Source organism: Dinoponera quadriceps, unplaced genomic scaffold, assembly GCF_001313825.1.
Source record: "Dinoponera quadriceps isolate SergipeBrazil2010 unplaced genomic scaffold, ASM131382v1 scaffold5784, whole genome shotgun sequence".
NCBI lineage: Eukaryota > Metazoa > Arthropoda > Insecta > Hymenoptera > Formicidae > Dinoponera > Dinoponera quadriceps.
The window spans coordinates 33,163-176,467 of record NW_014559724.1 but is presented as its reverse complement, the minus strand read 5'-3'; the positions used below and the strand labels follow the sequence as shown (position 1 = coordinate 176,467).

The 143,305-nt window shown below is 43.3% G+C and overlaps 10 protein-coding genes and 8 non-coding genes across 32 annotated transcripts in view; 6 read left to right on the top strand and 12 right to left on the bottom strand.

Annotated features, from left to right (window-relative positions):
* Window positions 1-15,041, bottom strand: part of LOC106750457 (probable nuclear hormone receptor HR38) — a 71,180-nt gene extending 56,139 nt beyond the window's left edge. Inside the window, exon 1 of the mRNA XM_014630825.1 lies at window positions 14,605-15,041. Coding sequence (XP_014486311.1) covers window positions 14,605-14,707 — 103 coding nt within the window. The 5' untranslated portion in view covers window positions 14,708-15,041. The remainder of the gene's footprint in view (window positions 1-14,604) is intronic.
* Window positions 15,042-61,569: 46,528 nt separating this feature from the next.
* LOC106750464 (COP9 signalosome complex subunit 8) lies at window positions 61,570-68,015 on the bottom strand. 2 transcript variants are annotated; one of them, XM_014630833.1, is made up of 4 exons: window positions 67,821-68,015; window positions 66,961-67,031; window positions 65,759-65,937; window positions 61,570-65,194 (listed from the first exon to the last, which is right to left on the bottom strand). In XM_014630833.1, the coding sequence occupies exons 1-4, from the start codon at window positions 67,872-67,874 to the stop codon at window positions 64,938-64,940; spliced, it is 561 nt and encodes a 186-aa protein (XP_014486319.1). In that variant the 5' UTR covers window positions 67,875-68,015; the 3' UTR covers window positions 61,570-64,937. The 2 variants fall into 2 exon arrangements, with proteins under 2 accessions (XP_014486319.1, XP_014486320.1); XM_014630834.1 differs by lacking the exon at window positions 67,821-68,015 and adding an exon at window positions 67,193-67,364.
* A 1,080-nt stretch (window positions 68,016-69,095) lies between these two features.
* On the top strand, window positions 69,096-72,014 carry LOC106750418 (islet cell autoantigen 1). 2 transcript variants are annotated; one of them, XM_014630746.1, is made up of 6 exons: window positions 69,096-69,364; window positions 69,664-69,932; window positions 70,049-70,391; window positions 70,489-70,764; window positions 70,837-71,464; window positions 71,557-72,014. In XM_014630746.1, the coding sequence occupies exons 1-6, from the start codon at window positions 69,354-69,356 to the stop codon at window positions 71,674-71,676; spliced, it is 1,647 nt and encodes a 548-aa protein (XP_014486232.1). In that variant the 5' UTR covers window positions 69,096-69,353; the 3' UTR covers window positions 71,677-72,014. The 2 variants fall into 2 exon arrangements, with proteins under 2 accessions (XP_014486232.1, XP_014486233.1); XM_014630747.1 differs by lacking the exon at window positions 69,664-69,932 and having other exon boundaries at window positions 69,097-69,364.
* Window positions 72,015-72,166: 152 nt separating this feature from the next.
* LOC106750459 (armadillo repeat-containing protein 8-like) lies at window positions 72,167-76,636 on the bottom strand. Its single transcript, XM_014630827.1, has 8 exons — window positions 76,469-76,636; window positions 76,258-76,331; window positions 75,397-75,847; window positions 74,826-75,323; window positions 74,279-74,570; window positions 73,165-73,688; window positions 72,720-72,886; window positions 72,167-72,606 (listed from the first exon to the last, which is right to left on the bottom strand). The coding sequence occupies exons 1-8, from the start codon at window positions 76,493-76,495 to the stop codon at window positions 72,570-72,572; spliced, it is 2,070 nt and encodes a 689-aa protein (XP_014486313.1). The 5' UTR covers window positions 76,496-76,636; the 3' UTR covers window positions 72,167-72,569.
* Window positions 76,637-76,875: 239 nt separating this feature from the next.
* LOC106750460 (vesicle transport protein GOT1B) lies at window positions 76,876-78,524 on the top strand. The gene is made up of 4 exons (XM_014630828.1): window positions 76,876-77,336; window positions 77,466-77,557; window positions 77,638-77,816; window positions 77,903-78,524. The coding sequence occupies exons 1-4, from the start codon at window positions 77,312-77,314 to the stop codon at window positions 78,027-78,029; spliced, it is 423 nt and encodes a 140-aa protein (XP_014486314.1). The 5' UTR covers window positions 76,876-77,311; the 3' UTR covers window positions 78,030-78,524.
* A 306-nt stretch (window positions 78,525-78,830) lies between these two features.
* Window positions 78,831-83,162, bottom strand: LOC106750458 (ADP,ATP carrier protein 2). Its single transcript, XM_014630826.1, has 4 exons — window positions 82,895-83,162; window positions 80,937-81,198; window positions 79,985-80,219; window positions 78,831-79,896 (listed from the first exon to the last, which is right to left on the bottom strand). The coding sequence occupies exons 1-4, from the start codon at window positions 83,055-83,057 to the stop codon at window positions 79,654-79,656; spliced, it is 903 nt and encodes a 300-aa protein (XP_014486312.1). The 5' UTR covers window positions 83,058-83,162; the 3' UTR covers window positions 78,831-79,653.
* Window positions 83,163-87,495: 4,333 nt separating this feature from the next.
* On the top strand, window positions 87,496-121,030 carry LOC106750441 (protein furry). 7 transcript variants are annotated; one of them, XM_014630796.1, is made up of 46 exons: window positions 87,496-87,652; window positions 88,130-88,215; window positions 88,559-88,600; window positions 89,105-89,281; window positions 89,368-89,552; window positions 89,611-89,804; window positions 89,875-90,084; window positions 90,174-90,381; window positions 90,492-90,629; window positions 90,701-90,935; window positions 91,018-91,421; window positions 91,509-92,036; window positions 92,156-92,291; window positions 92,375-92,545; window positions 92,622-92,811; window positions 92,897-93,073; window positions 94,065-94,211; window positions 94,691-94,861; window positions 94,949-95,098; window positions 95,172-95,341; window positions 95,436-95,707; window positions 95,876-96,030; window positions 96,296-96,459; window positions 101,786-101,995; window positions 105,902-106,038; window positions 108,694-108,798; window positions 110,042-110,176; window positions 110,248-110,516; window positions 111,388-111,514; window positions 111,664-111,854; window positions 112,604-113,268; window positions 113,357-113,546; window positions 113,618-113,927; window positions 114,163-114,460; window positions 114,819-115,333; window positions 115,466-115,774; window positions 115,907-116,075; window positions 116,547-116,719; window positions 117,022-117,096; window positions 118,250-118,423; window positions 118,512-118,649; window positions 118,793-118,974; window positions 119,044-119,236; window positions 119,335-119,592; window positions 119,705-120,206; window positions 120,536-121,030. In XM_014630796.1, the coding sequence occupies exons 2-46, from the start codon at window positions 88,173-88,175 to the stop codon at window positions 120,697-120,699; spliced, it is 9,756 nt and encodes a 3,251-aa protein (XP_014486282.1). In that variant the 5' UTR covers window positions 87,496-87,652; window positions 88,130-88,172; the 3' UTR covers window positions 120,700-121,030. The 7 variants fall into 7 exon arrangements, with proteins under 7 accessions (XP_014486282.1, XP_014486281.1, XP_014486276.1 ...); XM_014630795.1 differs by having other exon boundaries at window positions 91,509-92,084; window positions 118,793-118,962; XM_014630790.1 differs by having other exon boundaries at window positions 91,509-92,084.
* Window positions 96,484-100,486, bottom strand: LOC106750442 (thyrotropin-releasing hormone receptor). 7 transcript variants are annotated; one of them, XM_014630802.1, is made up of 6 exons: window positions 100,427-100,464; window positions 100,288-100,299; window positions 99,720-100,169; window positions 97,251-98,168; window positions 96,872-97,073; window positions 96,484-96,692 (listed from the first exon to the last, which is right to left on the bottom strand). In XM_014630802.1, the coding sequence occupies exons 4-6, from the start codon at window positions 98,052-98,054 to the stop codon at window positions 96,583-96,585; spliced, it is 1,116 nt and encodes a 371-aa protein (XP_014486288.1). In that variant the 5' UTR covers window positions 98,055-98,168; window positions 99,720-100,169; window positions 100,288-100,299; window positions 100,427-100,464; the 3' UTR covers window positions 96,484-96,582. The 7 variants fall into 7 exon arrangements, with proteins under 7 accessions (XP_014486288.1, XP_014486286.1, XP_014486285.1 ...); XM_014630800.1 differs by having other exon boundaries at window positions 99,720-100,299; window positions 100,427-100,486; XM_014630799.1 differs by having other exon boundaries at window positions 99,720-100,299; window positions 100,373-100,444.
* Window positions 106,671-106,743, bottom strand: Trnaa-agc. The gene has a single exon. It is a non-coding gene; the product is annotated as a tRNA-Ala (tRNA).
* Trnaa-agc lies at window positions 106,823-106,895 on the bottom strand. The gene has a single exon. It is a non-coding gene; the product is annotated as a tRNA-Ala (tRNA).
* Window positions 106,975-107,047, bottom strand: Trnaa-agc. Its single transcript has one exon. It is a non-coding gene; the product is annotated as a tRNA-Ala (tRNA).
* On the bottom strand, window positions 107,127-107,199 carry Trnaa-agc. The gene has a single exon. It is a non-coding gene; the product is annotated as a tRNA-Ala (tRNA).
* Trnaa-agc lies at window positions 107,279-107,351 on the bottom strand. Its single transcript has one exon. It is a non-coding gene; the product is annotated as a tRNA-Ala (tRNA).
* Window positions 107,431-107,503, bottom strand: Trnaa-agc. Its single transcript has one exon. It is a non-coding gene; the product is annotated as a tRNA-Ala (tRNA).
* Window positions 107,593-107,665, bottom strand: Trnaa-ugc. Its single transcript has one exon. It is a non-coding gene; the product is annotated as a tRNA-Ala (tRNA).
* Window positions 108,484-108,556, top strand: Trnaa-cgc. The gene has a single exon. It is a non-coding gene; the product is annotated as a tRNA-Ala (tRNA).
* Window positions 121,031-121,554: 524 nt separating the features above from the next.
* Window positions 121,555-122,660, top strand: LOC106750424 (A-kinase anchor protein 14-like). The gene is given in 3 exon segments (XM_014630755.1): window positions 121,555-121,578; window positions 121,665-121,854; window positions 122,527-122,660. Coding segments are annotated over 3 exon segments (348 nt in total).
* Window positions 122,661-136,654: 13,994 nt separating this feature from the next.
* On the top strand, window positions 136,655-143,189 carry LOC106750449 (transcriptional repressor scratch 1-like). The gene is made up of 3 exons (XM_014630813.1): window positions 136,655-136,976; window positions 138,629-139,414; window positions 140,215-143,189. The coding sequence occupies exons 1-3, from the start codon at window positions 136,904-136,906 to the stop codon at window positions 140,874-140,876; spliced, it is 1,521 nt and encodes a 506-aa protein (XP_014486299.1). The 5' UTR covers window positions 136,655-136,903; the 3' UTR covers window positions 140,877-143,189.
* The last annotated feature ends 116 nt before the right edge of the window (window positions 143,190-143,305 follow it).

Genomic DNA, 143,305 nt, shown 5'->3' with positions numbered 1-143,305 from the left:
AAATTTATGAATGGCTTCTTAACTAAAATACGACACTGAACCTTACAACCTCCTTAAATAACAAAACTCATCTCACTTCCAAGTTTGAGCAAAAAGCTTCCCTTTTAAAATTTAATATCGATATAACAATTCTGCAAAAATATTCTTTGCGAGGGGGAATAAATTCACGCATATGCGCATTTGCACTTCAGCTCCCCTCTAATTTTGCATTTTCTGATACCGAACGGGATCTTTGTAAGGCAAACGTTTATGCGCGTTCCGAGACTCCTTCCGTGCCAAATTGACACGAGCTATTTTTCCATTCTCGACACACACACATACACAATGAGTCTCACCCCCTCCTCTTATTTCCCTCGATTTGGCAGCGGTTCGCCCGCTTTTTCTCCCCTTTCTCGGCAAATTTCTCGGCAGCGTTTCTACTTCTGCGCGCGACTGTATTGTATAATTTCATTGCGTACGCTCTTAACCCATTCGCCGCTGAGAAGTCTGACGCAGCGCGCCGCCCACGCTGTACGCGACCCACCATGACAGTGGCGCGTGTTCCCGAAGCGTGAGAGGCTAAGTCTCTCAGAAATATGCAAGGTGGGTATTAGTCAGCACGTTGAGAGATTTTGCCATTTCTCTTTTCTTTTGCGAGATTAAATTCCCCGCGAATCCCCCTCAGGCTAAATTCATCCGCGTGCCCAAGTGATATTTTTTTACATTTAACCAACTCTGTGCCGCTTCTCAATCGTTATCATTTTCTTATCAGTTCCCTGAACGCGCTGTTCCAATAGTCAGATTAACGAAGCTACAATCGCTTTTTTCGCCGCACTCCCCACCGCGGTCATTCACCAAGTCAATCGCCGTCCCGGTATTCGCGATCGCGTCGAGAAGAAGGCGCGCGGCCGATGCATCGTCATCGGCGTGTTGGCACGCGCGCGACGTCGGCGCTGCGGCATCGCGGCGTCACGAGAGAGCGCGTGCTCGCTCATTCGTTCGTTCGTTCGCGATCCCGTGCTCGCTTTACCGCCGTTAAATTTAGACACCACCGGCTATTACGCGAGCAGACTCGTGCCTCGACGACGTTGGCTCCCGCCCGCGCCCTCCGCCGCGACGTAACGCCGTTCCACTGGGTTGCGCGAGGAGGCCGTCGCGAAATCACGACGCGGCCGGTCGGCGTTAAAAGGCGCTCACACGTGTCTCCTGTCGGGCCGATGATGCGAGAGCGACGATGCGGCGGCTGCTCACGTACACGCCGCGATTTATCTTTCATCGTATGTACACAGTCAATAAATTAATTAATATATTATATTATTTAATTGGCTATCGTATTATTCAATCAACTGTTATATCCACGTAATTAATTATGGAATAAGTCCGTAATTTGCATGATCCACTTTAAATATAAAGCGGCATTCGAAAGCGGACAGTTACAATTTGTAGACCGAAACGACGAGGTAATAAATAATGATACGGCGATTAGAACGTCAAGCATAGGCAGAGAAGTGAATAATTTGGCGCGGAGATCGAGCAAGTGCGACGATTTGCGAGGTCGGCTTGAGATATCAGTTCGTGTTTAGAGAGGAACGTAGACCCGCAAATCGCAAACTCCATCCACCGTTCGAGTCTGTTTTGATCGGTACCTTTGTTAATGCGAATTTACATATAATCGCAGGATTTACGTAGCAGTGTAACGCGTCGTACAAAAGAGATGCGTTCCCGCGAATAAATCGATAGATAAATAAATAAATAAATAAAAAGAAATACAACTTTCTCTCCTTCCGCTTATCGGCACAAATCGACCGTCCCGTGTAATTACTTGTCAATACGTTTCACACTCTATCCGGTGCAAATTGCAGTTGTTCCGCCACGCTGGATACACTTGGCGAAATTACCAAGGAGAGCAAAGCGGGTGCAATTATGCGTGTGCTTGTTATATCATTCCGCTGTCGGTTGCGTAACGTTTGTGACTGAGAGCTACTTCAACGGCCACCTTCGATCGATCGCGATAAATATCGCCGAAATATCCTCCCGAGCCGAGCACGCCTAATGCGGGAAGCGCGTCGCGAGCACAGTTCAAGAAATTTCTAAACCGCCCTCCCCCCGACTCGACACGTTCCGCCGTCGAATCGACTCCTGCGCGATCGATACGACACACGACTGCATGTATCGTATCGCCGAGTCACAAAAACAGGCAAGGTGTGTCGAATCGCCGCGATTACCTGCTCCGCAAAACCTGCTCAAGGAAATACCCGGCCATCAATCAACAATCTGTTAATTCCTGCCAATATACTTGAAAGCCAAAGTGTTTATTCCAAAAATACGCTCTAATAAAAGAATTTATATTCCGTCACATTCGCTGTTACACGCGTGTCTCCCTTCTCATTCACCAAATATAATTTAATTAACGTTGCCAAGCGAGAGAGAGAGAGAGCGTGGTAACGTCTTCGCAAAAGATTTGCTTCCGAGTTCATTAAAAAATTCCTCATCGCGATAAAAACAGCGGTAGTTTCGTACCCCCCCTCTCCTTCCACTCTCCAGTGTCTTACAGTGAAAATAACTTTCACGTTTCTCTAGACTGATAGAGAAGTCAGTCTCAAGTGAAAATAACATGTTTGTCACTGAAATCGATATTATAAAAATACTCGTCGCCCTTCCCCCCGTCAGATATAATATTACAAACCCCATATTTAGGCGACGCGTCTACAGTGCGATTTGCGTAAATTGAATAAACAATTCGACTACCGTGAGAACGCGAGACGGATACCAACAGTTAGTTTAACAATCGCATCCGCGCCGGTTGCTATAAATAAATTACTGCCACATAAATCCTCGCCGCATTCGCGAGCGGAGCTATTTGCTTCAGAAAGAAAAAGGGAAAGATACGACTAAAGAGGAAAAAGAAGAGAAAGGAGACAGGAGGAGGAGAAGAAGAAGAAGAAGAGGAGGACGACGACGAGGCGAAATCGCATACCGAAGAGAAATCAGGAGCACAAACAACAACAATAGCGGAGCTTCCTTACCGGAAGTAGTCGCCGAATAGTCGGAGACGCTGCGGCGTCGCGTTCACGTCGCCGCGGCCGGTCGAAGCATCTCGTCGCGATCGAACGAGAGCGGATGGTATCGATAGCGGCGGGCAGGAGACCGGAAACGCGGAGCCGTGCGAAGGCAGGTGACAGCGAAAGCTAACTGGCGGAGGCCACGTGGAGGAGGAAGGTTCGACCGTCACTGAAGCCGCGACGCCCGCCACTGCCGGCGCTGCCGCCGATACCGCCGCCACCACCACCTCCAGCGCGGCGACGACGTCGACGGCGTCGACGACGACGACGGCGGTGCATGACGCCCGAAATAGCGTCGTCCTTGGCGGTGCGCGTGACGTCGTTATACCGCCGCTCGGTCGATGACGGACGGGGGCGGCGTTGTGACGTCAGCACTGATGCCGCCGCTACCGACGCCACCGACTCGATTCCCCGAGTTTGCGCGGCGAGTATTCACGCGAGGACAGACACGAGGTGCGAGTTTCCCGGTAAAAACGGTCGATCCGGGGAGATCCGCGGTCGGGGGATCGATGTTGCATGCATTTTCTACCGAGTGCTGTAATGTAAGGCGCGGCGAGAGGGGAAATAGGAGCGCGCGTGCGGCTGCGAGTCCCTGCAAGTGAGAGTCGTCGGTGTCCGATGTCGTCCGGTTTTTTTATCGGTTCGATGCGAAATCCGCGGGTCATCCGGTCGGTGATGACTGAGCCTCGCGGAATAATTGAAAAGTAGAAGTAGCGAACAATAAAGGTGAAAATCATTTTGTTACGTCCTGGCGGAGGTATGCAACTTACCTGCGGAAACAAGTCTCGACCGTGTGAGAAAGAGGATGAAGTGTGTGGAGATTTAGAATTCAGGAAAGTAAGAAATAGGAGAGGAAGGACGTGAGGGGGATGATGTCCGCAGGGCGTAGTAATTTTCACAGTGTAACTTTCATTAAATAATTATGGATATTATATTAAGCGTAAATTATATTAACGTTAAAATATTCATGAGCATTCAATAAATATCCATCAAATATCGCACAAACACAAACGTATTCACTTATGACAATAAAATGAAATGAAATATCTTTATTTGATTATATAGTTATTATAGTTTCGCCACTGAAAACGGACTTATCCAATCGTCCTGACAACTTCTTAATTAATTTTGAAACAATCATAAAATGAATTTTAATATCATCGCATAAATCGTGACAATTCTGCAATGTATTACGTTGAATATCCTTCACTTTTTTCATGAAAAAAATTAACAATTCATTTGTTCAATGTCAAGCAAATATGTTTTGATAATAATATTCACTTCAAGAAAAAAGTTGAATGCTTCAGTCGATTCCTAGAATGGTTGGGAGAGATCCCTGGCCAAATTCATCATTATATTATTGTACACATGCATGTGTGCGCATGCGTTATACGCAGTAGCTAACTTTACGCCACTTTGTATCGAACTAGAATACTGGTCAGACTCTTGCTTCTAGGAACTCGAAGCTGAGGCGAGGTGCGTACGTCCGTGTGTTTGTATTTTTAATTTTTAATAAATTCACGCTGCATCACGGCCGCAAGGTGCAAGAAAGATCGGCCAGACGTCTCATTAGACGAGTCACCGATTAATCTGCGGAATGCGTTTCAATGTCTGACGTGGTGCGTTACGTGAAAAGACATCGAAGGCGAACGTACTGACGGCAATACGCGATTCGATGAGGCACAGATTAATGAGATAACGAGCTTGACGAACCCTGGAATCTCGAGAAATGACGTTGACGCGTGTCTGCGCGTCGGAAGGATCGGTAGTCGCCGTACGGAAAGAACGTCCGCCGTATATAATATCGCCTGTTACTTCATCGTTACTTCTCTATTCACTTACAGATGCTACCAAAGCAATTAAAAACCGACGAGGTTTAAGCCCACAGTCCCGAGCAGACGTAATCGGATGATCGATTATTCTATTTTTCACGTAATCTTCCCCCGGCAAATTTATCTCTAGCAAAATCTCTCGAGTCTCTCGTGATGTACCTCACGTCAGGACGTGAAAATCATGAAAAAAACAAATAACGTCCAGGCGAACTCTCTCGTTAAAAAACAAAAAAAAATCAGAGATTGGCCCAAATCAAATTGGTTCAAGTGTTCGTAAATAAAAGCAGTGGCGACAGTTCTGGGACGTTCTCTCTGTATGTGAAAATAAAACATCCTCGATATTTTTGCGGCGCTCGATTAACGGATTTGCCAGTAGTGTGCATTTAAAAAAAAAAAACTTCGAACCGCTATCAGCGAAAATCGTCGCTCTGCGTGCGATCTGTTTGCGGATTAATGCAAGAAATTACATTCTGATTACAGGGTCTATTTCTGAAATAGCGCGACACGAATTTCAAGTTTAACATTCGCCACCGTTGCATAACGTTATCGTGAATGAGCCGTTAGCCATATATCTGGATGTCGCCGGCACGCACGCACACACGCACGCAGGCAGACGACGGACGACAGCGAAAGTGTTGACGGCTGTCGATGACGATCGGCTAATACGATCGATACGCGGGATTCATTTGAGGGGAGATCGCGCGATAGTCGCGCATTGATACGCGTAATATCACCGTTCCCGAGCGCCTAAGAAGCTTATGGTAATTCGGACAGGCGGCAGCAAAAATGTGTAACGCGCTTCGCGTGTATGACGCACGCGACCACTTCAACCTGAAATAGACTTCGCTGCGGAATCACGTTTTGCGGCCCGAATTTCGCACGGAACGACACAATTTCCCGTCGCCGGTTCCGTTCCACGTCATAAAATCGTTCTCCTTGCTCCAGCTAGCTCGCCTTCGCGGGAGAAATGGCACGGACTAACCGGCGCTCTTATTCTGTTAACTTTTAACGTATGCGTTACGGGCATAACATGTGCGTTATAAATCTCTGCGTGCACAAAGTGTAACGATACGTCAGCCAAAGCGAAATTTTCGCTACACCGAAAAAAAAATCCGATCCGATTGGATGATCCAATTAAAAAGTAACGAACGGATATACATGTGCAATGTCCGATCATTTTGTCATCATTTCATCCGATCAAGTCGTACCTTTATCGGATGAAGATTACAACGGATACGCAAAGGACGACTGATTTTCCGATTAGGTTTCATCGGTTAAACATCATCGGATAAAAGTATCCATCATTTGATCGGACAATAAAAATAACAACCGCATGTATCATTTAATCGGTTTATCCGATGGAAATATTTTTCAGTGTGCAAATTACAAAATAAGGGGGTGGATTTAAAGCGCTCAGCAAATAAAGTAATTCGAATATTCGCATAAATGAAACGGTCTACTGCTCTTCTCTTATGATGACGTGCATGATTATTTATACAATCGTTAACTCTCGAATAACTAGATTTATGCAATCACACGTACAACAAGGTGAATCAGATCGATAGAAGCATTTTGTAATCTTTTCAACGAATTTTTTCGACTAGGCACTTTTCATTCTCATGATAAGTTAGAAAATTATTATTTATTTATTGAAAAATAAATAAAATATATTGCAAAATATATGAAAATATCTGAAATATAACGCTTCACAAGCGCGTGCGCGGAAGCATTAGAATATAGATCCGGTCGGGTCCCACCCAATCTTATTCAAGGGTTAATATTAGATCATACGACTAATGATTATATCGAAATTAATCTGTGATGATAAAAGAATCATTATATTGCTGTATATAATTCTTCAGCAACTATTAATAATCAATATTATCTCTCTCTCTCTTTCTTTTCTACTCGAGAATACACATATAGATATTACATAATAGAATTTATATTACGTATAGATTGCGAGGCTGATTATATCGCGCGACGTGACATGACGATGATAGGGTCGGTGACCGCGACTGCCTTGTATTAACGGACGGTTTCCTCGCGATAGTCACGATACCGAAATCTCGCCCCTTCGTGCAACATGTGCGTATCATACTCGACGAAAGTCTCGCACATCGGTAACAATACCGCGCGCTAAATATTTGATGCTTCCGCGGTGTAGCATTTATGCAATATAAATCACATCGGCCGGCCACGATTTTTGCTTTTTCGTGTCCATCCCGTCCGCCTCTCGGTCGCGTGTCCTCCCTAAGAGAGGAGGGTTCTCTGTGCTCGAGTGGACGGTGAATTTACTGTGGACGTCTCCCAATATCGGATACCGCACGTTTCCTGAAATATTCCCTTCCTCTATTTATTTATAATTAATACATCTATGCATATTATTTATTCTGAAGATAATTTCTGCACTTGCAAAATGCGTTTCATGTTTTTGTTTAATCAAGCAATATTACAAATATCCCGCTGAGCAATGCCGGTGCGTTTCTCGTGTTTGATTACGAAATGCAATATTTGTTTATCATTATAGAAAGAATTTGTAATTCTACTGATTTATATTTCATGAATTGACGAAATAGGGATGTTTGCTCCAGCGAATGTAATATGATATGATTACATATTAATAGATTGAATTAAATCGCAATTTGATATTTTATAGATATCTGATATTAAAGTCAATTACTCATTAAAACCGTATCACCATGCGTCACTCTCTATCGCAGGTTTTCGTATAAATTCCTAATTAAAATCATTGTAAATATCCGTCCTTGCTCGCGCGCGCCAGTTGAGCCAAAATGAAAAAGTCAAGTAATCTAATATCTCATGTTTATACATAAGCACGCTACTACCTCCTGCACAACTCTCTCTCTCTCTCTCTCTCTCTCTCGAAGCATATATTTATCACACTATTTATTCGATAACAAAACCACCACGTCTCCGGCAACATCGCTCACGTAGAAACCCCATCGAATAGAATTTTCAAGCGCGGCGGATCGCCGAGTTTCCCCGACAAAAAAAATGTTGGCAAACCGCCACTTTATCCGTTATTATCTCATCGCCGGGGCACTATACGCGCGCGCACGAAGATACGTTTTATCTGGGAACAACGCGCGGCGCGAATTCCGGCACGCACGTGATTTACAATCGAGCGCGAATAGCGCGATAAACAGAGCGATCTGTGAGCGAATCGAACGAATCGGGGGTGCCTTATCAGTAGCAGTCGCCTCGAGCGGAGTGCATTCGCGATGAGCGATGCTTCCACCACGTCGCCGCCGCCCCGTCATCGCCGTCGCATCATAGGCACGCGCACGTGGACCAACGACTTTCTTACGCGAAGCGTCGCGCGCGTGGTTATAGTACGTCGTGAAAATTGTACGCGGCACGTGATGCGTCAGCCGTTTTCGCCGCCGCCGCTTTCGTCTCTTTTGTAGCTCAGCCAAGAAGCCGCGGATCGCCCGCCTCGCACGTATATTTAGTTTGCCCAGCAAAACAATGCAATTGGCCTCTAGGAAGCGCTGCTCGACTCCGCGTTTGACGCGACTGAGAGAGAGAGAGAGAACGTTTTTTTAACCCTTAATACTCCGGTCGCCGTCGTTATTCGCGTGCGAACGATAATTCTCGGGAGTTAGCAATACTCGAAAAGAAAAGCTTGCAAACGGATAAATGTTTAACTTTTACATTGATAATCCTTTCTTTAGACCCGTCACAGCGTTCTCGTTTACATAATAAAAAGCGAGTCCCTGTAAGAGAGCGTCGTTTTTATACGCAACACGGCTTTTTCGCCGACAGAGCTTGCGACTAATTGCGTTATGTATGATCGAACTCCCCTAAATGCTAAAAATAGCCGACACACAACCCCCGGCGATAAAATTCCTCTGTAACTAGTACTGCACGAATTGCAAGTGATTTCCCGCTCTAAAAGACATATAAGTTGCGCGAATTAACGTGGGCAACTTTTTGTCGTGAAAAAACATGCGAAAAAACAGCCTTTCATCGTTGCCTCGCGACAGAGAGAAGAGAGGGAAAGAGAGTATCGAGAAATTACAAAAGCGGAAACTTCGATTGGTAGCAAAAAAAAAACGGAGAGAGAGATAGTTCGTAGCGCACCCATTGCTAGCCATCGAATCAATGCTACTGAGAATGTTTCGCGAGAGCGCTCTATGAATACTAATTAGCGTCGATGAATCCGCTCGGTAAATCGCCCGATGCGCGATTCGCGCGGGGCGGAATGCCGCTCGGCGCGAAAATAGAGGCGTGAGCGTAGAAAAGAAATAGGACGGCGAGCGAGCGAGTGCGCGCGTATGCTCGCCACCGGCCGGCGGGTACACACGAGAGAAAATATAATGTAAGAATTTTTATACGGGAGAATATTTTCCGATACCACTTTAAAAACCCCCTTGTGCTCAGTGGCTGCGTGAACGAGCTCTCTACGTTATAACGGGTGCGCGCGCGCGCGTTACGGTAGCCGGGCCCGCAAGAAAGGACGTGCGCGCGACGTCGTTATCTTGGTTACGGCACACGCGTACATAATAAACACGTATAATGTATGTACATATTGCACGGCTGTTTATGGAGCTCCGGCCTTGGCGAGTCAAGGGACGCGGGATTTGTCGCGTACAACCCCCGCAAGCCTCCCCGACGCCGCGGCGCCGCCAATAACCCGAGAGAAAGAACGACCGATTCCTGGACGGTGGGTGGATCTCTCCCTTTGGTCGCGATCGCCACCGCGATATCGCGGCAGAGAGCCGCCCTGAGAGAAGCGGATTATTACATCCGCGGCCGCGCGAGAAACTCGACCAAGTCCGATTTACACATGAGAGCGAGGGGTTTACGCGACGTCTGCCACGGTCTGAGAGCGATTAGCGGGACACCGAGACGAACACTTGCGCGACTCGCTTTCCGCGATCATCGTTGACAAAGGCGAGACAGAACGAGAAAAAGAGAACGAGAGAGAGAGAGAGGGAAAAAGGGGGAATTGAATGAACAACGTTTACGCGGAAATAGCCCGCTTTGAATGGCGGACAAAGCGGGGATATGTTTTTTTTTTTCATTTTCGTTCGCTTCGGAGGGAATTTATCGGTAGGGGGACGCCGTATCGCCGTTATTTTTACAGAGTTTCTTGCGAGCGTCGAAAAAATGCTAACTTTTTTGCCGAGGCAGATACAAAACGAGCCCTGTGACGTAACGTGTGGGATGGTCGGTGAAAAACGTGTGTGTGTGTTGCGGGGATCGTCTCTGCAAGAAAGAAACATCTCGGGAGGAATCGTGTATTTCGAGAATAGGTATTTTCATCTCTGCCGTAAATACGGAGTGAAGTGGCGCGATAGACAGTGCGTCGCCCGTGTTTCGGCCGCACGAGGTGAATCGACGCACAACGAACGGCCGCCGCCGCCTCGTGAGACGTCGTAAAATCCCGTTAGCGCGCTGATAAAGTGAACTTATTTCGCTTTTTCGCGGAATTGATCAGTCGTCGCGAATCCGTCCCGGACTCTTTCCCAGGAACGCGACACGTGTCGTAGTTGAAAAATGTGACTTTACGAGTGCTTCAGAAATTGGTTCCGCTTCGCCTTTGTCTCAGCGAGACGTGTCGTGCCCTTTTTCCCGCGTGCGCGCGCTACCTGCGCGCAGAGCAGCGCCTACACCTGGCGTAACGGCATTTAACGCGAAGGAAGTCATAAGCGTTGATTTACCATTGTCACGGCCGTTACTCTCTCGCGAGAGAACATTACGATCGCCTGTCGCAATTCGAGCGTGGCAATGCGGCGAAACCGGCGACCGGTCGATCGGCCGGTCGGCCAACCGACCGACCGCCGCGCCGCACCCGCACGTAGTTATATTCGTAGTCCTCGTACTCTCTTCCTTCCCTGCGCGATCTCGCGCAGGCCAAGTATGTACGCGGAAAAGAAACGAGTTGCACTCGGCCGACTGCCAGACTATATTTATCGCGACGTGCCGATTACATCTGTAAAAAGTCCCGTGGGAGCGGAGAACGCAGATCTCGCGGAGCCGATTGAACGCAAAGGCACCGCGGTGGGGGCTCCGTCGCACCCCGCCCGACCACGCGCGTGTCGAGTGCGTCTTCCGATTCAAAGGCGAATTTATCAAACGCTCTATAAATTTATCAAGATTAAGTACCAACGCGTGGATTGATTTTTAAAGATAGCAATCACCAGTTGTAACGAAAGCGAGAGAATGGCGTGAAGTCTTGTAGACGGTGCTTGAGCAAGCGTGCTCGGTTCGGGGGGGGGGAGTGAGGCGAAGGGATGAAGATGACGGTGTTGGCGATACACGGTAAAATACATTTTCTACTTGTGTTGAAATCAATATTTCAGTATCGATTGACATATCACGGATATTAATTTTATGTGAATTTTTTATATAATATTTGTGCCGATTTTCAATATATTTATCTTGTGTCAAATTGACAGAAAAATTTGTGTGGGCCGTTTGGGACATGTGAAATGCGTGAAATTTAGCGCGAAATATTTTACTGTGCAGGTTTGATAATGATATCATCTAATCGACCGTTAATCCTTACAAAGAATTTGCAACGATAATTCTTTAGCGAAAGTGTAAGTGTTGAACGGTTTGCTCGAAGAGTCTCGAATGTGACAGGTAATGAGGCGACGTATCGGATTTGGAAAGCGACATCTTTCGCGGAATCGTTCTGTCGAAACCGTGGAAAAAATAACGCACTGAAAGAGCGACACTGAAATGCTCTCAGACGCTAGTCAACTTAAAGAACCGCGGCCGTTTGACGTCATAATTTCACGCGCCGGCCGATCGATGTTCAGGTGAATTGTGATTTAATTGGCAAGCGAGGAATTAACACGGCAAAGTGGACCACTGATTGTCTAGGCGAAATAATAACAACGATATTCTCGTCCGCCGTCTACGTCACGGCCGTGACGTAAGCAGATATCGAGCACAAATGTGTGACGAGCGTTTGGAAATATCGGACAGACGCAAGCCGGCGATAACCCAAATCGCCTCGTAATAGCGCTCAATTATTTAACATTGCTGCTGTTCGATTGCCCGCAAATGGCGCGGAGAAGTAATTATCGATGATAAAACATTATTGCGCGAGCGAGCGGAGATCCGCCGGGTCGTTGTTTCTTAAACGAACGGCGCGATTGATATTCCTAATAAAGACTGACGCGCTCAAATATCTCGCTTAGTTCCCGGCTGAAACAGGTAATCGGGGTTTATGACACGTCGTCACCCCGAAACACGGTTATTAAAATAAAATCTAGACGACGGTGAGCGACCATAAAAAGCCGTCTACACACGAATAATGCGTCGGCGATCGTACCTTCGTGTATGTAATCGGGTTAAAACGCGTAACGGATCGTTACGTCGTGAATTACATTAATTCCGGCGAATTTCGTGTCTCTGCAACTGAAACTAACCGGGCTGCAATCTAAAAACCGCGCGAGCTAAATCCCACATATAAATAAATATTACATTTTAACGCACCTTCAACGCATATCATATTTAATTGCATGTAACTGCGCGTTGCCGAATGGAATGAATTAATATTTTATAAAATACAAATTGTAAATTGAGATATTTTATATCTCCTAACAAAACGTTCTCGATTTACAAAATTTCGGCCTCCCTTTGGTGAGGTAGCAAACGAAAACGTGCAAAATGATAGTATCTTCTTTAATCGGACCTATGTGTTTTTATCCGACTTGTATAAACGTAAAGAAAAACGCGGAGGAAACAGCCTGCATTTATCTCACGTCTGTATCATGACTGTTGTGGTCGTGCCGATGAAATTTGTAAAAAAAAAACACACCGATGTTCGAAATTAAATCTAGTTGATAAAACTTTCTCCTAACCTAACATAATCGTCTTTAAATAGATTGCGGTAAAATTTCATTTATCCCGCTCGGAACAAATCCATTCGTAACTTCCCACCTTCCTATCGATTATCAATTGATAATAATCAATCGAATTAGACTTCTGAGCGTGAGATCCCGCGATGCTTCTCAAACTAGAGATACCTGATGATATTAATGTAACGCGAGCATTGAATCATTAAGATACACGCGTGAGACCTGCGTTATCTACAAGCAACAAAGGAACGCATCTACACCGAGAAAAAGGCGGATTGGGTCGACAAAATCGGTGGTCATTCAAAACAAATATTACATCTGCTGAACGAATCACACGTTGACGCGACAATACGTTGACACACACTGGGCAAAAATATGACAATTTTATTCGCGGGGCATGTAAGGTTGAATTCCGCGGAAATATTTCTGTGAAATAAAATCTTACATCCTCCAGATAAATTTTTAAACATCTTTCTCTCAACGCAGCGGTGCCGATCAAATTGCAATCGTCGAATCAGTTGTGATAACTCGTTACAGCAGCGGCTGTATAATTTGTTCGGTGGAACTAGACGCGCGGTGTTTGGAAAACATTTTTTAATCGTTTAAGCAAAATCTCGTCGGCTCTACCACATTGTGTTTTTCTCTCCACGCACGGCGATCATCGAGAGATGACCGCGAGCGCTGAAACGAGCGTGCATCGATATTCGCGCATCCACCGCCGCCGCCACCACCATTACCACCCACCATCGTCATCTTCATCATCACCACCACCACCACCACCACCGTCGTAACCATCACCACCAGCAGCGAACAGCTTACGGGAGAGAAGGTGTGGGAGATATCCCGCGATCTTGCGCGATATTTTTTTGGCGCGACTGACTTACACTTGTTCCAATGATCGTGGCGTTGCGCCGCGCCGTGGTGCTCGAGGTTCCGGTGATGGTCGTGGTTGTTGTTGGTGTCCGCCGCGATGGTGACCTGGTGGTACGGGGTCGCGGTGGCCACCAGGTGGATCGACGCCGCCGACCGCTCGCGATCCTGCTGCTCGCCGGCGGCCAGGTGGCGGGTGGCAGCAGCGGTGGCGACGACGTCGCTGGGCCCGCGGTGGTGATGATGGTGATGATGATGATGATGGTGATGCTGCTGCTGATGATGGTGGTGGTGGTGGTGGTGCGCCGCGGCGCCGGTCGCTTCCGTGCTGCTGTTCTCGACGGTACGCATCGCGCGTACGATCAGCGGCGCTACGTGCTCGCGCTTCATTCGATCGCCGGCCGGCCGCTGATCGCGCGCATCCCGCGGAGAGGGAGGCTCGTCCGTTTCTCAAAATCCCCGAGTGGTTCGTTCACCGGCTCGCCGCTCTCCGATCGGCATCGAAGGTGTGTCCGATTAGATCCCGTGCGAGGATCTAATTAGTAACGATATCGCGTCGATCGTGCGAGGCGAGAGAACGTTTCACATGGTCCGCGCCGGAACCGGTCGTTACGAATCCGCGCTCGGGGAGACGCGAAGAGCTCCACGCTCAGTGTCGATACATCCCTTTAAACGAAGCATGCGCGCCGGCTGACGGGTGGGACGCCGGGAGGGTGGGAAGGAGCGCGAAACGACCGTCGAGCAGGTACACGGGAGAAATCCTCATACACCGGCGTTCTCTCGATTGTACGCGATCGTCGGTCGTCCAACTGGAACGATCGAGCGTGCAGAGAGAAAGACAGACAGACACTGTAAGAAAAAAAAGGAGCGGAAGGGAGCACGATGAGAGAGACAGCCGGTGGAGAAGGCGCGAGCCCCACACGCGGCACACACAGAACACAGGGGGTAGCGCAGCCTCCTCGCGCGCAACAACAACGAATGAACGAACGAGAGCACACGTGATGATGATGTATCACCGACCTGCGTGCGTCGTCGTAGGGCAAGGCGAGTCCTTCCTGATGATGTCGTCGGAGGTCAGCGCCCCACCGAGGAGCCCGAACACTTCCGCCCTGGGCACTCGCATGCAGAATCCTCTTCCCCGGACGGTCGCCGTTTATCGCTGCCGCATCGTGTCGGATGACATCGTCGCTCTTCCCGTAGGAGCCGCTTCTCGAGAGCACAGTTCTTCCCGACGAGTGAGCTGCGGGCAGACGGTCCTCGCGGTTACCATTCGGCACTGTAGCGGATCGGAAACTCGCACAGGTGTCGACGCGAAGGTGCACCGTACGAACGCTCCCGCACGATCCTGAACGCGCGAAACGACCGGTGCGGAGTTTAGATGTCGAGAGAGAACGAGAGACAGGTGAAAGAGCCCAAGAGTGGAGTCTCCGAGTTGCCGAAGAGAGCGGTACACTCGACGTGTGGCCGGTCGCCGCGTAACTGAGTCCGGATCGCGCGCGTCCCTCCGCTATATTAAAACCGTGCCGTGTGTAGCGGCGGCAGCAGCGGCGAACGGTAGAGCGGGAGCGAGGCGAACGGCGCTAACGGTGACGTCACCGCGGACGTCATAACCCGGGGACGCGCACACGACAGCAGCCGGCCGGATCGATGGACCCGGCCGGAGTGAGCGCACCTCTATTGGCCCACGCGGCCGATGATGCCGCTACAGTGACGTCAGCACGCCACCCACCCTCCGCCCGTTTTCCAACCCCGCGCAAAGCCGGGACGACGGCGGCACGCGTCGCCGCAACATACGCGACGGAGAAAGATGGCGAGGGGAAAAAAGAGGCGCGTGGGAGAGAGACGGAGATATATGTACATACGTGTATATATTTCTCTCGCTTCCTCCTTTTCCCCCAATGTTTCGCTGGTAGAGACGACGGTGGCGGTTTTTTCAAGGGCGAAATCATTTTGTTCTTACCATTACGATGTTATTCGCTAGTGTACTTTCTTGTGTACGCTTCGATGTGCTAGCGGGTAGTCGCGTGGGGCCTTTTTTTCAAAATCTGTTGTAGCGCACATTTTATGTGATTATGACGTTATTTATTCGATCAGGGTTTCTATTAAATTATCTTGCAAGACTCCTGCGCTTCTCTCTCTCTCTCTCTCTCTCTCCCGATGTTTTCAGTCGGATGAGCGAATCTCTATCGGTCGCTGTTATTATGTTACGGTAATGATATTACTTGCTTTGTGTGTCCCGTACATATATATATACATATATATTCTACATACTGAATATAAAATTCCAACTCTTCGTTAATCGAATAAACCGCTCGCGCGGTGGCTTCTTATTGGACCTCAGAAAATTCTCTCCGTCAAAAAGAACGTTAAATTCGGTCCAGAATTTAACAATTTGTTACAGACAGATTCAATGATCAAATCTCTATCGTGAGAAATCCCCTGCCCCGTCATTTCGCTAAGACGATCGTTCGCTAATAAAATTGAAAATCTATTGGCATTAAACTCACAAATTAATACCCTTCTCGGGCGCCGTAAAACCGCTGTGACGAATGATTCGATTCGTTGATGATGACGATGATTTTGCAATACGTGCCGAGCCGTTAACGAACCTGCGCGGCATCCTTCTCGCACGTTGTCATAAATATACCGAGAGATCGATCTGATGGTGAGAGCTCATGTCGGTTATGGCCGGTTTTGTAATATCGACGAGAGAAAACTGCGAGAGCCCCGATACTCGTGGCTCGTGCGTGCAGCGATGCACCGGAATGCATCGGAGGCGCGCAGACGTGCTGTCGTTATTAACCTGTGACCTAGGGACGCGCAATCCAACCAACCCCGTAATGCAATCGGCCGATAGCCTGACAATTATCGCGTAAGAATGTCACGATATTTCGCTATTTTGTCCGCAATGATCCTGGACTTAAGAACCCCGGCCGCAATTACGAGGGAAATATTCCAAGGGTATTCCCTTTGCGCGTTTGCGTGACGGTTATTCCCGTCACGTAACGGACCACACTGCCGGATTATGTACTTTTCCACTTGGACGATGGAGGACCGCGGGACTTTCATCTTGTCTTGTACGCTTCTTTTAATTCCTACCCGGGGAACTTGCGTAAAGGGGAAATTTCGCGTCGCCGGGACGAACGAATTCCTCGCACGGGCCACAAGTCTCTCGTAATTTTTCAATCGCCGCTCTCGGAAGCGATCCGTCTCTCTCGGACGAAAGAAATCTCGCATCCTTGTTGGAATTCCATTAAAACATCGGATATATTCGTGGCGTGGGTCGCGGGGCGGACATCTCGGGGGCTTTAAATCATAAATATCCGACCTGATTTCATAAAACCTGCCCTCCCCCCCTGATGCACGCGGCGAACTCAATTAAAACTTTCCGCAGCGTCGCGATTGAGGCCACGCGGAAACGTTTCTCGGTTCGGGCGTCTCTCACCATCCAGACAGCGAGACTTCGATCTCGAATCCCGTCGCGCAGACTCACGACCACTCGAAACACGAAGCGGTGTGTAACAATTACGTCATCAATTCACCTGTGCCGTCACTCCGCGATGCGGAGCACGACGACGTCATCGTTTACCCCCACCACGCCAACAATGACGACGTCTACGCTGCCTGCGCTCTGGTCGGACGCTTCTGCGCGTAGGTCAGTTACAGGGGCGCAGGGCAGAGAGGAAAGAGGATTATCGGAGGGCAGACGGAGACTAGGAAGAGAGAGAGAGAGAGAGAGAGAGAGAGCAGGAGGACGCAGCAACGACGCCGTTCTTCCGTCGTCGATTTCCACCACCGCCGCCGGCGGCGGCCTCCATTCATGCATCACCCGATGCACCCCGCGCGCTCACCCACCTCTCGCACCCTTCCACACGCTTCCCTCCCGGCCCTCCCTCCCCGACGAACAGTGCACGCGTGGCAAAGCGGAGGCGTCAGCACGAGCCAACGTCGCCTCGGTTAATCAGCCGTAAAGACGAGCACACTTCGACACGTGACGAAACGCTGAGAGCTCGTGGTCGGCTCTGTGATGTCGGCGTGCCGTCACCTGTATGAAGCGACCGCTGATCCGGAAGAGCCGGCCAACGGGGTAAGGTCGACTTCGATCCGGTCGCGGCAGGGTGGAATCGGCGGCACGCCGTTCGAACGCTCGTCTCCGAGAGTGTTAAATCGAGGTGAAGAACATTAAAGTGGCTCATCTTCGAGAGAGCGCGCGCCTTAAGTACGAAGGCAACGTTTTCTCGCGCCGCCTTAATGAGCGGACGGATAAATCGCAATGCCCCTCGATGGTCTAAATTTAATTGAGCACTTCTGTGAGCGTAATGACTATGCCCAAGAACGTCTCAGGTATCATCGTTTTTATCCCAACGGGTTGAACGAGGCCTCGTGCTTACGATTTTTCAACCGGGAGATCATTGAGATTCCGACGAGGTTGCGAAATGTTAACATCTAGGGGCATCAATTTCTAAAACGCGCGAGATCGTTAACACATTTTGCGATTTTTCTACCACGGGATCATTGAGAATTCTAACGGTTGCGAAATAGTGACGTCCTGAGACTTCAATTTCTAAAACCTTCACGTTTACTCCCACATGGGGGATAACGTTCGTTAATACATACGCTACCGCGCGTGGGTCGTAAGTACGCCTCACGTTAAACTTTTTGTTTATGCTGTTTCGTACATGTTTTTTTTATCCCGAGTCTTGAACGTCGTATAATTTTCTCGCTCATAATGATTTCTGCAGTCTTATAAATATTATAATGCATATATTATAAGTAAAAAAATTGATCTCGATAACGTGGAGCGCATGCGACGTGAATGGGAAGTCGTCCAAGATCAGTCCGGCGGCGAACGCGTTACGTGCAGAACAACGAAAAATCGAACGAACTGGAGGACCGAAGTTGGACGGCGCGATTTCATCGAGATCGACCTCGTGTGTAAATTCGTAGATAAACGGACGCGCGTGGATAAATTTATTAGCACCGAGGGGATAGAGGCGTCCGCGACGACGACGCGATTGTGTAAGCGCGCAGCTGACAATGCAACGCACGATAACAACAATTGACTGACATTCACGATAATGCAACGGGCGCGATTATCGCGACGATCGTGTCGTGAGATGCACATAAATGTCGGTAATAAGATAAAGGCGGATAAAGTCATTCGCCTCTCGGCGCGAGGCGGCGGCGGGATCGCGTCGATTTCGACAAGATCGACGATGAACGGCGCGCGTATCCCCGGGCTAACGGCGCCGGAGATAATATACATTTCCAATCTGCCTCGCTATCGGCGAACACACAAACGAACACACGATGCCGTCGACTGCGTACCTCGACAATCGGCTGTCATCGATAATCCCGTAATACAACGATAGATTTTATAATTGAAATTATCCGCTCCCTCGCTCCAACGAGGATATTCGCCATCGGATTCGCCGCCAGTTACAAACGCGGCGTGTTCATTATGGCCAGTAGGTCTATCTAATATATTAATGACGAGGCGCGCAAATACCCCGATGTCGCCTTGATTAATTAGCAACCTTGGTTAACATCGGCCACCGACGATAGTTTCGAAATTACTATCGGTCACGTAGCGCTCGCGTTGCCGAGATGTTTTCTCGACAGGACGTTTAAGTATTTTTTGTCCGCCATTGGGAAAGGCTGTGTAATTAGTGGGAATATGGTGTCGCGTTATCTCCGCTTACGGTATGTATTCGTTGTTCCGTCACTCACCGGCGAAAACGTCACTAATCCGATATTAATCGCGAAGAAAAGGAAATGGAGCACACACGTGCTGAGATATTTCGGATCGCGGAAGGTTAAAGGTATTTGTCCGTGTGTGGAAGACAGACGCGGGCAGAAAGCTGACAAATAATCTATAATATGTTCCACCTCCCACGACGGTATCGGTGGATGTCCGGAAAGTTGAAAAATAGAACGTGCAGGAGACGTCGCTACACGGACAATCGAAATCGTAAGAAAACTGCGAGGTTGTTATTTAATTTATATTATTTTCACTCGAAAACTGTTGTATCGTCGACTGCATCGGTGAGAATACCAACGTATGTGGAATACTAAATATTACACAATGGCAGAAAGCATCTTCGTGTCACCCGCTTGAAGATCAAGTTCGGTCGTGTGCTGCTCCAATGCCATGGTATAATTTGTCTGTCGCTCGTAAATTTACAAGTTCGCAACACAGCATACGATAGTCACTATTCAATCGTTAGATAACTCGAATTCGTCAAAAATGCAGTTTGGTAACTTCCGAATTGGAAAGGCACAAAATAGCCCGGTGTGATTATTCGGTCGACGATAAAACTCGACGAATCATTAAAATTCTTAATGGAAACGACGGCTACCTGAAAGCGATTGGAGCGTGGTGGGACATAAGGTCGTTCGATCGATTCGCCAGAAGGAATCTTCCGGTAACGCGCAGCGCGAACGGAGGTCGCCTCTCGTTGTGCGAACGCGGGACACGTCGCGAACATGATTTAGGCGGATGAGCTTTCGTCCGCCTAAAAAGCAGTTCACCTCGACACGGTCCGCGCGAAGATGCAGATGCGGGGACAGGTCTCGCACGTAACAAACATATCTTTCGCCTGCGATCATGTGCTCGATGGGAACTGACCCTGTACTACGTGGACTCTCGCTCACAAAAATGGCGTATCTACATTCGAATGAAAAGCGCAATCAACGAGACGCGACAACTTCTCCCACGGCACAAAGTTCAGCCGAGAGAAGCAGAGTTTTGTTAGCCGTTCACGACCTTGAGAATTAATTCGCCCTATCGCCAACGTTAAATAACTCCGTATCTATCTATAGATACCTCGACATTAAAACAAGTGCCATTTTTCTTAGATTGACCTCTAAAGCGATGTGGGAGAACGCGATAAAATGTTGAGGCGATTTTAAAGCGAAAAAATATGGACGAGGCTCGAAAAAAAAGTCACATAACAAACATCAACCGGTGTGTAACGTCGATCGGTTCGCATCGATACGACTGACGGAGGCAATGTAACGACGATGAGACTCATCGCGAGCCCGCCGGAAAAATCGTTTAGGATGGCCGTGGAGGAGACGAGAGAAAACGTGTCGCACGACCAGGCACGCGGATCTCTTGGCGGATAATTTGTTCTTATTAATCGACTCGGGGTCGGTGTGAACTGTTTAATGATTTTTTAATGAACTTCCGGGCACTTTGTGCCGCGTCCTGAAGATCGTTGTACCGTGTACGCACGGGAGCAACGCGGCGTATAATCTTTTATTATACTGTGTGATGACCTTTCCTCCGCTAGTAATGCGCTATCAGTGTGTATAAAAGGACGAGCACGATGCCAGTGAACCTCCTCTGCCCGCTTACTACCCTCGTAACTCGCTACGGAGAATTATTTTTTGCGGCATTTATAGAACGTGATTCGCGCCGGCTCGAGAGAGCTCGCGCGAGGCGCGCGCGATTAATAAATATGTACGTATAAATGAGCCTGCCTCGGGGAAACTAGCCGCTCGGGACGGGAACAGCGCGTGGCGGGAAGTTTTCCGCGCGCGAAGCTACAGCTGGAATTTTTCTCGACGGGCGCTCGCTCGGCCTCTGATTTTCCATCGAGCGCATTCCCCTCGGCGGGATGTCGAAATGTCGAAACGTGCGACGCAGGCAGGAATTTTGTGCGTAATGCGAGACAAATCGAAAACCGAGCCGACGGCAAATAAATAAGTGATAGTCCGAGCGGTTACTGTCGAAATCTCTATCGACTGTAACTCTGACACTCGCATTTCATGATACCACTCGAATATCGAGGCGTCTAAATTGATTTGTAATTAGATCTCTATCTTCATTCAGCACTGAGCGAGACACGGTGAGAACTGTGATTTAGAAAAAAAGAAAACGCATACCGTGATAAGCACAAAACCAAATCCTAATGGTACATATTAACACAACGCAGCTTTCCATTGGGAATTTAAGGAAACGTTAAAACGTTCCAAATTTTGCGTCACGAGCGAGAAATGTAACTACGTTTACACGGTAGTCTAAAACTAATTCTAGCAATACTCGTACAGATACCAATTGCATAATTAACATAAAACTGATGTGATAATTCTCAACGTTGTAATTACCAGTATTATATGTATGTGTGTGTGTGTTATACAATTTAGTTACACAAAAATATATATACGACGTGTAACATTAATAGTTACAACAGCGGGAATAATTAAGTCGATTTTATGCTGTTCATGTAAACGTAGATTAGGTGTTATTAAACCGGTTTCGAGTTGCCATGTAAACGTAGCCTATGTCTCGTTCCCAGTATCATTCGACAAATCCACGGGAAGCAAGAAAAAAGGCCCATGTATCGCATCATGCCTTTCGCCTCGGCATCGAGTGAAAATTCAAACACGATGCTGTTACTAGTTTTTGGCACGTGACGCTCGCATGGTTGTTTGGCCGACCGTCAACTACTCGGCGGGCGTCATCGAAAAATCCTGTCGCCCAACGAGTACACCATCTATCCAGGTGATCTCGAAGGTCTAACGGAGATATTTTAGAAAGCCGCGAGCGATAAACGACGCACCGAATGAGGAGCAACCGACTCGAGGAGGTTCACTCATCTCGAAAAATCGCTTCGTCTTCTAAACACAGCTTCTATGAGCAAGCTGACGTTCACATGAATTTATATTTATAGAGGGGTGCTTCGAAGATACCGTATATCCTCCCAATTACAATGTTACAGACACGTATTCATGGACCGTAATTCGGCTGTTTGGATCGATAGTTTTTGTATGACACAAATATTACAGGTTAACGAATAATCAGAGATTCGTAAAGCTATGATTATTTATTACACGATGAGAGACGAACGATGAATGCCGGTTTTATAAAGAAGCAGATTTTACATTTAGTCCGCTCCTTACTCTCGGTGAGTTTGTAAGACATGTGTAAGACATTAAAATTGGACATATTCTGTGTGATAAATGATTCGACACACCTGAAAATATATGATGTATCGCCGCTCGCGTCTCGACGTTCTGCATTCTCCGTCCTGATTTCCCGATCCAGCACTATTCCCGGCTGCTTCGTGGCTCCAGACACTCACTGACACTGACACTGGCATTCGCATATTATATTCGCGTACGATTCGATCAGAGAAACGCGTGTTAACTGACGCGATGTCGACGAGAGCGCGATTAAATACTTCAATAGCCGAGAAAATACTTTCATTACTCAACGGAAATTGTAAATAACTCACCGGTACACGTGCTCCGCGTCGCGGTATGTGCGTAACTCGTCGGTTCGAGACGCAATGAATCGGCCGTGGAGTACGCAACGCATTATAAAGCAACAGATTACAAAGACACCTTCGTGGAAGGGACAAAATTAGCTCCCGCTATCCAGGTAACATATGTTAGTTTCATGTACGTCTTTTAAACCAATGTGACGTTTCATAATCATATTACGTAGGTTTAAAGAACATATATGAAACAAACTGTGCCGTGTGGGTAATTACAAACGGTTGTCGCTCGGAGACGCTTCTCTTACATGGAAAAAAATCATTTTACTACTACCAACGAAACTATTCGTACGAAATCATTGGTACTGCATATTCGTCGCGACAGCGATAAAATTTAGTTGACATAAACAAATCAGCGAATTAAAGCAGAAATAATTTTATCGCCAGGACAGAACAATTTTGCCGAGTGAATTTGTTTTTAGGATACGTTAGAACAAAGTAGTGTTTTTCTACATTTGCCAATTTGTTTTTACAGCAAAATAATTGGTAGATTCAGCAAAATATACCCAACGAATAGCGATTAGTAACAGATCGTTTTGTCGCCCATGTGATAACCAAGAGATTATGCAGTGTAAAATTGGTTGTGCCAACAAATTCTTTTTCTCCGTGTAGAGGCATGTGACCAAAGCTTTCACTGTGTATAAACAACGTCTAAAGGCGTCCGATGTTCAACTGTGACGCTCACTGTGTGCGGACGGCGCCTTTAGTCCTCATTTGTCAACATTGTAACGCACGCAGGGCTACATTGTGACAATTAGTTTCGCGCCGCATACAGCGATCGTTTTGTTTCCGAGCAACTCACAGTGTAAAGGTTAACATTGGACGTTTATTTATTGTTCGTTAATGTACGATCATTAGTTAACCATACGTTTCCGATCGATTCGCATTTTTTCGTGTTGAGCATCGGACCATGATAACCAGGAATTGACTATGGAATATAGCACGCAGAATGTCGACGACCAGCTCCTTCGTTCACTTTTTTCGATCTCCAAATCTTATTTTTATCTTTTTCTAACGCTAGTAGAAAATGGTAATAAAGGGATTATGAATGAAGTAAATTTGTTCTTTTATTTATACACTTATCCAATGATCATCTTTAGATTATTTATTAAATCGATCTTTTCATTAGATTTATATAGTTGAGTAAGTTGAATAATACAGCTTCTTAAAGCATAGTTATTAAGACAATTAAATAATAAATAATTCTTAAATGATCTCTTCTTTGAACCTGGATAAAGCGGCGGCAAGTAACCTTTGCCAGCATTTCTGGCATCACGGGACAATAACTTGTCTTAAGATTCTGCATTGATGCTTCAAGTTCAACTGAATCTTCAAGATTAATGCACAGCCAAAATTTAGAATCTCGGAGTATCGTTTGTGCACTTCTTCATAATTGCATACTGACGATGTATACCAAAACCAATAAACGTCAAAGTGCGAAAAAAAGAGTAACATTTCTGTACTTCGAGAAAAGTTACTTCGATATCTGGAAACGGACCAGGAAAACAGAGTGCGATACGTAATCTGTTACTACCACGCGAAGTTTGGCTCGTTCTCGGACTCTCTTCGACTGTTGTGACGCGAAGTTGGCCGAGAAAGCTGGTAGTTGAAAAGCTTTAAAATATCGATAACCTGTCCCCCGGGCTTTCGCGAGAAAGAAGGAAGCCGCGACGATCGTATGCAGCAGGACTCGACGATGGGAGAAGGACGAGAAGAGGAGGAGAAGGAACCGGTTGCCGGTTCTCGCGCAGTCAGGAAGAACCGGCGAGGGTGAGAGGCCGATATTACGCAATCACGCGCGGGCCACGAGCCGCGGGTTGCACGACGAAAGGCGACTGTCGCGCGAGTAGAAGCCACGCACATTTACGCAGCTGATATTAATAGATGCGCACGACCTCATCATACAACGATTAATATTATAATGTAACATCATGGCGTTACACGTATAATTAACATGAAACGCGGAAAGCCTGAGATCCGTTAAAAGTGATCTCAATTAGCACAAATTATATAAAGAGTACACTCGATCGTTTTAAATCATAAAATCAAACATTTGTCATTCGTTCGGGTCGAATATTCGATTTCGACTGCACGATAACGACTTCAGGCAGATGAAACGTGCTGTTGCGATAACGAATCGCGTATCGATATCGTACCGTTCTACTAGAAAACGTTAACATGATCGGTATTTCGTAAATTAGTTTCTGTAAACTTTTAATTACACGTGTAAAAGTGACGTATGAGGAAATCTCAAGCGTTCATTTAATGTTTAATTACTTGAACGCGCGAATCTTCCGCGCCGCGAAGAGCGAGTAGTTATTTCGAGAAAAGCCAAAGACGCAAAGGATTATTACGAGTCCATGCTCCTACTGATGATTATCCTAATAACATGCGTTCGAATATAATTACACCGATATTGCATAACACGTAATAACTTTAATTGCAATCCGGCATCTTTTTATCGCCGGGCTAATTATTATTACCGGTAACATGTGTTGCTTTTTTCTACCTTTCAATACGGTCAAGACTTTTAATTACGCCAGCCCGTGCTTTATCTTTCACTCACAAACGTTACGGACAAAGTACGAAGTCCCGCCCGCCTTCGGGTTTCCGAGCGATTTTCGTCAATTTGTCACAGCCAAATGTGATCGTTTACCAATCGGACCGGCGATGATTTAATCTGCACCGTTGTCGTGCGTGACCCGCGTGCGTTACACGAGGTGCCTTAATTATGGCCGTTCTGAAATTAGAGCCACGCGCTGGATGCGTATACCGCGGGAATGAACGTGTTCCCCGGGCAAGTAATTCAGCGTAAGAGCGTAATTTCCCTTTCAGCGTGAATGAGATTAAAGCGTGGCGCTAAATGCGTGGGCCGTCGTGTCTCTATAATGAAGCCGCGCGTGTCGGTGAATCGTTCTAAGAAGGGTAACTCCTTTTTTTTTTCAGCGTCGCATTAATAAAAAACTATCGCGTATTACCGTCGATTACCGTCGATGCCTTTATTTTAGACGGCCACCCGGGAACGTACTCGATCAGACCGAACGAGGCGGACGGACGGACGGACAGCGACGTGCCTGCGTGAACAATAAAGGATATCGTGCCTGCGAGATCTATATTGGCCGTGATGGCTAAACGAGCGTTAAGTAAGAAGGGCTATCGGAAGCGGCGTGATCCGACGATAAGTTGAAAAATCGACGGATTACAATTATCTCGAAACTAGACGCGACTAAAGACGAGAGGACTCTCTGGTGAATGAGATATCCCAGATTCGCCGGCGCTCTCCCTCTATCTCTGGCTAAAAAAAGATGGAAAGAGAAGGAATGGGTCAGAACAGGAGCACGATTAAATCAGTGCCATTATAAACGTATAAACGTGTGAATGTAGCATTTATTGCTCGAGTATCGGTAAAGTCAATAGATTAACATTAAGCGGATCTAGACGTCTAGACGTTTCGGTCTCATTTGGATTCTTTTCAATAGATAAAATAAAAACCAAGATTTTATTATACTAAATTAAATATGGCGAGAGAAAGTGCAATAAGAATAGGACGTCTGATCGTCCTAATTTTCCGTTGGCTGACGTACCGATGTAACGTACCGATGCTACGGAAGATCTACGTTCGGTTTGAATACATACACAATGTTTCAGACTTCTCTTTGTATTCGGTATATCGTTAGCTGGACCCTTTTTATTTCATTGATTTCTCGTACTTCGACTTTCTCTCTTGACTTAATTATGTCCGTACGCTTAATTTGGTATGATAAATTCTTTGTTTTTATTTTATTCACTGAGAAGAAACCGAATATCGTCCGATCTTATATTTAAAACTGTCTTAATTTCATCTTCATATGCTGAATCGTTCATTGGCTACGAAACATCTCAAAATGAACTCGAGACGATCTTAAATATAAGAACTGATTATGAATACCGGCCCAAGAGCGTTCATTTTAATCTAAGTAAAGATCGGCCGGCAGAGCGGCGATGGGAAAAAATCGTATCGATCGTGTGAGAGTTCTCGAGGGCGCAATCGGCTGGACAAGATTACGAAACGGTGGGGCAGCGAATCCGTCGCGTTAGTGACGATCCCGTCGGCGAACACATAAAACACGTCGATTAAAACGCAAGGCGTGGGCGTCACACGTAGGCGCTACATCAACGAGTGTGTGCACACATGTGAGGAAACCGTCTCGGGGAAACGTGCGGTACGTGCGGAATCGTTTTGCGGAATGGAAATCTTGGATAACTGCCGCTTTCGTGCGGCTTCAAATCGCAAAGTGTCGATTACCGGCGGCGACGACGAGTAAACCGCGTACCCTATCCGCCACGTAAAACGACCGGCGCTTAAAGTCGCAGACGCCGTTAACCCCCGTTTTAACCGTCGCCGCGACCCGCCGACTTTTCATTCATGCCCGGCGGCGGCCGCTACGACCGCAACGGCGCGCGAATTAATTCGGCAAAATGCGTCGAACCGTCGAGCGGTCGTAGCGAATTAAATTAAGCGAAAGCCGCGAAATGGCACCGCCGGCCGGCCACGTGCGCGACGTGTTCGCGAATCCATTACATCGTCGATTAATATGACACACGGTGGATCTGGCCGATTACACATGAGCCGCTCGATGTATTATTAATTATTCGCGACGTGGCCGCTCGTAAGGACCGCACCGGAATTCAGGCTGTAACATCGAGCGGATATTATTTCAAACGGGTAATTTTCGTATTCCAAGAAATGTAAAGGAAATACATCGCGTAACGTTATTACTTCGTAGTATATTCCTCTCGTGCATACAAATATGCGTTTACAGAAAGTTGGAAAAAAAACTGTACGATTGAGGTAAACATCTGTTTTCCACGTTTCCAAAATAACAAAACCGTAATAATAATAATAACAATAACAACGACAAAACTTTTATACACAGAAAAGAAATAGTTTTAAATCAAGAATAGATATTCTCTTATATAAGTAAGAATATTATAATATCCTTAGAAGATTTTTAGTCTTGAATTGAGTTCAAATAATACTTGCATCAATACAAATTTAATCAAATCAAGCCTAAAAATCTTCTAAGAAAATTATGATATTTTTTTTTTATTTACGAGAATATCTATTCTTGATTTAAGATTAATTATTTTTCTGCGCACTAAAGTTTGCGATGCCATTAATCTTACGCGTCTCCTCTTAATCTTAATCTTCGCGTTTCCTCCGGCTATTGTCGCGTTATTCAATTATCTTGTTGTCGGGCGGGTTGTATAAACGAGCAGTCGAAAACTCTCTCCCACCTCGGCGGAGTAAGGTGCGCGACGCCAGGTGCTGTGAGGTTCTTCTCGTCCGAAACGAAAGGAAAAGCACGAGCGCGCCGAAGGTGCGACATGATTTAACGTCGGTCGTTACGTTTATTGTAGTGTGTCCCGCGTGAACGCGCGCGCACAGGCACAGCCTCTTCGCCTACGTAATTCACCTCGAAGAAAGTCACATCCGCCGACATGCCCGCGACTCGCGCTTTCTGCGGCTTTTCGGTGAACCGTCGCCGTTGTGTCGCGCAGCTTTCCTATCGGATACTTTTCTAACATCACACACGTGCACATTCGCGCCGCTGCCTCCTTCTCGAGAGATGCGCTTTTTCACATCCTCCGTCTACCACGGCTATTGGTAATGAAGAAATAGACGAAGCGAAGCGACAACTGACAGCTAACGTTCATCATGTGTCATATCTCAAACGTAAAACCGTTAACGGGATAAATAGTCATCACACGTTTTCATTAGCGCGTTGCCGCTGTGCGTTCACACTTGAATTTGCTCCCGTCTCTTTCTTTCTTTCTTTTTTTCAAGGAAAATTTGCAAATGACGCAGCACGCACACGTGCATTTGTTGAACGCACATATAGGGTGTATCTGAACTCTACCGACAAATTTACGGGGCAGATTCTACGTTGAAAAATAAGTAAAAAAGTTTCGTAATACACATAGAAAAAAGTGCTAGATTAAAGTAAATAATTATTCCAATTCTCCTTAGTAAATTTTTACTTGGATTAATTTTGCTTGGATAATTTACTTGAAAAACATTTTACTTGGATTAAATATTACTTGATCCAGGTAAAAATTTACCAAGAAGTATTAAAATAATTTTTTACTTGAATCTAGCACTTTTTGCTGTGTAAACATATGTCCGCAGAAATTTGGTTTTTGAGATAGCCTTCAAAAAATGACAACTAAGAAAATATGTCGCGATAAACAGGTCGAGAATGTTAGTATAACATTTTTCTTTTCACTTTTCATTTTTCTTTTTCTTTCTTTTCACTTGTTTTTGAAAGTAATAACTATCAATTTTGATTTTTCTAAATATTAACCGAAGAATCATTCATTGAAAAAGTTAATATATTATTATCGTTTGTCATGAGTAAAATGTAAAAAACGTATTATTTTCCCTTGATGTCATAATACGAGAGCCAGATTTTTTAACAATTTTCATAACAGTATGTATGCATCTAATTATTAATTTATAAAACACGATTTAATGAATAAAATATATGTTTTTAATTAAGATCGCGGCAACTATATCTCAGAAACTAAGCGTTTCAGGGCATATATTTACCAAGACATTTTTACTTCTTTTTTTATATAAAGTCCTCCTGTCCTCTGAGTTTGCCGATAGAGTTCAGATATATACTATATATTTCAAGACAAAATAAATTTTGCTCCGCTCTTACTTTACTCTCTTTCTCCCTGTCCTCTCTTTCCCTCCGCTGTATCTCTCTCGCCCGTTCTCTCTCTGGCTCGATAGATCAGAGAACGATGGGCGATTAGCGCCGCGTGTGAAAGGGAAAGCGAGCGGTCGACTTCACGGAGGAGGACGATCGACCCGACGCGCGCGGCGCGGTACACGGCTCGAAACGACTCTCTCCTCCGTACGTAACGCGTTCGCCGTCTCTCCCGCGCCCGCTTCCATCTGTCTCTCTCCCTTTCTCTCGCTGTCGGCCGCCCTCTCTCGCCGCGCCGATCCGGTGACGCTCTTTGTGGTGTACAAATCGAAGATCGACGAGTAATTTTTTTTTTTGATCAGTGATCTCGAATATTAAGACTATAGAGATTTGCGATGTTCTATTTGAAGGTTGAAATCCATTCTCCGTATTTTAATTCTTGCAAATGATTTCAGGAGTTGAAGGAGTTATTCATCGCGAATGTTGATTTTTCGTAATTCATTATCATTGTATTTTCGAAACGATTCCCTGTATATCATATATTTGAATTATAAATTTTGTAATTTTAATTAAAATAATATAATGCAAAGTATACAGGAGATACAGGAAAATATAAAATTCTCAAATTTGAGAACTTATGTGTGTCGTTCAGGCACATATATGCATGTATCAACGTGGATATTTTTATCATAATTATATTTTATCACAATTGAAAATTTTCATTAAATCTCCGTGTTGACGCATCGTGAGACCCTCGGAACGAGTCGCGAGAAAAATTGTGTGAATGAATTCACTGTAATTACAGGTTCGGGATTTTATGGACGGAATTACCATACTTGCGTTATGTAGAACCATGCAAATACTGGGAGAAGCCCGTTCATTATAATTAGCTCCGCTATGATTAATGGGCGGTATTACGGGGTAAAGAATTGTCGGATTCACTATAACTCGTAATCAGTCGGTTTACATGTTTATAATGCATGCAGTTATGACATACTCTGTGTTCTTAAACTCCTCTCCTTGGCTATGTATATCGACGCGTCATACCGATCGTTTCTGATAAGCGAAAGTCTTTTCCAATCAGATGGATGTTGGAATAAAATAGCTTCTTCTATTGTGATTACACCATTAACCATAGTATCGCCAAAGTTGGAGGTACACGTTGAAATAAAAACTACGTAAATCCTACGTAATTACATTTTAAGAGATATTTCGAGATACGTAATTCGAATTTGGAGAAATTTAGAATTTGGAAATTTGGAGGTACTATCACGTAGTACCTTGAAATTCGATGTAAGTACCTCGAAATGTCCTTCGTAATTACGCAGGGCTTTAATTTCAATATGTACTTCCAACTTTGGTGATACCTGGTTAACAGTATACAGTCAGGATTGCCGAAGCATCCTGAAATTTTCAAACAAATGTGTTCTGTGCGAGACACAAGTTGCGTGTTCTCTGCTCCGTAATATATATTATATTATATAATACGTATTATATCCGCTCTCTCTCTCTCTCTCTCTTTCTCTGTCCACGATTCTCCCGAGCGGACACTTGCACCGAATATGCACTCTCGTGCACCCGCTCGTTCCGCGCGCCTGTGCGGAAAAAGCGTGCGGCAACTCGGCGTGGAGTCGCCATTATTTACATTGTAAGACACGCGCACGTCCCGACGTTTTCTATAATTTGCCTCGCGACGCTATCTCCATCGGCGATCGATCGATCTCGCGACGCGTACACGCACCGGAGATCGCAAGCGCGTCGCGATTGCTCATACACGGATGTATACGGGGATGCGGGCATGTCGACGTGTAACGAATACACACGCGCGTGTGTACGGCAGAAGAGCCGCAAGGATGAGAGCACGAGTTTCGCGCGCGTACATACACCGCTGTTTCCGCGTTGCTATGCTAATGAGAGAGCGTCTCGATCTCGTCGAAGACCGACGGCTATCCTTGGACGGACTTCTAGCTCGCAACGTCGAGATTCGAGCCTCGATCGCACTGAAATCGAAGATGTTCCGTCCTGATGGACATGGGAAGCAAACCCGGTTCACTCTCTCTATCTTCACGTGGAAACCTAACAACTGGTTTGCACGCAGAAAAATGCGAGATGCTGCTTTGACGGTTGCTACATCGGGAATTATTATATGCGCTCGTGAATTTTATGTTGGCCTGTGTGAAATACCTGGTAATCTTTGAATAAAGACCCCCTGTTCATAAATTGTTGTTGATTAAAAGAACGTTGAAAAAAAAGCACATATATGTGGAAAACGTTTGAAAATTGTATAAAGCTTGCGACCCTTACTACAATCTATTTCATTAATTTCGAATTATAAGATTTTTACGGCGCAAATTTTTTGTGACGAATGTTTTTTTACAGGAGACTGTTAAAATAGCGCGAAGAAAATCGCTCTGTATTCGAGGTGGAAATTTAAATACGATATACTGTGTCAGCCCGAATAGGATTAATCACTTCTGATTTCGACCGACAATATTACAGAACCGAAATGGACAAACCGCGGAACCCTCAAAACAACACGAGCTTACCGGTCTTGCCTCATAGAAATTTAATGCTCTTTTTATAGGGTGACTATGCTAATGAGAAAATATCCCGAAGACTAGAGACTATCCTTGGACGAGATTCGCAGTGGGACAGCGCGAATTTCGTTTCTCTATTAAAGTCGACATCTCGTCGGCCAAAAAAAGAAGGGATATAAAAAACGTGACATACAGTACGTGCAAAAAATTGAAATATGCACGCGTACAGATCAATAAAATGCAGTTTATTTGTCAAATCGCAATTCAAATTTCAAAAACTAACTTACATAACGAGCTACCGTTTATGCGAGATTCGAACGCTTAATCGATCATTCTCTCAGCTAAAAGATAGATCTATAAATTGAGAGTAAATTTGGAGAAATTTTCTAAACAACAGATATGTAGATGATGATATATAGATGATGATATATAGATGTGGCTAAAAAATGTTTCAAAGACGTTCTATAGGCATCTTATTGTCTAAAAGACGTCTTTGCGACTTCTTAGGGCGTCTTAATGTTATCTGGGCTCGTCGAAAATTCGTATTAAGCGACGTAACGAGAAGTTCGCGTAAAATTACAGTGTATTTCAACATGATAAAAATGATAATTGTCCCAAATTTGCAATATCCAGTTGAACTTCTTATAAGGGACCTTACAGTTTCGATCGCATAAGTGCGCTTCGTTAGGTGTACGGGAACTTTGGATGGCGAACGGTAACTACGGTACTTCAGCTTATTAGATGCCTTTACGATGAGTGTCCGCGATTAAGAGGCGCATGTAAGACGCGTGGGTCTTAAGTGTTCCACTCGACGACACTAAGAAGGTACTAGAGAGGCAAATAGATGCCGCGTTGTATGATCGGAATCTCTCGTGAGTGCAATAACATAATCACGGATACGTGAAACCCGGCCAAACAACATCGATGAAGCATTCTGAAGTGTCTGTCTAAACGTCATCTACCGATACGACTTAATTTCATTGCGAGCTAATGTTATTACGAACAGAGCGAGATCGAGGTCTTTCTCAGCACCAGCCAAGCTTGATTTCTGAAGATTCTTGTCCGACATCAAGATCTCGATTTAACGTTGACCGTAATTTTCCAAAGAGATTACGTTTGAAGGTAAGATAACATAAGGAAGAAAGAGAAATTGCAAAATTACACTTCGCATCGGAAAATTATTTACAGCGAAGCGAGTAGCGAACAAACTAGGAATTTCCGCTCCCATTGTTTAAAATTCAAAATATCATGAGCTTTGCAGTATACCTGTTTCTCTTTCCGTGGCGGAAAAATTTATTAAATTCTAACATCCGCCTGAAGAAGAATCGATGAATCTTCCAGCATAGTGGAGTAAAAAAAGCCAGGGATATATCCATATTCCATGTTTACGGATGAATGCGGTTATCGGATTCTTAATATTGGATACTTTGTCTTACACAACAATCGTGCTCGGCTCTGAGCGTGCACGTGCCTCCTATACGTGCACGTGTGCATCGCTGCGAGATGAATATAAAAAACGGGCTCCGCGTTCTTCGCCGAGGTGCAACTTCCGGATTTCGGCGCGATCGCGACTCGAATCTCGATACCGCCCGCGCTCGCCAGTCAGGAACCTATCGCTCGCTCGCTCGCGCGAGTGTTTTACTCGACGGTTTTCTCCCCAGAAACGGTCTCGCTTCCCGGTAGGCAGCACAGTCACGATTATAATGCCATACAGAGAATCGACGCCGAGTCGTGGGGTCACACGCGGGGTCGCCGTCGGGTTGTAAACCCCCGTCGGGTGCGACCCGCGAGAAGAAGGAAGAAGAATACACTCCCTCTCTCCACCACCTCCTCTTCCTTCTCCTCTGACCCGCGTTCCCCTCTCCTCCCTATATCGCCTCGTGGGAGAGTCGATATACGACCTGCAACCAACGTCGTCGTCGTCTCCGATCTGCACAAAGTCGTTAACGAGTCTCCTCGTTATCTTTAGCGCTTAGTTTTACGTACGTATGTGTATACAGGTGTACGCGACACGAACACGTACACGTATACATACACGTGCGTTGCTCACCTAGGCGGCCGATTATAAGAGAGAACGGCGGAAAGTAGGAGAAACGGGGAATCTGCGNGGGGAATCTGCGGAGCCGGGGGGGGGGGGGATTTAAAGAGGAGGAGAAAGAAGGAGAGGAAGAGAGAGATGCTCCTGGACACGAAGCTGGAGAACCGCGGGAAGGTCGTTCCTTCCCCCTTCGCTCCCTTCTAGCCCCCCTTTCGCCTCCCACCAACCGTCGATCTTCGAAGACACACAGGTACTTTCTCCCACAGTTTTTCGGTGCCGTCTTTGGTATGCACAGAGTCCGATGACGACGACGACGACGACGACGTCGCGACACCAGAACGAGCCGTCGTTTGCGGGTTGTTTATGCATCTTTAGGATCCTATTCGTCACCCGGGATGTAATTCAAGGCGACCGAGGAGTCGTAATTTATGGAGCACCTCGAGTAACGGAGAAATCTGCGAGAATCACCGGCTTTACTTAGTTGAAAAATTCTCTGAATTGAACTTCAGCGAACAGTAATACGTAATAAAGAGCTGTGTTTTTGCGTTTGTAAATATTATAGAAAATTGTATTTTACGCTAAATTTACGCGACGAAAAATAAACGACGTTGACGATTTCGATGATAAAAACCGCACGCAGATGCAGTTTTGACACAATCGTCTTATTTTTCGACTCGCGAGATACTTTTATTTTTGGAGTATCGACGCGGGCAAATCTCGCGATTCTCTCAATAGGGGCGTTTATTTATATAGAATAATGCAGCTGCTTTTTTATGTGACACGTGACATGACAAGTTATATTTCCATCGCGAAATTACATTAGGACAAAACGGCCGGGCGGTTGCCCCCTTCGAAACCGCGCGCGGAATGCAATTTTTTATATTGACAATTAGCGCGAAATAACATTTGCGTAACGATAAGCTTCGCGTGGCGATAAATGAAGGCAGGTGCAATAAGAATATGAAATGCGTGTCAATGTCTGTGACGGTCTGATGATTTCTTCGCGCGCCTTCTCCAACGCGCGGGAAATAACACGACGGCGTGAACGAATCGCCGAGCAGAAGCGATCCAAACTTCGCGCGCGTTGCGCAAAGCCCTCCGCCGGCGGATTTTTTTTCAAAAGGCGAGGCATTTTAAGATTTCGTTACGCCATCGTGTAATTTCGCTGATTTACGATCCCTTCTCTATCGCTCGTACGACCGATCATCTAACGGAGAACAAAAGGATCTACCGCGCGGCCGTTACTATTAGCTGGGGAAAAGCGACGGTGGCGGCGGAGAACGCGACCGGGCCGTTACTACTTGCGTGAAATCATATGGATTTATCGTATGCAGGAACGGCTCTAAGAAACTCTCGACGGGTGTCATAATCGAGGGACTTTGCATTCCCTTATGAATATTACACCGCTGTGCGTTCCGGTAAGTCGATAAGCGTTTAAAAAATCATCGATGATGCACCGTCATGTCGAAAGGAAGTTTCCAGTGAAATTTCTCCTAACAAGAACAGAATGAACTTGTCTGCAATCGTGTCTAAAGAAATGCTTCGTTATGATTAAAGTTAAAATCGGTGAATTAAGGTTAATCAAGGCAAAAATCTCACTTTAACCCGCGAATAACAAGAATCCGACCGGAGCCGATGCTTCTGCACCGATGGCATGTTGTGGTATTTGATATATTTTGCGATATTTTTACTTTGAAATATCTCCTAACTTATTGTGAGAATAAAAGTGTCCAGTCGACAGAACTAGTTGAAGAAACTACAGGATGCTTCTACCGGTCGGATCCAATCAACTTTGTTATACGAGGGTTAAAGCAAACAGCGCGTCACCATATTCAATGCATCGTCAGTCGATCTCACGGTGGGGTCCCGCGGACGCATCGACTTTGCCCATCGAAGAAGGCGCGGGAAAAAGTGAGGGAGCCTCTCTCTCGGCTGCACGTACGTAATACGGGTTTCATCGTGTTTGACAGATGACTAATGCTGAACCACCGCGCGACGGGCACCGGTTGGAAGCCGAGCCTACAAAGTCGTTAACAACGTTGCTTGGCCTTGGTCAGGAGTGTGGTTAACGGGTCGAGGGATTTTTTCCAGATCCCGTATCTGCTTCCTGCTATCTACTTTGTGGCTCCTGTACGCGCTTTATCATTGTCCCCGTGGCGTTTATCTCGCGCCGGGCGTATATTAATAATCCCGGCAAGAAGAGTCTCTTTCTCTCTCTCCTGGCGTGTCGGGACCTCCGCGAATTTTCTCCAGCCGGTCCTTTATCGATCGCGAGATTTATTTCCGCGCGAGAGTGCCGAGTGTCTTCCGAGCGGCGAGGACGGGCTTTCCTCGCGATCCCTCTCTCTTGCCACCATCCTCCGTGGATGGAAACCGTTGGGAAACGTGGGTTTTTCCCAAAAATACAATCAGCACGAAGACATTGTTCTCCGTTTTTGCGCGATACCGATAGGAAACCTATTTTTCACATACCGCAAAGATAACCGGTTTGGCGTATGTTAACCCACTTTAAACCTTTCAACGGCACTTCGATATCTGTGATCTTTGATATCGCGAATATCTATATCGCTACTACGTTACTCGTAAAATATGATCACCTTGGTACGGAATAAAACGACGTAAGACGACGATAGATCGTAAAAAGAAAACGATTTGCCGAGCAACAGCGCGATTCTTCGAGGCGATCGCCTCAATTAGAGAAGAAAGGCAAAATCGCGTGATTGTCGACGCACGGAGAAAAAAAAAAGTTTTATCGCGCCGTTTAATGACTGCGCGTTTTCCCGAAGAAATCCATTTGTGCGGAAATATTGTCGGCAATGTTAAAAATAGAAAACGCTTACAACTGTTTATATCGTAAAAGGACAGATTCTTAGCCGTACTTTCTTAAGTACGGAGTGTCAGCGCGAGGCAGATAAGATGTCAATGCGCGTTTATTAATTCCGCTCGTAAATACCGATGGGAAAACAAATGAATAAAAGGTTGTCTGCCGCGCGCGTGTTCCTCTCACGTGTGCGCGAATACTTGGCGTTGCCGGCGTTAGATATTCCGGGAGCCCGCAGGGCATAAGTTTTCGCAACAAGCGTGTCAATTATCTTATCCGTTTATCGTACACGAGTCGTATCGGTCGATTAGAACAAACTACATCCCTCTTACGGCAACGATAACATCGCGATCACAAAAAAGACGCGTAATTAATTCCACACTTGAACGAGCTGCGCTCTTTGCTCGTACCGCATTGCGAGGAGCAACAATTTCTATTGTTCGTAATGATAAAGCGGGAAAAATACACGTGAAATTCTGACACCTGGTTACCTTGTTAAATTTGCTACGATAGTCGACGCTTGATACACTGAAAAAAATACTTAAAATTTTATTTGTGAGAAATATTAGGTTCATTTCTGGGAAATAATCTTATTTTACAGAAATAAATGTTATATTCTACAAATAAATTTTTAAACACTTTTTTTCTCGATGTACTAATGTCAACATGGAGAAAAACTCGAACTTATTAAGCGCTTTCCATTCAGTAACACGAGCATTTTATTTTTGTTCAGTGACACGAGCGTTTTATTTTTGTTCCATATTCAGTGAGAAAACATTGAGAAAAAATATTTAAAAATTGATTTGTGAAATATAAGATTTATTTCACAGAAATAAACGTTTTCTTAAATACGGCGCAATAAAATGTTATCCTAACAAATAAACCAATCAATAAGAAAACTTAAGTATATTCCGCATAATATATATATATCCCGTCATTACAATCAAATATTTTTCTAACTAATAAATATCAAAAAAATATTTACTTTGCAAACTTTCAATTTCTTTTTCTCAGTATAACAAAGATAGGATGATGATTATTTGGAAAATATTCCACTTGGACCAAGTAAATATTTCCTAATTCAAGTGAAAATTTGTTAAGGAGCGATTATTTACTCGAATCTAGCACTTCTCTCGCTTTCAGTGCGCGTCGCCGAAACTTCCAATTAATCCCGACCCCGATCAGCTTCCCTCGGTCCCGCAGACTGCGAAACGTTTCGAGGCAAACAGCACGACCTTCCACATTTTTCTCCGATTGACCATAAAGCAGATACGAATCGCACGAATCGTCCGATTCGAGCCGCAGCCGGTGCATACGATTGCTCGAACACGTTCGCGTCGAGAGAGACGGCGGCGGTGGTGGCGGCCTGCAGTTACATTAAGTAACATTACTCGTTCCCCACGCCAATTACTTACATTAAGTAATCGTAAAAGATTCCTATTTACCGGCTTCTGATCCTGCCGACGCGGAGACAAGCGGTAATTATGCGTTCACGAGGACGCGCACCTATTACCACTTTCGCCTCTTTAATTACAACGGAAAACCATCCCCGCCGACGTCGAGGCTCGGATTTGAGCTTTATAGAACAAACAGGAAACTCATATCGCACCGACTCATCGATCGTTGGTTCGAGATGAGACAAGAGACGCGCGCAGAATATTGCAAAATTCTTGTTTATATACCCGTAATGGCGCGAGTGACGCGGGTATTAACGCGTCTAATGCGCGGCTTCGTGTCGTTGCCTTTGGCGTGCCACTGCTCAAAAAACGACTTTTACACTGCCGGCAGAGAAATGTTAGCGTCGGTAACGCGTTTCCCCGCGCCGATCGCGAAACACGTTATTACTAAATTCCCGAGATTAAGGCGAAAAATTGAAAGTCCCGATCTCTTGCCTCTTTTTACAGAGGGGAATATTTCGCCAGCGTGTGTTTTGCACACAGGCGGAGAATAGGCGAGGGAAGTCGCGGAATTGGCTGAGTTAATAAAAACGACGGGATCTCCGAGTGTTTCCGCGGCGGAAAACCAGTTCGAAGGTAGACTGCACCCTTCGCAATACATAAATCACACCTCAGAGAGCTTAATTTCGTATCGATCACGAGCGCGCCCGCGATCGGTTTCTTCTACGCTCGGCCAGGCATTCCCATCGCTCGGCGGAGAGGAGAGGCTCGATCGAGTATCTCTCCTTTTCTACGGAATTGGGTATCCTCGGCGAATGGTGCGCGACCTCGCTGTCCTGCGCGTATAGGTCGTTTCACCTGTCACCTGGGCGCAGAAACGAAAGAGAGAGGACGATCGCTGCGGGCGAAAAAGGAAAGGACGAGCGAGCGAGTATTCGCAGACATCCCGACCGACCGGAATCGCGGCGAGAATACGCTCGGCTACGCGAGAGAGACTCCCTGGTAGCCAATTTAGCTTCGTGGCCGACTAAAAAACGAGGTCGTAGGCCCGCGCCGAGAAACCGATCCACGTGCAGCTCGATCTAAAATTCTTCGGATACACCTTCGCGACGCGTGAACGTTTTCTGAACGTACGCATGAGCGGCCGGCGCGATTATTTATTCCCAAAGCATCGATACGAATCAACTTAACCGAAACATTTGAACGCCATTTTGATATTTCACGGATAGCGTAACGCGAATCGACAAACTGTATATAGCGCGAGTTCAAACTGGCTTCTGCGGCGTGTTGCGATCGATCGACTTTCAACAATTAACCGACAATTCATATATAAATGTATTCAATGTAGTCTGACCTACAAAAACGTACGTACGTATATGTGTATAAGCGACATATGCTCTATATAACGTCCCAATTATTGTAGACTCTTCATTTATAGCACACATATGCGATATCGTCAAATCAATAGGATCACGATGTGTGTATCGACATTTTTCTTTTAAATCGTCAGAATCTTGTAAATTTCAACGATACTGCAAAACATTTTTATCCCACAATAATTCCATTATCCACAGGACGCGACTAGAGGCTAATTTGATTTATCCTGCGTTTTTTCGCAAGGAATTTTGTCTATTGTTAGTTACAGAATGCGCGGATAATTTTATTATCGAGATACAAAGAAATAACAGCGACAGTCCGGAAATCAAGCGGAATATGCTTGGATTCGCGCAGAGAGGACGGAAAAAATACGCTGGCGAGCGCGTACATGGCGAAATAGCATTCTGCACATGATACGCTGGTTCGAGGAAGAGCGGTACTCTGCATTTCGATGTTGTCCGTACAATGTGTACACAAGCTCCTCGTGTGGGCGTGGAAGATCGCGGTCATTAAATCCCCATTGAAAATCTAGCGGGATACGTGTGGAAGGCAGCGATATTCAAATGAATGCAAAACACCCGCACGCTGCAAGCGACAAATTTTCGCGACTCCGACCGCAACGAGAACTTTTCGAAGGGATGAAAATTCGCGGGGATGCACTAAGAATAATGACAACAAGTGACCGACGAAATGGAGGAATCAAAGGTAATCTCGCGGCGATGGAAAGAAATAGGTATCAGTATATAAAGAACGGAAATTCGTTTACTCGAAAAACGCCAGTCGAATTACACCTATTCCTCATTTTTTTCACGCGAAAATCACCTTGCTTCCTAACTCGTGGTCGCACGTGAAATTAACCGGAGCGATCGGACGGCTTTTCTAGCTAGCGTGGAAGTTTCTGCACGAATTATGGCAGTCGTTGATACGCGCCGAGGAAGCGGGCTCCAGATGCGATCGCGACTCTCGTCGTATATCTGAATCGGACGACAGAAGCCGGCCACGAGTCGGAGACGAGCTCGCATCGTCTCGTCCGTAGGAGAGAAGCTCTCTCGTGGAGGGGGCTCGGGAGAGATGGATGGTGCCGGGTGGAGTAAAAGCGCGTTATAACGACGGCGAATAAATATTGGAGTAGGTACACGGGCGGTATTACCATACAATACGCATACCGCGTAGAGTCGTTCTGCGGGCCACGCAAGGGTGCGACGCTCGCTCCTAGAGCCGTTTTCCGTACAGTCGCGTGTGTACGTGAGCGTCTCCTTCTCTTTCCGTCCAGCCTTCTCTCTTTAATCGCCATTAATCACCGCGATCTTCCACCCAGTCCCACGCAGCCGAGCGTCGGCTACAACCGTGCGCGACATCGAAATACCGGAGGAGAGCCTTCCCTCGCGACTAACTGTAAAATAGGACCTCGCGCAACGCGGATATCGCTTATCTCCAGCCGCTCGCGTCGATCTATATCGGACCTTCTCTCTCCGAGACGCCGTACCGGTATCTCAACCGATCGTTTAATATCGAGCGTGATGCGAAAAATTCCGCGGTAGGGCTCAATCATCGGGTGAGATCGGACTTTTCTGCATATTACGATTGTTTCAACATTCGCGTAAGAACGTTCATCGTCCACTTTCTTCGCTCGATGAGTGAATCGGATGTTCGCCGTGAAGGAGGACGCGAGTGTACTGTCCATTTTTTTTCTTTTTCAACTCAGAATGTTACATTGCGCGTATAGTCGCGGACAATAAGGTTGTCCGCTATTTTTCGATGCCGTTCGGAATACAGTTGACGGTCTAATGAGAGAACTTGTTCTGAAAACTTCCCAGGAAATAAGTTTTCTCATTAGACCATTATCGCTGCGTTCCAAATGGCATCGGAAAAAATAGCGGATGTTATTGCCCACGACTGTGTGTGTGTGTGTGTTGCATTTGACATACGCGATTTTTACCGCCATAACAGAATTGTCCAATTATCTCGGCGTTCCATCTATGCAGATTGACATGCATATACCGTCAGTTGACATCTTTTATCGTCCACTTTCATAATTGGCTGTTCTTCGCGATTAAATATTCAAATCGTGACCTCACTTTTCAACTGCTCTTAATGCAGCTATTTTCGCGAAACTCGTACAATCGCAAATCGAGTGCTAAACTTTAAACGATTAAAAATAACCGCATATGAGGTTTAATCTCGATCATCTGCGTTAATCAGCTCCAATTCTATATCAATTAAAGCTGGTAATAATAGCTACTTAATTGAATGATTGAATGAATTGAGCAAAAAACTTGCCGGTTATTTTTTCCACTTTTCTCTTTCCTTTCATTAATAAATACATTAATTGTTTAAAGCATTAGATGTGATGTCGTACGTATCTGTTAAATATAGATACATTATTCAAGCCGTTCCATTAACCTCAATTTCAATTTACTGTCGTCTGTCGTCCGATTCAGATATACGACGAGAGTCGCGAAAATAAATCCACGTGAGTTACCCAGACGGCAAAAAAGAATTAGTTCTCGCAGCTAAAAACCAGCTGTCAGTGTCCAACACAAATGAAATGTAATTGCCAGACCTAGTTTTCAGCTGTGGGAGAGAATTTTGTCGTCGACCGTAGCAATAGCCGCGAGTGTCACCGATACATCGGCGGAAAATTCGCTCAGTTGAAGGTGCTCGAGGAGAGCGAAAGAGAGCCGCGCATCTGATCTTTCAGGACGAGAGCGTAACTATCCAGATGCGAGCGAGAGAACGAGCAGAAACGGTCGCGCGCGCGTCGTTAGATCCTGTTGGCCTGTCTCGGAGGAACGGCCGAGACGTAAGCTTGCATCCCGATCGCGCCGCCGACGGAGACGCGGCGACGTCGGCGCGGCTGCGTCGGACAAGGATGGCGCAGAGACAACAACACCACGAGAGATCGCGAGGAGAGTAAGAGCTAGAAGCGCGCGGCGACGGGAGGGGAGTGGGTGAGCCGACCTCTGACCCGACGGCGAGGGGCGGCGGGGCACCGGCGCATAGCTCAGGCATAGCTCGGGCATAGCGCGCGCGCGGCATAAAGCGACTCGCCCGCCTTTCACTTCGCGCGAGGAGACGAAGGCAAGGAACGTACGTACGTGTGTGTGTGCCGGGGAGTGCCCCGCGCGCACGCTATTATCATATTACAGCCGATTCGCCGTGCGACGCTGGATATGCGATGGATCTTCCGACCGCGACCGGTGGTCACTTCGATCGAAGGAAAGCCGTTCGCTTCCGTCCCGTTGGCAGGCAAAAATGCCCACTGAAAGTGCGCTCGAGTGCTTCCGTTGCAGCGCATTGTCAGTGTCAAGCGGTGTCTACAATAGGTGCGGTAAGCTGTGATAAATTGTGACCAATCTAATAATCGATTGTGACTGGTCAATTTCTTACGGATTTCTTAAAGATCGTTATACCTCGTATAGTAACTGAGAAATTTGTACGGTGTTATAAATGTATTCTCAACAATTAGTTATTTCAAAACGCGAAAATCACATAATTCTAAGGTCCTGATACAACTTCACATTCAAAATTTCACCGTGGACTCCATCATCGCGATTACAGCGCGACGGTATGAGCGAGTCTCTGATTCTCTCACTGACGGACTTCTCGCTGTCAACGCGCTTTACGATAGAATTATCACACGACACGATCGCGGGACAAAATATTTCACACTTGGGGTTACGCAAGGAACAACGTCGAGGCGTATACCTTAGGCAGCGTTCGGCCGCGCTTAATTTTTGCTTCCTCGCGTGCGCGCGGCCGCCGCGAGGAAAAATAAAAGTCAGATCGCCTGCTGCGATTTACAGAGCGCGATTGACGCGCATAATCCCGCGAGGCGGGGACGAAAGTGATATCGTTGCGCCGTGAACGGGACGTTTATTATCCTTTTTATCGCACCGATCCTTTTTCCCGCGCGATTCGTTCTCGTAACCGCCGCGCGATTATTTCTACAAACTCCCGAGCGTGGCGGCATAATTGTATTTATTGTATAATTATAGTAGTAGTGGAATAGTAGTAGTAGTAGGAGAGCAATAATAATAATGGGAGAAACAAAGTTGTCATTTTTCCCGTATGTAAAAACTTCCCACGAAAAATTAATTTCAAAAATCATTCCCGTATGATACAAAGTGAAACAAAAATTACAAATTTAATAAATTAGTCCGATTGTCAGTAAATATTTTGTATGTGCGTACGCTAAATGCGACTATTATCGGATGTTATATATTTTTACCCGAATCAAAATTTTGATTCCATATTATCCCGCAAATTTCATCGAACATGAAGAACCAATATAAACTAACAAATGGAAAATCTCGAGATACGATATTATACAGGCTATTATCCTACCTTGACGTTTTTTCCATACTGACGCTTGAAGGAGCATTTACTCAGGAATTATTTAATGTTCGCTTTTACCTCAATATTCCATGTGCATTTAATCTTTATTCTTATTTTCAGTAAGAACGTATTAATTATGTAAATTACTCTCCTGCAGATAGAGTATGTGAAATAGGAAAGTATTACAGAATTAATGTAGATAAATAATGCGCGGATAAAGAACATTTTGTCTTAATAATCTTTTTATAATATTGTTTTAATGATATATTGATTATTATTACATCATTATATATTATTATTATTATTCTTATTGATATCGAAAATATAAAATTTGGATATTTAAAAGGGAAAAAGATATAAGAGGAAGAATATTAATTGTGTAAATATCAATAAGGATCTAAATTTTGATTTTTAACAACAAGGCGAAATCGAAGTTAAAAAAAATGGTTGACATATTCAAAATGGAATTCGCATTTAAAATAACATTATTAGGAAAATAAATCTCAGCACTAGCGCGAATTTGATCGGTATTCGTAGTTGTAAATTATTTATGATTTTTGATCGACAGCATAATTAATTATGGATTTATATTCATGAGCCGTTACTCGGCTGTTTGGATCTTTCGTATGAAGTTAAGTCTATTTAGTTCTACATTAAGTCTTCAAGTGGAGAAAACTGAAATAACTTCTCATTTGTAGCATCAAAGGGAGCATAACAGAAAACCTTTGAAGACTTAATGCAGAATTAAACAGACTTAATGTAGAACTGAAATTTCGACTCGGCTGCTCTTTAAGATTGTGGTCATTTGTAAAATTAAATATTTATATCAAAAGTACAATATTTTAAACGCATATTCCACAGTTTTATCAACAGAATCAATTACACTTGCATCAAGTTAAAAGATGCAAACACGTAAAATTCACAGCTAAAATCTGTCGCTGGCCAATTACTGTGATACCGTTATTTCCGTATTTTTAATTCTAATTAAGCTCCAGAATGCAGTATTAAAATTTTGCACGATAGTTTCGGCACATCTCTCACATCGCGGCTACGAATGTTGGCTTATGGGATACCAGTTGTCTGACAGTAACGTAAAATTGTTTGCTTTAATGCAAATGAGAGATGATGATGTCATGCGTTTATATGGGTTTATAAAACAAGGAACCAAAATGCAAAATTTGCAAACCTTTCAAACGCACGCATAAAGTTTAACAACATGTTAGTACTTGATTAAATTTCGACTCGGACATACGTTTCTTTACGTTGCACGATATCATTTGTGCAATGTAATAAATAGTAAATAATAAACTACTTATTTCCATATACACAGTCAGTCCAGTATAATATTCCGAACTGGTAATGATGGAAAAAAATCCGAATCTGTGCTGTGGGTGTCGACGTACTGTTCGCTCGAACGAACACGAGAGAGCGAGCGAGCGAGATTGACGGGATAATCGCGTGGCGAAACGCAAGTGATTTCGACGCGTGGTAGATGGGACATACGTTATCGTCTTTATTAGCTTGCATTTTTTTTAACGCGACCCCAACTTCTCGTCGTACAAACTGCAGCCGCGCAATTAGCGATTTGCTGTTGTCACTGCTGTGCGAAAAAGGGAAATGTCCTTAGATTTATATCTCGATAAGTTGTCACAAGTAACCCGATGTTTGTACGATTGTAAATAGATGTGAGTAATCGATAAAAGCATACGCGTGGACCGCCTCGAGGAAGACATTAGTTCTTTTTACAACGCGAACCATAGAAATTCTCACGACGTACGAATACGAATTGCGCGAATACGAGTCTCACGAATCCACTTTGGCGAGCAAAAGTTTCATTTCGAATCTCTCCCGAATTACGTATCTCATCCCAAGTGCTTCAAGAATCAAATAAAGAACTTGAACTTCAAGAGTGCGAATAAAAAAATTATATTTTTGCAATTTACTTCGAATAAACTTTAATTCGAACCTATGCGATAAAAAATTTCATGTAAACAACGGTTCATGCGTTAAAAAATACGCGAATATATATACTGAAAAAAGAACTTGATAACAATGACCAAGTATTGGTTAAATAGTTTTAATTAAATTATTTGGTTACTGCAACTAAATCATTTAATATCATATACTATAATACCATATACTATATAAAATATCTAGTCGCAATAACCAAATAATTTAGTTGAAACCATTTGACGAAATCTTGATAATTGTTATCAAATCTTTTTATCAGCGTATTAAATTAACATATTGACTTGGTTAACATTATTTTTTAATATATTAATCTTGTTAAAGTAACAAAAAAAATATCAATAAATCGTTGCTTGCCTAAAATTTTTACTGTACAATTCAAGACTAATCGTCAAAGTATTTTTTACGTTACAAAATTTAGAATAAAAGAAATATTGTCCAATTAATTCGTGGTGGAGTTTACTCTCGGATTAATTCATCGTTTAACCGAGTCCAACGAAATCATATCTGTTCTCCAAACATTCGCTCATCGCACAATGTACTTCGAACATATGTTGTTTCTATACATTATGCAAGTCGAACTGTTCAGTTCAGCTACGACTTTAAGCTCCGTAACTCGATCCGCGAATGACGTAAAAACCATGGAAAACGATGGGACGTTCTCTCTCTCTCTCTCTGTCGGGCCTTCGGCAGAACGACGAAATCACTTTCGTCGCGGCTCGCGCCTTCGCGCGCGCTAATCGCGGCGATGGTGCGATACCGGAGGTCGCGCCGGCGCGTCCGACCCGGTGTGCTTACCGGTACTCCTCGTGGCGAGGACACCGTCGCACCGGTCGCGCCAGTACTCGCGCGCGACTAATGTAACCGTGGAAAGAGAAGGCGAGAGAAGAAGAAGCGGTCAGGACGTGGAGGAGATAGCGAGCAGGAGAGCGAACGGAATAAGAAAGATAAAGAGGGAGAAAGAGAGAGAGAGAGAGAGAGGCGAGGCCGAAGAGTACCGGTGAGAGTGCACGGCCGTAACGTACGGTACGATACGGTCGTGCCGGCATGCCCGTAGGTCGACCCGCAGCGCGACTTGTAATTATCATCTCCCAAGGGCCTATCCCACGCTATCCAAGTTAAGTGGGACACAGCCGATTACTGCGTGAGCGATTAGAGAGGGGCGGGAGGACAGCACAGGGAAGGGGCTGTGCGGCCTAGCTCTGGAAGAGGCTGGCTCCGGGTTCCCTCTCCGGATCGCGGATCCGAGGATGCGGATTCGTCGTCGTCGGCCGTTAACGCGCGTGGTTAACACGCGGTGGTGCGATAACAGTATCCGTGATAGCGACGTATCGCGCGAAGAAATTAATTAGACTGCAGTAGCGGTGAACGGCGGAGATTGCGAATCACAACATCGGTAAATTGGTTGAACGGACGCGTTTTACGAACCGATGAATGGAAACCGATGCGGCGCGCGAGAATTCACTTGTAAATTAATTTCCGTCCTATTTGCGAATGTTTACCGTTTAATCGTTGATACACAGCCGCGACCTGAATCCGCGCGCACAGTCCGCTCGGAGAGCCGGGAATGCTTGATTATATTGGCACTTTGTTTCCACTTTCAATACCTGGAGGGTTATTAAAAGTGGAAACAAAGTACCGGAGCAAGCGTTGCGTCTCTTTAAAGAGAGTTGCACAATAAGAATACTCGTAACGACTTTTTCGTCGCGCAACAGCTTCGAGAGAGGTACTCCGCGTGCCATTGAACTATTTTCATCGCGTCATTAGCGCGAGTCGCTGTAGAAAAATACGGAATTATAAATAAAGGACAGCAGCGTAAAACTTCCCATAATTATATATTCGCACGTTCACGCTGTCGCGGCTCTGCACCGAAATAAATGCGAATCTAATTGCGTTACGGGGTGCATATTCAGGTGTACAGGGATTTACGTCAATTACTATATGTGGGAGTGGGGGCGGCCAAGTGGTAGTACTATGAGACTCTGCTCGATATCGTGCCTCCTCGTCAAGCGTGAGGAGATATGATTAAATTAGACGCAGAGCAGCTGATCGCTGCGTGAGTGATTAGAACTGAGAGGGATGTCGGTGGAGGAGGAAGGATAAGCCCAGCCGGTGATTGATTCGTGCCTCTCTTCGCGGTGAACGAGAAGGAAATGAACCTGTCCGCGTTAACGCGCCCGCCGCTACTCATTATTTCACCACGCATAATTGCGCAACGCAATGATTACGCTCGATTCGCGGAATCAAGCACGAAAGAAGATCCCAGAAATACGATTCTGCCGCTCGCGCGCAGAGAGAAATTTTAATGCGAATATAATTGAATACGATTTAATCCGCGCCGTCATTTCCACGGGCTACTGACTCTATTATTAAATAGGTTAAAATAAAAGTAATAAAAAATGTGCCTGTGTGTGTGTGTGTGTGTGTGTGTGTGTGTGGATTTAGAGCTCTCTAAATTTCTTAGAGAAACCTCATTCCAAACTCGTACCATTTCTAAGTTAGAGTGGCAATATTTTTACTCGATTGAAGCGAAGCTCGCTCTAAGAAATTTAGAGAGAAAGCACACCCCATTCAACATTTCATTAAAAACGAAAAAGATACATAAGATGTACTCGGCGAATAGATCGAGTATTCTGCTCTTGACAATGCCCTTGCTGGTAAATAATTGAAATCAGAGGCTCGAGAAGAAGGACAGATTCCGGAATAGTATGGCAACCTCTTTCTCAAGTAACAGGCGTCCTTGTTTTTAATTACGCGTGGCCCAAGTCTGCCAAAGCTTAATTAGTCGATTGTGAGTGAGATAAGAAAAATGCATCATTCTACACGGACGAAACTACGGGATACGTTATTTAATAATTACGTAACTGCGTTGATGAATTTGAATGGATGCTAAATTTAGCATATCGCATTTTTTTAAGCAAACGATGCTTTACGTAACTCCGGAGATGTCCGAAAAATGAGCTCGCGCGTTTAAAGAAGTATGACAGTGTCGTAAATCTTCTCTCGTGAAATCTAACGTGCCAGAAGCCGCTTATCGAAGTTTCTCGACATTTTCGAAGAAGAATCGGCTCCAAATTGGTCGCAGAATCCGCGGTGGAAAAAATATCCGGCGATTTCAGCACATCCTGTATATGAAATTAGCATCGGGCGAATAAAGCCGATTGAGCGATTAAGCCTCGATTAGTCGTGACTCGCAGCCGGCGCCCCGGCGTAAAAATTGCGAACGAGAGGAGACAATAGATCGTTCGGGAATTAAGCGCAACGAGAGGGCGGAACGCAGTGTCGACGGACGGCGCATGATCGCTCTCGCGAGAGACCTAACGGTTCTCGCTATCTCTCCCTCTCTCTTTCTCTTTCTCGGGACTAACGTCATCGAAGGCACTTTCGACGTCTATAACTCTTTAAAATTTACGTAAGTGCGCTGATGATAGGCGTACTGCGATCGACGGACCGCGAGATCGAGTGCCGATAATCGCCGCCACTCTCGGAGAGACCAAGGGAAAGAAGAGAGAGAGAGATACTCCCACGCGCGTAAATCGCTATTGACATTGACCAGTTTCCGCGTGGCTCTCGTGCGCAAGCCGTGACTGTTCAAAATATCGCATTCCCTCGAAATAGAAAGTCGTCCCCCTAATGAGCGTATCGCACGATTACACGGGGAACTTATCACTCGCGAGACAACCGAGTTTTCAAACGGTGAGTGAAAGGGAGAACGACGGGGACAAACGTAGCAATTTTTACATTTATTTGTTCCCTCGACGCGTTATAAGTATAAATATCATTAGTTAAAAGGGATATTGCGGAAGCCCTCGCACATTCGTGACTTCACACGGACAATCCCGATTAGTATACAACGTAACGCAGAGAAGCGAGAGAGAGGGGGAATAAATAATACGCGTTAACGTAGATGCCGTGGGTAAAAATGTCGTCGCGGGAGACACGTGACCGACACTCAAGTCGCGGCGTCGCGAGCGGCTCGGTTTCGCTAACACGAACATCGTGTCTAATTACAAGCGCGGTGGTACGAAAACGATTGTTAAAGAACGGCGATACGTTTAAGAGCCAGCCGGCTCGACCTCGCGGCTACGGTAGGTGGGAACCATCGGGAGAAGTCGTGCGCGACGTTGGTGGCCGCTACCCGGAACAGACGACGGCGCTATGGAGCCATCAGATTCCCTTGCACTCCATTCATCTGGGATCCATTGTCATCGTCGTCCGCTAATAACGCGGGGCGAATCCCGACGACACGCGACAATCGAGCACGCACGCGCCACCGCTAAATGTACACTGATAAAATTGTCCGCGACGCATGCGTCGGGATATTCATAATCATAAACTCGCAACCTTGACAATTTATCATATTAAGGTGATAGATAAATTTGCGAGAAGGACGGAGCACGGATGTTGTCCTTGAAACAAGTCGTGTCTTGCACCGGGACATATGACATTTCTTTGACTCCTACTGCCAAGTCACCGGATGGCGTTGGTCGTTCTAATCTAATGTCAAGTTATTGATACATAATGCAACAAGTTGATAGGATAATGAGATAACAGAAGTATGTAACGAATGGTACATACAGATAGAATATTATACACACATGTATATATAGCTCTTCTTATATAAATTTTCGTCAATTTTATCATCTCCGTATATAGAATGGATGTATCAGCAAGTGACTAACGTATCTTTTCTAATTCGCACGCGATCATTCTTAATGTTGCTCATTTTCATATCGGAGCGATAACAAGCGCAAATCTAACTGTCGATGCGCGAAAACAAAATATGAAGCAAAAATAATAATGCTTGTATCTGGGTAACTGATTTACCCGATAATATTGCTTCTACCAGATTGACGCTTTCGCTCGCTCGGACATGACAGACAGATCGCAGAATATACGATTTGACGTTATTCTCCCTCGACGCTTTATCATGCTCTATATATTAATAATCACGGCAATAAGAGACACATTGCGTAAAAAATTAGAATTTTCGCAAACTTCGAGATTTGATGAACGTGCATCGCGCGCGTTGCGACCACGTCGGCCACGTCGACAGAAAAAACGATCGATGCTCGCCTCGTTTCGCGGCAAAAAAGTCATCGATGTGTCTAATCGTCCATGGTGGCCGCAAATTGGAAAGACGCGAGAGGATGGGGCCTGACGTCATCCCGCCTAACGAGATTAGAACGCGTTTGGTCCCGTCGACTCCGACGACGTATATTCATTTAAAAAACGTACGATGTGCCCACCCCGACGTATGTTGTCGCGCGCGTAGAAAAAAAGTGGCGGTCGCTACGACGTCGCGTCTGAAAATAGTTCATCATCTCGGTCTACCGTTTGCCGCTCAACTAATGTCAATCAATTCGACTAATACCTCGACCGATACTTTACATTTAAAAACAAGAGAGAAAAAAGTCTCGTGTACGACATCTTGCAGGATGCGTTGTCGAGAGAGAAAGGAAGAAAACTCAGCTACTTTGTAAGGTAGGGGAAAAGTGCCGTTAATCACTCGCAAACCGTGAAAGCTCGATCCGCCGTAAAGTTCTCACCAATCCCGGCATCCACTTCGGGGCGTTTATTCATGATGCGTACGCGCGGTTACATATCGGAAAAAGAAAAATGAAGATTGAGGTGCGGCCACAAACAGCTCGGTCGCGCTAGGGTTAAACGAGCCTCCGCAACCTCGGCTCACTTTGTCAACCGGCGGTTGAGACCCCGCTCTCCTACACCGATAACCCGCGCGTATCCTCGTTGGTCGCCCCGTCGATGCACCTTTCTCTCTCGCTCAAGGAAACGAAGTATCGGTGCATCCCGCGGGCGAGAAGGGGTCGACGCGCGAGCTCCACGCGAGCGCGCACCGTAGGCAACTCGCGTCCTTTTTCCCGCGGCGCACGAAAGCGGAGACAATGGCTACGTGGGCGCAGCATCGCGAACCCTAACCCCGGGTGATCCCATATTCTCTGTTCTCTCTTTCTCCCTCCCCTCTCCCTCTCTCTCTTTCATTCTTTCTCTTTTCTCGAGCGCCTAGATCGGCGAACGCTCTGCTCCGCGTCTGCTCTATCGCTAGGTCTCTATCCCGGGCTTTCTCGGCTCGTTGCCGAGTCTCGCAGCCGACACTACCTCGACCCTCTCCGGACCCCGTCGAGCCCCGACAGCACTCTCTCCCTCTCTCTCTGCCTTTCTTTTTCTCTCCGCCTCACCTGCACCTCCTCCTCAGGTATTTCTCTTTATCTCCGGCCTCCGAGAGTGCTGCCGAGCGCTTGCGAAATCCCAGAAGTCTCGCGCATGTTCGCGTTAGCGTACCAAGCCACCGCGCGAGGAGAACTATCTGGGGGCAGCGATCGTGAGTCCGCGGAAAAGCTCTCGCGTATTATGTTACTTTGAGGCGAGAATCGCGCGCCCGGCTTTTCTTAGGAAGAGAAAGAATGAGGACGCGCGCGAGGCTTTCGGGGGTGATCGCGCCTGATGGTTAAATATCACATGATGCTATGAATCTTTAAGGAGATTGCGAGACTCTCGAGTATCGTATTTTCAGTGGCGAGTCAAAAGAACCACTCATAAACCTCATATTTACCAAACAAAATCACGTTCCTATACATTTATTTCGTTACTTAAATAATTAATTTGAAGTTGAGATAAGCATGTACACGGTATTACAAATATTATAAAAAATCAGAAAATATTATTTTGTATTTTCAAGCAATATTATATTGAAAGAAAATAAGTGTTACATTCAAGTAAATGTCAGCTATGGAATATTGGAATAATTATTTTACTTAGGATTTAGTAAATATTACTTGAATGTAGCACAATGAGAGAGAAAAGTACCACATTCAAGAGTAATATATTTACTTAATCCAAGTAAAATAATAAACTTCAATATTCCTTGGCAAATATTTATCTGTGTGAATGTAATATATTTTTCTTTCAGCGTATTAATCTTCTTGCTATCGATGCGAAAGAGAAAGAAACGGTGTCGTTGAGATTCGAATAGAAAAAAATTCGTGACATGCTCACAAAAAATTCAAGAACGATAGCCAAATGTGTCGCGTAACTGCATGCTTGTTCCAAAACGAACGTTCCATGTTTCATATATGCGTTCTGGCGTTTATTATTCCTTTGTTATAGTACTTTTTACCAGGCTTACAACACGATTGCGTTCTCTTAAGGTAATATTCCCAGAGAACACAAGAGAGATATATTTCTTCTTCTATCATTACAAGTACTGCCACACGAAATATGGAAATACCGCGTAATCTCAAAACTAATATTTCCTGGTACGAAACTCATATGCGCGCAACGTTCGAAATGGCAAAGTTGAAGAGTCCACGACGGGCGTCTATCGGGACGAGGAGCAAGGCGGGTGATTGAAATTAGAAGCTCGTGTAATCTGACTGCTCCTTATACAGGGCGATTGCAAAACGGTCTCGGACTCGGATAATTCTGTTTGCAGCGCAAGGATACCGCGCGGAAGAAGCGGCTCCGCGCTGGAACTTCCGAAGGGTTCTCCGGATTACTTCGCGGGCAGTCACGATATTGTTGCGAACAACAACACGGACGGGGTTCTATCGGGTCAGTAATCGTGGTACCGGGAAAAGAGCTTAGTCGTGTTTGTTTTTTGGAGTGCGACGGCACTAAATGCTGCCAATAGAAATGGAAGACTGGTCGAAGAATAGCGACCCCGCACGTTCCGGCGAACTTCCTTATTTCCTGATTAGGAGCAAAGGATGCGACGTAGCGGTGCCCGCCGCTTCCTTTAAACGCCGTATACCGTTAATCCCCCGTGGCGAAGAGAAAAGTTCCAAATGATATTATGATATTTAAATTTAAAACTGCTTATGTATTTCCAACATTTCTGTTTTTATCATTTTCGACAAACGTAGATAAGAAGAAACAAAAAGTGATCGTACATCCTTGTATCAATAAACTATATTCGATAAGGAAAATCGGCGTTTCCTTTCCAAGGGAAGCGATTTCGCGTTCATGGAGGGTCAGGATGTTCTTCCAACAGAATGACCAGATCTCTGGATAATTGATTGCCATTGTGGGTGTTCGGAGGGTGTTATCGAGGCTGAGCGGATTAAGAGCGCGGGAAAAGCGATATCTCCGTTTCGGGGCGGGTCGAGAATCCCTCGCTGCCGCGTTCTCAGGATCGGAAGCGCGATGTTATTGCTCGGCTAGCGCGATTTTGCAACAATATGAGATATTTTCTGCCGCGTTATGCAACGATGCGTATTCGCTCGTACTTCGCCGAGCACGAGAACGCTTAAACGACCGCAAAATTTCTACGATACGATCTATTCGTTGAGGCCGAGCTACTTATCGCGATAGCCGAGTAAGCCGGGCAAGCCGGTGCAGAAATCGAATCGGATGGCCGATTGAGAAGTAAGATAACTGAAGTTCGCGCGCTTAAAATCTTTCGCCCAAAATCCCTTTAGGATTTAGACTTCGGTTAATCGTAGATCGCTCTCTGATATATAATCAAAACGAGAATCTCTCTCTCTCTCTCTCTCTCTCTTTTCAATCGATTCAATTTTTAACGACTCGAATAACACTCGACGGAAATTATTAATATAATAATAGCATTAATAATATAATCATCCATAGATATAAATTTGTAATAATATATTGTACAAATTTAGAACTCAACATGTTAAAGTTCTGTTGCGCTAAATATTCCTTCTTCACCGTTTATCGTAATACTTCATCTATCTTTTACAAGAAAATATTAACACAATATTTTGCTGAAATATCAAACTCCACAACTCCTCCAGGTTTGCATTCTAAACTTGATTCCGAGTTGGAAGACCAACCTCTATACTTTCTCTACACCGCCTTATTCCTCGAGTTCTTTAATCGGATGAACGACCTTGAGTAACGGATGTAAGACTTTTGACGCGAAGGGCCTTTTTTCAGATCGATTCTCGTGAGCTCATGCGACGACGAATATTACGCAGGTGTTGCGCCGCTGAAAGTGCGCTACGAAGCGTTTGTTGTTCGATTAGGCGAGGGAAACGAGGAGACACCGGGGGACGGCAGGTCGGAGAAGAGAAGACACAATTGAATGTTGGCGGATCCGTGGGCGGGACGCAGTTCGATTGTTTCTTTATCGCGATCATCCTCGTTCCCTCTCCTGCGACCGCAATGGCGATCTCACCCGGCACAGTATTCCCGTACATTTATACAGGGTATTCCTCCAACCGTAAATTTCTCAGCAGGACCTCTCGGTCATATTACGTGCAATTTTCTCGTGGTTAACGTTAAGCTAATTATATCTTAGACAGATCCAATCCCGACCGGACAAAAATAATCCTCGTCCCGCTTCCAGGCCTCTAAGTTCAATTAGACGTGACCCATTAATACCTAACGCATCGAGCAACGTCGCGACGTGCCGTGACACTTGACATTAAATTTCGTATCGTTAATTTATTGGCCCGACTAATTGAAGATAAGATTTCATTGCTCATAAACAACCCCGAGGAATTAGTTATGCCAACATTTGCAATATTCACCGGATGATGCCGCAATTGCTCCGAAAAAAGAAAAAGAAGAAAGTGACGCAAGATTGAAAAAGGTCGGCAACCTTTCCCCTGATTTGCAATCGAAGACACACATCCGGCACACACAGTGGTGGGACACCCTGTAGATCGCGCCTTTGTCCCCGTTCGAGTTGGCCGACGAGTCGATGGTACTCCGGTGGGTGCGCTCAGAATGCGCCTTCTCCGCGGCATACCACGAGGAAAGAAAGCCGATCGTTACCTTTGCACAATTGCATCCCGTGCACGCGGAACGTATGCGCGATCGAACGAGGGGATCATCGATTTGTCTCGGGCCGAACTCCCCCGCGTGCTTTCGATCATCGTGGATACCAAAAGTCCTTATTACCCTGCCAGGTAAATTACGTTCACCGCCGCGTACACTTGCACACTCATTCGCACAATAAGATGAAATTTTCGAGAGAAGACTCTGAGAGGACTGTCGTCTGCCATTTCAAGTTAAGAAATAACGTTTCTCAATATCCGCACTGATATAGCGGATTATCCGTAGTTAAATCAAATTATATTCTATCACAGCTCTTTTTAGCTAAGCTGAAGTCTAAAATAAATCTCTAACATCGTTGAACTACACATATAACATTCGACTGTAAAAGGAGAAAGGAAAAAAGGAGGGGAAACATACATTTACACGTGATTTTCTAAGCAGAAATAATGTTACGCTTTCATAAAACAGATAAAATATGTTCCTTGAAAGAGCATGATCGATCGTCTCATGTTTGTTTTAGCGCTAACTTAACCTTTCAATCAATTTCTCTCCTCAGTTTGCCGATGTAAACCAATCGTACATGTTATAACCGGATACTTTTTTATCGGTACGCGTCGTTAATATACAAGTATCAGTGATACTGATGAAAAAGTAAAGAGACGATTCGACAAAATTAAATTACTTATATCGAAATTATCGGCGTATTGCTTCAGCTATGATAGCAAGAGAGAGAGAGAGAGAGAGAAAAACGGATTTCAACAACTCGGAATCCAAATCTGGAATACAAACTATTGAAGTTTCACGTTAATAGCACACGCGATATAAATAATAAAATATATCTCCTCTCTCGAAAAAAAAAGAAATGAGGAAAATTCGAAATAACCTGCTGTGACTCCACAATGTACTTTTCTTCGCGCCTTGTACAGCCTTCAATAAGAAGAGGTATAGCTCTATTAACTGTTCTAATGTTGAAAAATCATTTTGTGCGAATTGCCATAAAATGCTCCGATCGTAGATTGCAGGTGTGCATGATGATTAATCGTCATGGATCCCGAAGTGTCAAAGAGTGCTGAGAGCATGCGACTACTACTATGACGGAGACAATATGTTCAACGATCGCTGTCAGTACTTCTGGGCTCATCGCGATGCGTGGTGCGCATTACTTGAAGCGCACGTCAGCGGTAAGTATACCGACACACTTTCCGCGCGAACTCAGTTCGGTAACGAGCATTTCGATGACATAAGGCCCGCCGGATCCACGGGGAACACGACGACTCGGTCGGTTTCTAACGAGGGGGATGACGTCGATCGAAGAAAGAGGGAACCTCGGAATTATCGTCAGAATGCAAACTCCTGTGAGGTGGATTGCTCGATTACGCAACGAGGAGGCCATGCCGGATAATTGAACGCGAGAAGACACAGCGTACTCGTTCCGCTTTGAATCGTAATGACGAAGAGAGTGGTCATGTAGACCGTGGCTGTATTTTCCAGCATCCCCCACCGTTACCGGAGATTTTCTGAACGCAACGTTTCTCATTTTTCCGATCGAACTCGAGTCGAAATTTGAGTCGTACTCTCTAAATTTCTCGGAATGAGTTTTAGGTTAGAGTGATGATATTTTCACTCGCTTGGGAGCGAGTTCTCCGAGCGAGTGAAAATGCCGCCACTCTAACCTAGAACTCACTCCGAGAAATTTAGAGAGTACATTAAGTCTACTTGGTTCTACATTAAGTCTTCGTTAGGTCTTTTGTTGTATTGCTTTGATGCTACAAATGGAAAGTTATTTCCGTTTTCTCCACTTGAAAACTTGATGTAGAACCAAGTAGGGCCCAATGCAAGACCAACATTTTCAAAGGTAATTATCTTACCGTGATACTTGTGAATTTCCGAAATGTTCGCATAATTTTTCGGAAAGAATCTGAGGTAACGGAATAACTACCGAGCAGATCGTTTGTAGTCGAGACAGTGTGCATTATCCGAGCACTCGCAAACCGTTCATCAACGCGGAAGGCAGAACGTTTCAAAATCACAGGGGAAAGAGTAAAAATCCTACCATTTACACGCTTACGTATATTTTCGCGCTAAAAGCTTGAATCGGACTAAATGTCAGAGTAATAAAAAAAATGGTATAACTTGCACAATCCCTCCCCGCAATATAATCTTGCCCGTAGCTCTTCCATTATACGTAAAAGCCAGCGCGCTTTTCACCCGAGTCGCAAATCCGACCGCGACAGTGCGCCGTTATCGAGCGCCGCAGCATCGCGTCGCGATGCTTCGGAACCGCTCGCGCTCTCCGATTAGGTGAAAAATCCGCGCGACGCGGATAGTTGCGACGCAGATTCTTATCGATCACATTTAGAGGCGTGCAAGTAGCGTCCCGCGCGATAAAAATACCCTAGTAGTGGTATCAAGAAGAAAAGGTCACTCTGAAACCCGGGCGCCCTTTTCTCCTTACACGTATAAAACGAACTCGCGCCGTTGCCGAGCGCTATCGCCTTTAAACCTCGAAAATGCCCCCCCCCCCCCCCACGAAACCGTCCACACCCCTAACTCGATCCGGCACCCGAGAGGTCACGGGGAACCCGAGAAGAGGAGGAGAAAGGAGGTGGAGGAGAACGAAGAGGAAAATCGGCGAAAGGAAATCCTCGTCTCGCTCTTCGCTGGTCTCCCGCTTCTTCTTTTTCTTCATCATCATTATCATCATCAGTATCATCATCCGCTTTCCTCGTCCTCGACGTCTCACCCCGACGGCTCTTCCGCCGTCGCCGCCGCCACCACCGTCGCCGTGCGCGCGAGGGGACTTACGAAATCGACTAGTCGCGTTCGTTCGATTCGTGCCGCTCGCTCGCTCCGTTCGCGCGCGGAGAGCATCGGCGTTTTCCGCGACGCGCAAAGGTCACCGCCGCGCGCGCGAGCTCGCTCGCTCGCTCGGGAAAGAAGACGCGAGTCACCGGCGCGTACTCTTACGAGGGGAGGTCAGCTGAGGTAACCGGTGTGTAACCCGGCTCTTCCCTCTCGCCTCTCACCTTCGCGCTTAATGTTGCAAACTGATGCTCGCTTGTCTTCGCTAATACTCCGCGTCGCGTCGTGCGGACTCCAGGCCCTCCGTTGAAAGTCCTGAAATCGGGTACCGATACTGGCGGGCTACGCGTCGTGCGAGGCTTACGCAACATCCCGTTAACGGAGGGTGCTGCTCGAGTTAATCCGGGACACGCCCGCTTAACAAGCTTGAATCCATATTTTAATGCTTGTTATCATTCAGATATTTCACATATTTTCCGATATATTTTGTTTACTTTTAAATATTTTCTAACTTATTGTGAGAATAAAAAATGCTTTATGCTTCTAATCGAAAAATATTATAAAATACTTCTCTACGAGTCGGCTCGTATGAACTTTGCTCGAAGGTTAACTTTTGTGCGCTTGATTCTATCAGCAGATCGTGAATTTTCACGTGTAAACTTGAAATACTTGATTCTATAATCCTTTAATCACGATGTCGTATTTGTAACTTTCAGGATAAATCGAAAGGATGCGTTTAGATGTCTCGAGCGGCAACGAGACACTGTGATACGGTAAAGCGTTACGCGTCGCAAAATAGAAGTTGTCGACGGTGGACGATCGAACGGATAGAGGATCCACCCGTTAATGTCTGTATTCGCGGCGGCGGCTCATCATGGAGACTCCGGACCGGTGTTCTTTCACCGCTTGATAGCCGCTTCGATTACTTCGCCGTAGGGTGAATAAATTACATTCCCGTAAATCTCCGGCGCGAGGTTGGAGTTTCATTCTCCGCTTCGCGAAGGGATACAGTGTAAAAGCTGGATGTTTACGTTAATTCCATACACACGTCTTTCACGAAATATCAAAGTAATCACGGTCCTTAAAACTCTTTCTGCGTTTCTGCAAATTGTGCAATCACTTTTATAACACGTAGGAAAACACGTATATGTTGTGTCATCGCGTAGTATTTTAACAGCCGCAGCTGACAGACACTTATTTACCCGAATCGAAATTTTAGTCCTGCATTAAAGCCCCGTAGCAGCAACGTAATTCTGGCTTTAAGCGAAGCTTAAAATTTTTTATCTGTCGCACCGAAGCAAAAATAATACCTAAAATGCTGTAATTTGCACGAATTTTTATGAAATAAGCGTAAATTAAAATACTTTAGATGTCGCTTTTGCTTTGGTACGAGAAATTAAAAATTTTAAGTCTCGCTTAAAGCTAAAATAAGGAGTCGGTACAACATGGCCTAAGTCTAGTTTAGTTTCCTATATTAAATTTTCAAAGGTCATTTGTTATACTCCTTCGATGCTGCAAATGGGAAGTTATCGCCGTTTTCTCTACTTGAAGACTTACGGTAGAATTAAAATTTAGACTCTGGAGGTCTCAACTCCCATTTGTAACATTAAAAGAGCACTTATTGTGCTCCTTTGATGCCACAAATGGAAGCGTTTTCTCCACTTGAAGACTTAATATAAAATTTAAAATTTCGACTCGGATATTCTCGAGTATCTTTAAAGCGCTATGGAACCCGATACGATCCAAATTCGTGTATCGTATTACATCAACATGTTACGTGTCGCACGCTAAATTTCAATTATTATTCGATATATGATTATATATCGATTACGCTTCACTATATACGTCAACTACGTCCACTTCAACACTGAAAGAAATTATAGTTATTCTCGGTCTCAATCATATCCTTTTTTCTGGTTTTAACCAGAAGAATAATAGTTGGAATAATAGTAGAAATATACTCGTATATAAGGTTATTATCATTGATACTTATATATAGTTAAAAATATAGTAAATTTTCACCGAGAACTGTGTCGAAAAATGATTTCCTTCCCCGAGACAGCCGAATTTGGACGCGCGGCAAAGTAACCGGTCTGACTTCCAAAGTGCCAAGAGGGCAATCACTTCCCTCGTTAGCCCGCTAAATCGAGGATGCAACTGAATCGGCGGACCCGGCCAAGACAAATTCCCCTGGACCCGGCGAGCCAGGTTTCACCGAAAGGTTAACGAAGACCGATAGCGCCGCGAAACACCGTGTTCGACAATACGCGAGCGAGGCGCATCCACGAAGCGGCTACGTCCCGCGAAGAAGCGCTCGTGATCGTCGTACCGCCCTCCCCCGACGGCGAAAAAGAATATCGGCGCGATATCGCGATGCAATCATCGGCCGGCCGGAGAGCGACGATGAATCTGCATTATTCAGCGAACGGCGCGCGAGAGCGGAGCTCGTGGAAACCGCGCGTACGAGGTACAAGCCCGGGGTCGGGCCCCGTCATCGGGCCGTCCGGGGCCACATCCTGGGCCGCGCTTTGCAACCCCCCGCTGATCCCGAGCGCCTTTTTCGATACCGATTATTGCGCCGATCGCGCGTTCCCGATACGGAACGGCGCGTCTAGGATAGGCCGGCACGCTTGTACGAGCGCGTGGGAACACGCCTTCCTTCTCCTCCGCCGCGTTCTTCGACAGGTTGGTCGCGCTTTTCTGCGCGAGCATTCCCACGTCGGAATTAACGCGCGCGAAAATTAGTGCGCGCGATGATCCGCCCGGGCGGATCGCGATTCTAACGACTTCCTGCACGTCGCGAAAACGACGACGGGCGGGGATCGAGGCTACCACGCGCGATCCCGAGACGCGGAAGGCCCGTGGAGATGTTTCACGAGTCGGCGTCACGATACTACTCGTGAAGACCGTTCAAGTCGCGCAAAAAAGAAAGGAGTTGTTGCCGACACACTTGGATAGAAGTACAATTGTACGGCGATGGAAAGTTTATTCGACATGAGAGAATTATAACCAAGTGTAACATCACAATTGTTGATTGATACAAAATAGTACATATTTAGGTGGCATTATATTTGCAAGAAAGAAAAGAACAGTTTTTATACCGGTTGCAGTAGACGATTTCTCGCGCAATATATTGGTCTAACATTAGTTATCTTGGTATTCACTTGGGATATATTGAGCGAATGTTGCTCAATATAAAGTCGGCCGGACAGATTAGAATATGGATCCGACTCGATCTTATCATTCGAGGGTTCTGTTATCATATTCTGCCAATAAATTCTATTATATTTCTGCTAGCAAGTTGTCAATAAATTGATGGCAGATACTGCGCAACATCTGCTTCTGCTTGGTTTCGCTGTCTGGCTGGCTTTATATTGAGCAACATTCGTCCAATAAATACCAATATATCGCCAATGACATGCGTTACTAGAGTATAAACTGATTTTAATGTAATGAGATTTATATGAGAAAAACACATTTCAATCTATTCCGCGAAAAAAAAGAGCAACGTTGCACAAAGGCTTTCACCGTCGTGACTCCGGAGGGTACGCCATGATATGCATGTTCTATCCTGCATAATAGAAGCGCGATCCAGCGCAGACGAGCGTTTCGACTTCTCGTTAGCATGCATATTCCTCGCGAAATATCCGCGAACCCGGTCGGATCGAATAATGCACCGTGCGCACGGAGATCGAAACAATCGTTCGCGAGGAAACGCGGCAGATCTCCGTGGCGATTCTCACGTTCGTCGACGCTCCTCGAAGCGCCGAGGAGAGCGCCGCGTTAAGACCACAGGTGTGAGAATCTGGCGGAGGTGCGTTACGTAGAAGACAGTGAAGAGCTACAAACATCGCCTACAATCCCTTTTGATCAATATATATTTGGCGTTAATTTTAACTTCGCGATTATAGGTAATACGTGTTAAAATAATGCCCAAATAATATTCACTCAAAAATAGACGCAACGCGAATAAGAATTTATCATCTATTAATTAAGCGGCATTTCAGAGTTTACAGAAATGTTTTCAAGTCACTTTCGTGTCGTCGACAAACTCTCGAGATTTATCTTATATTGAGGAGAAAAAGTGGTAGAATCAACGAAATATCCCGAAATTTTACATTCGATACACTAAGTTTTCAAGTGAAGAAAACGGAAATAAGTTTCCATTTGTAGCGTCAAAGAAGCACAATGTAGACCCTTTGAAAACATAGTTAGTTTTACATTATGTTTTCAAGGAGACTCTTTGAAAACATAATGTAAAACTAACATTTCGACTCGAGGTTGCTCAGACGAAGACAATTTTTTCAAGCACAACCTTTAGCCCACTGAAGAAATTATACAGCTGCTGTAATGAGTTATCAATTGATTCAACGATTGCGATTTGGTCACTGTATCAACTCAAAGTATCGTTACACCAACGCGTAATTTGTTCGGTGTAGATATTTTTTTTGAATAAGAGTGACCGTCGACCTAACGTCGATCCAACCGGTTTTTTTTTCTAAGTGTAGAATGACACGTTCCTTTGTTCGTTTCTTGAAAAAGTCGGGAATGATGATCATTATTGTACACAGAGAAGTATTCGGTCAGAGAGAAATGTAATAAGCAACGCGCGTATCTCGACGATTATATCGCTCTTGCCCTATAGCGTAGGAAGAAATCCCGCGGTCACTTCGAGACGGCGTCTTTTCAGCATTCTGCAGAGTGATAGGCTCGAGGTGCGAGATTAGCGACGCGCGTGCGAGAGCAACGCGATCTACGTACTAACGACGCGTGTAGGACCGGCGAATACTGGTGCAACAACTTTCTCGAGTGCGCCGGAGCCCAAAAAAGAGCAAGGCTCCGAGTAGCGGTGCGCTGCGGGGGGAGACCGCGAGCTACCTGCCCGCCGGTCTCCCCGAGAATACCCGCGGGATTGCGTAACGCGATCAGCGGCACAGCACATAACAATGCCGCTCGGCCCGGAATCGATTTCATAGAGAATTGCCGCGCGGAGCGTGCCCGGAGCACACCTCACATACCTGTCCGCGCGGCGGACTTTTCCGAGCCCGGGAGGACTTGATTTGCGTGACGTAACCCCGCTGAATCTCCCCGGCGATTTTTCGCGCACGCCGACCGGGCTTTCACGCGCGAACGCTCCCGCGGAAACACGCTCGCCTTTGCCGACCGTCGTCGCAGCGAGAGTCCGTGTGGAAATCGAAATTATCGCGGTTCCCGTCGTTATTTTAATAACGCTCGATCTCGCTGATTCAGAGCGAGTTCTCACCAATATCGATGAATTTTCGTCTCACACGGTGCTGACTAGAAGGGAGAGATATCGGGAATCCGCACTATGTCGATCAGTGTGAATGCGAAGGTGGACTCTACAAACCCCGTAATATAGGCCGCTCGACGTGTTCCTTTTTCTTTCTAACTTTTCGCTTTTTTTTTTCTCCAACAGTGATTGTTCGGCAACAATGCAAATCGAAGGGAAGTTGCTCGCGGTCGTTCATCAATTTGTGTTACACTCGAAAATGTGCTTTCGCTATTAGCAGCTCTCGGGAACGCGTATTTGACTGATGTCAATGGGAATGTGTGTTGCGGTGAGGACAATGGTGGTCGGTGAACACAGAGGGGGAACAAATACACACTCACTTGCTTGTTATTATAACACACTTTATCAAAATCGAACGCCGCTTTGAACAAGACAGTTTCTTCCTCACCTGTACTTTCCGTCGATCGATTCACGCGAGAATCACGCGTGAGGATTGTTAGCACGTCGCGCACGTGTCGCGCGCGCCGGAGAGGCACGTTCGTCGCACTATAGAACGTTAACGACTACCTGCACGATTCTAACTGCGGCGATCCACTTTGATAATTACAACGATGCGAACGGTTGCTAACGGCGAGTATTTTCAGGGAATCCACATCGGGTAGGCAACCGCGCAGGGGTTGAGTCGGGGGAGGGGAGGAAAAGAAGAGTTCCTCACGGTGGATCCCGCTCTGCAAATGCCAGTCCGCCCGCTCGCACGCACAGCTGATTATCGATTAATATAGTTGTTGACTCCACGCTTGCGAGAAGCTTCATTGAATTATCCTTCCGATCGAACGGACAAATCGCGTAGGTAGCTTTCTCTATCCATCTCTCTTCCCCACTTCCCTCGGTCTCTCTCTCTCTCTCTCTCTTCTTCTCGCCGGGTATACTTATTTTACAACCGGGGCACGGATGATGCTACTTTTGGCGCGCACTTCCTTCTTTATATAATAGGATTACTTGCGCGTATGTACAAACGGTTAAAGACGGCGCTGAGATTTTTCGACACGTGTTTTTTACCCGTCGGGATCGGGGGGAGAGTCCTCAATTCTCTAGGAAGGACACGAATTGTGTGAGCTTCTGCAGCTGGTCCTCAGTCAGGCAGACCTCATTCGACAGATTGCACTCATCCTCGTCAGGCTTGCGCGGTTGCACCATAACGCCATCGATGCTCCAACCCCTGTCAATCGCGGTCCGTCGCGCCTCGTCCAACGAGAGCCCGGTCACCGATGCCAAGACCGTCAAATCCAGCGAGGAATATGCCTTCGATATCAGCTTCATCATCCGTTCTCGTACCTTGTCTACAAAAATTGCGGACAAAACAGGGGCTCCGTTATCTCGAGGCGCGAAGGTATCCTCTTGCTTAACGAAATAAGTTCCGAGCAAGGAACTTCATTGCTTATAGATTCCACTTGAATAATCGATTATCGGCCAGTGTTGTAATCGCGATAATTTTAGAGCCAGACGATGGACTTAATATACAAGCCACGATTGCCGTTAATCGCGATAACAAATAGTTTAGACGAGTTAATTTCTCCGAGTATAAAACGCCTCTAAATAGAGCTCTAAACGAGGAGGTTAATTTATCACGACTAATATAAAAGGCAGAGTGTAGTATATATATGTTTTGTGTGCGCAATAGTACAAGGTATAAAAATAAAAAACCTCTGATGCTGAATAAATTATATGTGTAATGACCAAAGATTACAATAGTTATGACACCAGGAAAAATTGAATTATTCGAAATATTAGATAACAAATGTAACAACCGATTTCGCCTAATTATCATTCTTTTTCAAGTGGCTGAGTTTCTCGTTCTATTAATTCGTTTTACCAAACACAAATAGTTCATGACACGCTCCTACCTTTAAGTGCTGTCATAATGTCCATGACATCCTCACTCCATTCCACATTGAGAGCCACGTGTACCGCTGCCCAATCGCGTTGCCACATCCGCTGTCCTACCAACCATATCCGTCCGAGTTCTTCGTTCGCGGCCTTCACGTTGGGGGGAATTCGCTTCCAGAAGTATTTCGCGTTGCATCTGCGACGTCGGTCGTTTTCATTCAAACAGACCGATCGATAAGAAGAGAACAGGCGCGCCCGGGCGCCGCGAGCAGTGCACCCAACGAAAATAAGATTGGCCTCGAATAGATCATTTTGCGGCTTCATATTCACGGAATGTCATACGACGTGTGACGCAAAGCGCGTTTGTCTCCGGAATACGTCTTTAGCATCGAGAAAAACAAAAATAACCTCGGGTCGTATAATCCGCAAAGGATTGTAGAGAAATGAGCACAACGCGTAGAGGCCAAAAAAATAACGTAGTCATTCAAGAATCTAACGGAAGTTGAGATCCTCCTCCCAAAAATATAGTAGCGAGCAGAATGTATTTAAAAAATCCACAATATTTGACATAGTAGTAAGATATGTAAGTAAATATTAATTCTTTCTTATAAAATTGGGTAGCCTCGAGACTCCATACTTATTAAATTAAAACTTTTATTAATATAACTTCAAGATAAATATGTTTCATATATTGGTGATAATGTAGAGTCAATATAATTAGTGATTTAATCAACATCGTCTTGATATAATATATAACCAATAATATGAAATATGTAATCTCAATTTCGAATTACCAATTTAAATAAATTATATACAGTTGCATTGATATACTTATAGCATACATTTCAATATTTATTTCATCATATCAATATATTAATATATCACATACTTTACTCCTTATATGTCATGCTTTAATAAGTTGCAATATACTTATAACTCAATGAAGCACAATATATAAAGAGCAAAGTGTAAATATTACAACGTTAAAAATCCTCATGCAGTTTAGACATCATTTATATACATATTATATAGTTATAAAATTTTAATTCATATATATATATATAAGTCTGTGGTATAAGTCGGTGGCTTTTCCTGGCATGACAGACTGTCATTGGAACAGTCATATAAGAGAATTCATTTAAATATCAATTTAAAAGATGAGGGTACATCTTTAAACAGGAGTAAACAATGCGGCAGTATAAAAAGATTTTCTACTCACAGATCATTCTCGAAGAGATATGTCGCCAACAATTGCACATATGGTTGTGCACACGTAACTTCATCTGGAACCTGTAACAAAGAGACAAGTAATGAGTTGATATTTTTCTCATTAGAACAACCTATCGAGTTAAAACGTACTCTATTATCAGCGCGATCACCGTAAAACGAGCAAATAAATCAATGACACTCGGCATAACCTATAAACAATTCCGACGCGGCTCGAGACTCACCTCTAATTCGGTTCTTTCCAATTCATTAATTAACTGGCTGAGATCCATGAGTTATCGTTCTATTGTTTAGGTGAAAACGTTAATAACGGTAATGGAAAATCTCAAAGGTACGCTGACACCGAAAGCACAAACATGAAGCGAAACGCAAACAGCTGAGCACGGATGAAATAAGCCGCGAATACAGAGAGAGGTTAAGTATTAAACAGCGCCATCGTACGACGTATACACGATACTATTACGACACAAAGTAAAGATCGATAATATCGGTAATATTATCACCCAGGAGTAATAATTATGAATAATTATGAATTGTAATAATCATATGTGTGTGTAACTAAAAATTCAGTTTTATAAAAATATATAGCAAAAAGGTAAGAAAAGTGGATAAAAACTTAAGAAACTGCATTATCAAAGAGCAAACATTTACAGTTAAATATATATATATATTTTTTTTTTATTTATATTTGCATTTATATATATATATTCCGTATTTCTCACATTTAATGTAAATTCGCAAATGGAGCGTACGATTTGGCACTGCAAACACATCCTATCTTTTTCATCTCCCCCCTCCACCCTCCTTCTCTCCGCTGTCTATGTCATCGATTCTTATTTCACTAATATTTACCAATATTTTCTTCGATGAGTCAAAGGATGCAATGCGTGAACTCCGAACTGCCATAACATGACGAACGCACAATATTTTACTTGATATTTCCGGCGAAAATCCGTGTCCGAAACTCTCGGCTCATCGAGAATGTAACGCGTAACGGTTTAAGAATCAAAGTTTCAGCTACCATAAAGCAACGAACGCGCGTCATGTTGATCGACACTCCCGACGAATCGTTATTTTCGACGCTTATTTAACGATATTCTGTCACGACATTCGAGCGACATTTATTTTTGGCACTCCCGGCGGCACAATAATTCACGCGCGAAATTCATCTTCGTCCAGCCGAAATTGTGACACGTAACGGAACTGTTCTCCGAAAACCAGCTTCCGTCCATCGAAGCAATTTCGATTCTCGAAGTATTAAACACGCAAACTTCACTCGATACTCCCAACGGTCCATTTCTAAATGTTCACTTCCAAAGATTATTTTACGGTATCTTATCAAAATATACGAACGAAACTCTTACTTTTGATAGCCTCGACGATAATACGCGCGTAAAATTCTCTTTCAACGGTTTGAAAGGATAAAATGTAGTGATATGAATTATAACTACCATAACCGCAGATTTTGACCCGAAACTTCCAACGATTCATTCCGCAAGATGTTTATTTTCCGTGACTATTTAACGATATCTGACGATTCTACGGTGCGACGAAACTTACGTGCGATGCTCCCGATGATGATAACTCACGTTTTAACCCAAACCACGGAAAATACGGAACGACTTTTCGTACTTCGTACTGCTGTGTCGCGAAACGTTCATAACTGAGTGCGCATGTCAGGCAGCGTTCAAAAACCCTACTCGACGGATAGCATTTAATCGACCAATCAGGAGAAAAAGATTTCTTTATCATGATTGGTCGATACAATTCTACTCTACCTATCGAGTAGGGTTTTTCAATGCAATCTCACAGTGGATGCAGGTCTTCCAACCTATCAACGTTTTCACTGACAAATAGAACTCAACTGTATATTAGACCTTTATTTTCAAAATAATGTACATTCGATCACAGAACGGTTGCTACCGTTCTGTGGCCGAGTATATGATTCGTTAACAAATACATAAAAAATTTAAAGTTTTCTCTTTAAAACGCCTGTATCACATTTTCGAATCAGGCTTCGAGGTCATTGCAATTAATTATACGCATAGAAATTAATCGAATCGAGAGACATCGAGTAGATAATCGACTTCTTGACAAAAATAGGAATCGAATATCGATTTATAGGTCGATTATCACCCATCCCATGTCTAGCCTTCGTGGCTTTCTTGTCAGGTAAACTGTCATCTCAGGAATGATCCAATCGTTGTAACGGTATTGGCCGCTTCAATTTTATCAATTGTGCAGTAAACATTTAATCCATGGCGTGCAAAGAACGATATAAGTGCACTATGTGATAGGTTGAGTTGCGATACAGTTTCGAATCCATGTTCTGCAACTGTAAACACTAACTCACTCGCGCTCCGATTTATCAGCAAGTCTTCCGTCATGAATGCTTAGTAAGTATTCCCTTACTTAAATATCAATGTCTTGAAATTAATATTAAGCTTGGCTTGCGCTTATCTTGCTAATAAATATTGCGTTTAAGAGTGACGACGATATTAAACCTTGTAAAGCAAGGTCTGTTTCCAAAATCATCAACTATATCAAATCAATACGGTAGTTTATACATCTCTTCATTCCATTAATAGACTTCGTGTAAAATGAGCCATATCTGTGTTACCTTTTGTTGAATATAATATCTATATGTCTTGGTTAACATAAAACTTACAAGAAACCTTTCTCATACCATATATAGTAACAGAAATGCACCAGGTATATCAGGAAATGCCTTTGATTGTTGGGTTCAGAAATCTAATATGCATGATGATTCGGCTATAACAAAAATGCAACATCAATTCTGGGTGACAAAGCAGGCTTTGTCCCGGAAGTTGGGAAAAAAGGAAGATGAATGTATAATTGCTTCGGACGCTGAGCTGGATGCGAAGTTAGAATTGTTCCGTAGTATCCAAGAGTCCTGTTCATACTTACAGAGAGTTATCGACAGATACCAAGAAAGATTATGCAGTATGTCGTAACATAAAATAACAATCATTAATATTAGTATTATAACAATTTGCCTTTAAGATAGCTTTGATTAATATTTATAATAATATATTAATTTAAATGTTCCACATATATAGATTTAGCTCAGGAAGAAAATGCTATGGGACGTTTTTTGAAAGATGCTGGTAAACAGGACAAAACCCGTGCTGGCAAAATGATGTCAGCAGTTGGCAAGTCTTTATCATACTCTGGTCAACAAAGACTTGCATTGAGAGCACCCTTAGGTCGCTTATATCAAGAGGTGGAAACATTTAGGCAGAGAGCTATTGAAGACACGTTACAAAATGTACAGGCGATGGAAAAAGCTCGTACAGAATACCGAGCTGCTCTGTCATGGATGAAAAATATTTCACAAGAATTAGATCCAGATACGTCCAAACAATTGGAAAGATTTAGAAAAGTTCAAACACGTGTCAGACAGTAGGTTTCATTTATGTAATGTGCAAGAAATTTAATTTAGTTACATTTTAATATATGGGATATATTGTACAGATAACATAAATTTATTACATTTTAGGGGCAAAATGGCTTTTGACAATCTGGCTCTCGATTGTCTCCAGAAGGTTGATTTATTAGCAGCAGCAAGGTGTAACATGTTTAGTCATGCCTTAGTTTTATACCAGACGACTCTCCTGAATTTTACCAAAAAATCCGCACAAGCGTACTCTGCAATAGCGAATAGCTTTAAAGGCTATCAGCACTATGACTTTACAGTTGTACGAGAACTAGCTGAAACCTCTAGTAAATTGGCACAAGAAACTGGCGGTGATGACGACCCAGAGGAGAAAGACAAGTAAGTTACGAAATCAAGATCAAGATAATATACACATATCATTATTTTCCTCTTTTATAATATTCTTTATAGATTACCATTCTTCGACATGGACTATCATGATGACGTTGAAGAGGCTCAAGAGGCTACTGCAAATTCAGAAAATGCATCAGAGAAAAATAAGCATGATGAGAAACTCTTGGACATAGAGGGTGAACCAAAGGACATACTGATAGGTTTAGACGCCATCACAGATTCGTCTAGGAACGGCGTTGTGCACGATAGTAATGACGCAGAAAATGAGAAAAGCCTCGAAGAATTCTTTGGAAATCTAATCCTGGAGAAAGATGTCTGCGGTGGCACTGGACAATTAGTTAAGAAGAGCGGAGAAAACAATCATTCTGAGTTCGATAAAAGTTCCGAGGAGCAGAAGTTGGCGATGGATATATTCGGGGAGTGCAATACAAACTTCAGTCTGGCTAATTTATCTCCCTTGTCGTTAGAGGCTCAACAGCAGCAGCAATCGTTAAATCTGTTGGCCTCCGAAAGCGCAGTGCTCTTCGACGAAATCCTGAACGATAAGCAGTGCGCCAATAACAGTGACTGGGAAGGAATGTCGAGTGATACTTTTCTACCGCCAAATATTTTGAAACAGAGTCTCGGCGATGCGGCGCTAGGTATGGGACAGAAGAATAGTACAACCAACAACACGGACGACAAAGTAAGTACGATTCGTAATCGTAACGATAAAATCTAATAGCAACAAAATGAAAGTCTCGTGAAAGTAATGCGACAATTCTGATATTTTCGTAGAAAAAGAGTAAGACAGGAAAGCAAAAAGGTAACTCGTGGTTGGACTTGTTCGCAGAATTGGATCCGTTGGCTAATAATCCAATGGAGAACCTATCCGGTGATAGTAATGCTTCTGCTTAATTTGCAAAGTGTTATAACGGTGCATCGCTCTGACACGATCACTTTGTACTTGTAACAAGGAAAATTAATCAAGCTATCATTTGTCCAAGAGTATGATGACGATGCAGTGAGCGTTCGGTTCACGGTGTTTTCACTTCGTACATTTTTATCAGTATCTACCAGTAAGCTTTTAAATTTAACATTCCAGATTTATTTTCAGTGAAATCATCACAAGAATCAAAAGTATTCGCGAATTACATGACTTTTCATATAAGCTAGATATATTTACCAAAGATATGTAATGTTTTAATTAAACATTATGCTAGTCATGTTTTCTTTAAAATATATTGCAAAAGATCTTCAAGGTAAATAAATTTACTATGGAATTCTTTCAGTGTAGAGAGAGAGGGAGTTCTAATGGGTATGTTTAATAAGGTGTGGAAGTATATACATACATATATATATATATATATATATATATATATATATATATATATATATCGCGTGAGAGTGTATTTGCTTCCTATTTATTTCAAGTTGTTACTTGTCCCTTTAATTCTTTCTTATTGCATACGATAATTCGTGTCTGAAGCCTCTGCTTGTAAGCTAACGAGATTAATACATATCAAACATTTCTCTCAATATAAGCGAACGAGTTACACTGCGCGCATTGTGTGTCTCTCTTTCTCTCTATATATTTATATATACTTAAATTATAAATAAATATACGTCGAACAGATTACAGGCATAGGCTCAGAACTATCGGTTTGTTCGCTTTACTTATAAGTTTCGAGCACTTATACATCAACCGAGAAGTGATCACAGTCTTAACACTAAACTCGTAACGTACTTCAAATATAAAAAAAAGAGACGAAGTCAAGACCTAAACTTCATTTTGCCGGTATATTCGAAGTTCAAGCATCGTAGAATTGTGCCAAGGCAGTCTTGACTCTGAAACAAAAATGATAATGATAAGATGATTCGTGCGTGAGAAGTTTACGACACATGATAAACGTCGCTGGAGTACGACGGCAATAATATGTCATGTTATTTATCTTTCTTACTTATCAAACAATTGAGAGTCTTTCGTGTGACGTAGCTGTTGCAAAATACGATAAAGGCCTAATTCTCTGAGACGCGCTTGCCGTTGCGCAGCACCAGGTTCCTCTCTCCAGACTAGGTTGCACACACAAAAAATTGCCGCAACTTGCAGTTTTACGTTGCTATGCATCTGAACAAAACATACACCATGAAATCGATAGTCGTGTGTGAACATTCGCATAAGAGACAATTATTGCACTAACAGAGATAGAGTTCGGATATGCGAATGCTCGAGTAGTAATCTATTTAGTGCAACTTCAAAATGAGTTGATGCTATCTTTTGTCGCTCTATTCTATCGAAGATAAACCGTCCATAAACTGCTAATTCGCGGAGACCAAGACTCTATCCATTACTTAGGATTAGGAATGTGCAATTGGTAGTGATATTTGTGATAACAGCGTACGAACCATATAATCCATAAGTTTCTTAAGCACGTCCTCGTTAGCCATGATATGATCTCTGGCTCGATCGCCGTCCGCAACATTCGCTAGGATGCAGAGAGCCTGTTCCTTGACGTCTGCCGGATGTTCCGGGTCCTCCAGTACCAATATAACCGCCTGCATAACGTGAGCGGCATGCTCGCCCATAATGCGATCTATGTGAGCTTTAGTAGAGAGTAAATTTCGCAAGAGGCCCAGCGTTTTCATGAGAACGGCTAATTCCGGGTCGGCCAGGAGACGAAAGATTTGATCAGTACCCAGGCACGAGAGTATTTGCGACTTAACCCGTTGCTCCGCTCGAAAAGCCACATTCATCAGCGCCCAAATCCCGTTCAGTCGGAGTGCCGGGTCGGGTCGTTTAGTGAGAGAACACAACAACTCGACTCCGCCGGACTCGAGAATCGGCTCTTTGCTTGGACTAAACTCCAACAGTAAGTTACATAAAGTGCTCGAGGCAACAGTTAACAAATCATCTTCACTTTCGCCTCTACCTATATTACAACGAATAACAATAATGTTAATAGCAATCCATAAAAGTTGACGATCAAATGCTAATAATAAAAGCTAATTATTAAGCACTAAACACTTTATCTGTCTTGATTTCTTCTGGTAAAATAGTCTTACAATGAGAAAATTAATATTCGCGTATTTATCATGTCCCACGCATGGAAAAAATGCCACTCCTGCTCTGTAAATTCACGTCCCTCTTGGAAGATAGAGAAAGAAAGAGAGAGAAAGAGAGGTAGCAGTGTCCGTCAATCTGTCTGCGCCTAGGAATATCCATTAGAACATATACTTCTTTGCTAAATATCGTACGGCTTCAACGGTAATTCGAGAGTTGCCTTTTTTTCAATGCGTGTACCTTCGTTCAACTGTCTGCCTTATACCGAACCAAGAATTTATATAAATAATCGTCAAATGTCGAGTTTTATGCATTATCTTTTCTCCCTTCTTTTTGACCTAAATGTTAGCCCCGAAAATTCAAGCCAAACATATGTTTGTTGCACATGCAATGTATACACGCAACATACATATTTCTCAGTGTTTACTGTAATGTTCATTGCAATCTACTATTACTTACCCTCCAACCCTTTCTCCGCTCCGTGTAACAACTGCATTAACGGTCTCCACACTGCATGATCTTGAAACGTGGTACGAAGTTGCTGCACACTCCTCGACAGGGAATGCAAGCATCTAACCGCGGCTAAACGAACACGGGATCCGCCAGGATCTTGAAGACCAGATACTACTTGTTCCATAAGACTTTCGGTCTCGATAATACGCTTCCGTATATCCTCATCATTAGCACCGAGAGACGCGAATGCTCTAAATGCAGCTTGTCGCATGTCTTGTGTTAGCGCTGCATCTTGCACCTAAGCATACGAGATCATCATCAAACTCTAACGGTCCCTCAGATTGACGCTAAAGTCATTCAATAATTCGTGTTTTACAGACTACATGATGAAAAGTCCAAGGGGCGCACAGATCACTGTCAGGGAAATTTTATCCATATAACAGATTATATGTATTCGTTGATAAAATTATTTTTAATATAAAAATCGAAGAGAGATCGACGAGTTAATTCCCCTTTAAATGCATTTGCACGTATTTAACGCGGTCGTGCTTACTTGCGGATGCGGTCGCAACAGTTCGGCCAACGTCGGTATCAGATGATTGCTAATCGAGGCTAAACGTTGCAAATCCGTATCAACCTCGGTGAGGTACGCGAGCGTTTCCGCGGCGGCGACCCTCTCACGTGGTGGTCGATCCCGGTGACACAGTCTTACGAGACAGGGTAAAGCGCGATATACAACACGTGGGTCTGTAGACTCCAATGCTCCAGCTCTGTGCATGTATGCTACGCATCTAGCTGCCTCGAGCTGTATCAGCGAATTCTTTTCGCGCCCCATCAATTGTCCCAACGCTACCGGCACCACTTTAGATGACACAGCATTGTTGATGGTGTTGGCGTGCGCCACCATCGACGAGACCATTTGGTTTTGGTAACACATGTTCGCTAAACAGGCCAGAGCCGGTAATTGCACGTCAGAAAGCGGAGAATCCAACTGCAGCGCCAATGTTTCTACGGCTCCACCTTTCGACAGAGCGTTCTGATCGTCCGCCGTCTGATAAGCAAAAATGATCGATTAGTTTTGTCTTCCATTTCGCATGATTTTCCGCGCCTTTACACTGCCATACCTTACAAGCTGTCGTGAGAATCGTCGCCACGCATACTTGACAAGTAACCGATCGACTAGCCAGGGACAACAATCGCGGTATTATCGCCGGATCACGATATATCGCCTGAACTGGCGCTGCTGTGTGCTGGAATATCGTGCGCAAGCATCGCAAACAGGCCTCGTGTAAAAGATCGGCTATACTCGCTTTCCCTTCCGTGAAGACTTCAGGAATTGGTACAGTGAGCATAACTCCGAGGAGAAATGGAATTACACCTAGATCTATGAGCGCTAGTACATGCTGATCTGTTCCCTTGGCTAAGGATCCCAGTGTTACCGCTGATTCCAACCTTATACGATCGCTGATGGTACCGCTGGGATCGCCAAGCAATTGCAACAGCCGGGGCACAACACCTTGAGCTATTACCGAACCTTTCTGTCGATTGCTGCCGATCACGGAATTTTTCAGACATCTGAGACAGATCAGCCATATCGAAAATCTTACAATTTTCAATAGTTCAGGATGAAAGCAGATTTAATTTCATTATATAGAATATATGTATGGGTGTATGCATATAAATACACACATATGATAAAACATGGGAGGAGTGAGAGGAATTTCGGCAAAAGGGAGAGAAAGAGGGTGAGAAAGAGAAAGAGAGAATATAAGAGAAGAATAGGTAGAAACGGTAAATAATATCATATATGTAATAATATATAATATAATGGGCACATTAGAAGTTTTGCTCTGGATCGGAAGGAAAATTTTCACTGCAACGTTATATCGCTCCTCGATCTACTCCATAGAACGTTATTCCCACTAATTGACGGTGACAGGTCGATGCTTCCGATCGAGTTAAGGTTAAGCACAATCTTCACTCACATAATCGCTTCCAGACATTTCTGCTGGTCCGGTGAATAGAGCTCGTCGATATAGCTCCTCGAGCTCTCGATGTCCTGTAAAGATCGCGAAAAGATCATCGAGTGATTTCGGGCAGAGCGCAGCAAATTGTGGTGGATTTGACGAAATACACGTCCGTTGGAACGTCAAACGACAGTAGTGTTATCGGACCGGTATCCGGCACCGAACTCACCATGAACGGCTGCATAACCGACACCATGAGTACTTTGGCCGGCGTTATCACATAAATGTTCGGATAACCAAACGCTCAACTCTGTCAGCCTGTTCACGGAAGAACCGCCACGAGGAACCGTCAAATCCAGCTTGCGTACTACGTATGAACGTTCGCGACTGGATTCATTGCGCTCTCGCGTTCTAAAATAAGCTTGCTATTTGTTGCCAGTAGTGCCAACGTTATCTGACGATATCCAAAGGTTTGTTCTCTCTATTTGCGCTTTCTACATCTATTTTCTTTCTTCCGACCTCAAAGAGCACGGACGTGCGAAAGTTTCTTTCACTTGAAATGCAAGTAGTGTGGAAAATGCGATTGAGGAACGAACACACCTATGAACGTGAAACCATTTTTTCGCAGCGATCATTTTCAACCCGGCGAGTCGGGAAGCTGAAATTTGCCAATTGGGTGAAAACGAGCCGCATATGTGTGCGTATATGCATGCGTAACGATAAAGAGGTCGGGGCGAATCGTGGTGATATTCAAATTGAAGTTATAGATTGTGTGACTCCACAGTTATTCTTTGGTTTATTTTCTAAGAGCTAATTTCTCGTAATCACGAAAATGATAAATGACGGAATGTAACAAGTCATCAAAACAACTGTCGAGTGAATTTACTCCGGTACAAACGACGCTCACAAAGAACCCGATGAAGCTCCGTAATGTTGTACAGTAAGATCGCGCTGTATTACCAATGACGTGGATGTAGGTTAGCTTTTCCTACATTCACCACGGGTATCGTGCGAACTTATTAATTCGTCCAGTATATCGTGCGCATTTCTTGCGAAAAACCACTTGTAAATAATGTTCGAAATTACGGACACGCAAAGTGAGTAAAATACCTGAACGGATATTCACCGACTTCTGCATGAAAAAGCCGGCGAATATATAAGATGACCATTAAATATTGTTGACTTAATCACAACAATGTGCATTTCATAATTTCATTGCATTTCAGAAATCGGAGTAGGGTTGGCAGGATTTGGAATTTCCTTCTTGTTCCTCGGTGTATTATTGTTGTTTGATAAAGGTTTACTTGCCATTGGAAATGTAAGATCGTCAGGTGTCATTCTCTTGTCCGTTTGCAAAAATGTCATATCTCTGAGCAATTTTTTGGATTTATCTTACAGCTTCTATTTATTTCTGGCTTGGCATGTGTTATCGGACCATGGAGAACTCTAAATTTCTTCTTTCAAAGGCATAAAATAAAAGCTAGTGCCTCGTTCTTAGGAGGCGTTTTTGTGGTACTTATGGGTTGGCCCATCATAGGCATGATTTTAGAAACCTATGGTTTTGTACTGCTTTTCAGGTAGGTGTGCTGAACTTAATGATTAGTGAATTGGGTATTATTTCCTTACCATTAATTTATTACTTACATGTTTCTTTTTATTTCAGTGGTTTTCTGCCAGTAGCAATAAATTTCTTACGAAGAGTACCTGTATTGGGTACTATACTAAATATGCCTGGTCTCAGTCGAATCTTGGACATGATAGCAGGTGATTCTAATAGAACAACTGTATGATAAGAAAATTCATATCTTTTTGCTTTGTGACATGTATATAAAGTGTTCTTATGCAGTGTTCCATATCTTTTTTTGTCATTCTCATTTTAGAATGTCAGTTGTCAAATACAGATGTTTGTACAAAAATGTAAAACTAATTTATCTCTTACAATGCCAGGTATAAGGATATCGATAAGTTTGGTAAAATTAATTTATATGTTTACAGTAAATTAATGTGACTTATTGTGTGCTGTCTGATTATGTCAAGGGTGCGATCGGTTACATAAAGCATTCCATAACTTTGTATATATGAGATTTTTTGTATAAATTTTTGTATAAATGAAAATGACAATTTGGATTTTATTAATTTTGCGGTATTTACTCATTATTAATTAAAGTAAACAATGGCCAAAAATGTACCCTTCTCTTGATCAGATATATCATAAATGTTTATAATAAGATAAACGAATGTGTACGTGTCATGTATGTATCAATAAGATGTTTTACATATTGAGAGCAAGAGATGTATTACTTTATATAGTCATCTTATGAATTCCCAAAGAAACTAGAAAATAATCGTCACAAAATACTCAGAAACATATCTAATCAATATCTTGCCTTGAATCAATTAAAATTTAATATATATATGCTTACTATTTCTCTCTAGAAACCTAATCTAGGATTTTTACAACCAAATCTATAGTTACTTCAATGAGAATTCAGTTTAAAGTTTAAACACATAGTAAACAAAAAGTTAACTCAAAATTTTTCTTCCTAAAGCAAATTCTCATCAATTCAGGGAGGAACAAAATTCCAAATATATGAAATTTTATATCATTTTTTATTGATCTGCTGCTTCCCCTGTGTGTATGCATCCTAACATGAACAGATTAGATGCATACATTCTGAGTAACGTTTTTCATCTTACACATAGTCGTCGAAAGTGCGAAATTAAATTATTGTCCATCGAAGCTTGATGGATCGGCTGATATCACCAGGAAATTATAAGTTTATTAATTACGAAATAAGAATTATCTACAACGGGCCGAGAGTAAGGGCGGGGGGCGGCCCAGGCTACGCGCCCCGCCATCACCGTACTGACGTCGTCGCGCATCCGCCTCTCTCACTGACTTTACATGCGCGCCGCGCTCATTCAGATTCTCTAGGCAATTATACTTTCGATACTTAATATCGCGATCAGCCTATTCAATGACGTGTTTTTGGAACGTTTTCAGGTAATTATGACCGGATTAATTATGACATGATTTCCGGTTATCGTAACTGGCCTAAACTTGACAATTCTCTACCTTCTCGTTTTTTTCAACTGTAGTGTAATAAGAAAATACAGTACGTAATGTCTGTCAGCCGCTGCGGGAAAATACTGAATCCGGCAATAAATTAAGCAGATTCTCTTCTATGTTTTTTTCTTTTTTTTTATCATTTTACGTTTACAATTTCTGCCGAGTTTCATGCATTTTACGAGCTGCTACCGAACATCCTCAGCCTGAATTACTTGATCGTTAAAACCGACAGTGAGTCTCATTGTCCGTCGGTCCGGGATTTGCTATCAAATCGGATGGTTTTTAGGTAAAATGACGATGTCTGTGATCGGTGAAAGTAATGAGACGAGGATCACTTTAGCGTTTTAAAGGAGGTTCTTAATTTCGTCGTACAGTACGAGCACGAGCGCACCACCGGTACCACGAAGGACATTAGAGAACGCGCCCTTGAAGAAGGCACTACCACCCTCCGACTTATAAATAGTGGACCAGCAATGAAGAGTGTTTTTGTACAGAATGTCGCTCTTTGCACGGCCAGACTGCATCATCATACGTCTACGTACCGTATCAAACGGATAAGATACAATACCCGCGACAGTGGTTACAGCCTAAAAAAATTTAAAGAAAACAGTTGAATAACAGTCATTTAGATCTATATGAGTGATATAATTGTTTGGAATCGCGTGGTCTTCTCACCTGGGCAATACCCCATGAGACAAGGAACGGAGTCTTTTTAGGGTCTGGCAGCATACCACGGGCAGTGTCATAGAAACCAAAATAAGCAGCCCGATAAATGATGATACCCTGAACAGATACGCCGAATCCACGGTATAGACCAGTGATACCATCGGCCTTGAAGATCTTCGACAAACAGTTACCCAATCCCGTGAACTCACGCTGTCCAGTACCTTTGCCTACGTCAGCAGCCAACCTAACAGTAAACAAGATGTGTTAGAATGAGACTAAATTGCATAACTACGAACGTTAATGATTTCATATTTTTCAAATCTCTCATTATTTTCTATGTATAAAATACAAATGTATTTATTAAGAAGTTTAAGAAGCAATATAACATTTTGTATGATTAATTGTCCATAAAAATGTGACATATCATTCACTTTTATATATATACTTCTTCATTAAAAGTTACTTAAGGCTTGTTGTTCCACCTTCGAATAAGTTTATGTAACGAATAAATATTTAACATACGTTCCCGTAAAGAAATAAACTACAAAAATGCGAAAAAATTATTGGTATATTATTGTTTTTCAACAGAATACAAATAATTTTTTCGTCTTCTTGTAGTTTATTTTCGTACGTTTTTTAAAATATTTTCCCATTAGATAAACTTATTCGAAGGAATAATTGGCCTTTATAAAGCGGTATTCATAATCAGATTTTATATTCAAGACCGTCTTAAGTTCATCTTTAAATGCATTGTAGCCGTTGAAACAATCTATACAGTATTTGAAAATCAATTTAGGGCGATCTTAAATATAAAATCCGATTATGAGTGTTGACTTTAGTTTTAGGCGAGTTAAAGCCGCAAAGGAGAAAATTGGTGTATCATTTATTGCTCATTAATTAATTCATAATCATCTATATATTAACGAATTTGTATAAACTGAAGATATCTCGTGCAACTTACCTAGTTCTGGCAAAGTCGAGTGGGTAGACAAAGCACAGAGATGTAGCACCGGCAGCACCACCAGATGCCAAATTTCCGACAAAGTAGCGCATAAATTGAGTGTTCTTGTCAACACCACCAAGAAAGACTTGCTTATATTTATCCTTGAAGGCAAAGTTCAAAGCTTGCGTCGGGAAATATCTGATAACATTGGCAAAATTACCACGCCAGTAACTGAGGAATCCTTGTTCACGTGGGATACGAACGAAACAATCGATCATACCTGAAAAATAATATATAAAGAGATAAACAAAGTTCGCTTTATTTATTAATTCCTACATTATATTTTATTAATTTAAATTATAATGAAGAATATAAATAGGGAGGGATATTTTTCAAATTGTCAAAATTTTATATAATTGTATAGATATTACAGTCGACTTATATTATAATATTTAGCCATATATGATTTAATATTGGAAATAAAAGAATTATGGAAAAAAGTATTATCTATGAACTCTTACTAAATATAAATGTTTTAGTAAAAATTTGCATGACAAAAGTAAAGAATCATGAATGAAATAAATGACAACAGTCAAACAGACTGTTGACTATAGCTCTGGCATGCAAAATTAAAGTACAATTTAGATAGTCACACGCTAATCGCGTATATCGAATTATTAATTGTAGCCAATCGTTAATTTCATTAATTTTGAAGCTTAAAAAGTAATTGTTACATACATCAATTGGGAATTATTCGTGGTAAATGGACAAATTACAAAATCTCTCAGTTATCACAATTCTCCCAACTTGGTTTAGCTTAGCGATTAGCCCGAGATCTCTAGAGCGTGCCAATTAAGTTTCAAGCCGTTCTATCTCCCTCTCTCCCTGAAGACCGTTTCACGAATTGCACTTGAGATATCGAAGTTCAGACAATATAGGGATGCAAAAAAAAAGCTACCACATTAAGTGACATTCAGAGAGATTCTGTGTGCGATAATCTTGGAGGCAAAGTTCAAGGCCTGCAAGACGGCACAGTAACTCTGCAAGTGATCTCGAGCGAGAGGACCGAGCAAGCTGAAACTGCAAGTTATCGCGCGACATCTTCCTCGCATCGAAACGGCATCGTCCCGACAACGGCCGTTCCATCGCTGACGGAATGAATGAAGCAGCGGGGGGTGCCACTATAGATGACGCGAATTCGTGAACGAACGAGTGGAAGTAGGTAAGCTCGAAGGAATTCGGTCTCGTGGCTGAGCGAAAGGGCGGCCATGTTGGACCGCACCGTCATCGATCGGGGGCATTACTGTGCGGTCGTCAGCGAGAAGGCAGTACGCGCCACCTACCAACTGGCCGAACGATGCGTTCCATCGAAATATCGATCCATCCTCGAGCGGCTGCCTGCCGGCGGAGGCTTTTTCACCGCTATATATGCGATCGGTCGGTGCCGACCGAAAGTAAGTTATGTAAGACGGCGAGACGGCCGTGCATGATCGACCTTTGTTACATAAATACAAGAAATATCGATACTCGAATTCCGTAGCCGCGTGGCGCTCTACGCGGGGCACACGAGGCGCCCTAAACGTTAGTGCGCTAACGGCATTACATAACGGTCACCACTGTCACCGTCTATCCCGTTCTCCCCCGCATAGGGAACCACCCTGGGAACACTTGCACATGCTCGAGATCACTCTTTCTCTCTCTTTCCCTGGCTGCTGACACATGCTTGACGGACAGGGCTGTGCCGTTCTCGTCAGATTCGCTGCGTCTCGCGCTCGTTAACGTTGGCACTCTCTCTTTCTCTTCCGTGGCGAGCCTCGCATTCCATCCGCCTCAATTGCCATGACACCGTGCGCGTGACGCGGCCGGTGCTTCCCCTATGACCCTGAGACTCGAGGAAGAAAAAAGGGAGAGGAGCGACAGAGAAAGAGAGAATGGCGGGGGTGAAGAAAGATAGAGATCGTGGAAACTGAACTCACCCTTGTAACGCTGGTTCTCGGCGATCTGCTTGGAGATGTGCTGCACTTGCAGCAATAATTTGACGCGCTCGATAGGCGCGACGGTGGTCTTGGAGATCGCCGCTGCGACACCGCCGGCCAGGAAATCCTTGGCGAATGCCACGGGATCCGTTAATCCAGACATTGTGGTGTGCGAGAGAGATGCGGGTAATATGTAAAGGAGAGCGAGAGAGAGGAGAAACCGGACTCCTTCCTGCGGTGTTGTATGTCGGACGCGCGCCGGACGACGAGTGATCGAGGCACAGTGTTCCGTTCGTCAGAACGGACCTCCGCTAAGAATAGACGGGCGCGCACGGGTCACGTGTGCCATTCTGCGCAGCACCGGAGCGCCGTCAACACGGTTCACCAGTAACCTCGGGACCGTGACACTCCCGGCCGCCGTGACACTCTTTCGTCGACGGCACGCCGCTTCCGCCCGAATTCACGACCTTTCGTCCTCGCGCGATCGAACGGCCGAGCGACATGTCGCATCGTCTTTCGCGCGACCGCCACCTCTCGCCAATTCTACGATTCGAAAGGAACCGCCATCCACGACCGCTCGATTGCATCCGGTTCGCCGGTCCGCGGACCGCCACACATTGTTCTCGCTGATATACGAAATTACGAACACGATGGCGGGAAAAAGTAGGTAAGCGGGAAGGACACGCGCTCGAGGGAGATCTGCTGTCGCTTTTTCGCCCGCTTTTGCTCAGTAAACACAGCCAGTCATCGGTAACGCAACGTCAATGTTATCATTTCCCGCTCGACAATGTAACACACAACGCTTTATATTGCATTTACATTGTGAGCGGGTTATTGTAACATTGATGTTATCTTACTGTTTACTGGCATAATACTCGTTTATTTCGTGCTGTACAGAGGGAGACACATTGGTATGATTGGATACACGTAATATGTAAATGTTTATCCAGGTGGAGAGAGCAACCGAAAAGGGAGAATACTTTGTCGAATCCAAATGAAGCGGAGATTCATTTGGACAAAGTAAGGTCCACCTTAAGGTGGGGGAGTTTAACTTTTACTCTGGTATCTCCGTGTACAGAATTCGGTGTACTATGTTACAGTACGTATTATGTTAGACTTAACGTCACAGATAATATTAACAATTGCAAAGAGCGAAGGTCTGAAAAGTGTAATTTGCAATAATTCCACCTATCGCCGAATGCTCTCTCTTTTTTCTCTCTTTCATATCTTAATCCTTTTCGCAAAATGGCAGCCAACTGCGAGCCGACCATGTGACCGGTGCGAGCATCCCTTTGCGATCGAGTCTTCGGCTGTGTTCAAGGCGGACATTTTGGCTCGGTCCGCGTGAATTTGTCAAGAACGAGACGCAAGGTCAATTCTCTGTCGAAGAAGGAGGTCAACGGGACACGTCGCTTGCGTAAGCCTGGCTTAGGGCCATAGAGTTGCGGAGGAGCCGCGTGCGCCAGAGTTCAATGGAGTAACGTCAAGGTACAGGGTGTATTTATATGCGCGCTCGAAGAGGGAGAGAGAGAGAGGAACAGGCGCGAGCACGCGCGGCAAGCCTTCCGTTGGCGGAATAGATGCTGCTAAAAGCAGCCGTCCAATTTCATCTACGCACGCGGTCTGCACGCTCACGTCGATATCGAGATTACGTTCGTCGGCGTTCACCGTGTGCCCGACAGCGATCTCTCTCTCTCTCTCTCTCTCTGCGTGTGCGCGGGGGAATAATTGCGGTAGTTCGATAACGAATTCGAATTACACTTGACATTGTCCTTGTCGCTCGATAGATTTTATTGAGAAGATGCGCGAGGTGATCGAAGAATCTTTCGAGAGCGATTCGTGACGGAAACATCGGCGATCGCCCTCTGTTGTCACTTAGTTAATTCTAAATAATGGATTTCGTGACAAGCGGTAAACGATTGACGAATGAAGGCTATAGGATAAGGTTGGTTCGAATGAAATTAACTGGAGAACAATGGATTCGCGTTTGAGTTTGATACGAAGATAATGCTTATTGTCTGCGCCGCCCGTGTGGATTCCTCGTTTGTAACCCTCTCTTTATCTGACCACGTTATCCGTTAGCACGTATATCTACGCATTTCCGTTTCGCCATCGAACGGCTAAGTGTTCGAGTTGAAAGATAAACGCCACGCTCTGGATGACGAAGTGGGGAAAAACGGAATGAGAAAGCGTATGCGTAATTAATAGTGGGGAGCCGGTTATATTTTTTCCTCTATGAACTGTACTTTGATATCAAAGTATAGTTTATGTATTTTGGAGGAATAATACAGTCGACGGCAGTATTTAAGTTCTTTAGCTCGCGCCGTGAGAATGCAAAGTGTTTATGACGCTATAAAAATTGGCAAATATGACGTATGTTTATTTGGCCTGATTTTGACGTAAAGTCAAATAGATAGACTAATGGAATTCCATGAAAATATCGCAGGTGTCGTTTCCACTCCAGCAGTTCTGGAATTACCGTTGACAAAAGTTGATGAGTAGGTAAGATAGGATGAGAGGATTTCTCGACGTTTGAGAATTGCGATGATGAGAATTACCTGTTATCATTTCCTGTTATCACGATGAGATTATCTTTCGATCTGATAAGATTAGGTTTCACAGAGATAGGAGCGATAAAGGTCCAAGGAGTTGTCTCCGGATATGCATCGGTGTATATAGTTCGTAAGAATGAAATCGAATACGTTCCTGCGTTAGCAACTCATTAGATATCGGGCTCGGGGTCTTGAATGTCGCGTATTGGATTAAGTGGCGACCTTGGTGAAACGAAGTGTCGCACGACTGTGCAACCGCTAGTTCCGATGGTCAATGCACCTGAGGGGTGTTCACAGCTAGTTTTATTATCATTAGGAGCTCGAGGTCGCGATCACTGCGTGATTGCAAAACGTATCGTCGTGTAGACGGCACGTGCTGCACAGAACGAAAGACGAAAAGGACGTCGTCGTCGTCGCAAATTTCGATTCGAGCGCAATATTATTGAGAGCGACCATGCTCATCTTACAACAACGCGCAAACATATGTCAATTTTTTATTTATAAACATCACATGTCGCCCAAAATGACTCGTATTTTCATTACGTAAGCGGCGGTTAGGAAATTTTTGCTAGCTTGAAATCACTTTCTTCGTAATTTAACAAATCGTTATTTTTATTAGATTTCTTCGAAAATATGCCAGAAATATAAACATTTTTTTACAAATATAAAACAAAATTTATTACACTTTGATGTAACTCTTATTAATCAGCCTGTAGTCACTATTCCAATACACATTTTTCGTCTACGGGAAGAAGTTTTTTTTTCAATTGGTCTAAGGAAAAAAATCGAATTTTTAGCTATATGTAAAACAGTATTTATAGTGGAAAAGCAATAAATCTTTTTTTACATCACAACCTAATATAAAAGAATCATGTATGTGTGTTTTATCTCTAGGAAAAGTATAGATTTAAGAATTGGAATTATATATAGATTGATTTTTTTCCGACATTTTTTCTCTTTCTCTCTCTCTCTCTTTGTTTTTAAAATGGACTAGTCAGTTACGAATTCGTTGGCTATCCCTGATAAGCTAGATATGTATATGTGAAGAACTTTTAAATAGAGATACGAAAATATAACAATCTATTATATAATGTTTGAATATTTTGTAGAATTATGGACAGGTACAATTTTGCTTTTTCTATATTTTAATTCAATTATGTAACATCTAATATGAATATTTATTCACAGAGCTTTTTTATTTATTACGTTGAATCCATTGGACATCGCGTTATATAATTATATATGTAGACTTATGCGCGCATAAAATCATGTAAATATAATTGTGATAAATATAATTTTCCAATGTTACTACCTTTTCGCATATTTTTCCCTCGATGTATTACAACTTGATATATCTGCGACATTTATTTTAACAAAGTATTTTACAATTTCAGTTATAAAGAAATGATCCTTGCGATGTATATTTACTAAGCATAAAGTAGCTTTCTATCTGATATAGGCTGAAAATAATGTACAGTTGCAGTTTTTTTAAATATTTTATACCAAATACACATTTAGGCATATTTATTAAAATATAAATGTATATGTAAGGTAAAAATATCAATGTCTGAATATATATTTAACTTTGAACACATTCTTGTTAGTTTGGTCTTTAAATATGAATATTCAAACTTTCAATGTGAAATATATGTATATATTCAATATATGCATGTATATTCTATGCTGAAAATTTAAATATTCGTACAAAACAAGAACGTCTAGAGTTAGATAGTCGTGGTCAGACATTGGTATTTTTGCCTTACATCGTTCGCTTTTAAACATTTGTTTCTTTAAATTGCCATGGCGCGAGAAACTCTGTTGGTACAGCGTTTGACAAATTGAAATATAAGGTAAGTTCAACGCTATCTAGTGGTACCATTCTGATAGGTGATGGACAGCGAAGAAAATCTAAAGAACTCGCGAAAGGGGGGAGTAAACGTCTTCACTCTTACTCGAGTAGAAAGAGAGAGAAAGTATGAGAGAACGAGATAGAGAGCTTCTCATAATAGTTCTCCCTCTATTTTGCTAGATGGTGCGCAGTGCTTCACTTCTAAGTTCTTGAGTGTATCGTCTGACCGGAATCTGTCGACGTGCTATCAAGAATGTGTTAAATCGTAAGTTTTTTACGACGATATATCACATTTCGTCGCGTACGTGGATAGAGGTGAAATCGATGAGACGTCAGTAACATCGTCGTGAATTTACAGTGAGCATCTTTGTGATTTTGTCACTTTGTTTGTCGATGTGTGACATGTACTCCCACATTCCCCCTCCCGTAGGTTATGGCTCCGTTCAGCGCGTATTTTCATAGCTGCGCATTAATTAAATAATTTACGTGTGATTATCCCAGATACGAGTTACGTCGTGAGATACTTTTTCAATTTGGTGCTTATATTTCTACGTTACGTTACATGGTCTATAAATTACTACTGTTACTTCAATTAGTATTTATCATTTTTAATGCATTTATAATTATACGCAAAATTATTCACTGTATAAATAATAATTTGTTTATATAAAACAAAAAATTAATGCTGCGTTGACAAGTGATAATGTAAAAGATATCTATTTGTTCTTATCTGTATGAAAGATAGATGTTAATTTTTGATTTCATGCTTATGCTATTATCCATGTTATCTTAAGTTTGTGATAAAAACATTGATAAATAGTGCAACTGTTTTAGATGTAATCACACTAAAGTTATACCACGATGTCATCTATTATAAATGTTGCCTGAAGAGAAGGCAAAAGTCAACAACATGACGGAAGGTTGGTTAACTCATATATGGTATTTTATACATGGTGTTTTATAGCTTATAAACATAATTTCAAAAATAAATTCTCAACCTAAAAATAATACAAAATATAAACATTTTTCCTATCTGACCTTGTTTCCAAGTTACAAACATTTTTATGTTTCATTATAATTTTCATTACAAACTGAGTTTTATTATAACATTTTCACCTAGAAACAAGGTCAGATAGGTCAAATGTTTATGTGAACTTTTGTGTTTCATGTCCAGAATTTATTTTTGAAATTATGCCTACATAGTATAAAACATCCTATATAGCAATAAATTGGGAAACTAATAATTTTTTGTATGTATTATAGGCGCAGAAACCCAACCAAATGCAGGCAATGAGGCTCAAGCAGGTAAGTACTAGTTTTACCGATGATTTTTATATGTATGTTTCTTTCTTAGTGTGTATATACAGTTGACTATATACAGTTGACCATTAAGCCTGATATAATTGAGTTAGTGTTCATTGTAGGTATCTGTTACGTTATAGAATAAGGCTTCATTTTTTAGTTTGTTTCTTTATTCAGTACATATATATATATATATAATGATAATACATATATATATGTGTATATACATATATATATATATGTATTATCATTTTATTAAATCAGAAACATATCTTTGTATTTTACATTATAGTTTAATAAATGATAGTATAAATACATAAACAATTGTAATAATAAGCTTTATTAAATTATAAATTTAAAAAATAAATTAAAATCTTAAGTAGTATTTTAACTAGTATCTTATATTATTTTAATACCTTTTTATATTATAGCCAAAAGTTGTTTAGAATGCATGAGAATAGATTTAAAACAAACGTAAATTTTTACCTCATATTGTGCTTTTTATAGAAGCCTTAGAATCAAGAACAGCACACAGTGAAGGATTACATGAGGGGACGGGTGAATCAACATCACAAGCTACCCTTGAACCAGTGCAAGAGTTACTCACAGTTCATGGAGCTACACAGGGAGAAAGCAGCGATGCTGTTAGTATTTATACTGCCAGTACTTCAGTATCTGGCAATGGTAAGTTTATATTATTAATACTTTACAAACTCTAGTGATATATTTCAAATTATAAATAACGTATAAATATTACTATTATTTTTTAGAGTCAAGTTCAAGTAGAGTCAGTGCAATAACTGTGGTACTACCGTGGGGTGCCCAAAAGGAGACAGTAAAACCACAACAAATAGGAGACATGGACTTAAGACCAGGAGAATATGTGATGCGAATTCTATTCGCAGAATTCACTTCACAGGCTGAGAAGAAGATGGAAGCTGTTATGACAGAACACGTAAGTGTCGGTTGATTAACTGCTGTCTATAAATATTGCTAAAATGTGTTATTTTCAGGAGAAACAATTGTCGAAAGTCTTGCAAAGGGGAGAAGATCCACAATTTGATCAACTTTTATCAGCTTTCGGTTCAGTTGCTGAACACTGTCTGCCGTCAATATTGAAAGCTCTGTTCAATTGGTACGAGCGTCAACTCGTAGATCAAGGCGGTGATCAAAAGAAACCCGGGAAAGAAGATCAGAAGGGAAAGAGGTAAAAAAAAATAGAGATGAAAATATTAGTATACATTGTATGAGAATTAATAATAAATATATTATTTCAGCATTATGTATACGATAGTATCAGGAAGTGTAGAAACAGTGGAAAGAAGCGAAGCAGACTTATTGCAAGAGCGTAGAGATCTTGCTGTCGAATTTATATTTTGTTTAATGTTGATCGAAGTTTTACGTCAACTACCGTTTCACCCCGGCCATGAAGATCTAGTAACCTACATAGAAAATATTGCCTTTAAACACTTCAAATATAGAGAAGGGTAGATCAATTGTTTTTGTCGTAATGGAAATTAATGCAAAGAAAAAAATAACTGAAGTCTAATTAGCTTTTATTTTTATATCTTTTTAGCATACAAAATGAACCAAATGCAGCTAATATTCACATCATTGCGGATCTTTATGCCGAAGTAATTGGAGTTTTGGCGCAATCTAGATTTATGTCAGTGAGGAAACGGTTTATGGTGGAACTGAAGGAATTACGCGCTAAAGAACTAGGTCCCCATACTACACAGAGTATTATATCTCTGTTGATGGGAATGAAATTTTTCAGAGTCAAAGTAATTATTTTATCTAGTTAATATAAAATATACAATTACATATATCTTGAGCTGTTTCTATGTTTTTAAAGTGCTTATACTCTTAACCGTACAAATGTACAAATTTTCAGATGGTACCGATAGAAGAGTTTGAGGCATCATTCCAATTTATGCAAGAGTGCGCTCAATACTTCTTGGAAGTAAAGGACAAAGATGTGAAACACGCTTTGGCTGGTCTGTTCGTCGAGATATTAGTTCCTGTTGCTGCTGTGAGTGGTGTTTCAAGTTATCATTTTTCGTATGTGTATCATAACATAATTAATTGTATTTTACGTTTCAGGCTGTGAAAAATGAAGTGAACGTACCATGTCTGAAAAATTTTGTAGAAATGCTATATTCGACGACACTAGACATGTGTACAAAATCTAAGCACAGGCTTGCGCTTTTTCCCTTGGTAACCTGTTTGCTCTGCGTCAGCCAGAAAACGTTCTTTTTGCAAAACTGGCATTACTTTTTAGCAATGTGTCTATCCCACTTGAAGAATCGCGATCCGAAAATGTGTCGAGTTGCATTAGGTACGATTAAAACACAGATTCTGTAGACGTTATTTCCATAAAGAAAAATGAGAGAATGCGCATGTTTTTATACTTATTACAGAGGCTTTATACCGTTTGCTCTGGGTTTACATGATACGAATCAAATGCGAGAGTAACTCGGCCACGCAAAGCAGACTACAGAGCATAGTGAATTCCCTGTTCCCCAAGGGATCGAAGGCGGTAGTACCGCGGGACACGCCGCTAAATATTTTCGTTAAGATCATCCAGTTTATCGCGCAGGAGAGATTGGACTTCGCGATGCGCGAGATAGTGTTCGATTTGTTGTCCGTCGGCCGACCGGTGAAAATAATCTTAACTCCCGAACGTATGAGTATTGGACTCCGGGCGTTCCTTGTCGTAGCCGACAGTCTTCAACAGAAAGAAGGAGAACCGCCGATGCCTCGCACAATGGGCGTGCTACCGAGTGGAAACACCATGCGCGTTAAAAAAACGTTCTTGAACAAGGTACGTATGACCTACGTGTCTTTATGCGTCCTACTGGATATCTAGTCTAAGTGTCAAAAAATAATTTCACGTGTTTCCGCGACACAGATGCTGACGGAAGATACCGCGCGGAGCATAGGTATGTCGTCGTACTTCCCACACGTGCGCCGGGTGTTCGTCGACATCTTGCGCGCGTTGGACGTTCACTACGGCAGGCCTCTCATGATGACCAGCACTCAGAACATGAACAAGGAACCGGACGAGATGATTACCGGGGAGCGTAAGCCTCGGATAGACCTCTTTCGCACTTGCGTCGCCGCCGTGCCGCGCTTGATCCCCGATGGAATGACTGGTGCTGAATTGGTCGATCTGCTGTCTCGCTTGACGGTGCACATGGACGAGGAACTGCGCGCGTTGGCGTACCAGAGTCTGCAAACCTTGGTGTTGGATTTCCCCGATTGGCGGCAGGACGTCATACTCGGGTTCACGCAGTTCCTAGCCAGGGACGTGCAAGATACATTCCCGCAGCTTGTGGACAACGGTCTTAGGATGCTGTTGCAACTTCTGACATGCTGGAAGAACGCACTGACCAGCCCCAGCATCAGATCTAAGGAACAATCGGTGGATAACACGCGGGTGAATATACGCATTGACGTTGGCATCAAGAAATGCGAATCAGGCCAGGTTTGCATTTACGCAGACAAGATTTTCACATTTTGCACGCGATCCGTACAAACCTCATGTTTCGTTTACAGAAAGTGGAGCCTGTGTCGAATATATTTTATCTGGTGGAAGGATTCGCCTTGGTCATGCTCTGCAATTGTCGCCTTTATCCTCGACGACTAGCTGTTCATATACTTCGCGAAGTTAAACTTCTATTGAAGACTTTAGGTAACTGTACATTTACATGTATGAATTACATACAAGTAGCGCGTTACAAATGAATGTACATTTTACGCGTGTCTCTTTCTTAGGAGGACCAGAGGATGATCAGCCGGTTATCGATGTGATCGACGCTTGCTGTCCCGCTGTCTTAGAAAAGTGCTATCACATGCTGCCGCCGGCTGAAAAAGCGGCTGCTGCGTCTACGTCTAACGTGGATCTGCAGTGGATAGCGGACAGAAGTAGTTGTGTTTGGACAGCTGGTAATACTTGGTTTTGTCATACTTTTCGTGTACGCAACATACGTTTATGTCTATCTACATTTATTTTACGTCGCAGGATTTCACGATGAAAACAGCACCAAGAGTTCTTCGTCGCTTAATCTAAACGGCGCAGATCCGTGGGCCAGCTGCTTATTCGCCTTTTTGGAAAAGGACAGAGTGCTCACGCTATGTCCGAACGCCGTCGCTCACTCGTGGCCAATTGTCTTCAGTCGCATAAATTCTCTGTTCTCGGTGGTGGATCCCACGTAAGTTTTTGTAATTGTACTACCGATATTCTTATCATAGACGCTTGAATTTTCAAGTAATTTAGACCTGTTTTGTTCCATACAGCCCAGTAAATGACAATCGAGCTTCGTTATTGAGAAGTTCTACAACGGTGAGGAAGCCGGTGAACGAGAGAGATGTCTACATGCATATTTGGAAGAATTACCTGACCTTTGGATATAGAGTCGTGCCGCCTGTGCCGAATCCGGTCGTTCGATGCGCCAGTCCGGATCTCAGTCTCAGGTAAGTCAGCGTATTGATACTTACGACGGCAGTTCAGACAATATCACATTGTTCCATCATATTATTATTATTATTTAATTTTCTCAATATTTATCTCAATGAATTATTCATGCTTATTATGTATTATTCGATGAAGTACCTGTAAGCGTATGCATTGATTCGCCGGCTGTAGCTGCAATCACATCGGTAGGGAAGACACCATGTTCAGATGCAGCTGCACTGACGGAAACTATGCACATGGCTTAAATGGAGTTTGCTTTAAATGGAGTTTAGCTTAAACAGAATATTCTGATAAAATTCTCCAGTTAATTGAAAGGTCATGTTTAGCTGAATAATATATTAGAGCTTTAAATGTACCTTTAAAAGAAATGTAAGTCATCGAATAGAGTCATTATCACTTGGTATTGATTGGTGTTGGATCGTATATTATTTCACAGAAACGCCAATTGTCCATTTATTTGTCTCGGGCAATCTTAGCAATTATTTCCCAGTAAAATAGACTTGTGCCTTTTATACACAAGGAGAAAAATAATAAAATAATTTGTGCATTTCTGATGAGTTGTTGATCTTTATCCTGTACCGGCACAGCTGTCGAAACTACAGTTTTATAATACTTCATTACTGAATATTATTCTGTCAAATCTTTCAAATAACGTGCCCATCTGTCAAATGACATGCTAACGTGTTAGTCGGTGAAATGGCTGAGTAGACCGGCACCAATTTGTACCAAAATCGCGCTTGGCACTCGGGAGCGGATTCCGATTTGCTTTGTCCTCCTCTACGCATATACACACTTCGCTTTATTTTCCGCAACACCATATCTCTCGCATGCTGTCTCCTATCACTGTATCGTACATGTACATCTCTCACTCTCTCTCTCTCTCTCTCTCTCTTTCTCTACCACTATCTGGATATTAGAGTAGTAGTCTCTGAGCAGTAAATAATGTTTGATACAAGGAGCATTGGTGGTACACTGTATTGCATACTCTAGTGGTCAGCATACGGTGGAGTTTGGTGTGTTGTGCATGAGTAAGGAGTTGAGTCAGAGCCTGGAGAATCTCGGCGGGGCGCAGACCCTGCCGGGCCGGTTCTCTGTACCGTCCATTTCCGGCATCTACACCAGGCATAAGCGTACCAGGTGAGCCTGAGATTAACAATCGCGAACGACCACGCTTCGATGTCACCCGGGATTTAAACGGTCGTTGGTAATTCGCACTATATCCTCCACACTGTTAAATCTTCGTCTTTTTACTCTTTCTTTGTCACCCCCTCTCTCTCTCTCTCTCTCTCTCTCTCTCTCTCTCTCTCTCTCTCTCTCTCTCTTTTTCTATCCTTTCTCTTTTCCTCTTTGAACGCACAGTTCTGGTACATTGAACTTTCAGCTTTGTGCTCAAACCTCTCCGGCCTAACAGTTCTCTTTCGCGGCAACTTGCGTTTGCCATCCTTGCCTAGCCTCACGACCGTTCCCGACCGCTTTGTTTCGAAGACTAAACTTTGACCGATATTCGCGTGCACGCGACTATTAATTTGCAATATAAGCTTTCGTAAAGAAACTTGGCTTAACTTAGCGAGCCCGGTAATAAGAAACAGTGAAACACAGCAGTTTCGTTTCCGCAGCTCCTCGCCGGACAGTCTGTCTGCGGAACGCGGTGACAACAAGTCACCGGGCACGAACGCGAGCCCCGCTGCCTTGTACAAGCTTACCGTACCTCTGCTGAGATGTGAGGCCGTCGATGTCAGGGATGCCGCGGTTCAGGCCATCGGAAAAGTAAATGCCGACGCCTTGAAGTAAGCACACTCGCTGTCTGATGTTATATTTATTTCTTACGAAGAGTCAAATCGCAAACTGTCCTCTCGATCACCTATTCGTTACAGAGACTTGATGGAGGAGTTGGTTCCTTACATACGAGAGGCGGTCGATCGAAAGCAGGAGAATATGAGACGACGTAGAAGACGCGACGCTTTGAGACTGCAGCTAGTTAGAGTACTGGAACTGATAGCCGAATATGGAACGTTTGGTATCTGGTTAGTTAATACATTAACTTGCTCTTTCTCCTCATATTTGTCTGAAAGACTTAATGTTGCCGTTTCTCCTTAGTCCAGCGGTATTAGATCGCGAGACGCAGTCTCTACATCCGACATTCGTCGAGTACATAGACGGGGCGAGGATTTACCTGGAGAATGAAACCGACAAGGAAGCGCCTGCCGTGCGAGACATTAAACTACACTTCTGCAACTTCGTCAGGAAGATGATCAAGAGCTTTTCATGTGAGCAGTCTTGGTCGGATAATCCTAAATATCACAAAACAAAAATACATAACGCCTGATATATTAATTTCTTTCTCGAATTCTCGCTTTTCAGTGGAGACGTGTTATACCCTGTTGAAGAGGGATCTAAGGAGAAACCTGTTCATGCTGTTCGCCAGTTGGGCCGGCGTTTACGGCAGACCGCTCACGAGCACGTCGTCTTTGCAAGAAGAGGAGAAATCCTGCACGGAATTGCAACTCTCGGCATTGCAGGCCATGAGCGGATTGTTGTGTTGCGGATCGTGCTTCAATCCGCAGTCGCTTTCGGAGGAGGGCGCGATTTTGTATCAATGGCTGGACTTACTACTGGCCAGTAAGGACGAAAAGGTAAGTTCCGCAAACAATTTCTTTTGTATAAAATTTCATCACTACTTCAGCCTGTCACACGAAACTACAGTTAATGTATCGCGCACATTCAATCACATCGACGATTCGAAACATTGAGTCCCATTTTACGCATTCTGCTGAATTTTGTAACTCTTTTTTTTTTTTCAGATTTATACACTCGCACGCGAGACAGTCGTGTTGCTGCTCGAGGGGAATCCCGACATCGGTACGCTTTTAGATTGGGTGGTGGACCGATGTTACACCGGCGCACCGCAAGTGGCCGATGGCTGCTTCCTTGCTTTGGCAACGATCTTCAGCGCCAGGTTTGTACAAACCCAAGAATTCAAATATATTAATATTTATATGAAAATGAAGTTAATTTAAAAGTTTAATATTTATACTTAAGTATAACTTAAAAGTGTTTATTATAAATAAGAAAATATGAGATTTCTATATACATACAGAAAATATAGAGACTGTGGGACACATACTTTTGCATTGATAGAATCGTTGGGCTAATTGTAAATACAATAACAGAACTCGTAAACAATAATTTTAAGTATATATGATTTACAATTCTGTTTTCAGAGAATATCCTTGCGACCATTACACGAGCGTCATCAACGTGACGTTGATGAACACAGGATGCCCGCGCGCTCCGGTCCACGACGCCGCTCTTCAACTTCTCCAGTTGCTGGATCAACGGTTTTTCGGCAACGTAGGCCCGCTCCCAGCTACGGAACTCGAGGCCGGTGAGTTTTTCGTTTTTGTCCTGGTACATCGTTATATCGCACCGTACATCTTTTCCCGACCGCTTCCACTTTACCCCGCGTTTATTCAGCTACTTGCATGAGTGAATTTCATGTTTCTTTGTATCACAGTTTCTCACTTATTGGAAGCTTTCGTGTTTCTTGAGAGTCTTGCCTTTGCACGTTGTCAACGGACGACCGTTTTGTCGAACTCCATCTGCGCGTGAAATCGGAAACTGTAAAGAGACAAAGCTTTATCGGATTGCTCTCAAAATGATTTATTTGATTTCCAACGTAAATGTCACATAGAAAAGAAACCAATATAACATCTCGACCAATCGGACACTTATATTTGTATTCGCACACTTCGCAATAGTATTATATCGACTATGATCGAGTTACGTTGAGTACCTACCATACTGTTTTCCTTGATTCGCCATTTGTATGAGGGTCCCGTTTCTCCCGACACGCGGCCGGTGTATAAACATGCGGACCATCTCCTTGCGAAAATTCTGCCCGCTCGCGCAGTAAAGGATAAAGTTAATCCCGAAACTCGTGTTGAACAATATGTTGCACATCTGCTGCGCGCTGATTAACCAGTATTTCTGTGACTGGTCCTGAATTGAAACGATCATTAACATTGCGAGGCGTTATTGCCGAACAGAAATACAACATTAAACACAACTTGTCGCAAAAACACTCAATTTCGTCGCGTTGAATGAAACTTGCGATTTTTAGAAGAAGTGATCTCATTGACCCGACAAATTGAGTAAAAATGGAACGTCGATACGTACGTAGAAAGCGAACATCCTCAGCACGAACGAAGGCATATTGAGGCAAAGAAAGGCGCTCGAGACGATGAGGAGCATCTTTGTGACCTTGGTCTGCGGCATTCTGTCGCGCGCATTGCGCGCGTCCTTCTCGTTGGAGACGTCGGATTCTATGGTCAATGTCCTCCGCACATGGTCGTGCTTGTAGATGTTGCGCGCTATCAAGGTGTTGAAGATCACTATCATGGTGAGGGGCACGGCAAATGTCAAGACGGTGTCGACGTAGTTGTAAGCATTCGCCCAAGACTCCCAGCCGGTGGCCAAGTAACAGAGGGTGGTGTTTCCATACCTGGTGGGTACCTTACGGGGCCCGGAGAACAAGAGGAACGGACCGCTCAGTAGAATCGCCAGAACCGTCAGGCCGATTATCACGACCTTCGCGCGGGCGATCGTGCACAGAGACTGGCGGCGAAGCGGATACTTGACCGCCACGTAGCGCTCGACGGTGAAGGCTACCACGAGCCAAACGCTGAGGAAGCTGCAGACAGCGCTGACGTAAACGATGGACTGGCAGTAGCCCGACTCGTTGAACAGATGAATGTTAAACTCATTGAGCCAGACGAGACAGACCATCACCAGGAAGCCGCTATCGCTGATCGCCAACGCGCCCAAGTAGATGCTGGAGGACGCGCGTCGCAGCTTCGTGCCGAAGAACACGCATACCGACAGGATGTTGCCCAGCAGGCCTAGGTGGACGAGAATCGGCGTGTAATACACTTGAATATTGTGCAAGACGACTTCGGTCGTGCTCATATTTCTGACGGGCATTTTTCCCGGGCCGTACTTCCCTCACAGGCGGCGTTGATGAAATGAAAACCTGAGGATGTTAGCACCGCGCCGTGCGCCGTTGAATCCATAACAGCTTGCGTCACGCATGATGACCTGAAAGATCATTAGTGTGGGCTATATAGGGAGATAGAAAGAGCATTTCAAACGTCGTGCGCTTCCTGCGAGTCGAGTTTACGACTGAATCTTGAAGCTGAAAAGGCGCGAATGGCGGCCTTGACAGTGCCAATCAAACGCGACATTATTTAGCGCGGTATTCTCATTCAGAACGTTTCGCTTGGTGGGTGAATTTTAGCAACTCTTCTTGAAGAAAACTGTAAGATATACTATTCTGAAGTTTTGCGTAAATATTTATTTGTACTTTAACTACACACAACAATTTCTACAAATTATTATCGTCAATATTGACAAAGTTATAAATAATTTTATTAGCGCTGAACGCGAAAGATTGATTGCCTCGATTCCGAACGTTGTAGGTTTCTGAAACCGAAACGGCAAAAAAAATTATTAAACTATAAAACTGTAGCTATTGTTTCGATCACGATAAAGTCAACATCTTTGGTATTTCGATTTTCTAAGGACTCCGAAAGCTGAAAAAGAACTGACTAAATATCGCTTTTTCTCTTTTAAGTTGTGGCATTTTGTCAAAGATCAATTTTTATTCTCTCAATTTTATCTCTATTTATTGTGATAGGCACGATAGCTACAAGTTCAATAATTTTTCACCGTTTATATTTCAGAAGCTTACAACGTCCGGACTCATGACAACCATATGAGCAAAACTTTCGTTCAACGTTGCATAAAATTATCTATAACTTTATTTTCTATTGATATTTTTTATTAATATTAAAAGTAATAATGTAGAAATTATTGTATATAGTAAATACATAGACAAATATTCCTACAAAACTTCGGAATTGTATGTCTTACAGTTTTTCCAAAAAAACCCTAAAAACTTACAAAACGATGTTTCAAGTTAGACTTGATTCACAATTGAGCGAGAATGCCAGTCAATCTGTACTCTCGCTGTACGCTCGTTAATTATTTTATCGTCATTCGATCAGCGCGAAAAGCTCTTATCGCGTATCACAAAATGCAGTCTATCTGTGTTTGCCAGATGGGGGAAAAAATGCGCAGGGAAACTTGGCGCGCTTATCATGCGTGTGCGGAAATCCTTCGCGCGCGAAAGATACATTAACAAATCATTAGAGAATGCATTATTATTGCGCAATTGTTGATTCAGATTATCGCAAATTACACGGACACGCCGTAAGTGTGGGTGCGTACATTCGAGTGAGGTAAAGTTTCATTGTTGTTGTTATTATTAAACGCGAACAAAGTGTTCGACAAACTTATCGTATTTCCATCATATTGCACATTATTAAAATTGAGAATCGTCTTACAATGTGACGATAATCGTGAGCGGGAATAAAAATCCTTATTTGCGCGGCTGCACATTTTATTACGGACAAATCCGATTCGCAGCATCGTATATTTTTTTACGTTTTATATTCTTTGTAAACATAATGCGTACGCGCTGCGTGGAATTTCCAGCTTTTTCTGCCTTGTGGGGTATTCAATTCCAATTAGTCGCGACAGGATTTGTCAAATGCTTTTTGTGCGCTCGTGCGGCCGATTGATACGTACCTTTTTATTGGATTTCACACGAACAAACGATGCTACGCGGTTTATTTGTGAGACGTGCAGATGCCAATCGTATTGGGCTACCATCCAGAATCTATAGACGATTTTATGACACAGTTCCGAGAGCCTCTTTTAACTTCTCCAAACATTCTCAAGTGTTTCAACATACATATATCTTATGCATTAAGGTCGCACATGTTCTTGACGTTTCGGAGATGCGAAAAATCTTCGAGACACGTGATATGTTCCATTTGACAGAAGCACTCTCACTGATACTGTTCAGTTGAATTTTTCTTCTTTTTTTTTTACCTGAGATATTTTCGACACTTTGTTCCAAATAGTATGATTTAACGACGAGTGTAAGACCGGTATTTACAGTCGGATCTTATATTTAAGATGATCTTAGGTTCATCTTGAGATATTTCGTAGCCAATGAAACGAGACGTACAGCATCTGAGGACAAACTTAAGACGGTCTTAAATATAAGATCCGACTATGAATGCCGGCCTAAATTGTGTCTTATATTCCGGTGGTCCTATTAGCGATGACAGCGACCGCGACCGCGTCTTACCGTTCTTTCGTTCTACGAAAGAGAAGAAAAACACAATAATCTTTTGTTTGTATTTAAGAGTTTTTAATAATAAGGACAATTTTACTTTAGTACTCGAAACAACTTTCAGTCACCAACGTTACACTTTTGACGAACATACCCGGATGCCGTCTCAGCTATTTCTGTTAGGTGCCTCGACGATCCATTCTTGATAAAGCTCACGGTGCATCCAGCATTCTTGCTTCTGCGCATCAAAGCAATGCAAATTCCCTCCTATTTACGCGAAGCTTGCGCATGTCGATATGCTATTTCAGGAAAGAAATATACTACATTGATTTACGTTAATAATTTTTACATATTGAGATTTATTGATGCTTATTAAAAACTTAATACTGATTTGAGACACGCGATGAAAAAAGCTCCGTTTGAGAAGAGAACTTTAACGAAAAAAAAAAACAAATCGTACGTGTGATAAAAATCACAGTTACAGGAGCTCGGAAAATACGTGTAGAATTGCTTTTATTATCCCACGTCACACATTAATAGGACAATAATTAATTACCCACACGTTAATAGGACTTATAATTAATAATCTTTTGCAATTATCGCATTATCATCAAGACATTACGAGCAACTGTTAAGCTTATTATCGTATTATTGATAAACATTGTTTCCAAATTCTACTTAGAATCTTGGGAAGATGAAATCCGCGTTGTTACATCATTGCCGTGTCGTTCGGATACAAGCGCACTGTTTCCGAGAATGTGGATAGCGCCTTTCCATATGAAAAGGAAAATGATACGCTCTCCATGCCCTTTTATGCACGATATTCTGACACTTATTTGCGCTAAATATCCCGGAAAGCATATCTGTACCCTGCCAACCGGTATTATCCGAAATTCGGGCAATATTAAGTGTTACCTCCGTGGTTTCCGTATGCATTGATTAACGCATTTTCTTCACAATTATTCACTCATTCAATGTCTAATTCTATCCCGATCCCCTATCCCCCAGCCTAATTTTATCCTGATTATTGAACGTTCTTCAACAAAATTGCGCGATTTATTGTTTTTTCACGTAAATTTAATTAAAAGCCAACTTTCTTTGCAATTACTTAATTCTAAAAATATTAATAGGGTATAATTAGTGCGGTCCAGCGAGCATTACAAATGCTTCGAAGCATTTCTTCTTCTTCATCTATCTTTTAGATTCGAATAAAGGAAGAAAAAGGAAAAAAACGCTTCGAAATATTTGTAGTGTTTGCTGGACCGCGCCTAATATCGAAAATTAATGATCAAAAATAACTTTCACAAAAGTGGAGTCGTGAACATGTGTGATATAAATAAACAGTAAAAAGATAATTTGTTTTTATCAACATAAAGGCACAATGATATTTTGTTTTTATCAACATAAAGGCACAATGATATTTCGAAGCAAACTCGTATAATTAGCAAGATATTTAACTTTCTCGTTACTCCGGTAACGTAATCTGTAAGTCTGCCTGCTTCCTCGATTGCAGGACATAATGATCCCCTCGCAAGCTCCACCGCTACCGTGACTTCCGGCCCGGGTCAACAAAGTAATCCTGCAGGTGAAATTTCTTCTGGTGGCACAATCAGAGGCGGTACACTAGACGTGCTTTTGTCGACCACTTATTGCCGTAGTCAAATGTATCTTTCGCGTCAACTGGCCCAGTTACATCCGGAGCTTACGATGCCGATGTTCAGCGGTAAGTAGATCCTGTAAAATTTCCTTGTAATATTCTCAGCCCTGAAGGCTCCATCTCGCTGTAAAACGTTAGCGTGATAATTTTTTAAAAATTACTGCCCGGGAATAGGTGAGATTAAGTTGAATTTAAATGGAAAACAAAGCTCGTATTTTGTTCTCTGTACTTTTAAAAATTTTACCTGAGAATTATATGAGTTAGTAGAAGTCTGTAATATGTTACAGTATTTGATAAAACATTGTTTATTTTATTTTAACTTATTGACATTGACACTTTAGTATGTCTATATTTATTTTTTGCACGAGTTCTTTTCTTCATTTTGGTTTTTTTCATCCGATAACTGAAGAAGGAGGAAATTAATGGAATCGAAACGTTGGTATTTTCTCGTGAGTGTGTGTCTTAGAGATACCACTTCATCCGAGTAACTTACGTTCCTATTTCTGCGTATCTACATATCAGGTTCTCCTTATCATACACAATTTACTCGATTGTATATCCACAAGCTTTTAACATTGTTCTTTGTTACATGGAAAATTACAGAGAAAATATTGAAATTCTCTGTATCGTTGGTATGTATTGTAGGAATTGTGTTGAAACTCTGTATTATAGAAATTTTTGTAAGAATTTAAATGATAGCTTTAGACAGATACTCTAGACAGTTGTTCCCTCAAACGTCGATTTTATACCGGACATGAATTTCGGTCGATTAAATATACCACTTGTAAAAAAAAAATCGTACGTTGTATATTTCTATAATGCCAATATCGTCACATTCGATGTGTTCTATTTTGATATTTAAGTTCAACATATGATAAAACACAATTAGTAACTTTTCTGGTGTGCGCTTATACGCACGTGGATGGACCTTGGATTTTGTAGAGAATCATTTCCGCACGGTCAAGAGCTATTTACTCTCGCAATTGAAATTTTGCTTTTCCCTTCTAATTAAGTCCTCGAAATATATTACAATTAATACGGAAAATTTAATTAATGGCAACAATATTAAGATTGTTTTATAATGATGCAATATATAATGTGACGTAGGACGGGCTGAATATAAATCATTAGAAATCTTTCACTGAAAAAAAAAAGATCGTAAAATTTCGTTGCTTTCAACATTTCTGATAAATTTGCAAAAAATTCGCATATATGCTCATGGAATAAGGATTGTCGTTCAAACTAAAAGCATTTGCGCGGAACTTTTATATTTACGTAAAATGTCTATTTTGCGTCTGTTGGCAGAAAACTATTCCAATATTTTTCGAAAACCGTTACTTACAGAAAATAAGGATCGTTTTGTCCTGGCTTGCAAGCGTCGTGAACAATATTGATACTGACTATTGTGACATTCAGTTTCGATTTATTGTTAAATAAAAGCGCAATTATAGCGTACAACAAGATAGTCACACAAGGTGCTTGTATTTATCATAGCGAGGAACGTTCAACATAATCGTCGCTGATATTCATACATGGTAGTTTATTGACCATTAGCCGCGCAGATCCAACTCGATGTTAATTGCATCACAATCCTCTCATGTCGGCCTTCTCACCGATTACCATCCCGGAGGCGTTTGCGTAAATATTGAATTACAGCAGATCTGTTTTAACGCCTCGCTCAAGTGAGTTCTCATCAAGCTGTTATTTACAGAAAACGTCGTTTTATTTATAGTTCTCTTTTTCCTTGAATCCTATAGTACGTTCATATTTTTTATAAATTCATGGAAATAAAATAATTATATATGTACATATAATAAGCATACGTCACCATAATAAGAATTCGCGGAAATGGAAGATTCCTATTGACTGTTTCAACAGATAAGTTGCATACGTTGCACTTAGATTATCTGTTACATAAATGTCAGATAATTATCAATGTTATAATTATCATTCAAATACATTGATCATCACATGTGTAGTAAATAGAAATGATTTACAAGACTTAAATTGTGTCAGGGAGTAATAGATGTAGACGGCGAGTTTTAGCATGTGTTGCTTTGTGATGCAAAATTTACTCCAACACTGGATGTCACACAAATATTCGTGAAAAGTCTCTCCTTAACAATGTTTGAGATTGACATAAGTTCGTAGAACAAGCTGACCATGACCGATCTCCTTGCGAATTTAACCTTTTAACTACGATCGCTATTCCTAATGAATTGCAAGGCGTATAAAACTGCAGTGCCACTTCGTTTGCATAATAGATTGTTACTTTCCGTTGTAATTTCGTGACGAATCTTGACGCATCGCTGGTGTCACGGACCGCGTTAACGGGTGAAGGTTTAATCAAAGTAAAACCGGGATTGATATGTTATAGGAGATTTACGATGCAAAATAATTCCATTATACGAAGTACTATTACGCACGTTTCCGGGGAACTGGGAACATCCGTTTACGTTAACACGATTGAAAGAGCGAACGTTTTTCTGTTTCATTTTTGTTCCCCTTTGGGAAAAATATAATGGAAAACTGCGATTTTATAGCTCGAAACCTTATGTTATTATATTGCAATCAAAAGGGATGTGGAAATCAAAAAATAAAAAAAATTATTTTATTCGAAGTGAAGTTTCGATTCGTCTGTTATAAAAAGTTATATAGCTCATGGAATAATTGGAAAAAATATAATATGCCACCTTTTTCGCAAGTTATGAAAATATTTCATGAATTTAAGCTTCTAAACTTTACTGATGTATTCTCCAGAAAATTTTAATATGACATTTTTGCCAAAAAAATTCGACGTTAGATGAAGAAAAATCAAACTTCAAAAGAATGATGTAAATTTATATTTTTTTACGCACACACATTTTATTACATATACACATTTATTTATTTTCCTTCAGTGATCTTATCAACATTAAATACATTAGTTGCAAATAACAATTAAGTAAACATTTCAAATCACGATTGTTGTCATGTAACAATTGTTTGATTCTCCCTGTGTTGCATTGTTATCATTTCCTTTGACCGATTTTCTTTACTCAGGAAGTTTGTCGTCTCTCTTTCCCGACGTTCAATTATCTCAGAACTCTTATGGACGGTATTCTTTGTTTGTTGTAAAATAGAATTTCAACAGAGATACATTTTTTATCATATCGCAATTTTGTTATCTTAGTCCACAATAATAATATTGCTCTGTGTGAATAAAACGTTAGTTTATACATATAATTTTTGAAAGAATTAATATCTCGAATGAATGAATTATAATAAATGGTAATTGTAAAAATGAACACAATACGCAGATAGAAAGCTCGTTTGAAACAGAATGAGAGACTGGGTCAATTGCAAGCTCATCTGTTTATGTCAGATTGAAATTCAGATGGATAAACTGACGAATAGATTTATCAAATTGCGGAGAATCCCCTGGTTCGGCTGGTTTGAGAAATTACTCAAATAAGCTACCACGTACAAACATTGTTACATCGTTAAAATTGTTACTGATTGAACAGACTTTTAATCCATAAAAGATATACATAAAATCATGTAAAAACAATTTTATATTTTAATTTGATCCTTGTAGAAACAAAAGGAGAATTTATATTTCTGTATGAATCTCTTCTGTAAATCGAGCTAATCGAGATTTAATTAATTGTTCGTCGCTTTTTAACGATTGAACTAACATTTCACGTACGTTTTAGTTATTTTTTTAGCCGACATTGTTGATTACAAAAAATTTATCAATGTTATATTAATATATATTAATTGCGTCACTAGCGAAGCTCTGTCTGTATATTAATTTATTTTCGCGAGGATTTACATTTGAGCGAAGATAAATGATGCAAATTAAATTTTATTGACAAGCATACCTATTAATTTTATTGAAAAACGTTTTGCGCGACACTGATGGAATCGTGAAAGAAAATAATGCGATCTTTAATAACGTAATCTTCATTTTACCGGAAATACATGTTCCAGAGATTACACACCGGTTTCAAACAGCTCGCAGAGAAGTTCGGCAATTATTACTACAATATTTGTTACCTTGGCTACACAACATGGAACTTGTCGATCCCAACGTACCACCGCCGTCAAATCCGCTAAGTTATTATCAGGTGAATACAGCTCATTTTTATAATTAAATCTGGAATGGCAACGTTCCGGAAAATTACGTTTTGTTTCGAAATTTTCGAATTTTACTGTACACGTCTAATAAATTTCTTATACATAAACAGGAGAAACAAAATAACAAAAAATCGATAAATTAAGCTATTAGAAAGCTTATTTAAATATTGCGATATAACGTTACCATTTTTGATAAAACAATATATTATTATTTATATTTTTTAATGCTTGTTTTATATAATATTTTTCAGAATCTCAATTTATTTTTAAATCCCTTAATCGTTGAAAAGTCGATGATATAACCGAGACGTGTATCTAACTTTTAATTGGATAACTTTCATTGTAATTTAATACGAGTGCACTTTTTCACTATTCAAAAATATTTACTACTTTAGAAACCTTCCGAAGGTATTGCTTGAAGAAAAATGATACACTTGTCATGTAAATGCCAGGCGTTACATTTCATATCTTCACATGTTATACGAATTCCACATGTTTTACGACATTATATTCATATGTTACGAATTACTTACTCCTTTCTTCTTTGTTTCACGAATCCTGATGACACATTTTGTACATAAAAATCATCTTTATTTTCAAATTAAGGATAAAAAAAATTAGCTGGAGGCGCCGGGCATCGATCCCGGTACCTCTCGCATGCTAAGCGAGCGCTCTACCATCTGAGCTACGCCCCCTGTGATCTGTACCCGTGAAAGGATCATTGTAGCCTGCAATTGTGATCTACTTACGGTGAAAGGATTCAAAAAATAATGTTGGAGGCGCCGGGTATCGATCCCGGTACCTCTCGCATGCTAAGCGAGCGCTCTACCATCTGAGCTACGCCCCCTGTGATCTGTACCTGTGAAAGGATTATTGTAGCCCGCAATTGTGATCTACTTGCGGTGAAAGGATGCAAAAAATAATTTTGGAGGCGCCGGGCATCGATCCCGGTACCTCTCGCATGCTAAGCGAGCGCTCTACCATCTGAGCTACGCCCCCTGTAGTCTGTACCTGTGAAAGGATTATTGTAGCTGGCAATTGTGATCTACTTATGGTGAAAAGATGCAAAAAATAATTTTGGAGGCGCCGGGCATCGATCCCGGTACCTCTCGCATGCTAAGCGAGCGCTCTACCATCTGAGCTACGCCCCCTGTGATCTGTACCTGTGAAAGGATTATTGTAGCTGGCAATTGTGATCTACTTACGGTGAAAAGATGCAAAAAATAATTTTGGAGGCGCCGGGCATCGATCCCGGTACCTCTCGCATGCTAAGCGAGCGCTCTACCATCTGAGCTACGCCCCCTGTGATCTGTACCCGTGAAAGGATCATTGTAGCCTGCAATTGTGATCTACTTACGGTGAAAGGATTCAAAAAATAATTTTGGAGGCGCCGGGCATCGATCCCGGTACCTCTCGCATGCTAAGCGAGCGCTCTACCATCTGAGCTACGCCCCCCTGTGATTTGGATTGTTGTCAAGATTATTATGAATTGTGATTGTGATCTACTTTCGCCAAAAGGATTCCAAAAAAAAAAAATGATACGTTGGAGGCGCCGGGTATCGATCCCGGTACCTCTCGCATGCAAAGCGAGCGCTCTACCGTCTGAGCTACGCCCCCACGATAAACTTACCTTATATTTTATGGTCAATTTTTGGACCATGTCAGTGATCTGCAAGCGAGAACTCTAAATGTAATATTGGAAAATCGTAGTCTTTTAATTTTAGCGCTTCGCTTCGTGAAAGATAAATGGAGTACGTCGGTATGATGTATTTGACCCAATGGTATTCTGGAGACTTGTGAGAACGATCTATTTTTATGCGGAAGCTCGAAATATAATATTAGAAAGCTCTAGAGCGGGGTTCTCCAGGTGCGACGCATATGCGAAATAAATAAGCCACGCTTTCTTGCGTTATAATTGACTTCGAGTTGCGTGCGATCGGTGATATTTAAGGAACTTCTTCAATTACGTGTTCAAGTAATTTTGCATGGCCAATATTTGGAATACCAGATAATCCTGCACACTATTATTGGTTTACAACGATGCAAATTAGCTTTCCGTTCGGAATCACGCTGGAATCTCTTTGTAATTCCCGACTATTTGTTCGGGAAAAGTGGTCGCTGCTTTGTGAACGAATCCTCCAAACGATCCTCGATGCCTGCCGCGGGCAGAAATACGCGGAGATTGCACGCTAATTGTGATGCATCAGTATGCATCTCAATTATGTATGTACGCCAACGGTACGATCTACGTTGTCGGTAGATTATGCGCGAGCGAAAATTGAACTGTGAAAATAGAAAGTAAAAATTGGGAGCTTATAGAAATTAAAATCTCATTTTGTATATGTATATATATATATATATATATATATATATATATATATGTCGTACGATTATATTGATGATTATATTAATTTTAATTATCTCGATTACATATCGGGGGCGTAGCTCAAATGGTAGAGCGCTCGCTTCGCATGCGAGAAGTACCGGGATCGATACCCGGCGCCTCCACAAGAGATACATTTTTTGCTGAATCTTTCTCATCTTCTTTCCCAAATCGACAATGGTCGTGATCATTCGTGCGACGAATGTACCTGCTGTTTTTTTGCGTTCAGACGTTTCTTAAAATAACTCCTTTTTGTTTACAGTATTACACGAGCGACGTGACGCGCGGTGGAACGCGCCGAGAAGGCTGGGGCAGTGCAGAAGCGACGGAGATGGTGCTTAATAATCTTTTCTACATTACGGCCAAGGTAAGTCTTCCCTCTTAAGGGGGTCTTTAAGGGGATGCCATATTTGAAAACTTTGCCAACAAGGTACTGATTTCTTTCGGCAAAGTTTTTACGTTGTATTAGTTGCACGGAATTATACATGATTTTGTATGGCGAAAGTACGTATGGAAATCAATTTGGGCATTGCTCAATGTGTGACAAGAACGATTAAACATTTCAAAATTGACATCTCTATTATAGATGTCGGTTAGCGTAAATATCTGCCTGATGCAAAAATCCTGCAATTTATACCGAATATATCAATGCTCCAGTGAGGAAAATTTCAAAGAACATTTTTACATCCTTTCAATGAAATGTTATTTATTCTTAATCCGTGCTTTTCGGCTTTGAATGGCTCCCTTGAATGGTTTACATATATCTTTCTTTATATTTACGTTTATCTTACTCTTTGATTATATATATGTCCTAATTTTAACTTTCTTAATTTTCATTTTCTTTATTACTTTGACTGTTTAAACTGATATTTATGTCGCAAATATAACATATTTTATTTTACCTCTTCTTCTGCATTTTATATTCTCATACTGTTTAATCTACCTGAATTAATTTAATCTAATCTAAAATTGCACTTTATATATTACCTATATTAACGAATCCATTTACTTGTCACGCTACCTTTCTCCTTTTACTTAATCTTATTATTGCACATTTTATCACACCCCTTCTCTCTTCCTACCACGACCTTACTGCTTTTCTCTCTTCTTTTCCCCTTCATTCCGCTTTATTTTCTTTTCCCTTATCCTCGTTCTTCCTTCCTCTCATCTTCCTTCATCCTTTTTCCTATTATCTCTTCGCATCCACTCTATACCCTTCATTATTTCTAATCCTTTTTCATCCTCTTTCAGGAATTCCTGTATTTGTGTTTTTTCTCTGATTGTCTCATATTCCCTTAAAATATGTTTCATATTTTTATTCCTTCGCTTTTTCAATTAAATTTTGAGATCTAAAAAAATACGAAAAGCAGACAAACTTTTATATATCTTGACTAAATTTTCTGTTATACGTGATAAAACAGTGTACCGCACATCGTATTCACATTTATATCGCACTTACACCTACATAAGATCTATATGTACAAAAAATGTAAAAAAGAATGATCATGTACGTGTTTGTAACATAACATTTTGAAAATCACCTCTACGTTATCGACCTTAGCATTTCCTTAAATCTCGTCTAAATCTTGCTAATTTGGAACATTTTTCAGTTTTCCGATGAGCACCCCAAAGAGACGGAAGAGCTGTGGGCGACTCTGTGTGGCTGCTGGCCCAATAATCTCAAGGTCATCATCCGCTATCTGATCATCGTTTCGGGAATGGCACCTCAGGAATTACTGCCATACGTAAGCGCAACTTTTTTCGAGACGACTGCCGAGGCAGCAGGTGTCTTGAATTAGCGTCTTACGTTCGTTAGGCGAAGCGTGTGGTGCTGTATCTGGCGCGGGCTCGCCCGGATCGCCTCGTCGACGAGATGATGACGGAATTAGAGACGGTCGAAACGTTGAACTGCTTGATCGAGCGGACGGAAACACCGCCCTTTTATCGGCTCACCAGCATGAGGAAAGCCTCGTCGCACAGTGACGCACCCGCCGCCGACCCCGCCAACCCACCTCGAGACCTCGGCGTCGAAAAGGGCACCATTCATACGAAAAGGCACTCGGGAGAGGATCCTGTTAAAACCGGGTGAGTGACATTTGCGTTATAGACTTATTCGTTATATTGCGTTATAGACTTATAGACTTATTCATTATATTGCGTTATAGATTTATAGACTTTTATCACATTTCTCTGCTTTGTCTCGCGGCATTATTGCTGCTCTGAATTATCTACGCGCACTCGCAGGCATTTTTTAATTAGTTCGGAACATCTCCCACTTATTGCCTCGCGATTGTACAATTTTAGATACTCGTCAGCAAAGTTAGATAATAATTACTTATTCAGTTAAAAGTTAAGTGAAAAAATCAACAACTTTTGCTTAACTTTGTTAATTTTAAGTGAGTTAACTTTTAACTTAATCTAGTTAATTTAAAATGCAATGACTTTAACTTATCAACTTCTTTTATCATTAAGTTGAAATAATTCATCGATATTAAAATCATTGTCGGCTTATAATAGAATAAGAAAGGTAAAAAATAATGCCAGCAGAATTTTTTTATTGCTTTGAGCGCTTATGTTCTTTTCTTACATAAAATTCTAAATATAAAACAGTCATAAAACATATTTTTTTGTAATAGACTGTTTTTATTCAGCTCTTTATTCAGCATAAATTTAACCTACGATTGAAAAGNATATATATATATATATATATGACTTTGCATAATTAACTTTTAACTTTAATAAGTTAATTTAAAATCAACTTAACTTTTTGTTAAGTTAGTTTTGGTTTAAATAACTTTTAGTTTAATCTACTAATTTAATTTTATAGGCTATTAATATCTCTCTCTCTCTCTCTCTCAACTTAATTAAAATAAAAGTTAACTTAGCCAGCGTTGCTCGTCAGTAATATCGCGGAAATCAGAATGTATTTTATGACCTTTGAACCTTTTCGGTGTAGCTCAAAGTCCGACACTGCATTGCGAGCACTCGCGGGGTTTCAAACTCCAAGGGCAGAAAAAACCAGGACTGCGAGCGGTCCGCCAGTTCTTCCAGACGATCTATCAACTCCGACCACGGAAGCCGAGGTACGTTACGTTAACAAAATTGAAACTGATTAGTGGGTACATATAAATTATTGGGAAACTGATTGGTAAGTACATATAAATTATTGGAAAAGTGTCAATATATATCTATGTAACGGATTAAATATACGGAACGATGAATACGCTTTCAGTTAACCACCGACGAATCGTGTTATGCCGGCCGTAACGGGCCCATCGGAGTGAACGGAAAGATGGCATGCGTCGACGAGAAGTTTGATATTCCTCAACCGCACCCTTTACCGATGCCGGAATACGGTGGTTATTTCGCTCCTTTGACCGAGTACTTGCCCGATAGCTCTCAGCCGATAAGCGGCTTTCACAGGTAAATGCAAAGCAGCTTAATAGCTACACACAGAAAAACACATATCGCACATTCAAATAAATATTATTAGCTTCAAATATATTTCATAAGTCTATGTATCGTAACGTTCAATCATGAGCATTAAATTTAATCAAAATATATTCTCAACACTAGTAAGTCTAGTACTTCAATCAAGAATATTAAACAAACTTCGGCTTGCTTATTCACCGAATTAATCGGATTTAACTTTTTTTCAATAAAGTTCGTAATATTCTTGAAAAGAGAACAAATTCTTCTTACGTGATAATGAACTTTTCTCAAATTTGTAATTAATATATATTTTAAGACTTATCAAGGAAATATTTTTTATTGAAGATAACTATTACTTAATCCTTTGATTACAAAGTTGGGGTCGAACGCAATCTCACGGCTCGTTTATTTTACAGCGTGTATTTTACGCGCTGTTTCTCTTGAAGAGTATTTCATATTATTATTTCTTTCTTTTACCTCATTTTATATACGGATTACATGAAAAATGAACAAAACAGAGCATGGAGTCGGATCCAACGTTACTTTCCTGGATACGTTGAAAGTTTACCTTGTCGTTAGAAAGTTAAAAGAAAAATATACTGAGTAAATTGCTTTTCTTAACAGTAGAATGATATTTTCTCCGTATATACTTTTCTGTGAGAGAAAGAGATAGAGAGAGAGAGAGTGAGAGAGAGAGAGAGGATCTGCATTCTTAATAACGATCCGTCATTAACTCTTAGGTGCAACATTGCCGTGATGCTGCTGACCGATGTGGTCGTCGACGGGATCCAGCTCGATTGGGCTATACATGTCCCCCTGATGCTGCACATAGTCTTTCTCGGTCTGGACCACTCGAGACCGCTCGTGCGCGATCACTGCCGCTGCCTGCTGCTGAACCTGCTGGTCGTGCTCGGAGACCATCGCGATCATCTCGGAGTGGCGCGCGTGCTTCTCGCGTCGAAGACGGAGCAGCTGGGATTGGGACTGTCTACCCCGGCTTTACCGGTGTTGGAACACAATTTTACGGAAGTGGATCCGGAATTCGACAGCTACTTGTACGGTCCACCGCCAGCCCCGCCGCCCACCACTCCTCCGCCGTCGTCTTCGCCACCGCCGCCCTCTTCGCCACCGCCTCCGCCACCGCCACCACCCCCGCCGCCGCCAACCAATGTGGACANGCCGCCGCCGCCGCCGATGCCGCCTGACTCGTCAGCGTCTCCACCGGCACCACCGCCACCACCTCCGCCGCCCCCTCCGCCCCCCTTGCCCTCTTCTTCGCTCGCGGATGATACACCGACCCACTCACCTTTGCTGAACTCGGCGTCCACCCCGCCGATGTCGATGAATCACGCGAATCAACCGACGACGACGGACGATTGTAAGGATTACGGCAGTTCTCACTATGGTATGACACACGCTGGTATTTAATCAGTCCGGTTTGTGTAGAAATTGGATCGCGCACTCGAGTCTAACAGGAGTAAATATTGTAACAGAATCAGCGGTGTGCAACAGTTGGCCGACCTCGAGCGGAACAACGACGGCAACGACGACGGCGGCGACGAACGCGGTGCCGCCTGTCATTGTAACGCCGGAGGACGTGAATAATTGGACGGGTCCTCAGCCAGGACCTAACATGCCAATACAAGACGTTATTAAATCTTTGATTAATTTCCTGGCTTCTAGGTAAGCAAACTAATTACGTACGTGATTAGACGGAATGCCTTACTCGATATCTCGATTTCCGCACGACACAGGATTAATCAACCTTTGTGGAATTACGAAGACATGACTGCCAAAGTATGGTGGGTCCGCAGCGCGGAGCAACTTACAGTATTACTTCGTCACGTGTTGCGTGTCTTTCGAGACTCGCTGCCGCACGCGTTAGTCAGTCAGAGATGGGCGCAAACGGCGCTGCAATTAGGTCTTTCCTGTTCGTCCCGGCACTACGCCGGAAGATCTCTGCAAGTTTTCCGGGCGCTGCGCGTCCCTATTACCTCCAGAATGTTGTCTGACATTTTATCAAGGCTGGTGGAGACGGTTGCCGAGCAAGGAGAAGACATGCAGGTATTTTATTTTATTTTTTTCAACTGGCTGCATTAGTTCGCGAAATTTGCGCACACTAAAGCGTGAGAATCTCGTATTTACGCTCCATATGCTTTAATAGTCTATGTAAATGTTTTGAACTAGTGCAGCCAAAAAGAACAAACCAATTATGAAACATTGAGACTCTTGTAGTTTTAAAGTTGTATAGTTGTTTGTTTCGATTCTTGCTTTACAATTCTTTCGGTGTCCGCATCAGGGATATGTAACGGAGTTGTTGCTGACGTTGGAAGCGGCTGTCGATTCCCTCGAGTCGGACTTTAGACCGCTCGATTTTATGAAGGAGATCTTCAAATCGACGCCGAACTTGAACAATAAGGACCCGGTATCGGGAATTATAATCGGGGGCAAGCGCAGCCCAGGAAATGGTTATCCTGCTGGACCGCATATATTTTCTCACCTGAATCAAGGTGGACATACAAGGAGCACCAGCTACTCGGTCAGCTATTGCATGAAGAGATCCAGCGGTGGCAATTCCGCAGCTAGCGATATAAAAGGTTAGTACCATCAACCGTAGTAGAATTTTAGAGTGTAGAACTTTTTGGAATAAGATTGCAAAATTCTGTAAAAGTAGAAGAGGAAATTAAGGAGCGTAAAGGAAAACTATAACATTGCTCTTGAAACTTCAAGTATGCCAAAAAAAAAGATAAAACGTAAGAGACGCGATAATTACTTAACAATCGGTCGTCATTACCTTGAAATATCGAAGTTTAATTTTTCATGTATTATATTTTTATTCACTCTGTTTTAGAATCAGCTTTCTTCGAATAAGAGTGCGAGCTGAATTGAATTTCTACGTTTGAATTCTTTTACCTTTTAATTTACAGAAACTCTCCAAGTAATGTTTTGTTACAGAATTGGAGAACAGAGTTGGTGGTAACAAATATCCCAACTCGAATCTGTCCAGATCGAGGTCAGCGCAGTCTTTGAAGCTGTTGGGCGATTCCGCGACCCAAGACGACAAGATGACTATATTGGCGCAACTGTTCTGGTTATCGGTGTCTTTGCTTGAGTCGGATTACGAGCACGAGTTCCTTCTGGCGCTGCGGCTTCTTAGCCGCGTGCTGCACAGATTACCGCTCGATCGACCGGATGCAAGAGATAAAGTTGAGAAGCTGCAGCAACAGCTACGGTGGACCTCGTTTCCCGGTGTGCACGCACTCTTGTTGAAAGGATGCACCAGTCCCAACACGTACGAGCCGGTCGTCACGTTACTGTCTCAATTCACACCTCTGTTAGATTTGCCGGTGGTCGATCCCACGCAAAGCCTCGCGTTCCCGATGAACGTTGTATCGTTGCTACCTTATATGTTGCTGAATTATGAAGACGCCAACGAACTCTGCATCAGAAGCGCCGAGAACATTGCGCAAGTAAGCCCATCTGTATATTTATTTTCTTCGTTAACGGCTAAGGAAATATTCTTTCTCACTCGTAAACTAAATCCAACTGTATATTACTTTGAAATATCCTCTATCAGTGAATTTCTGATTCTGTGGTGGTAGGTAAGCGCGGAAAAGGGCAAGAAACTGGAAAATCTCGGCACAGTTATGACACTGTACAGCCGGCGCACGTTCAGCAAGGAAAGCTTCCAGTGGACTAAATGTGTGGTGAAATACCTTTACGACTCGTACGCTCACCTCAGCTTCAATATGCTCGCTTTCCTCGTGGAGGTTCTGGAGAAAGGCCCGAGCAGCGTGGCACTGCCTGTACTCAGCATTATACATTGCATGTTGCACTACGTAGATCTAGCGTCGCCAGCCGCGCAGCCGATCAATACCGAGCTCTTGAGAGTGATATCTAAATATGTCGAGGTAAAATCATCAAATGTATATTTCAATATTACCATTAGCAGCGTAATATTGATTCCGTAACACCGATTGTGAAAAGTAATATCTCACTTTGCACATTTGCTGTTTGCCTAATGAACAGACATCACGTTTCAGGGCACTCACTGGAAGGAAGCGCTTAAAATCTTGAAGCTTGTAGTGACGAGGTCGTCGACACTCGTAGCCCCACCGACGTCGATGCACGGCTCGTCCTGGGAGTCCTCGCTAGCGTCGCCGCATCCTAGCTTCACCGACACCGAGATATTCACCAAGAAAGAGCTACCCGGTAAGTCCCACGTCTCTCATTAATTAATAAAGCACATTTATTGTTTTCCGCACCTATCATTGGTTTCTGTTTCTCTCTCTTGCGACGCGGCATGCATACACGACACGGATGATTTGTTACACAACAATCAGGTTGTGATAAGAATAACAATAAAGATAGATTGTAACCGCTTCGTATAAAATAAAATTGTGTTTTCTTTTTTTTAAGTCTAAGTATAATCAAACGGCCTTATGTCCCCTTAAATATGTAGCTTTCACTTGTCTTCCCCTATGTCTTCGATCTGCACCTGGATGTTTAAGATATGTATCTTTTTCAGTAGAGCTAATAATAATAATTTCGGAAATCGCAATAAAAATTATTTGCTTTATGTTATCATGAGATATGAGATAAGGAGCCATCGCTTCTCCACTTATACCGAATATTGTATTCTTTTCTTTTTATCGGTATACTTTATTTTATTACCACGAATAGGAAGGACAATGGACTTCACATTCGACCTATCCCAAACGCCGGTGATCGGTCGACGTTGGTTGATACGCCAAGGCGTAGAAGAAAAATCACTCGGCTCCCCGCGTTGCTCGTTGTCCTTGTCTCCAGCTGACAACAGCACTATCGCAGGATGGAAAAAACCTTGGATGTCACAGGTACACAGACTTATACTTAGTTTTAATAAATATATAATTCGTTTTTCCTGTCATATTAAACTTTAGGTGGACTTTGTTCTATTAATATGTAAATCGTCTTAACTTTACGAGAGTTTATGAAAAGTTGTCGGTACACTCAAGTAGATAAATTTATATAGTCGAGTTCTTAAGTTATAATTAAATTAAAATTAAGTTTCGAAAGATTTAAGGCGCATATACGCGAGCGAGGTTTGTTGCAACATTGTGTAAATACTAGATCAAGCATATTTAACGTGTGAAATAAAATGTTTATGTTCGGACAGGGTCGCGTCAGAGAGTGCTTGGTGAACCTGTTGACTACGTGTGGACAAAGAGTCGGATTACCAAAGAGCCCGTCGGTACGTTTGCGGTGTACTTTAATCGTTATTCGAGTAGCGTGAACTTTCCTATCCTACGGACCGCGCGGATTATATACCTTACCTTACCAAAAAGCCAACTGACTTTCATTATGTACCCCTTTCTAGGATGAGCACATTAGTTCAATGACATTGTATAGCAAGGTAAAGGGTTATTATTAAATGCAACTTGCACTCACTGTTAATTCACGATAGTACAAGTACCTGTGTACTTGTAATCGATATTACGGTGTATTCTATGGAACGTACTGTCACGCTTCAATTAGCTTCGTAAAAATGTTGTCACATGCACATTATTGCGGAAGCAGACGAAATATGTTCACGCGTTTGCGTAGAATCTTCCGAAATGGTAGTAGCGTAACTTTCCCGCACAGCCATCTGGGACCTATCTTTTTATTTCCCTAACGCTTTGTCGTCCGTTGCGATTACGCAAAAATCGACAGCGGCAAATATTCGTATATGTTTACGTGCTTGACAACAGCCATGAGATTATGCCAGTTCCCATTATTTGACGACAACGTGTTATCAGTATAGTGTAATCAATCCAGTTGTCTTTGATAAAACAATATATCATTGTTTATGACCAATATGTACATAATTGTATACAGGTTGCTCCGCCACTGTCGCATTAATTATCAGTTTTTAAAGAATTTCACTTCGATATGTTTTCATCTCTTCATTGAATTGTTATATTGAAAATTTTCTCTGTGCTTCTTCGACGTTAAAGTAGTTGAAACCGCCTATTTCTCAAAATCTGAAGAAAAACTGCGATAGTTCGAAAGCACTCTGTATGCACAACTAGTAAATGTAAAACACATATGTGCACAATTGCCAAATATCTTGTGCAAATTCACGTGATTGAAATTGGAATATATTATTGGAGGCAAAATACCAATTGAGCAATTTAATTGAGAAGTAACAAATATAAGTGGATTTTATATATTATTATATGGAATTATCATAAAAAACAAAATATTTATTTTTAAATCGAAAGCATAGAATAGATAGTATCGTCTTAATTGTTGCGTGCGTAACTTTGCATTTGTCCGTCACTTATATATTTGTGCTTCCGATCCCTTCAACTCGCTCTCTTGCGCATACTTCTCACGTTATCGAAAACGTTTTTTTCATTCAGGTGATATTCAGCCAAAGTTCGGACTTGATGGAAAGACAATCATCCATGGCCTCTTCAACGGAGGAAGTTTCTGGTGCGAATAACGACTTGAGCGGCGGATCCAGACGAGACGATGAACAATTCGGCGTGTTCAAGGACTTCGACTTCCTCGAATACGAAAGTGAAAGCGTCGAGGTGGGCCTCAACAACGACACTTCGTTAGATCTTATTTACACGTAGAAATATACTTATTCAAATCGGTATAAAACGTAAAACTTTTCAGGGTGAGAGTACGGATAACTTTAACTGGGGCGTTCGACGTCGTCCTCTCAGCGAGGGGGAAGAACGAGAGCCTAGTTTAAGACAATTCGAGGAAAGTCTAAGTGAGAAGACACCGTCGTCCAGCAAACACACCACACGGGTGTGTAGACGTTTAAAAATTATATAACGAAACATACTGTGCTTTATTGCAATCGTTGTACTCGATGTATCCCGACTAAATTACTTGCAATCTTTGTACTCGATGTATCCCGACTAATTACAATTAATTTCAAACTCATGCAGCGCGGAGTCGCTGAGGAGTCATCGGACGACGAGGCCGGGTCAGAGTCACCCTTGGACGAAGTGCCAGGCGGATCCGGGACGGGCCAAGAAGCGAACAGCATCCCGGGAATGTTCCCACCGTCCTCCCTCTCGTTGATACCTAGCCGTACGCGTCACGACTCATCCACAAGGTCTGATACATCGTAAGTTTCCGTGTGAAGGCTCTTGAAGACGCTCATATTAATCGATTCACTCGAACCCTTGACCCACAGCGGCTCGAGCGCGGGAGATCTCGGTGATGTGACACCGTGCAACGCGTCGCCGAATCTGTCCGCGCTGATGCCCTTCCGGCAGGTCGTGCGAGACGACGCCGAAGAAATCTGGAGGCAACAAATTCAAAGCCTCATCACTCAAGCTCCGTACAACACTCTGAGCTTCTTCCAACTGCTTAGCAAAATTTTAAGGGCAAGTTTCCCGTGATAGACGATACAATCCGTTTGGAAAGAATGGAAATAGCTTCTCGAATCGTGTTACAAGAGTTAATCTTTCTTGTAATCTTTTAGGATGTGAGCAGCAAGTCTGTCGGTCTCACACGCGAGACGAGCACTTTGCTGAGCAACGGTAGTCCGGCTTCGGCTCACTTGGGCTGCCACTTGTCTAGTCACGCCGAGCTGCTCAGTTCGAAAGCCGAGCCGCCTCTGGTGTGGTTTTCTGTCGCTATATTTGCGAATCAGCGATTGAATGAGACATTGCGCTTCGGGATGTTGGAGGTTCAAGAACACCTGGAAACATTTTTGGACAGAAAGGATCATGCCACGGAAGTAAGTTTCCTCGATGTATTCTGATTACGACATTTCGACGTCGACCTCGTTAGCTTCTGCAAGATTTCCGGTTGTTCAAGTTAGATAGCTGCGACACGTTGATTTTTCTCAGTGCTTGGAGGCAGCTAAAGCTACCGTCAAGCTTCAAGCTTTAGGCGGCAGCCACACCACGGAGGCGGGCGTTGAGGAGATGCTGTTGGATATGGGCCGAGCGCTCTACAAGCTGCATTTTCAACTGCTCTTGCTGATCGAGGCGTCAAACAAGATGCTGGGTGCGCTAATGAACGCCGCTAGAAACGTGCAGATCCCTCTGCAAGATCTGTCCATCGAGATCGCCAACATGAAGATAGCCTTGAGCAGAGCGCTCGAAGAGAGCACCGAGAGTGAACGAGGAACGCCTACTCCAACGCCCAGCCCTAGCCCTCTGCCAGGTGCCGGTGCCGTCGAAGAAGTCGCCAGAGTCGCGGAACTGCTGAGAAATGCGCGGTGGTGCCCGGCGCTCGAAGCCGTGAGACTACACAGAGCACAGTGGCCAGGCGATCCTTTCCACGACGACGACGACGTGACAACTGCTGTTAGTATGTACTGCAAGTACATAGGTCAGGATAGATCTGGTAAGTTGAAGAAGAAATCAATCCTAAGATTCTGATAATAAATGAAGGAAATTTACAAATAAGACAGAATTTTAATTACAAACGTTTCGGACTATCCTCGGCATTATAAAATTAATAAAAGTTAATATACAAGTCGCAGCGCATAGTTTTAATTCTCGATGAATTTGATGTAGTATTAGTTTGATAAATAAATTCGCTTAGATTTTCTAAAAAGGGAAACGAAATATTTTTGAAACTCGGTCGCAGAAGGCGGGATATTTTTAACACTCTTTATTTTGACGACGGAGTAAAACAAACAAATACACAATATATATATATAAACGTTTCAGATATATTCGTGGTGACGAGAAAAGACGAAGAGATGTCAGAGATTTTTGGCAGACTGATGGAAAGCCTGTTCGAAGTTCTCGCGGCTGTGACGGGATTGGAAGCGTCTACGAAGGCGGCGCGCATGCAGCATGACCATTCTAATCACTCCAAAAATGACTGTTAATATAAGCTTTAACGATTTAGTATTACAGATTGTTCGTGTAAACTTAAGTCGGCGTATATACATATATATATATATATATATATATATATATACACACATATATATATACATATATATATATATATATTTATATATATTTATATTTATATTTAATTGTTGTACGTGTGTAGGTACCTTATATACGATTGTAGGTGAATATACATCACGAAGCGTTGTGCATATTTATGTATAATGCGTAGAGAGAAAATTGTTTTTTTTTTTCGACACATGAAAAACGTAACGATCGCTATTGACTGTATATTCGGCAAAATAAATTACATCGAGATCTCGACGACGTTTTGAAATCCATTATCTCATAGGTTATTTTATCGAGATGATCAGGCGAAAGAAACGATCGGTGTACAACATACCGTTTGTGATGACACCCCAGAATTTCGAATCTTGTCAAGACATGACGCACCTTGCGAAAAGATTTATTAATTCCGCGGTCACCGCAGCGATCAAGATCGTTGCCATCATGGTTCGTTAACTTTCTTACTACGTTAATTAAGATGATGCACGTACAGAAAAGTACGCCAAGTTTTACTGTCATACCATTATTACCTCAGTACATCATCATGTAATCATATTATTGTCGTGTGATCATGATGTAATTCCATATTTCGATGTTGCATAAACTAGAAGTCGCGAGTCTTCGAATTGTCATTTCTACTGATCACCTTTCATGCAATCTGTTAGGAACAGCAAACCCATAAATCTCCCACACTGACCAATTCGTTCATCTATTCCGGTACAAAGTGGCCCACATGTGGCAATATCAATGTGCGAAGGGCCCAGCAATGTTTGAAAAAGGAAATGGCTGGATGGAACCAACTACCGGTAAACGATTTTCGACATAGTGATCGTCGAAGGAAGAGTAACAAGAAAATTGAAAACGGGTTCTTCGAATTTCTCTTTTTTTACAGGCTCTAAAGAGTTGGATGTTCCACGTAGAGTTCATTGGCCTCCGCAGGGAAGGAACCGCCGAATTTTACACATATCAGGTTCTCTGGAGCATACCCACACCGGCGTACCCGGAGCCATATGTGACCGTCAGCGTGTTCTTCTACATCGTGGCGAGTCGCGTGCAGCCGCCGTACTTTCCAGTCGACGTTAGTTTGTTATGTATATTTTCAGCTCCTTCCCCTCACACGGACGCGCGCGCACGCGTGCGTGCGTCAACTACACGTCGACGAGAACAAGCTGCTCTGGGTCGTATCGGGAATCGCTTTAAAATGTACTCCATTATGGCTCGGCTATAATGTGATATAAATATTTAAGTGAAGGAGATGTAGAATGTATGGAATGTTAGCCAGGTTTCCTGGTTTGTGTAGATAACGGAGTGTTAAAGTAACCCTCGAACAACAAGATTGGGTCGGATCCGAACGGATTTATATTCTTCCGCGCGCGCGCTTGTGAAATATTATATTTCAGGTGTTTTGTATATTTTGAGATATATTTGATTTATTATTAAATATTTTCTAACTTATTGTGAGAATAAAAAGGTAAATATTTTAAAAAACGTACGGAAATAAACTGCAAGAATATGAAAAAATCACTGGTATACTATTGAAGAATAATATACCAGTAATCTTTTTCATATTCTTGTAGTTTATTTCGGTACCGAAACGCTCTTCAGATATTTATCCATTAGATAAATTTATCCGAAGGCGGAACAGGTCCTAAGATGTCCTAAAGGACATCTTTGAAACGTCTTTTAGACGTATTCGGGGATATACGTGTAACTGCACCTTATTCGAGGGTTAAACGCGCTTTTGTAACTACGAGCAACTTCGTAACAGGTCTCGTACGTCTTCGAAGGTCATCGGTTTGCCCATCGGTTGGACATGATGTTTAGACCGAAATGGCTCTACGACATTCTCGACATGAAGACCATATTGTTCAAGACTTTCACGTTTTGAGGTACGCAGTTCGATGCGCAACTCTTTAATATGTTACAGATTAATCTCCCATTCATTTTTTTAATAATTATATCTAAACTTGTAAGAAGAAATCGTAAAATCACATTAAAGTAATTTCCATCATTGGAGTTCAGCGGATCTGCGAATTTGGAGAACCTTAGGTACCCCCTGTGTACGGGGCGTGACAAGTTTGATTTCTTCATGCACATGTCGCGTCACGGGACGGGTGCAGCTTTTCTAAAGAGACTTTTGAGCGCCTGCACCGTGCAGAATGTCGTAAAAGTAAGAGTGTCGGGTTTCCGCGAACCGGGCACGCGCCAGCCGCAATCTGCACCGGACGCCGGTTCACTCCGTTCGCTTAAACAATAGGAGCAGGTGATATCCCCATAAGAGAATATGCACCATACCGTCGTACCGTTCCCAATCGCACGTTACTCGCATTAAATCATTAACCCTTCAAATTCATTCAGCATTTTCTTGTCCGCAAAAATATGTATTTTTCTAAAAGTGAAAACTTCTCTCATTCTCTTTCCCTCTCTCTCTCTCTCTCTCTCTCTACCGATAATTTAAAAAATAATTTGAAAAAGTTAATTTTCTTGATATAAATCGAGATACATCTTAAGATGTTAATTCTCTCTGTTTCACATTTCGTCTTTACGTCGTTTCAATTGGCAGAAAGTATAAATACTTATTTTTTGTGCTTCTCACTTTTAGAAAAACCGTGTCCACTTTACTACCTCAGAAGAGATATATTTCCATTTATAGGCAATACCTTCAGTATTGCTGACACTAAGTTATGACATGTGGCTGTCAGTGGTGGTTGGATATCCCATTCACCCTCTCCCACGGAGTTAACACTGTATAAAGCCGACCACAGAATGTATCTATTTACAATCCGGCGGAGAGGAGGGCACCGAGGAGGTGTGAACCGTGCGTTGGTCCCCGGGCCCATTTCTTTTTTCTTATAGTGTCTTCAGCTTTCGGTAAAAAGACCAGCAAGTGAAACAATTCGAAAAGCGAAGAAGCCTTTCGTTCATGCATATGCGGGCCGGACAGACACCGGGAGGTCTCTCGATGCCTCAGCAGGAGCCCGAAGAGCGAAGGCGGCGATATGCTCACGTGTCGAGCATATCAAATCCCGGACATGCATCGGTAACACTTCCGACTTGTCTTCTCACCAAATGACCCGATTGAAAATTAGACTAAAAATTAAGACTGGCATGTTACTGAACATATGAGGTCACGACGGTCTCACGTAACTGTGATCGTTAATACGTAACACGTTAATAGAGTATTGAGAGAAAAGTTTAGTATTTGTAGCACTATGTGTGATCGACACATAATGAAAGAATTATAGTCAGGAGAACCATTTTTCCAATGTGTTACTATAACGTCAGTGACACTTATATACATGTTGCTACTATTATTTTTGTGGTTAAAACCATGAAGAGAGTATAATGTCGAGGCCGAAAATAACAATAATTCTCTCAATTTGTGAGCTGACGGCTCCCAACAGGGATTTATCGGGAAAGTTGTCAGTTGTCTTATCGCTCCCTTATTTATTTCGTAGCGGTGGCGGTTTTATTCCACCCGCGGGCATCACGACCGGCACCAACTCCTTTTCTCCTTCGCCTCCGCGACGACTCGTCCAAACGTGAAAGAAAAGATCGGCCGCCGGTTGCTTCAAAAAACAATCAAATCCGATTATGTGGGTCACAGAGCGTGACACGCGCGATATCGGCTTACGGCCGGTGGACGGCAACAACCACCGCCTATTTATACGGAGCTTTTTGTCAGCGCCGGGGTGATTCTGTCTTAAACATCACATCCGCCGAGGTGCTTCCTACGCGTGGTGACTGGGCAAGAGAAGGAGGACCGGGAGAATCGCGAGAGAGACGGCGGGAAACGAAGAAGGGAAACCAGGACAGGAACCACCGCCTCGCTCTCTTCAGCGGCTTCAAACATCCGCTGCACCAGCCGCCACCAGATCGCCTCTGCCTTTACCCCCTTGCCGCCTCAGCTCGTGCTCAAAGGGACGTTCGCGCACGCCTTCGTTTCCCCCTTTCCGCATCGCAAAGGATGCATCGGATGCGTTTTTACCCGCGGCCCTCTGCCACGCTTTCCGAGGATTCCGCTCGGTTTCCGGCTCCTCTCTTCTTCTCTCTCTGTCCGTCGTCGTGTGCTAATACGCCTAAATTAAAGAAGAATGAGGAAGTACGTGTGACTAAATGTTAAAAAAATATACTTTGAAAACGTTTCGAAATACTCGGAAGTAAAAAATGCGTAATAAATATTGGCTACTGCATATTAGCGCCATTGCATAATGGTGGGCAATTAAACAAATACTTTCACAAGTAACCGCTAAAATTCATCACATAGCGGAGATATTAGGTAGTAGTGAGAGGCCTGTAACACTTACAAGGATTATAGTACCATCTTCTTCTACAGCATTGTTATAATGTCTCATTCAACGATGTAACTGTTATGCACAACGCGAGGTATATTGCATTTACATTACTGAGTAAGAAATTTGATGTAATCTGGAGTTCGCACCGGGAGGTATGAACAGCATGACATGCCGCGACGTTGGACACGCGACCAACGAACTCTTCGCGACGCGATCAGGAAGAGCGAAGAGGTGAGCAGCCGAGGAAGACCAGCAAGTGACCTCCTCGACTAAATCTCGTTCAATAGATGTTTATCAGTGTTTTAGTTGAAGGAGGGCCGGAATACATCTGGACCAGGACGACCGGACAAATCGGCCTTCTCCGAGACGAGAAGAGCGAGAAGGGGGATGACCGGTGAACGCTGCGACACGCATTGTCGGACCCACGTGCGGCGGCGACCCGTCGAATCACCAGCTGCCGATTCGCCGAGTCGACTCCTGGAAGCACGGGAGTCGATCTAAAATTAGCGGCCCGGCACCCCCGCCTAGCCCTTACATGGCCACGTCACGGGCATACACTCGGCTACTCCGACGGAGAGAGAGAGAGAGAGAGAGAGAAGGAACGAGTGTGGGTGAGGGAGGGAGGAAAAAAGGGAAACAATAATAATCGCAGCTTGCTCGGCACGAGTTGATCACGCGCGAGATCTAGCAGCTGGAACCCGTCGACGGCGCGATTGGTCGGGCTTTGCTCCAGAAACAATCGGCGAGTTAGTTAGCCACGTTGCTCCGGGCACTTTTTACCGTAATTGCTTTCCCACTTTCTCTTCAGCAATAAAAGAATTCCGTACAAAGTCGGCCGGTAGGATATCTCTGTTTTCCTCTTTTTATCGCGGTACGCGAGACAGGAAGTGCCGCACGGGTTAGCAGCGAACCACATGGCTCCCGGATGAATGAGCGGAGTAATGAACGAGGCTGGGCCCTCGTGCGAGTAGATAACGCGTTGCTTTAATGCCCTCGAGGAAACTTCTCAATGAAGCGTCGATTATCATTATGCGTACACGAGATAATACACTTAATGCGACAGCGAAAGGACCGTTACAGCAGCTCTTAACGCGGGGAGGGTCCAAGAGAGAGAGAGAGAGAGAGAGAGAGAATTCCTCACGTTCGATTAATCGCGGATCTTCCTAGTTCATTGTCCCTGGTGGGCACCTCGCTAGATCCTTTCGGACTCCTCGCGGGAGCGAACCCCGTCCGCGGTACATCTGCGCCAAGCGGATGCAGGCTGCATTTTATGGCCGCCCAATGCAACCGATTCTTATTCGTGCACCCGCACTCACACCCTCCCGTCATCTACCGCAGCACGCGGCACAACGACTTCTATAATTAGATTTCCTTCCTTCTTTCGGTTAGACACCTTCGCGACCGCGGGTGATCTCCTGTCGACCCGCGAACTGCAAAAGCCCTCGATTCATGCGCATCGTATCGAGCGAAGAATAACCGCTCACGTTAACGGTGCAGGAAGCTAAATTTATCCGGCCATGATAAGTTCAATTGATATTCATTAGAAAATTGTTACGAGTGCAATAATCATAAAAATCAATCCTATGATCTTTAAAATCAAAATTAAGATCAAATACTGAGACTGTATTGGTAGATATTATACAATAATGAATCTTTATTTACGGGAATAGAAAAATCTTTTGGTTTACAATATTGGTTTATCACAGATTGAAAAACAGGCATGATTAATAGATCTATATTAATGAAATTACTCATTTAATTAATATAGGAAAACGTGTAGTAAAAGATATAGTAGTAATACATATTCTCACTTCTCAAATTTAGTAAATATATTGATTGAATTTACATTACTGGATATGAAGAATATTGTAAATCATCTTAATTGAGATTATGTTTCAATCAGAAGCAAAATAACCATTGATTCTGTCGTGAAAAATTCATTACATCGTCCGGTCACGCATCCTCCATTAAGATCGATCAGCGGTCCACCGGCGTTCGGATGAGTCGAACGCCGGCTTGAAGGAACCACGCGCTTAGCGTGTCACAGGTTTCACTTCGGCTATTTCGAACAGGTTGCGCTCGTATCTATTTTTCGATCATTGGCGTCGGTCGGCCGGTCGGATCCACGGATTCTCGCGCTGCCGACGACAGATAGACACCAACATAATATAAACGACGATAGTTAAATCGAGGCGCGATACACGCGAGAGCGCGGCTGCCAAGTCGCGATATCGTTATACTTACAGATATCGTTTAATCGCTGGTAATTGGCCAAAACGCGTCTCTAAAGTTGTTACCACCGCGCGAAATTGCGACATTTCGAATCGGACCGCCGCAGCCATCGTTGGCATATCTCGCGGTAAATTAAATTTTTTTCTAATAACGTCCGAAGCGTCGTTGCACGTTTGCTCAATTGATCTACTTGCTATCAAGGACTTTCAACATCTACGTCAGCTGTCTTGAATTATGGAGTCTCTCGAGCAACGAGGTAAACTAGAATTATTTTTGCGACTCGTGTTTGCATATATATGTATCTCCTGTAAACATACAAATAGCTAAACTGCTTTTTTCGCAAACTTTTGATACGCCATAAGAGACGGTGGAAAGTCCGCTATCGACAAGTGCCAAATTGTTTCCTTAACGAAAGCGTCTCTCTCGCTCTCGACTTATTTACACACGATTGTCCTATTTTCGATCGATTTCCAGTTTTCTACGTCGCTTGTGCGGTCGCGTGCAATTGTTTAAGCTAACTCTTGATCGATGGCATCTGATACACGATGATCTCGAGCGACGTAAAGACGAAAACGACGATCGTCACGAGAGACGCGTTTCCTGTCACGATGTGCTTTCGTCAATGTGCGCCGGACAGATTGGTGGGGCGCGATTCCGAGATTAGTATTCGCAGATCGTGGCAAAAGAAATGTCCTTGTGCAACATTCGCATCTCTCACAGGAGCCTGCCAAACGACGATCGATTAACGTCAGATCGGACGGTAAAAATTACGTCAGCGGCGAGCTTGAACTTAAAAAGAAAGTATATTCTTGATTTTATCTTCCCGTGTAGTTTGCAGGATGTAGCTTCGTCGGAACTCTATTGAAATCGTCTTCCAATGCTTATATGTTATGGCGCCTTGGCAATACCTGAGCTATCCGCTTCTGATTCGCATGCAAATACGAACTAAACTTAGAAGATGTCCGATTTTCTTCGTTAGGACAGATCGTATTTTCGGCTTCGTCGACCTTGACCATTCTAAATAATAAATATTAACTTTGCAAAATTAACGCGATCAACTAAACAGCACTGGGAAGATCGGGCATATCGCCGGTGGTAAAGTATGAATCCGGTGTCTCTGGGTCTCAAAGTGTTAAGATAACGGGCGACTCGCGCGGCTGGATTCTTCAATGGGCCACTAGAAAGAAAAGATTCTGAATGGGCACGCACACGCGAACCGTGTATACACGTACGTGCAGCGATAATCCCGGGGGATCTTATATGACGAGATATCAACGAACGAGATGCGCGTCCACCGGATTTCTAATATTATTACAGCTATATAAGACACTTCGCGTGACGCACACGCGATGTTTGCGCAAATCATTCGGAGCTTCTGTGTCATACATCGGGATAATTTTGCGACCATTCTTTTAAATTCAAAATAATTTCTTGAATTTCTACGACACCTACTGTCATCGATTCACGCTGCATCAACGGTTTGTCAAATTATTTCCGACGAATCATATCGATTATTTATTATCTCAACGTTGCGGAGCAACGAGATTTTCAACAAATTTTCGTCTCGAGGGATACAAGGTGCCTCGTATTAGCTCCGTAGAAAAAAAGTTTCGATTAAATCGGAGTGAAAAAGCATCGCGCCGATGTCTCGAGACTTCCCCTCCCATATGGAACCTAAAGCCCGGGATGATCGCGTGCGTGGGTCGCATACGTCTTGTAGACGCACGCGTGTTAAAGGGAAGCGGTGGAAAAGGGAACTCGAGTCGGAGATGAGACGACGGAGGGAGACGGAGGGTGGACGCGTGTCGGTCGCGTGCCTATTGCCGCTGTAACTCGGTATATCTGCGACCCTTCCCGGCCCTTTAACCGCCCTCTCGCCGTTTTTCCAGTTGCAAACGCCTATGCGGGAGACTCCCTCAGACAATGGGCCTTCCGTCGACAATGAAGATCATCCGTCGACACATGTATCGATAAGATCGCGGAACGAGAGATTTAATAGATCGGGCGGAACGTTTTTTTTTCTTCGCTACATGATAAATGATGAAGAAGTGTGCGCTTAATATGTGAGAGATAGAAGTGGAACTTAATTTCAAAGATATCGTACATCTGGATGCGGTGTGTTTTAATAAGAAATATTGAGGCGCGAAATGTCTGTAAAAATAACTCTTACTACTGATATGAGACAGTGGAAGGAATATTTGGTATATTTACAAACACATTTTCGATGTCAACTTTTTTATTCTTCACTCGAAGCATTTCGCACAATTATAGATAGATCGTATGTAATTACTGGGAATAATATTGACAGGATAAATGTAAATGGCACGTATAGAATTCATTTTATAATCTATCGTCAATTTATATCGATACTTTCTCGAAATCGTCAGTGTATCGTGTACCCAAGACCATGACCCTAGTCGTTCACCGTCTAGTTCACTTCCTTTTCCTGCTACCTCGCTCTATAAAAACCGTCTGAGCAATAGCGACGAAAGAAAGAGAATAAGGATACCGGCACGCGAATACATAGCCTTGACCAAGCCTCCGCCAGCTTAATTTAGCTTCCCCCGCTATCTCCGAAAAATGATATTTTGCTGAATCAAAAACGTCTCTCTCTCTCTCTCTCTCTCTCTCTCTCTCACTATCTCTCACGAGATCTTTATTTTAGCGTATCGCTCTTCGGTAGCCTCGTGTAAGTCACTTTCGGAGCTTCCGATATTCGAAGCGAGAACGGAAGTCATCAACATTCCCGACATTTCGGATGAGTAATTATCCCTGTAGTCATCAGGATATTTCCGCCATGCCTAGGTCGCCGGTCATCTCCTTTTCTTCCCATTGACATCTCGTACACTAATGTCAGAATATAATTCCATAATCTCTTTCGAATTGGAAGGCAATTACATTGCCTTCCGGTGAGAGATTTTAACAAACGAAACTCTGATTCCTGCACTTGTATTAAGTCTCCTTATGTGTTTCTGCTCGTCAATCGATCTCCGCGAGACAAAGAAAGACGCGATGCGGAACAGAAAGCAGAATATCCCGGGATTAATTGCGACCGGGTCAGACTGCGGAACGAGGTCTGTCTTCGCAGGTGGCAAGCAGGCATGCAAATCTGAAAAGGGCGGGCCTACGCATACGAGCACGTGCTCGCATTTTGCGAGAGAGGCCCCCTTTTAGAAACGGCGACGATCAGCTGGCGGTATTTCTCCCTCGACCTCTCCGATCTTCGCGAGACACGGAGGGAATGGGAGAAAGAGAGAGGGCAAGCTAGAAAAAAAAAACGTCAAAAAGAACGAAAATGAGCGTCGTCACCCCTTCTTCGTTGCGTGCACCCGCATCCTGTGGCAGCTTTCGTAAAAACCGGCCCGCGCCGTCGGTTTCCATTCAAAAGCGCGAGTCACGGGGGCTCATTTACGAATTTCACGACGAAATTCTACACTGGCTGTAAGCAGAACGTCTGCGATCTCGATCGAAACCCAAGCAAAAGCCGAGCACTGGAGATGGATTGATAAACGAATGCGGATAAAACGAGAAGGGGTGCGATCGTGTCTAGAAAAAAAAATCAGAGATTAGGATTGCGTTAAAACATCTTTAAAGTACATACAAATTTTATCGGTCAAATAAAATAGAATGCTGCTCTATTTTTTACATAATTAATTTCATTAAATTTCAATTATTATTGTGCTCTTATTAATTTTAAAAGTTCGGGAGAACCGTTCCTTCATTTCTACACAGATATCTTTCCTTGGAAAATGGAAAAAAACAGAGTTTTCTTTCCTTGGAAAATGGAAAAAAACGGTTTTCTTTAAATATAATTAGTAACAGATAAACCAGGTAAAAAAAAGTCAAAGAACTCGCGACTCCTAGAGAGAGAGAAAGAGAGAGAGAGAGAGAGTTTGAGGTAAGAACATTAAAATTATATACAAGGAAAAAAGGTTCTGCGAATTAAATTCGGTTCTTATAACCGGAAATTCTGTTTCCTTCAATCAAAATACGTTTAGTTTGTTCGTTGTTAGATAAATTCAACCAAATATATTTTTTCGTCTACATACAGTAAACACGATTACGTTAATTTGACGCGCTATTAAAATAACGATCGGATAATCGTTTGAATAGCTTTCCTTCGTTAGAAAGCGCTCGAACAACATCGGTAAAGAGCAAGTAATCGAATTCGTACCGATGGCGGTGTAAGAATAGCAACACGAACGCAGGAATCGAGAGAGGAGGGATGAAACAGGCGGCTGATCGCTTCCGGAAGGAACTGTCTCCCTTTATCCCCGAGGACATTCCTTCAAACACGAGCCAACGTGCCTTACAGTTACGGTGTTCTTCCCTGGAGGAGAGGCGCTTTCCCACCCAGTGTTAACCTCTTGCGCTCAGGAGTTAAATTAAGGGTCGTTCCGGTCGACGCTTTTTGCTACCGGCACTTTCCGATATTTTTCCAATGCCCACTTGATCTGTCGAGAATATCGACTCATTGTGTTTCCCCGCCATTGTTAAATCTCGAACGCGTCAGTGTTTTCGCTGTTTCGTTGCTTTCGACAACTCACGGGTTGCTTTTATTTTAAGCCTTATTTAACTGATTCTTTGTTTTCCACATATATATACACAGAACCGGTAGAGTGATTAGATGACAAACGAGTTGGACTGCACGATTAATTTGAATCATCATTCGTTAGTTTATTTTAGTCTAAAATGGAGAAAATGTGTCTCTTTATCGGTGAAGGTGGTGGAATACTGTTTACATGACACACATGTTATATTACATTTATATTGTTGAATGAGAAATTATAATATTGATGTTAGGTTACTGTTAACTGATGTTTACTGGGTTTACTTTTGAATAGTCTCGTATAGTTTTTTCTTGCGCGTGTCAAGGGACTTAGCCCAAGTGAAACGAAATGATCTATCCAGATAGAGAGACAGAGAAATCTGCATCTATCGTTGTTTCGGCCGTGCCTAAAAACAGCAGCAACAATGCGGAGAAAATAATCGAGGCGCGTATTACCGCCTGTAATGATTCACAGACCGTGAATAGAGAATAGTCATTAAGCCGCAGCGCCGATGTCATTGCACCCTAGATCCTAGAGGACGAGCACGGGTGCAGCCGAAGGGAAGACGAAAGTTGGAAGTACACGTAGACGGCTGAAAATCTGTCGTCTGGCAGCCGGCCAAATCTTCGCGGCTTATCTTCGGCCTCGTCTTCATCCCTCATCCTCACGGTGGACGGAGCTTTTCCGCAGAAGACGAAGCCTATAGGTCTTTCTTCTTCTGCCTGCCGATGCCGCGCTTCGCGGAAGCGTCCGCATCGTCGCGCTGCTATTCTCGAAGTCCGACGGTTTTATAGGTTCTTCCGTTTTCTTCCACACGCGCCGGCCCTAGGCAACGTGTTTGGCTACCAGAAATGTTCGATGATGGCAGGACTTTGATTATTATTCCGTAATGTTTGCGTTACACCGCCAATGTGATAAAACGTGGAATTTTTCCGGCAGCGCGGCACGACGCGCGTGAAGCGTGAATTTTTAAGATATAATTTTTACGATAGTTAAAGGAAAAGCACCAAAACCGACGTAAATTCAATTAAATTTTAGAAGCCTAAGAAGATACATGAAGTTTGCAGAAAAATGTTTATATATCGTGGTTAGATTTTCCGTTAGGTATGGTGAAATAGAGTAGTAACACACATTCATATGGTATTTAAATTAACGTAAGATTTATATGTACATCAAATACAGAAAGAGTAGCGTGATTGTGATAATACTTACGCAACATAATATTTTGAGGATCGCCTCTGCGTTATTATCGCTTATCAAGATCATTATCGATCATTTTTTAATATATTCATTCATTAAATCGAAACAAAGCGAAAAGATACCGCACACAAAAGACATTACGATCTTCCCCCACGACTGTTCGCCCCAACTCGCCCCGTTACCTTCGTTACTTGAAGCGCTCGATCATTCTTCTTATCGATAAACACCACTCGATGCGCCTCGTTGTTGCAACGGGGAGACGAAATCGACGACGAACGTCTGACTTTGAGGAAAGTTCGCTGAGGGGAGGGAGATGTGCGAGCTTCTGAATTCCAGTCTTTTCGGCTTACCTTGTCGCGCCTCGCGGATGGCCGTGGAATAGAAGAGAGGTGGTTTACCCGAAGAACACGACAGCTGCATCGAGCCACCAGCCTGAAAATAGCACAGCAATCCCATGCCGAGGCCGGAGGAGAGGTGAAGGAGTCGAAGCCCTCTCTCACTCTTCCTCTTTCTCTCTCTTTCCCCACTTCTCCCTCCTCTTCGTACATACCCCGGCCCGCTAAAAAGCCGCCCACCTACGAGCCTTTTAAATAGCGATCGCGTGCTTTTTCCCTTTTTTTTTTCCCGGCACGCAGAAAGTACTCGCCGCCCGTTGGCACTAGGGGGTAAGAAGGGGCATGCGGTGCTGATTTATAGGAGGAACCAAGCGTATCCGGATACTTTACGAGACGACACACGATACACTCGCGCTTTTTCACCCTAAACGATCCCGCCGTCCCGCGGAATCATCCTTAATGACCCGGCACCCTTGTCGTCGACGAAAAAACGCCGCCCCCGTGCTTATCCATCTTTTTGAAGGGCGAGAATCACTCGAGAAATTCCCTTCATAAAAGTTCGCCTCGGTATATTTTGGACTTACACGTGAATCGTAATTGCAGTAAATCGTAATTTGTCTATATTACGAAGCAAGTTTCGAAACAACGTTTCGCAATATGGACAAATTACGATTGCAATATTAATTTATCGTCCTCTGTCGTAATCGCACACATTATGTTGAGATTGATTAGAAATATTGTTTCAACTCAACGTGTTTTTAACGCAACATTATATCTTATTAAATCAAAGACGATATATTGCTCCTTCGACGCGATAAATTTTATTGAAACCGATGACAAATACAATCGAAATCAACTGTAGATATTTGTGGCAATCCGTGACACATCCGATGTTTCGGTGAATCAACTACATATTTTTGTTGTTTCAATTGATTCTTTTTCCGTATAATATTCTTAATACGTGTATCGTGTATTTATACACCGCTTGGCTGCGTTACTTATCGCTCGCTCACTCGCTGTATCTCAGTTCCCCGTTTTTTTTTTCACCGGCGTGTTCGCGCCCTTAAGCAAATCCCGTTTCTTCGCGGTGTATCGCCGAGTATCTTCTTCCGCTCTTTCATGAGCTGCACACGTGGTCGCGGTCGCGATTTATCCGTCAAGACTTCCTCCCCGCCGTCGTATCTCCTCCTCCGCACCTGGAGGCGCTCCAACAGCGTCGAAAATACGCCACTCGCGCGTTGGTGGGCGCGTAACACCTTTGGGCACCTGTAGGATGCGCCGGATAAAGCGCATAGAGAGCCACGAGGTGTGTCCTATCGGTGCCGGTTACGTTAATGGATGATCCGTGGCGGCCGCGACGGCGGGTATCACAGCAATCTGTTGTCGACGAGTTGCGTCAGTGGTAGAGACGCTCTCTCGCTCGCTCGCTCGTTAGCTAGCTCGACTCGTGCTCGGAGCTCGTGACTTTATTTTTGGCTATTCGACGACGATACCGTCGACGATTTACGATATTGCCGCCGAGACACCTGTTCCGCGACTACCATCGAGAGAGCTTTCTTACGATCTGAAAACTCGCAGATCGTTCTTCCCGGCGCTCGATGCACAATGTTTCGATTTTTTTTCTCTCGTCCCGAAGAATCCGAGGCATCTTCTTTTTTATTGCGTGAGGCAGTGACGCATCGCGTGGAAAGAATATGTCGAGCGACAGCACACATAGTTGACTAAATCGCAGATTTTCTGAAAGGTGTGCGTATGAATTTTATAATGAAATTGTAAATAGAGACTGTTGGCTCCCTTGAACTGAGCGAAATATTTCTGGAAGGGATGACTGAGACACACACACGCATATACATATCGCCCCATTATTAATAAAGAAGAATAAATAATTTGTAGAGATAGAGAGGAAGAGAAATTCATTTACGCAAATCAGTTTTCAGAGATGTAAACAAAAAGAAATAATATATTTTAAAGTAAACCGCACATTAACATAAAATCGAAATAAAGTTATTTTATTATCAAGATATTTAGCGATTGCAAATAGTAACTTAGATAAGATAACGATGTCAACTTCACGCTGAAGAAATATCAGCTCCTCGAACTCGTTGCGGGGAAGCGCGCGTCCCTCGGAAAATTCTGCATATTCGAGAATTTGTCAGATACGCTTATTCCGTAAATTTGCACGACTCTAAATAGGCCAAAGACAGAGTAACTTACAGGAAAATCAAAGCCCTACCGTTCCCCTCTGTTTTTCTTTTTTCTAATCGCCATACGAGGCGCGCGCTTCGCGCAAAGCGCAAGAGACTACATAGGCGAGCAAGCGGGCAAGCAGGCAGGCAGGCAGGCAGCGGTGGCTTTTTGGTCGACGATTGAATGAATGCCACGCGAGTTAGTCAGCGTCGCGGTGCTAAATTCGGCGGACGCCTGGCGTCGCGCCAGAAGAACCACCCAGCGCACCAACCTGCTTCTACCCTGTAGCCGCCAACGAAATGGCGCCGTTATCATATCTGTTCGCCATCGTCCTTCGTTTAAATAACGCTCAGCCAAGCCGACGAGCGGCGTCGATTCTGTTGAAATCGCTGGAGATGTGGGGGGACCGGCGAAAGAAGATACACTATATTTCCTTCGACTTCCTTTTATTCCATTTTTCGCTTTCTCCGTTTTTCCGCGCATTTTCGCGCGAAAGCGAGTGAATCTGCGTGCAACTTGAAAATTCTGATGTATCGCCTTTCTTCTAGCAAAATGTACAACTAATAATTATGTGTACAGTTGAGAAAATTGAATTAAAAAATTATCATTTCTTAATCGACGAGTTAATTCCTCGCTCGCCTGACGAAGGCTCCGTTATCTCTGAAATACTGTCAAGATCGTTAAACCACCGAAAGAATTGATGTGTATTCACGAATGCGTGTCGCATAGTTCGAACGCAACAGATCTCATTGATTCGTGCTCAATTCGGCCGCGACAATAACTATCGGTCCGATAATCGTCGGACAACTCGTCGAGGGGACAGGGTGGTTAGGCAACCACCCTGCGCGAGCCGGCGTACCTCCTGCGGCCTCCCGCGGCAGCGTGCACTCTCGTCACGCGTGTCGCATATTGCCGAACGGGACCACCACACGTGCGGGAGACCAGGCGGGCACGCTTCTGAGCGCGTGCAGCTGAAGACGAAGACGACGACGAAGAGCGCCACGATGGTGGCGGCGGTGGCGGCGGCGGCGGAGGGTGAGGGAGGCTGCGCTGCTATATGTAGCCCCGAATCTTAGCCGGGGCAACTATTGCGCCCGAAATTGCCGAAGCGAACGCAACCCTTGCGAGCGCCGCCCGACACCTACATATGTATATGCGCCCTCAAATCAAGTCGCAATCCTCCCTCTTAACATCGTGACCCGCTGCTCCCTTTGCGTATTATCACCCTCCGCCGACGAGAAAGTAATCGGTGCCGCGCGAGTGATGGTTTGTGCGTCCTGAGTTGATAAGTATGACTTGTTGTGCGTCCTGAAAAGAACGAAGACGAGGAAGATGCCGCGGGCGTTCCTGATCACACATCGCAGGTACAACGGCGCCGAGGACGAGATCGGGGGACCCGAAAGAGGTACGTTGTTCTTCGTGAGGCGCGACGTTCATGAGCAGCTCCGATTCGATATGAGGAGCGTGTTTGGCAAATTATCATTAGATGAGTTAACATCTGAAGATTGGAGATGGAGCGATTCAATTTTAAAATGTAAAGGAGAAATTGTCGAGTCTTATTAACATAACAATAATATTAATTACAATTTTTAAGTTTATCAGTAATCCAAGAATCTAGCAGAACAGGAAAAGAATAAACTTAAATCATTGATAAATATTCTCATATACAAGCAAGAATTTTATTATGATTTTATTATGATATTCTTAGAAGGATTTTAATCTTGAATTGAATTCAAGTAATACTTGCGTCAATACAAATTCAATCAAATCAAGATTAAAATCTTTTAAGAAGATTATAATATCCTTGCTTATGTTTGAGATTGTCTATCATTGATTTATATATAAGATTACTAATTTCCTTCTGTGTATTTATTAAATTTTAATATAATCAATTGATTACAAATATAACGTAATAGTTTATTGCATATTTCAATTAGTATTGTTCACTAATCTAATTTATCACAGTTCGTTAAAAAGTAATTATCACGCACGATCTAATGTGGAGCGATAATTATGTATATATATATATATATATATATAACATGATATAAATTTATCGCGGCTGTTCTTCGAAATGCGTCATAATATTAACGCCGGCTGTAACTTCGCGAATGTATTCTCGACGTCCGCGCGAAACAACGTTATTCTAACAGCTGAGACAATCTATCAAAGCGGGAAACGCGCAGGATGCGGACTTTATCGCAGAAGAGTAATTCGCGAGACGGGGCGAGATCGCGTAGATTTTTGCATCACTCGTCTTCATCAATCAGGTATTCCCGCTTTCTCCCCCGTCTGAATTCAAGCCAGGAAAATCCGTTGGTCGTTGCTTCGTGATTAAGGTGGTGGATCGCGCGGATTTAAGAATAGGAGACGCTAGATGCGTCACCAAGGCCCACCAAGACGCATACCGTCGCGATGCCGTCAACCCCACCGCGGCGGCAAGCCTCCTTTACGAACGCAACGCGTGTGCGCGTACACGTACTATGAAATACGCAAAATAAACGGCGACGTAGAGAACGACGGACGTGCGGGGGTTGGTAGCGGAGCTACTCTATTTCCGTTCTCCCCGAAAACGGAGCAGCCAGCGAGCCCCCCGAAGGTGCGTCGTGTTTTACGAGCCGCGTCGACGCCGGATTTCCCTACCCACTTACTCGGAATCTATCAGACGACTTGAGATCACACGACGTTCGCGGAAAGATCCAACAAAATGTAACATGACAGACTCCTGATGATAGTTAAGTATAACTCTTCGACTGTATTGTATTTGAAGAAGTATCGCCCGATTGTGCATTACTGGAAGCTAATTGATTTTGAAAATTACGCTTGATTTTTCTCCTCTCTACATGTGACATAAAAATGATCTATAAATAAATAGCGAAAGTTTCACAATCGAAACTTTTTCCGATTACGTTGTCCACACAACAAGATCTTAAAGCGGGGTACAGGTGTAACACTCGTTGCCGGAAAAATTGCTAATCAACTGCTGAAACACCAACGAAACCGGCTCTCCAGGCCCTTCCGAGATGATCTTCTAAGACATTCTTGGTTCTCGTTTAGATCTCAGTGCCGAGAGAAGCTCGAGGTTGGCCGATTACAGCGGCGGTCAGCCAACTTCCGATGGCGCCAGCGAGTGCGGCAGCGAGACGTCGTCCGAGTGCCCCGAAGAGCTGTACAACCTGACGAAGCTGGCGGAGGTGAGCCTGGCGGCGGCGGCTGGTACCCTGATCCACCACAGCAATGTCATCTACCAGCGACCGGTGTCGCCCAGAATCACGCAGCATCCGGAGAAGAGCCGGACGCTAGTGTCCCGACCTGTCGCACAGACAAGCCAGGACCCGATCCTGAGCGAGAGGACCAGGCTCTTCCTCGAAAGGATCGAGACCGAGCGAGAGATCCTGGAAGGTCGTTGCGAGGAGAAAGGGATTCGCCTGTCGCCGCGACACCCCGCCTGTACGCAGGAGGAATCGGCCCTGTCGAAGGTACCGGTCGTTTCCGGACTCGTCGGTGATGATCCGACGTCGCCGGTGCCACCGGTGAATGTCCACAGTCGACGAACGGCCACCACGGACCACACCAAGGCGGACCAGGACAACGAGGATCACGAATGTCCGGACTGCGGCAAGAAGTATTCGACCTCGTCGAATCTGGCCAGACACAGGCAGACGCACAGGTCGCTGGGCGATAAGAAGGCCAGGAGATGCCCGCACTGCGACAAGGTCTACGTAAGCATGCCCGCGTTCAGCATGCATGTGAGGACCCACAATCAGGGCTGCAAGTGTCATTACTGCGGCAAGTGCTTCTCCAGGCCGTGGCTGCTGCAGGGACACATACGCACGCACACAGGTAACCGATATCGCCGTTCGAACGCTGCTGGAGTGAATTGCTCCGCGTGTTTCCCTTTTTTTTTTCTTCTGGCCGAAATCCCACGATTCTCGCGATATTGTTGCTCTCGGTTGTTTCAAATTTAGGCAAACGTGCGTGTAATNCCCCCCCCCCCCTTCCGAGAGTTCCCTTTCAATGGTAGACGCCTCGTGAATAGCTAATGCAAGCTATTTCTGAAGAGACGCGGTTGGTTTAACGGGTTTTCAATGAAGATGAATTAAAATTAACGATATACTTTTGGCACGCTCGAGAATGCGGCACTATTTTCGAGCACAACTCGTAGATACGTGTCTGCGAAGTTAGTAACGCGGAGCGATATACGAGTATCTGTGCTCTTCAACGCGTCTAATTTGCACATTAGGGCTGATTAATTGAGATGTTCATTCGGAAAAAGGTCAAGCGAGAAAACGTACTATATTCATTGGGAAATTCCGTCTTCCACTGTTTTACCTCTCAACACTTTATTCTCATCATTGTCTATCTTATTAAATTCCAATTAATCATTTTCTCCTTTTTTATATTTTTACATACATGTTGTATACCTTTTCTTGTTTTTTTTTTCTAATAATTTGTAACAATAAACGCGCCATGTTCTTTGAAGAGTGGTTATTTTTTTGTTACTATTTTTTCGGCACCTGTTATTAAGGTAGAACGGTTTTATTCATAAAGGAATCAGAATATACGTCGAAAAGTCTTCACATTTCCGATAATCGCCTTTTCCTCTCTCTCTTTCTCTCTCTCTCTCTCTCTCTCTCTCTCAGGCGAGAAGCCCTTCAAGTGCACCATTTGCAACAAAGCCTTCGCCGACAAGTCAAACTTGCGCGCCCACATACAGACGCATTCGAATACCAAGCCTCACGTGTGCGGCCGTTGCGGCAAAGCCTTCGCCCTGAAATCGTACCTCTACAAGCACGAGGAGTCGTCGTGCATGCGCGCTCACCACCGATCGTCCTCGGAGAAAGCCGACCAGACCGATCAGCAGAGCTCGTCGTCGGTGAAACCAAGCGCTCCGTTATCCTCGTCCCTGAACAGACCGCAAACTACACCGAGCGTCACCGCATCGCCTACCAGCGTCATAGTTCCTCGACTGGGACCCGAACGGGATCAGAAGACATCGGCGTTCTCCGCGATCATCAGGCACACCAGGACGGACGCGGTGGCGCCCTCGAAGCGACCTTGCAGAGAAAAGACACCCTGTCCGGACGATCGAGAGAGGCAAAGCCCGGATTCGCCGATGAAGGATCCGGAATACGTGTCCAGGATGGTCATCAGGACGTCGGTGATATCTCCGAATCCGGAACACCTGCTCCGTTTCGAAAACGACGTAAAGAGTTCCTCGACTACATTCGATTACCCCGATCCGACGAGGCCTTCGGCTTTCTCGAGGCCCACCACGATGACCTTGAACCTAGCTATCGCTTAGGAATCAGTTGACCAATGCTGATGCTTAGACCAAACCGGCCGTCTTGATTTGTACTTATTTTTTTGCAAAGTTTCACGGACAAGAAATCCCCCGCAGACTCGATCTGAAATCTATAGCGAGAAATTTCTGACGAAGTCCACGATCAGAAAATTCTTCATTCTGTAAAACTCTATAACTTGAAAAATCATCGAAATATCGAAGATGAGACTACAGTTCCGGAAGATTCAATCGACGATTTGAAGAACGAGATTTCGATCGACGGGCGATTATACAGAAATGTCCCAAAACTACGGATATCTTTTCAATCGCTAATTACTTTAAAACGACTCAGAGAGACAATCTTTTTACAACAGGAACCCGGTTGAGAGACAGAAACACCATGTTTTATCGGCGTGTACAATTTTCAGCGATGATTTAGTGGTGTTGCGCGCACATCCTATGCAACTTCGATGGCGTTTCTGCAAGCAGGGTAACGAGAATTGTCCCAAGTGTGAGCGTCAGTCTTCCCTTTCTTACCGCGGTCGAACGAAGATTGCTTCCGGCAATGGTGAAATTGCAAATTCACGAATAATCGATCGAGTATTTGCGCATGATGGATATTATTATTATTCCAAGTATCTTCCGAATTAGGGACCACCTAGCGATTAGTCGTAATAACGTTAAATCTGTAAGCCGTCGTGTTTAATTTAGCGACACCAAGTCGTGCCTTATGTGTAATAAATAATCGGACACCGCGTGCGAGCGTATTAATTCGGCTTAGTTGACAGAACTCCGACGGGATTGGCGTGCACGGATGCGCGTAGAGAAAGAAATTTCCGAGGTGTTAGGCCGCCCTGGCGAGAACGCCTGCTAAATGCCAAACGTGTGACCTCACCTATTTAAAGACATAGCGCCATCGCCGTCGCGCCGTCGAGAGCGCGATTAAAATTGATTATCGACACGAACTGAACCGCAGTGTGCCTTCGCGTCTTATTATTGTCTTAGAATTAAATGACAACGGGTCGAGGCTCTTCGAGGCAGCTAACAAGCTCGACGAGATATAGCGATGTACACGTATAGCGAGTTCCCAAAGCCCTAGTGAAAAACGAGAGGTTTTTGTGAGAGGCGAGCTCTCGCAAACCGTAAACGTCACGTTGTCACTGTCGAAGGGATCTTCGTAAGCGTGTCAGGATGCAGCGTCGGGATGCTCTCATAAAACGGAGGCGTGTATCTGTGATTCGGAATTGCGCAACCGATTGCCGACCGAAAAGCCGGGCGATGCGGTCATTTGTTTCGAGTGGATGCACACGAGACAAAATGTTTCGTCGAATTTGTTGAGAGAGAGTGAACAAACCGAACGCATTTTGCTTGAAGGAAACAGAATGTCCGCCTGTGAAAACTAAATTTGGATCGTAAGGAATGGTCAATTCAAGCAAACTTTTTTTTTCCGTGGTCTAAAAGAAAAATCACCGATATTAGAGAATACCTGAAACAAGAATGTCGAACCACTTGTATGATATCGAAACTCGTCTCCTTCTTCCTCTCGGAGCATCCAATATAATTGTCGAATGAGCGCGTCGTTTGGAGCCCCGGCATGAAAGTCGCGCGTTCTCCAGCGGCGAAGTAATTGTAACGACGATAAATAAGTCTTCGGTACCAGGATTTTGGTAGCGATCAGAGTGTCGAGCTAGTCGAACCCGTCTCGCCGTCCCGAACGTAATCCGCCGTCGTGGCGAAGCTCTCGGGGGATTTTGCGACATTGCGACGAATCCTCGAAATCGTCAGCGAGCGTGTCACCCTTCCCGCGGGGATTCAGCGAACGGCGGGATAATTACGAGCTGCGCGGATGGCGACGGTTATGATAAAGATTGCGCGTAATAAGTGTAAAGTAACGTCGCGCGAGATCGCGTCTCGCGCGGTTTGCCGAGGGATCCGCTCGCGGCTGTATAATTATAATTGGCGAGCGCGATTCGGACGTGTGCGTCCTAGTCATTTCGATTCGATAGATCGCCCTCCGACGATCGGACGGGAGTAGGGAAGCCCGATCTAGCCGCGTTAATAACGTAGCCGTGTTGACCGCACGTTGTAAATAGCATTCCCACTTTTACGTATTAGAATTTAGACGCGAGATACCGCTCGGTGCCAGTCACTTTTAGATAGCTCGATTTATTACACCCGTCGTATATGTATTGTGTATATACTACTACTACTACTACTTGTACACCGGAGTGCCTATGTAAAAGAAAAAAAAAAAAACATTTATCCACTTTTTTTACGAATTATAAAAGTCTTGTCTATCGTAACGAGAAAAATATACGAGATGATATACGTGTATATTTCCTTGCCGCATTTCTCGCCCTCTTCACGTCGACTGCGTTATCCGAGAGAATGTATCGCGGACATGTCAATCCGAAGAAATTGGATTGATGCGCGATAACACAAAGTCAACT

Coding starts and splice junctions, on each gene's coding strand:
- LOC106750464 (XM_014630833.1), bottom strand. CDS start 67,874: ATGGCAGTTCGGAGTTCACGCATTGCATCCTTTGACTCATCGAAGAAA. Junction 67,032..67,820: donor ACTCATCGAAGAAAATATTG/GTAAATATTAGT, acceptor TCTTTGTTACAG/GTTCCAGATGAAGTTACGTG. Junction 65,938..66,960: donor TATCTCTTCGAGAATGATCT/GTGAGTAGAAAA, acceptor CCGACGTCGCAG/ATGCAACGCGAAATACTTCT.
- LOC106750418 (XM_014630746.1), top strand. Junction 69,933..70,048: donor ATACCAAGAAAGATTATGCA/GTATGTCGTAAC, acceptor CCACATATATAG/ATTTAGCTCAGGAAGAAAAT. Junction 71,465..71,556: donor CCAACAACACGGACGACAAA/GTAAGTACGATT, acceptor ATATTTTCGTAG/AAAAAGAGTAAGACAGGAAA.
- LOC106750459 (XM_014630827.1), bottom strand. CDS start 76,495: ATGGTGTCGGTTATGCAGCCGTTCATG. Junction 76,332..76,468: donor CGGTTATGCAGCCGTTCATG/GTGAGTTCGGTG, acceptor CGATCTTTACAG/GACATCGAGAGCTCGAGGAG. Junction 74,571..74,825: donor TGTTGCGACCGCATCCGCAA/GTAAGCACGACC, acceptor TCGTATGCTTAG/GTGCAAGATGCAGCGCTAAC.
- LOC106750460 (XM_014630828.1), top strand. CDS start 77,312: ATGTTCGAAATTACGGACACGCAAA. Junction 77,558..77,637: donor GTTTACTTGCCATTGGAAAT/GTAAGATCGTCA, acceptor TTTATCTTACAG/CTTCTATTTATTTCTGGCTT. Junction 77,817..77,902: donor GGTTTTGTACTGCTTTTCAG/GTAGGTGTGCTG, acceptor TTTTTATTTCAG/TGGTTTTCTGCCAGTAGCAA.
- LOC106750458 (XM_014630826.1), bottom strand. CDS start 83,057: ATGTCTGGATTAACGGATCCCGTGGCATTCGCCAAGGATTTCCTGGCC. Junction 80,220..80,936: donor CTCGACTTTGCCAGAACTAG/GTAAGTTGCACG, acceptor GTTTACTGTTAG/GTTGGCTGCTGACGTAGGCA. Junction 79,897..79,984: donor TCTCATGGGGTATTGCCCAG/GTGAGAAGACCA, acceptor AAATTTTTTTAG/GCTGTAACCACTGTCGCGGG.
- LOC106750442 (XM_014630800.1), bottom strand. CDS start 98,054: ATGCCCGTCAGAAATATGAGCACGACCGAAGTCGTCTTGCACAATATT. Junction 97,074..97,250: donor TGAGGATGTTCGCTTTCTAC/GTACGTATCGAC, acceptor GTTTCAATTCAG/GACCAGTCACAGAAATACTG. Junction 96,693..96,871: donor GAATCAAGGAAAACAGTATG/GTAGGTACTCAA, acceptor GTCTCTTTACAG/TTTCCGATTTCACGCGCAGA.
- LOC106750449 (XM_014630813.1), top strand. CDS start 136,904: ATGCCGCGGGCGTTCCTGATCACACATCGCAGGTACAACGGCGCCGAG. Junction 136,977..138,628: donor GATCGGGGGACCCGAAAGAG/GTACGTTGTTCT, acceptor GTTCTCGTTTAG/ATCTCAGTGCCGAGAGAAGC. Junction 139,415..140,214: donor ACACATACGCACGCACACAG/GTAACCGATATC, acceptor TCTCTCTCTCAG/GCGAGAAGCCCTTCAAGTGC.